The sequence below is a fragment of the Ictalurus punctatus genome, chromosome 27 (assembly GCF_001660625.3).
Source record: "Ictalurus punctatus breed USDA103 chromosome 27, Coco_2.0, whole genome shotgun sequence".
NCBI classification, from domain to species: Eukaryota; Metazoa; Chordata; class Actinopteri; order Siluriformes; family Ictaluridae; genus Ictalurus; species Ictalurus punctatus.
This window is the reverse complement of record NC_030442.2, coordinates 13,242,401-13,386,579: the sequence shown is the minus strand read 5'-3', so window position 1 is coordinate 13,386,579 and position 144,179 is coordinate 13,242,401. Positions and strand designations below refer to the sequence as shown.

General features: G+C 40.5%; 1 protein-coding gene across 2 annotated transcripts; it reads left to right on the top strand.

Annotated features, from left to right (window-relative positions):
- Positions 1–43,914: 43,914 nt before the first annotated feature.
- Positions 43,915–124,613, top strand: lgr4 (leucine-rich repeat containing G protein-coupled receptor 4). 2 transcript variants are annotated; one of them, XM_053676478.1, is made up of 18 exons: positions 43,915–44,668; positions 81,097–81,168; positions 89,088–89,159; positions 91,031–91,102; positions 97,872–98,087; positions 103,258–103,329; positions 107,194–107,262; positions 109,619–109,690; positions 109,913–109,984; positions 112,550–112,618; positions 113,097–113,168; positions 115,595–115,660; positions 115,800–115,871; positions 117,755–117,826; positions 118,120–118,245; positions 118,487–118,584; positions 118,795–118,851; positions 121,805–124,613. In XM_053676478.1, exons 1-18 carry the CDS (start codon positions 44,481–44,483, stop codon positions 123,139–123,141), a joined length of 2,874 nt encoding a protein of 957 aa, XP_053532453.1. In that variant the 5' UTR covers positions 43,915–44,480; the 3' UTR covers positions 123,142–124,613. The 2 variants fall into 2 exon arrangements, with proteins under 2 accessions (XP_053532453.1, XP_053532454.1); XM_053676479.1 differs by lacking the exon at positions 43,915–44,668 and adding an exon at positions 44,761–44,779.
- Positions 124,614–144,179: the final 19,566 nt, after the last annotated feature.

The following is a 144,179-nucleotide window of genomic DNA, read 5'->3' as shown; positions in this document are numbered from 1 at the left end:
CCATGGGCGTGAGTTTTAATGTTTTGCTTTATTTGAGGGGGATCTGTTTACTCAAAATTGTCTTATAATGGAATGCTAAGGGCAGCTCTGGGGCATCCAGTTATTCGAAACATCTTTATATAACATTTCAAGAATCCGTCAGCCGAAGGTGTTTGTAAATTAAGCACTAAATCTGTATAATTCATAATCTTCAGAGACTTTCTCAGAGGGAAGAATTTAAGGTTGAGCTTTAATCTTGTATTGATATCAAACCTTTGGGAAAGTGTGAGTAACTGCAATTACTTTTATGCTGTATTGTTTCAGTTGTTAGAAAATTGATTGGGGGGGGCGGGCGGTGGGGGGGCTTGGACAACTACATAATAACATATATATTTTTTAAACTCCCAAATATATCAAAAGGTTTTTAATGTTAATCCAGCTTGAGGGGAAATTCATTAAATTCCCCACTGTGACCAAAGAAACACTAGTTATTCTAAAAACCTTGCCTGGTATCTGTCTGGCTGTTTTTTAAAGCTAATACCATTGCATGACTCATTGAGTAGCTTTTCGAATGATGAAGCCCTGCATTTCAGGAGCTTCCGGACAAACCTGTGACAGAAGCTACTGCATAATATCGGAAAGGACTGCAAATTCCTGGATATATTCCCCCAAAAATTACTGGAAATCCATGCGAGCCGTGGCCAGCACTTTGGTGGGAATGTGCGTAATAACGTTTCCGAGTCAGCCAGACAGTCTGGTGCTGGGAGGAAGCCACAGAAATGGGAAAGACCCTCAGTGCCTTGCGAGATGCACTCACACATCCGTATCAGGGCTCTGAACATTAAACAACCCCGTGTACAGTAGCTGAAGTCGGCTAAGTGAAAGGTCTAATTAGTTTTAGCCCAAAGCCAAGCTCTTTAACTATGGCGGCGCCCCATATGTCATTTATCACTGTACTGGCACTGCTCCAAGAAAACTCAACACACACACACACACACACACACACACACACACACACACACACACACACACAAATGCATATACAGGCATTCTCTCTTTCTCACTTCAAGGCCCATTACCCAAAAGCCCCAAAGACCGACAGAGTAGGCAGGGAAAAGAAGGTGAAAGCCTTTTCAAGCTGACAGTAGTTGATGTGCGGTCCCAATGCTTTACACAGTACAGTACACCCAGCACTGTGCCCACAGGGCAGCTAACCAGTCACTTAACATTGCTTAGGCAGGTGCAGTGTGTACAATTGGACTACCTTTTGTAAGTGTACAGAAAAACACTGTGTACTGAACATACAGAGTGAATAGAACAGAATGACATTGAACAAGATGAACATTGCCAGTCTGTTTTTAGATATCATTGAAGCATGCCTGTATTATTACAGCATAGGGCCTACCTGTAAAGCTAAACGTTTCAGTCCACTACCAAGAACTTCGGCTGTTTTGTAACAACTAATACATCTCTATCAAACAAAATTGTCTGAATAAGAAATACCACAGTGCTAACCGACACCATTCGAAATTTAGGCAATATCAAGCACAAAAAAACAACAACAACGAACAAAAAAGTTTGCTAGCCAGCTGGCTAATCTGCGCTAACCTGACAAGATATCTGAGAGTACTTCAAGAGATATTTCAAAACATATTCAGAAATGTTCATAATCTTCATCTCTAATGCAAGTTAGATGTATCATGCTAATGTCATGCTAATGTGAAGGAACCTGACAGGATTTCGATCAGGATTTTTAAGCCATATTGATACATCTTCATAATCTTCACTGCTACAGCAATTCTAGCTAAATGGCTAAGATGAACTAAACTGGCAGGATTTCTATCAGGATTTTTTAAGGCCATATTTAGCCATAAATCTTCATAATCGTCACTCCTAATTCTAGCTACATGGCTAAGATTAACTAACCTGACATGATTTCTAGCAGGTTATTTAAGTCTTACTCATAACTGTTCATAAACCTTACTATTAACGCTGGTTATCAGAATAACATGAACTAACCTGACAAGATTCATAATTACAAGATGCTTACAGAGCTTTTCTGACAGGAAATATTCATAAATATTCTAAATCGTCATTGCTAACACTAATCAAATGGATAACACGATAAGTTTAAAGACAACCAGAGGTTAGTTAATAATAACAGTGTTATGAATGTAATTAATAATGAAAGAACGATTGTATTACTTTTGGTAACGGACTGATCTTGAATTAAAGCTACTGGATCCCAGACGTCCTGAGACGATCTGAGTTTTCTAAAATAAGTAACGTTAGTATGGATATTTTGCAAATGTAAACACATAAATACATACATTGCATTAATGAGCTCTGAGTGCAGTCCTTAATCCTGTCTTGTTGCTCAGAACACAAAGCGTCTTCCTGTCTTTATGTTTGTGCTGATGAGCTGCTCCGCTCATTATTTTCATGAAATGTACCATGACTTGTAAGGTTATTCGGCACATCTGAATGCACTAATTGAATACATGAAAGTAAATGTTTTGAACAACATGGCTGAAGTGTACGCTGCAAGGGCATCACGATGAGCTGCATTCTGATGAGGTTTCAGCTCGAGTACCCTCTCCATATTAGGCATGAGTTTTCATATTTCGGGAGCACAATGCTTGAAATGCGAAGTACAAAGATGTTGCTATAAATTCACACGACAATAGTTACGTAATTTTTTTTTTTTTTTAAACTGCAACTACAACTGCAAATAAGCTCCATTTTAGGCCTTTGGCTGTCTTATATTAGATCTGTTCATGTGTATTATCATTTTTAATATGCAGTATTTTCAGGATTTACATTCCCTATGAGCACATTAGACCCTGATTAAACACTGTTCAGCTTCATATGGGGCTGATTACTCTTGATTGATTGAGTGGTGCTGATGGTCCCTGAGCAGCAGTCCTTGCAGGCCAGCAGGACAGTGGACATTCTCTCTTCCTCTTGAATTGGCAAGTATTAAAAGACTCCGGCAGTCATGTTGAGGTGATACAGTCAAATTAAAGCCTGTATTCTGTCTCTCTTCGTGTCAGGGCTAATATCAGAAGGGCACTTTTCTCTTTTCCAATTCACTTCCTGACTCACCAGCTACACTCTTGATACAGCAATTTAGGTGACTCGGAGGAAGGGTGGCGGTGTGAGTGAGCTGTTAGGAGTGATTGACAGCTGCTTGAAAGCTGTGTCTGTGCCTTGTTGCTCACTCCTGCATTCAGGGTGCTTGTGGTTATTGCAGGAAGCAGGAGTGATTTAATAACGTTACTGTGAGAAATACACTCTGTCGATCAGCCGGCAGAGCTAAATTACATTCCAGTTTAATGGTGGCCAAAGCTCACGTCAGCTGCCATATTCATATTCTGGGTCATGTCTGGTCATGCTATAATTCCATATGATTTCAGAAGGACAAGCAGTGTTTTTTTCTTCTTCTTCTGAGTGTATGTAAATGGATGGTGTTTCATTAAAGGTGCCGTCAGTTCTCTGTAAGTTTGTTTGTTTGTTTGTTTGTATGTTTTTAAAGTAGGCAAATAAGAGGTTGAGGCTAATTCAAAGTGCTGTTTGAAGCAAAGCAAATGGTGGATTTTGGCTCGCTACCATGGTTACTTGGTAGCACAAGGAAGAAGACGGTAGGAATGGACAGAATCAGTGACACTGTATATATAATTTAAAAGGGTTGGGTTTGTAAGACTAGGATATATTAGTGTTGCCTAGAAACCTGACTGAGCAGTAAGAATTCACGGCAAAAATAGTTATCGATTTTAACTTAAGGGCTTCTACCTAAAACCATAGAACCCTTATGGGTTCCCCAATATGGGTGCTAGATGCATCCTTTTTTCTAAGACTTCTGCTGTCATTGAGGATTCTTTGTGTAGTTAAGTATTCTTTGTTGTCAAAAAAATAGTTCTACTTCAAGAAAACACTTAGTTGTGCAGTTTCTACATCAGAACAACAAGAAAGAAGACAGAATACATATAGAAATGGTTACATATAGAAATGGTGTGCATGTTGTTCAAGAGGTGAGTGAAGCCTTTTGGTTTGTAAAAAAAAAAAAATAATAATAATAATAATTAATAAATTGGTTCTACCTAGAAACATGAAAAAAAAAATCATGGCATAGAAGATTAATGAGTTTAGCTTTCTAAAGGGCTCCTGCTTAAAAAAAATTTCTGTTCTGGAACCAAAGTGAAAGACCATTTAGTGGGTGCTAGGTGGAAACTTTTTTCTAAGAGTGTCTGCACTTCCTAAAAAAATAAGTCAAAGGTTCATTGAGGGTTCTTGGGATAGGTAAGAATTCTTAGCTTCCTAAAAAAAAGTTTTACTTTGAAACCTTTCTGATTGGAAAACACTCTGCTGTATGGTTCTACATAGTGGTTCCTACAGAGGGACAACTAAGACCCATTATCTTCTAACAGTATAAAGTCTTAGCTAAAGCAGTTGTTATTGAATAGACATAATCCAGAATTATGAGCAAAAAGCGTATAGGGGTTAGCGGTGGCTTGATGGTTAAGGGTCTGGGTTACTGGTCGGAAGGTCGGGGGTCAAGCCCCAGCACTTCCAAGCTGCCACTGTTGGGCCCTTGAGCAAGGCCCTTAACCCTCTCTACACCAGGGATGCTGTATAATGGCTGACCCTGCGCTCTGACCCCAGCGTCCTAACATGCTGGGGTATGTAAAGAAAAGAATTTCACTGTGCTGTAATGCATATGTGATCAATAAAGACTCATTATTATTATTATCATCCAAACGTATTTCATTTATTCATATGCCCTGCTTTTTCACAACTGATTTAATTTAGGAAATTTTTATTTGATGATTAATTGTCTGAATTACACCTTTTTTTCACCGCTATGAAAAATGTCCTGATTGCACCTTTAAAACCTCAAAACCCCAGCATCCGCTCATGGTGGATCTCTAGTGGAAGTAATTAGTGTGTGGCTCAGTCCAGGTTCTGATCTTATCATAATCCATTTAGCTGGGCTTTGGCTCCTTCCATTCACTATGCTGATATATCTACTATGGATCCTGCTAATTGTCTTAGAAAGGTTCTGTTATCTCTAAGCACCACAATTATAGTACAATCCTCTTCTGTCTGACTCTCTCACACGCATGATTTGCACTAGGCTAGCAGCATAATTTTCCTGTCCTGGGTCAGGGACCATCTTTTACTTCCAATTTGAGCAGATCAATATTTCTCCAAGTGGCTTAATCTTATCTTGTTAATGCAATAATGAGGGTAACATGGGTTAAGTTTCTTAGGCGATAAAGGCCTAATTTGCTGATTATGTGGGAATGAGGGGGAAGAAGCCAATACTCCACAATTTCACCCAATATCTATTGATCCCCTAGAAGCCTGATCCTTTAAATGGCTGTATACCGATGTGTTGGTCAAAGAAGTCTTCAGGAAAGACAACATGTCTCGCCCTCAAAAGCACAGACATTTCTTAAGTGATACACACATGTGCATGTACACTAAATAACCACAGGCACTTTGACCACTTTATTACAGAGCTGAATGCTGTGAACTCTTAGTCTTGACTGCCAACTAGTGGTGAAATTTGAAATTGTGGCTCCAGCACATCAGAGAAAAATGCTCTCTTACATAGAAAAAACCACTGATACAACCCCATGAGGAACATCTACTTCCTTCCCATGAAGCAGTTCACACCTGACCATGGTTCAACCTCTTGGTTACACTTTTATTGACCCACAACCCACCCACATGCTCACACACACATTCACAGTCCTGGCATATATCCATCATCCCAACCATAAAACCCAACTGGTTACTACTCAAGCTAGAATTGAAGCTAACTAGCATTTGTTGCGATTTCCACCCTCATTTGTCACGGAGCCACTTGGAGCGTGAAGACTAATGCGTCCCGAATAATTACTCGTCGAATAGATGACACTATTAATATGGTCCTTTTAGCGTGGAGATTTCTGCTTCCATAATTAAATGGTGTGCAACACTGAGCACAGACAGCTCATGACAGCGGCTTGGCAGGACTCGCAATTTTCTTGTTTGTTTGTTTAATGTGTGTGTGAGAGAATGAGAAGGAGAGAGGAAGAGGTGCTCAGATGATTGAATCACCAAACATGAATTACGCATTCTTGTCATTCACCCTACTTATAGTTGAGTCATGTCTCATTTCTCTGCTGTATCATGCAGCCATGTCATGAGATGCTGAAGCCAAAAGTTCATAATAGTGGAACTCATGTTAGCCGCAGAAGTGTCAGGTAAAGTCAGGTAAAGGTTTTAATTTACGATTAACACTCTGTTACCAAACACAAAGTTTATTATTATCCAGTAATAGCATGCCCTGAACTATTTTATTTCTCTTATACCACAATAATGTTCCAACACTAGCAATTTGTAGTCCAAAAGAACATTAAAAGACTTTTCAACAGAACAGAATGTTTTGTTTTCACACAGCAAGTTAGTTCCTGTAGACACTTATGTTAGAGCAGTTGTAAACAGTCGTTCCCTCACCAGCCTCTCTCTCTCTTGAGGTTAATAATTATAATAAAAAAAAAAGTTTGTCATGTTGCTGAGAATCCACTAAGCCATAACAAGTCCTTGTTAAGGGGGCTATCACACTGGCAGTTTAGTCTGAAACAGAGCAGGGTTTGCTTGAAAAATTGGTAATGCGAAAGCTGTCATGTGGACCAGGAAGAGCACCATGGTACCAAACCCAAGACTACCTGTAGGAGGTGGTCTGTTAGAATCAAATGAGTCTGAAACCAGGGCAACGCTGTGGGGTTGGGGGGTGGGGTAGTGGGGTGGGGCTACTATCGCACTCAGATTCAAATACCTTAACGTTACAACTTTAACACTGACTGTTAGAAATGCTGACACTGGAGACTCTAAAAAATTTTTAAAAAGACCTAAAGACCTTATCTAAAAAGACCTTTAAATAAAGGTCGCCCTACAGAAAACTTCGCCACATCAAACATTTCCAAAACTGGTTTATTTGAAACGTCTGCCATGTACGTCCATGTTTAAGTTGTTGCTATAGAAACAATAGTGTATTAGAACAAGAACAATAATATATAAAAGCGTGTGGTTTGCCTTGCAGAGTTGCTGTTATAGAAAATTACATAACAGCTTCTGACCAATCTGAATAAAGAATTCTATTACATCATGAAATATTATTTAGCCAATCAACCACGGGTGGCAAAGTGGAAAAACTTTCCAAACTCATACCAGAAAAAGCCTCGTATGTGCCACATAAAGGTTTTGACCTCAAAGGTACATACAGTAAAGTGCCATCTTTCCCACTGTCCTGCACACCAACTGTGTTCCATGCCAAGTGTGAAGGACAGCACTAATTAGCTGACTATAGGTAACGAGAACAAACCACACCATCCAAACTCTACCTCCTTCCTTCCTCCCTTCAGACTCCCAGTCGCTCGTGATGAACACTCACAGGTATGATATGTACAAATAAGGAAGTGCTTCTTCAGCTTTGTGCTGAGAGGAGTAACTCAGCCCTTTGTATCCGATCACTGTACTTAACCTCTCTGAGCTGCAGCAATATGCAATCGCTGGGAAATTCAGTGGCCTGGAAGTGGGTAGTACACTCACGTAACACTACGAAAGCTTCTGAACTCTGGATGCTCTCTCTTTGCAGATTAGTCTCAGAGCTGTGATGCCCGAGGCGCTAAACTTGGACTAGAAACCCTCTGTTGTTGCCTTGTGTGAAGTGGACTTTGTCCTCTGTGCTTCCGCCAAACAAACCCGTATCACTGACAGCCATGGGGATTGACAGGGATAACAAGCATGCTGGAAAGCGTGATATTTGGCATTGCTTTGGACAACAGTTCTTTAGATACATCTTAAAGGAAGTTATTCTCTATATACCGAATCTGTAGCAAATGGGTAATTACCATGGACAAGGATTTTGACATGAAAATAAAGTCCTAATAACTACCCTTAGGGTTTTATCATACAGTAAGTGTGCTTTGAGTAAGCAGGTAAGGGGGGCCCTGAGTAGACAAAGAGGCACAGGGGGAGAGAACCAAAGGGAACTAAAAACTGTCTGAAGGTTGGATCCTGACCAGAGGTCTTGACTTGAATTGGAACACGTGAAATTTTGGAACAATGGTTTTCCTCCATATATATGGTGCTTTAATTTTCCACATGACACAAAGACTTGTGTCTTCATGTCTCTCTCTCTCTCTCTCTCTCTCTCTCTCTCTCTCTCTCTTTCTCATGCTGGAACATGGCCAAGCAGGATACATATTGCCATGGTACAGGTAATTTGCTAATGGTGTCCCATGTAGCAGAGCGACATATTAATTATTAATCAACTTGACTGAATGGCAGACATGATAAATGGGCTGTCCAATTAGAACACACACTTCACTGCTGCACCACAGGAGAAAGAAAACAAACAAAATGAGCAAGAACCACACTCAGACGAGTGTACTGAAAGTGCAAGAAGTGTTAGATACAAGGAGAGGTGTGTGTTCTACATGATGCAAAAATCATCAGTCACATTTATGGACAAGAGGAAGAGGAGAACTGTGTAACTGTGGATTCGTTTACGCGCGCGTGTGTGTGTGTGTGTGTGTGTACACACAGATGTGGTGTTTTAATGATGTCTGGGACACATGATGGCGTCACTGTGTGGACTCCCAGAGCTAATGGGATCAGCACAGAGCTGCTCTTGAGACTCAGTTTCAGAAAATGACGCACAGCCCATAGGTGGAGAGAGAGAGAGAGAGAGAGAGAGAGAGAGAGAGAGAGAGAGAGAGAGAGAGAGAGAGAGAGTAATATGAGGGAGGGAGATAATGCGAGTGAATCAATAATTAAGGAAAGAATCAGTGACTGACAAATCCATGACTTGTAAGGATTTAGAAATAAATAAATAAATAAATATGCACACTGATCAGCCATAACATTAAAACCACCTGCCTAGTATTGTGTAGGTTCCCTTTGTGCCACCAAAACAGCTCTGGCCCGTTGAGGCATGGACTCCACAAGACCTCTGAAGGTGTGCTGAGGTATCTTTGACAATGTTAGCAGCAGATCCTTTAGGTCCTGTAAGTTGTGAGGTGGGGCTTCCATGGATCGGACTTGTTTGTCCAGCACATCTCACAGATGCTCGGATTGAGATCTGGAAAATTTGGAGACCAAGTCAACACCTTGAACTCTTTGTCATATTCCTCAAACCGTTCCTGAACAATATTTGCGTTGTGGCAGGGCACATTATCCTGCTTAAAGAGGCCATTGCCATTAGAGAATACTGTTGTCATGAAGGGGTGTATTTGGTCTCCAGGTTGAACATTGTGTCAAAGTAACCTCCACATGAATGGCCCCCAGCTGTCCACACGATGTAAAAGAAAACGTGATTCACCAGAACAGGCCATCTTCTTCCATTGCTCCATGGTCCAGTTCTGATGCTCACGCGCCCATTGTAGGAGCTTTTGGCAGTGGACAGGGGTCAGCATGGGCACTCTGACAGGACTGTGTCTATGCAGCCCCATATGCAGCAAGCTGCAATGCAGTCATGCCGCCAGGTCATCGGTTGTCCTTCCTTGGACCACTTTTGATAGATACTAACTACCGACCACTTTATTGGGAAGATTTGTACATCTGCTCATTCATACAATTATCCAATAATCATTTGGCAAAGCAGTGCAATGCATAAAATCATGAAGATGCAGGTTATGCATCGGAAAGTGCACAACAAACCAGGCTACAACAACTGGTGACCACATGGAATTCCACTCCTGTCAGCCAAAAATAGGAATATGAGGCTAGAGGCTCTGCATGTAGCTGCATAATTATATATATTGCACTCCTACCATATGATTGGCAGATTGGATAACCTATTGATCTGTATTTAATTAACAAAACTCTGCTTAAATTTAAAACAATATCTGACCATTTACATGACTGAAGGGCAACACCAGTTAATTTTTATTGCGTAACCATTAGTGATTAGTTCATGACTATAAATAAGACACATCATTTTAAAGGTGTTATGTTTTGTTTCGCACTAGTGTTTCACGTTACCACTTTGGACAAGTGCCACAGGCACATCTATTTTGCAGCAGAGAAGAAATGCATACTTCTGTGTTAAATTTTTTGACCTCTAAACATATTTTTTATCATGGGGTGGGGGGTGGGTGTAGGGTGTTAGAGTAAATAATCAACCTACAATTGCTTTTCTCAATCGTTGATGATTACAGACGTGTCAATGAAAAAAAGCCCAAATGGAGATCATATCCATTTTGATTGACTTGACGTGACTGCCACTGATACACTCTATGAATCTACAGTCTGGGCTAGAAAGAATTCCAGCTCGGTTCAATCCGATCAAGGTCTCCTGGTCCAGTGGGGGTGAGTGTGTGATACTCTCCATTTGATTCATTTTACAAAGTTGTATAGTGTACATCCAGCTTTATTATAGATATAAAATGGTCGTTTGTCCTCTAAAGCTGCCCCCTGGGTTAACCTGCAAAGCAATCAGTCCAGTGCATGGCTGTTTTTGATTAAACGTATGGCTAGTTTGTAATCTCTAATATGGTAGCAATTTTTGAAGGAGGGAGAGAAAATGACCTGCCTATCTGACTGAAATATATTTGCCACCCATAACTCATAAACACAGAAGTAATCTTCCGTGAAAACCAATTTATTCAACTGCTGAGGGATTTGTGTGGGTGTGTATTTATTGACTGACTAAATCATTCATAAACATACCAGTAGCAGTTGTCCTGGCACTGGGGTGCAATCACACTAGAGGCAGGGTTATGGTCTGGCTGGTGAGTCAATTCATTTATTGCAGAGCTTCAGCATAAAAATAATGATTCAAAAAACATCAAACAACAAAACAAACTAAAATTGCTTGATGACACTTAAACCAAACCCCAGATAAACGATTATGAATGTTCAGATTTCAGTCTTTTCGCTTCCTCTCACGTCATCAGCTTTGCTTAATTCTGCCCAACATGTGCTCCCCAACACACATTAAGCTATTTTCATTCTGCCATGCTCAGAGCTCAAACATTTCCTCCTCCCTGACACGTATTCCTATCTCATGATGTAGATCATGGCCTTACTCAGTTTCCCCATCACCCGTGACCATGTCACTCCCCACATCATACTCTTTAAAAAAAAGTTCCATCTAACATCCTATAGGGTTTCTTGAGTTGTTCTTATAGAGAAACCATATAGGACCATACAACACAACAAAGAGTCCCAAGTAGAACCCCTTTAGAAAGCTAGTATCATTTACCATCCATGTACCACCATGAAATGGTCACAGGACTACCAGATCTTCAAATTACTCACTTTCAGTTAGTGATTTATCCTGGTCAGGGTTGTGTTGGCTCTGTAGTCTATTTCATGACCACATTCTGAGGTGAGAATACAGTTGGATGAGATGCCACTGGGAGGAAGCCAGAGAATACACGATGAACATGTGAAACTCTGCACAGATAGGAACCCGAGCTGAGGATCAAACCAGGGAAATTGGAGCTGCGAGGTGGCAATTCAACCCGCTGCACCACTGGTAGCATACTTCGTTTTGAAAAGTCAATCCCAAAACAATACTGCTCAGATATCCAATGTAAATTTGAGGATGCAAAATTGCCCTTCGATTGCTTAAATGTTGTGGGGCCTCAAAACAAAATGAATGGAAGGTTAAAAAAAAAAAAATGGCATAAACCGAACAGCACTGTTTTACCATCTACACTTGACGATATCTCCTGGATAAACAATGATAAAATGATGTTGAAGCTGCTGAAGAAGCTTAAAGGAAGCAAAAACAATAGAAACAATTAGAGCTAAGTTTGAATGGTTTTACCCGACACAGCATCTAGTTGAAATAATCATCTGCATTTAGCAAATAGTTTATTGATTACGTTGCTAAAATTGCACAGTTTTCCAACTTACTGCTATGAATCTTGATCCAGTGGATGTGACTGACCATTCCTTTTACATCAGGGGAATCTTGGAAAATTGGCACCCTGTCCAGGGTGTACCCCGCCTTGTGCCCGATGCTCCCTTGATAGGCTCCAGGTTTCCCGTGACCCTGAAAAGGATAAGCGGTATAGAAGATGGATGGATGGATGGATGGATGGAATCTTAGAAAACAAAGTGTGACTGATCATAAACTCACTTAAAAAATTCCAAAGCTAAAGTATCTAAAAAATGTTCTTGGTCTCTCTTATTGAAGATCATCAACCTGTCAGTTTAATGAGGTGTTTTTCCCAAATAGCTGGAAGCAGTTGTATCACCTATCCTTAAGTGGGGTGATCTTCAGGCTATGAGCAACTACTGGTCCATAAGTGTTTTACATGTCATGTCTAACATTGCTGAGAAATGAGTGTCAAAGAGTCATAGGGGTTTGCGAACTAGAGGGACCAGCAGAGGATTTCATCAGACTGAACCGAGCATTAAAATATACAATGGAAGATCAGTGTGTGAGACCATGAACCATCACAACTTCTGTAGCAGATACTCTGTTGCTCCAATCACACACATTTGTGTAAATTATTTACCTGAAAAAAAGGCAAGAGTGTTCAAAGTGAAGCAAAACATAAGCGCTTCGAATTGATATTGTTATTTACAGCCATGAACTAATCATTAATGGTTGAGCATTCAGAGGTAATCGTGTTCATCATTCTGTCCCGTTAATCACTTATTGTTATCTGATGTTTATAAGCAAGCAGTTTTCTGTAGCTGGACCTTCTTGAATTGTAGTTGCTATAATGCCACTGCTATAGGGGCAGCTCTATACCTCTATTTCTGGGGAAGTGATTATGTGCTGCTCAATAAATTGTGTGTGTCTGAGCAGATGGGTGAACATAACCATAAATACTGAGTGTAAAAACACCACGTAGCAGATGGTCATCTATTACACTTTCTGTTTACATCCCTCAACTCTGTTAAGGGGGTCATTCACATGGTATGTTCACATTCACATGACTCGCTCTTCTCTACACCTCACCATATACATACCTCCCAAACTCTTGCAGTCGTTTAGAGCTAGGTGTAGAGAACTGTACAGGAACTTTACCCCATGTTGTGAACTGATGGATGTTTGTTCCCCCATGGTATACTCATTACTCTTGTTCTTGGGCTTGGAGCAAATTCTCCTGTGCTAATTGCCCTAATGAATGAAGTTTTGCGTACAAATCCAAGATTTCATGTTTGCTCCCAGTTTCACTAATCAGGTCTGGGTAAAAAAAAAAAAAAAAAACAGGTCTGCAGTTCCCTAACTGTGAACAACAAGGAGCCAAGCTCATTGTCCCAATTTTAGCATCTTGGTGTAAGAATGTACAGATCATGAGCTTTTATATGAGTGTGCAGAGCTAACAATGGCCTTAGTAAGTTGGTCATCTATAGACTGATCTTAAAACTGTGTTAGTTATGAACTGTTGGTGCAACCGGCTGCAGGAGTGTAAAATGTAATAATCCTTAAAAGTCTTCATCTTCTAACTAGTACCTAATACAAAATTAACACAGTTAGCAAAACCTCATTCTGAATAGTGGTGAAGGAACCACTGTTCCTGTTGTAGAGGAGAACTCAAACACTTCAGGGCTTGCTGTTTGCTGTTATCAGTGCTGCGGTAAAAGTATAAAAAAGTAACACAGCTAAAACCGATTCTGTATTCTGGGAAGGCATGGTGCGATGGCAAATATCATAATATCAGTGTTCTGAAGTGAATTCAAATGCCTCACAGCTTCAGGCTTCTGGGTTCGATCCTGAGCTTGGGTTACTGTCTGTGCAGAATTAATGTGCATGTCCTCCCCGTGTCTGCAGAGATTTCTTCCGGGTTCTCGCTTAATTCCCCAAAACATGCCAGTGGCCAAGATAAATAGCCCCTTGCTGTGAATAAGCGTGTGAATATGTGTGTGCATGGTGCCCTGAGATAGACTGGTATCCCGTCCAGGGTGTATTTCTGCCTAACACCCAGTGTTCCCAGTACAGGCTCCGGATCCACCAGGATAAAAACAGTTACGTAAAGTGAGTGAGTGAGTGAGTGAGTATGCCCTGATAGCACCAAAGGGGCGCTGAACAACATTAGCCCCAGCTTTATTTTCACCCTGGGACATTCACCATTATATAAGTTCCTGTGTTTAAGTGTCTTATTGTCCTTTTTAGTGCTTGAGACATCGGCATTCCACGTGCCCTCGTTCCTATAGTCCCCACTTTCAGCTGCTTCCTTTGTGAATGTCAGCTAAGAACTAGCAAGGCAGTGTGAACTTAACCAGTTCTCTTTTCTTATCTTCTGCTCAACACTGCTGCAAGCCAACAGTTCACTCCCAAACTACCTGTCAATAGATGAGTCACCAACACCAGCGAGACAGTGAGAGAGAGAGAGAAAGGAGGGGAAAGAATTGGTAGGGAGAGAGACAGAACGAGACGGAAAACGCATGAATAAATATACAGACACACATAGAGAGAACAGGAAAGAGAAAGGTTGGTAATGAAAGGCCAGGCCCACAGAGGGGATCACACAGCAGAATGGGTGATGTGGTCTTTCATATCAAATGTGCTGCATCTCTCTCTCTCTCTCTCTCTCTCTCTCTCTCTCTCTCTCTCTCTCTCTCTCTCTCTCTTTCTTAATATCTCTCTCAAACATACTCAAGCATAGTCTCATATGATTTCTAGCAGCAATATTGATTGAGTTGACATAACCAATCAGGGTGAGTGTGTGTGCACGATAGTGCACTGAGATGGGTTTCCACCCCCCTTGTGCTATAAGTCCCCAGGGACAGGCTCAAGGCTCCCCGTGACCCTATATAGGATAAGCGGTACAAAAATGGGTGGATGGATGGATGGATGGATGGATGTTATTTCACAAAGAAAAGGTCGTAATATGAAAGTCGTAATATGGCAACGTTTCTGTGAGGAGATCTTTACGTCACATGTTGGAAGGAGTCTCCAGTGACAGACAAGGCTGTAACTATAGGTTTTTCAACACAGGAAAGTCTAACACTAAATACTAAATAACACTAAGTACCATATTATTCTGAAGACGGCAAAGCTAGACCAAAAATGCATTATATAACTCTATAAGACGTTATATATAACTCGTTAAGAATGCGCTGTTGTTGTTTTTGTTGTTTACGTTGATATTGCAGACTGGTTTCCCATGTCATGTGATCCATTCTCACTCACATATTCCTCCCACGATTGCAATGCTACTTTAAAATGCAGCTTTGTACAAAATCACAACACAGTCAGTTAAATTCAGCTGTTCCTGTCAAAAATACTGATGTCCAAGCCACACAGATTTGGTTCCCAACCACCACTGAGTCCCTGAATAACTAATAAAGCAGTAAAACATGCCTTAGGTAATAAAGGTGCAGTAAGAGAACTGAAAAAAGAGGAACGTGATAGTTACCTAGAGCAATTTAAACACATTCATTAAAAATTTATGGAACCAGCAACTTTAAATGTGTTTGTGTGGCTCTAAAATCTAATTAAGTCTCACTGAAATATACAGCAGCAGAAGAGAGAGAGAGAGAGAGAAAAACAACAACAACATAGCTGGAGTGGCACCAGAGAATTCTCTGGTTTTAAAATTACACTGGAATCTTGATTAACTTCAATACTCCCACAGTCAATATTCCAACCGACGTCATTCGGTGCCTACTCACAGGCCTGTACTCATAACTCGTTTATAATAATCCATAAATCTTCGCCCCTTCACTTGCGCTCTGCGAGTAAATGAATACAAGCTCTAAAGCGGGTGGTAGCTCAGCTGTCACGGCGCCAGAGCCGAGAAAATCAACAAGTCGCATACCACATACCTACACACACTTACGCTCGAACACATTCTTAGAGTACACACACTGCTGTGTGCACAAAAGTGCACACGATTCCGACCCTCAGCGTCCCAGGGAGGCCAGACCTTAGCATAATGCGGCAGTTTGACTTAATCACTCTGTTGGATAAAACATGGAGCGTTTTCATATTTGGTCTATTTTGGTCAGAGAGGTTGCTTGTGCGAGGTCATTATAACTAATTCGTTTGAACTTTGTCCAAAAGTGCATATGAATATGTAGAAGTTGAAGCAACTTTGTTTCAATGCATATTTTAAGCACCATATCAGAGAGAGAAAAGGTTCTTAAATGGATCAATTCTTTCTGAACTGTAGTTGCAGTTTCACCGATGATATACTACACGTTCATAACCATGTGTTTGAGTGTAGAAATATTTAGGACCAAATGAAGAAAAGCAAGATTATGGTTTTGTAATTGGGTTAGGTTTCACACAACAAATGTTAAATTATTAATAACGAAACAATCCATATGATACGAGATTCCCTTTTTTGAGTAAAATACACAGTAAATATATATATTTTTAAATAATTGGTACACTCAAGCTTTGATTTTCTGACTTCCTCCCATCTCTCTTGCATCCTCACTGTTGAAATTTAAGCCTCCTCTTAACTTGTTGCTCCTGACATGCTTGGTCTTACTCTGATAGATTAGCAAACCTGTCCATATTTTTATGACATGTCTGTTATCACTGCTTGTTATCTGATCTTCAGATCTTCTTTAGATCTTCTTCAGAACAGAACTTCATTTCAAATGTCTGTTGGTTTTGTTTTAGGTTTTGAGCTACTGTCTTGTTTCAAGACACATCCACCTTTAAGTTTTAAGGTTTTGAATTGTATTTTTTCTGTAGAGCTACTGCAAAATAGAGGAACATTTTTTTTTCTTCTTTTTTTCCCTGTTCACAAACTGTGGGGGATGCAAACTTTTGTACCCCGCTGTAATTTTTGTTAATAATATCGATTGTACACTAAAATGGTGATGCATGGACAACTGTTTTTTCCATTTCATTTTTAGGACAGCTCAAGAAACAAGTGCAGCCCATTTTTGTGACCTGATGGAGAGCAACTTAAGCATGACTACAAGCTATGACAAACATCTGCGTAGATGGAAACCATATAGACTCGAATGGTGATTAAGACCTACAGAAAGAAACATGGGGCTACAAAGAACCAAATTCCACAATCAGAAACCAGAATTTGTTTACTTGGAGATCCATGGGTGACTTAAAGCGTTAAAGTGCTAGTTGTATATATATATATATATATATATATATATATATATATATATATATATATATATATATATATATATATATATATATATATATGTGTGTGTGTGTGTGTGTGTGTGTGTGTGTGTGTGTGTGTGTCTGCCTTCATGTTCAACATCTACAGTACTTGGTATTGATTTTGAAGGGTGGCTGAGGAAGATTTTAAACCTTGTGGTCCTCAGGTGATCATTGGAATATATGTTTCTTGTGTAGTAGTGACTAGGTCACTTAAGTACTGTGCCTTGAGACTTGACTGTCATTACTCAGGACCTTTGTTGAGTTTTGATTGTCTTTTCTTAGGACTTGACTTTTGGCTTGTCTGTTTTTATTGGCGCTTGAACTAGGACCTGTCTGTCTATATTTGGGACTTAAATTGGGACTTGCCCGTCTTTAACTTCAGACATGACTTTGGACTTGTCTGTTTTTACTGGGGACTTAAACTGGGATTTGCCTGTCTTTAGTTCAGAATTGACTTGGGAACTGTCTGTGTTTACTAGGGACTTAAACTGGGACTTGCCTGTCTTTAGTTCAGAATTGACTTCAGACTTGTCCAGGCCCAGACTGGCCATCGGGAGCACCAGGAGAATTCCCGGCCACTGATTTGGCCGACTGTCCTGCTGTTGTAAAAATAAATAAATAAATATTTATTTATTTATTTATTTATTTATTATTATCAATTAATATTTAGTCGTTGTTATATTATATTGTACTCAAGTGATCCTTTCCGGATTTTTTCAAGTGAACTCTATCATTCTCCTCAGCTCTGGCGGATGGTTTCGAATAGTCATCACTGCACAGAGCGAGGACGGAGAGGAAGCGGCCAGGTGGAGCAGAGTGGGAAAGGGCACGCAAAAGGAAAAGCCTCTAAAAAGAAACCGTGAAATGTAGCAAAATTACTGACCAGTTCCGGCTTCGAGTGCAGCTCAGACTAATCTGTAAATACTGTAGTTTTGTGTTCGCTAACTTAGTTAATCAAGTATTAACCACAGTTTCACTACTAGCGAATGTTAGCACTATTACTATCGTTGGTCAAAATGTGCTAAAGGACAGCACTATCTACTGTATAATTAGAATTAATTTAACAGACAAATATCCAAATTACATAGAGTAATTTCCCAAGCTATGAGTCATAAAAGGCCACATCATGTTCAATATTAGGATTTTTCAAAATAGATATTGAAATGATGTAGTTAGTATTGCGCTATCAGATATTTAGGCAATTTAGATAATTATGTCCGCCCATATGTGAGGTTTTATCTCCAATTTTTCACTATAAGGTGGAGAGAGTCAACCTGGCACTAGGTTTGGTGCAGCGGTCACACTTCAGGGTCAATCTGTGATGACAGATAGGGGTAAATTAAGAGAAATTAAATGCTTTAATATATTTGTATGAAATTTAGTATGGTTAAATCTCAGGTATTTTAAGTATTTCTAAGTCCTGATGTGATGCTTTGATTTGAGCTAAAAGAAATTTAGATTCTGTGCTCACAAATTACAGTGAGGTTAAAAAGTTGTCGTTTTCCAATAACGTGGTGACCGTTCTGTTCATAGCAGTAGACCTGGTAAAGAAGTGACAGGTACATGAAAAATGGGCAAAAAAAACCAACAACGTGTCTTTTATTTACCTCTCTTCTGCAGTTAATGTACTTTTGTGAGTGGAAAGTAGAGCATTACTGGCAGCTTTTGATTTCTGGTGTTTGTTAAATGCTTGGCATACCCATGTAAGCGGATATAAATTAGGACCGCATCACTACCTATAGGTTTTATTTATTTTATTTGTGTTTTTATGGCATGTCTACACTGTGTGTAATAAATTGAATTTATGATAGAAAAAATAAGGTTGTCAGTGGTTTCAAAATTTGTTGTGGGTGTATGGGGTGTCCTGGATGAGTGTGAAACTCCCGGCCTGTAATGATGTCCCAGTCTGGTCCCGGACTTGTCTGTGCTTACTTGGTACTTGTATGTCATTACTGAGGACTTAACTTACTGTCTTTACTTGGAACTGGATTTTGGACTTGTGTGTTTTTTTCATTGGGACTTGAATTGGGACTTGAATTGGGACCAGGGGACATGATTATTTTTACTAGAGACCTGAACTGGGACTCACCTGTGTTTACTTCAAATTTGAGTTGGGACTTGAGTCTGTTTTTAATTGAGTCTTGACATGGCAGCTGACTTGGGACTTGCCAGCCTTTACTTGGGAATTGACCTGAGATTTGTTTGTCTTTATTCAAGACTTGACATGGGACTTGACTTATTTAATGCTATATTTAATACTTTATTAATACTTGACTTGGGAATTGTCTGTCTTTAATGGGGACTTAAATTGGGACTTGTCATGGCATCTGACTTGACTCATGTCACGGTTTGGAGACGGAGACGGATCCTAGTGCAGAATTACGTTATTATAAACACAAACGGAACACTAAAGGCAAAACACTAAGCCAAAGACTAAACATAAACCAAAGACCTAAACACAGCAACAGAGACAATGGCAAAGAATGACAAACGTAAGACAAGGAGTGCAGTGCAAAACTGTGGCTATATATACATAAGTGCTCGTTAATAAGAACGTGATTCAGGTGCAGGTGGTCATGTGACTGTGATGTAGTGAGGTGCAGTGGCTGCTGTGAACTGTAGTTCAGAGTTCCTTCTCTGGAATACATGACAACTCATGACTTGACTTGGAACTTAAGCTGGGACTTAAATATCTAGACTTGTTACTTCCTTTGTACTGGCAAATGAATAACTTGTTCAATCCTATTTTCAGCTGTGGGGAAAATGTGATCTAAAACTTCACAAGAGCCTAGAATTTGCTGCCTTAGACCCTTTTACTATGGCGTGCTTGTCAACATGTGGGTGAAAGTCAACCCACACATTACTTGTTTTCAGCATGTATTACTAACATCTCTTCTGCTTTACCCTCAACACGAAGCACACTGACTTACTAAAATGGATGCACACACTGTAGATTTGGTGCTCATTTCAGTGCTGAATGTATCGTACTCCTTTTTTATTTTGACTTTAAATGTAGATACACTGACAACAACGCCATTGTTTTTCGTAGCTCCGAGGATGTAGGGTCAAATCTAATCCAATTCAGGGTTAGGGTTAGGGTTAGGGTTTCTGTCCACAGAAATGATGTATAAAGGTTCTTATGACTACACTTGAATATGAACATGAATACACTTGTGTGAAAAACAGAGAAGCCAATCAAACGACACTGATTCATTTTACAATATGACATTATAAGGAATAGACTTCTAGTGTTATAGTGTTGCCTACATTTTTGCACTAAAACCCAGTTAAAGTGGAAAAACAAGGGTTGTAAATTTGCTTCTCTTATATTAAGATATTTGTTTATGTGTGTGTATAGTTTATGCCTGTTGCTATGTAAGCATAACTTATTCACACTTTTCTTGTTGTCAACCCAAAAGACAGGTAAATTCAGGTTTCTGGGAGGTAGAAGGAAACCGCAGAACCCCGAGGAAACCTTGGGCATGAAGAGCTCAGGATCGAACTGGGGACCCTGGAGCTGTGAGCTGGCAACATGAACTATACTGTATGTTTGGGTCGAAGTAGTTAATACCACAGTAGGTGCACCTAATAAATGTAAGATAATATAATGTACCTTACAGTGTAAGGAATAAAACATTATGTGCTGTTATAGGAAAATAATAAACACTACCAAACTTTCATTATTTAAAGAACAACACATGTACACTTTATCCTTTTATAGTTACGTTTAATGTTATGGATTGTCTGTGAAACTTGTTATATAGCAGTTATATAAGCAACTATTCCCTCACCATACTCTGTTTTAATCTCTCAGATAGGACAGTAAAGTTTGCAGCAAAGTGCAGAGTACTCTCAGCGTCCAAAAACTTCAATTTATAGTTTTACCTTTTACTGTTACAAAGCACTGATGCTGGAGACTCCTTCTATACAGTAAATGCCAAATAAAAGTCTCCTTACAGAAAACTTCTGTTTATGTGGAGCATCCAACGGACAAGTCCCTGTGTATGGCGTTTCTATGGAAATAATAACGCATGAAGACAAGCGCATTCAAATGAACATTGCAGCTGGAAGCCGTGATGTTACTGAAAATGAATCAGAACCTTCTGACAAATCAGAATTGAACATTCAACAGCACCGTGCTTAAATTATTATATAGTATACTATAGTGTTATGTATTATACTCCAAAGCATCATGATCCCAACAATAAATTATACTCGCCCATACAATTTAGTATGTCAATAACACTGTGTTTCTTGATTTAAAAAAAAAAAAAAAAAATTTAGCTTCACTAAGCTTCAAATTAATTGTATATGGATCTGAAAACTGGGTTTCAAATCTTCATCACCTGGCTGGGAAAACCGACATGCTGTACGTTCCATAGCAGACCTTCAGATGCAAAATGCATTGAAAAGTCTGCACTACAATATACTATACTGCACTATAAGCACCTACTGTAGAATTGTAGCCTTGTGTTTTCATTATTATTATTATTATTATTATTATTATTATTATTATTATTATTATTCACCAAATCCTTTTTGACATTTTAGAATTCATACATTTCAATATTTTATGAAGGTATTTATGAAGCGACATCTTTTTTTTGTGCCAATAAAAATGTGCATACACTTGTTTGCAGAAGATGCCTATAATTGAAATCCGAATCCACACGGATTTGCTGTGAATGGGAGGGAGGAAGAGAGAGAGAGAGAGAGAGAGAGAGAGAGAGAGAGAGAGAGAGAGAGAGAGAGAAAGAAAGAGGTGAGTCATACTCAAACTCAGTGGCCTCATACAAGCACTTGCTGCACAGAGGGGAGGATGACGTGCTTTTGCTCCATTCCAGCATCAGCTATGACCATGAAAACAACATTACAGGACCCTGACTCACATGATCTGTGGCTTTTAAAGGCTTCACACCTCTAAGTGATAAAGGAACGCCAGGAACAGATTAAGATGCTTTTCATTCATTGGACCTGAGGTTGATTCCTTCCATACCTGCTTTCTTACATTCCCCTTCACATACACGCGTACATTAAACACACCCATGTCCCTCTCTTAGCGCACTAGCCTTGATCTGTAAAACGTAAGTGAAATGAATGAACAACTAGAACAACTAGAAGGCAGAAAACAGAGCACAGTAAATCTTTGTCACATCTCATTTAGGCTGTAAGGTTTACCTTTACGCTCTGTGTAAATGAAGTAGACTCTGAGTATCAGGCTTTGTATAAATGCTTGTACTATAGACGGACTTGTAACCATGTCCTTCTAGTAGTGTGATGGTTTTATTACTTCAGCATATTGTTGTTGGGGGAATTTATTTATTGTCCTATAATTAAACATTTCTATCCTGAAGGGAGTGATCTCTTCCAGGATGACCCCACAGCCATCCAGAAGGCAAGATGGCTCACTGATGAATAGGAAATGATGTAAATCATATGATGTGGCCTTCACAGTTAAGAGATCTTAACCCAAATGAGCATCTGTTGGAGATTTTTGAACTCCAAGACCATCATGAAAACACCGACTGATGGGATATCTTCTGGAAGAATGGTGATTATTTCACTAGTACAGCTCCAGAGACTTGTATAATCTGTACTAAGGTGTATTGAAACTGTTCTGGTGGCTCATGGTGGCCAAAGGTGAAAAAAAAGCAGCTGGCTTTCGTGTGTGTGTGTGTGTGTGTCTGTGTGTGTGTGTGTGTTACACTAACACACTTAAATGGGAAAACACTAAAATGAGCTTGATAGTGGGTTCTCCATGACCAATCTATGGAACCTGTGACCTAAGCCATCATCTCTATCTTTCTCAAGAAGATTATTTCAGGCTCTTTTATTACCCGGCATTATTAAACTTTCCAGATCTGCTCTTCCGTGCAGGTTTAGCCCTGGACAAGGCGAAGACGAGGTTGTTCTGTAGTTAAAGTGTGTGTCTGTGCAAGTGTGTGTGTGTGTGTGAGTGTGCGGAAGCCGTGATGTGCGTGTGACTGCTCCGTTCTTCTTTTACCACAGCCAGCATGGAACGTTTGCACCTCAGCAGTGGGCAGAGCTCAGACAAGCAGGTAGGGGGTTAACAAGACACTGTGAGTCACCTAATTGGTAGATCTGTCGTGTAGTTGCCTGCTGTAGGAGACAACCTTTCTTGTCCTTTTTGTGTTCACAGAATCATGTAGAAGATGTGTGTGGAGAGGGAGCTGGCTGTTAAGGCTTCAATAAAGTACGAGAAAAAAAAAAAAAGCTGGCTTTCATGTCACAATTCCAAAAATACTGCTGTCAGGTAATTCTCTAGGTATAGACATGAAGGAAATGTCACACCGATTCACCTTAACCTTTTACAGCTTCTACATGGTTCTAGAAAGGTTTCATGATTGCAGAGTTTGTTGAATCTGCGTAAAATAACTCACCGCGACTAGTTCGATGTCTAAAATCATCCCCTATATTTCTTTCAAAGTTGTTGTTTTTTTTTTTTTCCCCGAACCGCATTCATTCCATTCCATTGTATCGTATTAGACTGAGTCATTAATTCCCCTGGTCTTTTTGTTGTTGTATTTTTTTTTCACCATGTGACAGGGAGGTGAAAGCAATCTGTGCTGGTCTCCTAATAATCAGTATGCCTAACCAGCAGAAGAGTGAACTCTTGAGAGGCTCAGGCCTAGTCCTGCTCATTAATGCAGCCAACCAGACAGACGCCCTCGAGACAGGGCAGCAATCATAAATGGAATAATTTAGATCTGACCTGAAGCCTGATCTCAAGTAATACTGAACACGGCCAGTGGGATTGAACCCGAGCTGGGCTGATTGTAGGTCTGTGTCATGAACACTCGAAGGGACGTGCTGCACGTCAGGTGAGTGTGCAGATGCATCCTATTGTGTTAGTTAATTCACATATTATTAATAATTCTTCATATGCGGCAAAGCTGAACGTCCAAGAGCAGACGCAGTGACAGGAGGAGGTTAAAAATGACCTTTGTCCAGGCTGAAATGCAGAGACAGTAGGAAAAAATGTACACTGAGCAAGTGCAAATGAAAACGCAAGTGTATGCTCTTTATGTTGTCAAGTACGTTGTCTTGCAAACAGGAATTCTTGCATCGTGGAACTAAAACGGTTAAAACGTAACCTAAAGTGACATCAAACTGTAAACACTTCAGAATTCAACTTAACTTTGTTTTGAATATGCGACAGCTGTGATCATGTGACAATCACAGAACAAAAGAAATCAGTGGGGTTTTCTCTGTACACAGTAAAATCCCTAGTGTTGAATGTTCATTCGAGTCCAATGGACTTATATAAACACTGTAGGGTGTAAATTCAACACTCTGGGTATTAAATCAACACTGGCGATTTTGCTGTGTATACAGAGTGTCCCAAAAGCCTCCATGCAGAGGGTACTATGTTTGCCAGCACCACATCGGTTGTGCCTTCGTCTGTGGATGTTCGTGGACGTCCACTTGTCGGTTGGTCCGCAATCCTTCCGGTCTTTTTGAATTTGTTAATAAGTTTGGCAACAGTGTCATTGTCAGGGAAATACAAGAAAGAAGAGGACTAGACACTACATTTCCTATACTGCACTGCGGCCTACAAACATGGCCGCCATGGATCGCAATTCCCAGAACATTCTCACCTTCATTCCAGTCTCATACACCTGCATCCAATCCACAGCCCAATCACTGCCACAGTATTTAAGGACTTTCTATTCACTCAGTCATTGTGATGTAATTGCTCAGTTTCACTTGAGTTCTGTCATTACCAAGCCTCTACTCCCGGGTTGCTATTCTGTTTTTCGGACTTTGTTTGTTCTCTGGTTTTCGTATTCTGGACCCTTTTGCCTTCTTTGACTTTGAACTTGCCTTACGGATTGGATTTGTTTGTTGGACTTTATTAAATATATTGTTTATACTGTATTTGTGTCCATCTCCTCCTCTACATTTATGATAGAACGGGACATTCATGTGTTACTGTATGTTCCTGCCATGTTTCCTGCCAAGTCCATCGCCGCCTTGCGACAGCTTCCCCGATCCAACAAGGAGAATGATTTCAATACGTTCTTCTTTTGTCAAAGGAGTTCTTAAAGGCTATCTGAAAACAAAAATATGATATAAACTAAGTATGAAAAGTTTTGGAAGACATTTTGCTTAAAAAAAAAAATAGTGTTCATTTCCCTCTATGTATGGAGACTTTTATATAAGTCCACAGTGCTAATTTTTGTAATGACATTGCAGAGGTAGCTTTTCTCTCATAGCAATCCTTGACATAATATAACACAGTTGTGAATAGTATGACTGACACCCATTAGCTTTTCTTGCGTATTTACAGTAATGTTACAGTCAAGTGTCTCGCTAGATAACAAGATACGTTAAACAGCTATCATTACTGGATAGCAAACCTGCTTGTACAAAAAAAAAAGAAAAAAAAAAAAAACACGTTCTTATGGTAATTGGCTTAATGGTTTCTGTTTCCAATTTCCACACAAGTAGCTAACGATCCTAAAGGACGATTCCTTTCAGAAAGTGTAAGCGAGTGAGCTAGCTAATCCATATCAAATGTTCTGCTTAGATTCTTACGTTTTTCGGCTCACGGTGAAGGAGTCTGTCATGAGGTCCTCGATGTGAGCATATGAGAAATGGTATTGCCCATCGTTGAAGTGTTTGAAACTCATTTAAATGTCATTTCTGAAATCTAGCTCGATCTGAGCAAGTACCAACACACAGGCCGAGCTGGTCGAACTACTAATATAACAACGTAGACAAGTTATTTAAAAAAATATATAAAAAATACCACAAAACTGACTCGATTAGAAAATTTGTTTATTGATCAATTTAGTGATTCAGTGAAGTAATAAGGAGGCTGAAGAGAGTGAGTTAGACCTTGTATTATTTTTAAAAACCCATATTCAAGCATGAGCCTTAGCTGTCATAAGTCTTAACCCTGACCCTTTTGCCAGTGCTAGCAAAGTTAAATCAGTTCAGGCCCCACCATAACCACACCCTATTTCAAATTTCCTCCAGATGTAGATATTTAGCAACTTCTGACCAATCAACATTGTTCCGCAGACAAGGGATGTACAGTGCCCAGTGTGGATCATGTGATATTTTCATCCTTGTCCATGTTGATGACAACTCATTATCATCATTACTCATAAAAACACACTTCATATTCTGACTAATACTTAACCACCCTTCTGCCTGATACTGTGGCTTGGAGAGCGTTCTAGCGTGTCGGCCACATGAAGAACTCAACCCAATCAATGGAAACATAACTGACAGGACCACACCGGGTTTCCTTCTCATGCCTCACTGCAAAAAAAAAAAAAAAAAAAAAAAAAAAAAGACGGTCTCATCTTTTTCCTTTTAGTGTGACGATGACAGTTAACGCCCGAAGCTAGCTGACCTCCAAACATCATCTGGTCACTATATCTCAATCGGTGTTTTGCTCCCTGACAACTGCATCTGGTGCAATAAAGTGCACTTATGAGGGCAGAATAGTATAATTACTGAATGAGACATGCATCATGCGAACAACAACGGCTCATCATTCATGGAAGACAGCAAATCCGTCAATGGTTCCATTCAGGAGACTAGGAGAAAGAGAACATGTCCACAATGCCTCGAGGATATTTATGTAATGTTGACTGAGCAATGCGACAAGTATTCTGCGGTTTTCTACTTTCATGGTCATTTCCCTCTCCTTTGAAACTATTAATTGAGCAATTTGAAAGATGCGCTTGTCTTTTTCTTGGTTGTCCATCTTTCCCTCTCTCTCTCTCTCTCTCTCTCTGTCCACCCACCCCACCCCACTGCTCTCGAACTCTTCTGATGATCGTTTGACAGCACAATAACAGCATTGTGAGAATATATGTCATAAACTGACTGTTTTTGTGTCTTATCAGTGCAGCAGTCCTGTTATTTGTGAAGGGCAGCCAAGTCAGAGAGGATGAAGAGCGCCACCTAGTGATCGTCACTCCGTGCCCTCCGATGGCCCTGCGTGAGTGTTCAATGCGTTAGCAACATTAAGCTAGATGTTTATTACTTTGGAGCGACATTTTTTAGGTCCTTTCAACCTATAAATAACACCAGGTTGCTAATCCATGAAAGTGAAATGAAAAGAAAAAAAAATAATAACCATAGCTGTAAAAGAAGCATTTCCTTTATTCAAGATACTGAGTCTTTTACTGTAATCTATTACCAGTCATAGAAGCCTTGGAAGAGGTTAGCATTTAGCAGCAGTGTCATGGACTCTTTCCGTTTGGAGAAGGCGCACATGCGTTATACAAATCAAACTTAATCGAATTCTGTTTATATGGATGTGGGATTTATTTCATTCTTCTTTCTTGCATGAACTTGCTTCATTCAATTAATGAGAAGCCTGTAATAATGGTCATAGATCATAGGATGTATTTTAATATTTCATAGCGTTAAAAGTGAGTGGAAATTGCTTGCCTTTGGGTTTGTATTAAAGTCCAAACTACAAACAAATGACAAAATTAAAAAAAACTAAAGTTTTTTTGCTCTTCGTCATATAACTGAAAATGAATGTATTTCTTCTTTAACATTCTTTAACATTTTTTTATTATTTAACATTTTTTCCTGTAAATTATAAAATGACAATGTAAATTTAAAATAATTATTATAATAGTAATAGTAATAATAATAATAATAATAATAATAATAATAATAAATTGACTTAAAATGAAAATATGTTATAATATATAAATAATTTTATTTCTCTTTTAATATAATTTTTAATGTCCATTTTATTACGAAACTAAATGAATTGATGAATATTGATAAGTTGATCAATTGTCCACTTTTGAGGTTGTATTTGAGTCAAAAGCAACAGAATTGGACAAAAAAAATAAAACTGCAGGAAATGTTTTTGATATATATATATATTTTTTAAATAGAAATTAAATAACTGTATTTCTGCTTTAACATAAATTTCTTTAAAGTATCCACCTTCATAAACAATGGGAATTAAATGATAGAATATTTTGTGCATGTCGATGACATTAAAGTGGCTGCCTTTCAGTTTGTATTAATCAAGAACAACAAAAAAGGCACAAGAAAGTGCAAGGAACAATTTATGTTCTTAAAATGAGTAACAAAGCTTCATTTATTTCTAATTTTGCTTTAATTTATTTTCCTGTAAACATTTTATAAAAACAGCAGCAGCAACAACAACAGGTATTCAATTCTATTATATTTATGCTTATTGATTATTATTACACCTCATATATATATATATATACATATATTTGTAAACCCAAGTGTGCTTATTCATTTCTAGGAATCAGTGAAAATGTGTTCCTGCACAGAGCTGATGATGATTCCAGTCTTATGAGCCTCATATTCTGGGCCGAGGGGAAGAACTTATCCGGCATGCTCCGGATGGATGAGGTGGAGGGAAGTGGGATGAGTCAACTGTGCTGGTGGTGGATAACGAGGATTAAATGACAGGAGGGTGGTGGGGGGATTTGTCTGACGCGCACGGCGTGACGTGCTAGAAGGGGTTTTATTTCCCGATCTGATTACTGTCGATCAGGGCCAGACAGATAGGGGAAAAGTGTGTGTGTGTGTGTGTGTGTGTGTGTGTGTGTGTGTGTGAGAGAGAGAGAGAGAGAGGATGAGAGTGCTCAATTATCAGTTCTTACATATTGCATGCAGAGTCATTAGTGTGTTTTACTGAGTGCGTTACTTTTACTGTGAGTGGATTTGGAGTGTGTGCTTATAGAGAGGGAGAGAGAGAGAGAGAGAGAGAGAGAGAGAGAGAGAGAGAGAGAGAGAGAGAGAGAGAGAGAGATGTGAAGTGCTAAATGATCAGCTATTAGCTATATATTTAGCATTTATTACCATCTTTTACTGAACCTAAAGAGAAAAAGAGACATTGAGAGAGAGAGAGAAAGAGAGAGAAAGAGAGTGAGCGAGAGCAAGTAAGAGAGAGAGAGAGAGAGAGAGAGAGAGATAGAGAGAGAGAGAGAGAGAGAGAGAGAGAGAGAGAGAGAGAGAGAGAGAGAGAGAGAGAGAGAAAGGCATTCCAAAAGAATAATAATACATGTAATAAGTAATATTTTGAGTTTTATTCATTTCAGTAAGACTTTATGGTCAGGGTCATGGTGAACACTGTGCACTGTGCAGTGTGTATATACCCCCCACCCTTCCCCCAAAACACACATACACACACACACACACACACACCAAAGGCTGAATTATACTTGCTTTTAACTCCATATACACAAGATGGCTGTCACGTGGGCCGTTTGTAAATGTTGAGGTGCAACACCAATGTGGGTGGAGTCAGTATAGCACCATGTGACACTGTGTCCACAACTGAATAAGCAAACTAACCTTGTGTTTCCAATCGCATACTTGTGTACTAATCCACTGTAGATCATCACTGAGTACTATCACTACACCAGTTTTCCTATTACAGTTAGTGTCTCATGTTGACTTTAAACCTACCAAACAGTCTGTTTTGAGTAATTCTGGTTCTTCTACATTAGCAAATACTTTGGACTGTTGTGTCTAATTGAAAACTGTTGTAAGAGACATGCAATTTGAGACATGGCTGATGACAGCAATCACAGCAGAGCTTGTGCGTGTGTGTAATGTCACTGTGCATGAAATCGCTAAACATTACAAATAATCTGACTTGGAAACTTGATGTACAGGGATTCTTTGGAATGACGTCTAGATGACATCTAGTGGGTGTTGCTTTTAATCCTCCAGACATACTTGCCCCTGTTTCTGCATATGCAAATCATATGTCGAGTATAAACTAGGCTTTAGGTGTAATTTAGAGTCACCTATGCATGTTTTAGGAGGTTGGAGGAAACCAAAGAACCCAGAGAAAACCAATGAGGAGAACATAGAAAACTCCATACAGATATGAAACCGAGCTCGGGATTGAACCAGGGACCTGGGAGCTGTGACGCGGCAATGTGAAGAATAATACTTGGTAAGTACCAGCCTAAATGGTATTTATGTGCTTTTCTTATATACTTTTTATATATTATAACTGCTCTTTGTATATATCCATCCATCACCTATACCGTTTTATCCTTTTCAGGGTCACGGGAACCTGGAGCCTATCCCAAGGAGCATCGGGAACAAGGTGGGGTACACTCTGGATGAGGTGCCAATCCATCACAGGGCACAATCACACACACATTCTCACACCCATTCATACACTACGGACAATTTGGACACGCCAATCAGCCTACCATGCATGTCTTTGGACTGGGGGAGGAAACTGGAGCACCCGGAGAACATGCAAACTCCACACACACAGAGCCATGGTGGGAATCGAACCCCCGACCCTGGAGGTGTGAGATATATATATATATATATATATATATATATATATATATATATATATATATATATATATATATATATATATATATATCAGACCCTACTTTTCAGGTTAACAACCACCTCTCTCTTATACTTGGTTAAATTCAATAAAAGTTGTCATTTGGAATATTTATTTAAAACATTCTAATTCATCTCAAATGTATGGGTGTTAATAATTTTGACACATCTTTGGAAAAAAAAATCAGTTATTTCTAAGAAGTTCTTATGCAGTACAAGTTTAGATGTAATGCCTGTTTTACCCAATCATTCTCTTAAAGGGTGCCAATAATTCTGAATTCGACAGAATAGACACACTATTTCCAGATGCACATTTTTTGTGCAAACACTGCAGTTTAGAAGTCATTACTTTATTTCTTTGTTTCGCTTGCATCAGAGATGAGGTCACGAACATGTACGAGAGACAGAGCAAAAGAGCAAAAGAAAAAGAAAGCATTTTGTGTGCAATTTTTTTTTCTTTCATTTTTCATCTTCCTTTTTTTGCCTCAGTTTGAACTTTAGAGAAAGCCAGTGGTCAGCAGTGTGACCTGTGATCAGTTTCGCATTGTTGACCCTTTGACATGTCACAAATGCAGCCCTAGAGCGCATGGAGCTGAATCGGGCTTCTGGACAGGACAGAGCTTCTCTATAATCTGAGCTCCGGTGCCTGAGATCGTCCCTCTGCACTTGTTTCATGCTGAACTCTCATGGCAGCAACTCGGCTCTTTCTGCGGCGGTTAACATGTGAAAGCTTTCCGAACAGAAATCCCAAATTTGTCATGATTGCAGGTTCTCGGTGGCAGGCACAGTGTGTAGCGGTTTGTGGTTTGCTGTGGTTAGAGCCAGGCTTCCTGCCAGAGCAGCAGGGTGCCAGAGCACAGCACAGCATAGCACAGAAGAACACAGCAGAGCACAGCACAGCAGAACACGGTACAACACCGCACAGCACAGCAGAACACAGCGCAGCAGAACACAGCAGAACCCAGTAGAACGCAGCACAGCAGAACACAGAGGAACACAACAGAACACAATACAGCAGAACACAGCAGAACACAGCAGAACACAATACAGCAGAACACAGCAGAACACAGCACAGCAGAACACAGCACAACACAATACAGCAGAACACAGCACAACACAGCAGAACACAATACAGCAGAACACAGCGGAACACAGCACAGCAGAACACAGCAGAACACAGCACAGCAGAACACAGCACAACACAGCACAGCAGAACACAGCACAGCAGAACACAGCGGAACACAGCACAGCAGAACACAGCACAGCAGAACACAGCGGAACACAGCACAGCAGAACACAGCACAACACAGCAGAACACAATACAGCAGAACACAGCAGAACACAGCAGAACACAATACAGCAGAACACAGCACAACACAGCAGAACACAATACAGCAGAACACAGCGGAACACAGCACAGCAGAACACAGCAGAACACAGCACAGCAGAACACAGCACAACACAGCACAGCAGAACACAATACAGCAGAACACAGCGGAACACAGCACAGCAGAACACAGCAGAACACAGCACAGCAGAACACAGCACAACACAGCAGAACACAATACAGCAGAACACAGCGGAACACAGCACAGCAGAACACAGCAGAACACAGCACAGCAGAACACAGCACAACACAGCAGAACACAATACAGCAGAACACAGCAGAAAACAGCACAGCAGAACACAGCAGAACACAGCACAGCAGAACACAGTACAGCAGAACACAGTACAGCAGAACACAGTACAGCAGAACACAGCAGAACACAGTACAGCAGAACACAGCACAGCAGAACACAGTACAGCAGAACACAGCACAGCAGAACACAGTACAGCAGAACACAGCAGAACACAGTACAGCAGAACACAGTACAGCAGAACACAGCAGAACACAGTACAGCAGAACACAGCACAGCAGAACACAGCACAGCAGAACACAGCACAGCAGAACACAGCACAGCAGAACACAGTACAGCAGAACACAGAGTGGAGAATAGAGTAGAGAGGAGCTGCTCTACTGTAGGATCTATAAAGGTGTTTCAGTATTCTACATTGTTCTCCCCCCCCCCCCCTCTCTCTCTCTCTCTGTCTCTCTCTGTCTCTGTGTGTGTGTGTGTGTGTGTGTTGGGTGTAAAACCACAGCAGCAGAAGGTATAAAGTTAAGGTATAAGGTTACTCTATCTATCTATCTATCTATCTATCTATCTATCTATCTGTCTATCTATCTGTTTATCTATCTGTCTGTCTGTCTGTCACTTAACTACTCTATGCCTTTGAGACTGTGAGGCTGCTACACACACACACACACACACACACACACACACACACACACACAGCTTGTGTAGCGTTGCTCAACAGGAAATGTTTGTAGATAAATTGTCATGTTACTTACAAACGTTATCAAAATATCAAAATTCCACTGAAAGTGTGACAACAATAAAGCAATCATTTCCATCTCAGCACTGCAGTGAGGACAGACTCTGTGCTACAGTCCAGCAAAGAAAAGACGCTGTCTCTCACACCATTTCCTCAGTGCTAATGTTAATGTTAATATTTATGTGCTGTCTATATAAATTTGCATTTACAACAGACCCCCACTGGCCTGATCCATAATGTGTCCAAAGTATAGATATATCCAAATGTCTTTAGGCTTTAATTCCTGTCTGAGCTGGAGTCATGCTCCATTAATGATTCACAACCCTATAGTGATGTCAGAACTCTCGAGAGGTCTAGCTGTCTAGAAAATCAGTCAATCTGTCTTAATGATCGAGTGAACAACTGCCCGTTTCCACCCACAGAATTTTAATTATTTAAGTAATGAGAAATTGAAATATAAATCTGAACAGTAATGGTCTGCACTTATAAAGCGCTTCGAATTCACTGGTTCGAATTCACCCATTCACACACACTCACACACGAATGGTAGCAGAGCTGCCATGCAAGGCGCTAACTTGCCATCAGGAGCAATTTTGGGTTCAGTGTCTTGCCCAAGGACACTTCGACATGTGGAGTCATGTGGGCCGAGAATCGAACCGCCAACCCTACGATTAGTGGACAACCCGCTCTACCACCTGATCCACTGCCACACAGTACATCATGTTCTGACTGATTACACACTCCTGGCTGTGTGAGTGATTGTGTAATAATATTCACCTCTTTGTGAGGATCAAGTGTCCCCATAGTGATAGAAAAACATGATCGTGTTCTATCAGGAAACATTTAACTTGGGTTAGGCATAGCACTATTTATCAGCAATTGAAAAAGAAGCTTGTGTGTGTGTGTGTGTGTGTGTGTGTGTGTGTGTGTGTGTGTGTGTGTGTGTGTGTGTGTGTGTGTGTGTGCGCGCGTAGCAAAACCCCCCATAATCGTAGTCTACTTCATTGAGTGCTGTAGTAACAGTACAGATCATTTCTTTGTAGTTACTAAAGCTAAGGTTAGGGTTGGATTTAGGATTACATAGGTAGTTATGTACGTACAGTATAAACACTATATATGTATAATCATACAGCACTGTGCAAAAGTCTTAGCACCCCTTTTTTTTTTACTACAAACTTTGTTATAGATTTAAATTTTGTGACTTGAGTCAGTACAAAACATTTTATGTAAGAGACAATAAAAAAAAAAAAAAATAATAATAATAAAACAAAACATAATGAAGGCTGCTGGGTTTTACTGCAAAAATAAGAAGAAAGTGTGACAGTCAAAGTGTTCAGAATAACCGTGTCTGGTTCTGTAAGATGCTCATTAAAACTTACAGCTCATTTCCTTATAAAACTGCACTAACTCTACCTGAGACTACAATATTTTTTTAAGCAAAGGGCAGTCACACCAAATATTGACTTTGTTTCATTCGTTACTGTTTAGTGATCTTTATAGTATTTTTTTTTTTTTTTTAACGGGGAAACATTTCATTTCAATATTTTTAAAGACATCTTTGCTCTACAGAATTTCTTTTGCACAGTTCTGTATCTCCTGGAAAATCAATAGAACAAAGGGTTAATACCTGCTTCTTCATGAGTTTGCGTTTATCATCCACTACGTGGCGCTGTTTCCTCTCTCAGTGTGTGTCACAGTCAGCATTTTTATTGAAGTGCTGTGAACAATATTTAATTCCTCCAGCAGATGGAAGTATTACCATTCTTACAGAGACTGAGCATACAACACACACACACACACACACACGCGCGCGCGCGCGCACAAACTTACTTAATGTACATTAGCATTAGTTGAATCTTTTTTTTTTTAACCAAATACACCATCAATTGTCAAAGAATATGATTTTAGATGTAATATTGTTGTGCTTGTTGCCATGAATTCATGATAAGTTTGAGATCATGAAATCATGGCCACGAATATTTGCATAATTTTTTGATAAATGTATCATTTTATTTACACCCTCAGATCTGATTTGGAGAAGATTTTGCTAAAGCAGTAACGCAGCTGTGTGTTATTCTCCCTGAACCTTTTGAACAGGATGATCGGTGTCAATTGTTTTGTCTTCTGGGAAACATGGAAATATCTTGTGTAGTTTCTGAAGGGAGTTACTAAATTTTAAACAAAATAATAACATTTTACACCGATCATCCTGTTCAAAAGTTTACACCCCCCTGGCTCTTAATGTATCGCGTTGCCTTCTTGAGCATCAGTGACTGTTTTCACCTATTGTAATAGTCGTGTACGAGTCCCTCAGTCGTCCTCAGTGTGAAAAGATGGATCTCAACATCATATACTGTAGTCACCATTGGAAAGGAATGAAATATGCAGAAGATGCTGGAAAAGTAAAGAGTGTGCAGGACCTGGAGGATTTTTCTGAACAGTGGGCAGTTTAACTGCTCAGGACAAACAAGGGACTCATGAAGAACTCTCACAAAACAAACACAGTCGCTGATCATCCAGGAAACAACACACGGTATTAAGAATCGAGCGTGTGTAAACTTTTGAACTGGTTCATTTGTGTAAATTCAGTTATTATTGTGTCTTGTGGACTAGATGTAAACATCTGTAATGTGAGATAGCTTATTCAGGGCAGAACTAAATATAAAGCAATGCAATTTTTATGATCCTTCTAACCTTTTTCATTTAAAAAAAATAGTAAATTCTTAACATTTTGCAGATTCTGCAAGACGTATGTAAACTTATGACCGCAACTGTATGTCAGTTTTTCCAGACCTTTTTTTATGTCACTGGACCCTAAATCTAAATTTTAGTTGAATATGCCTGGAGCATTTCCCGGAGTATTTCACCTGCTCCTGTTAAATACCTGGAGGTCACATATTAAGTGTGACAATATTAAGTAGCAGGCTCATGTTACACAGTTCTTCCCCATGACTTCAGTATCTCGTGGCTACAAGATGAGGCATTTAGTTCAGCTAGAGTGCTGCATTCGAATAGAGATTGTGACTCTTAATTCCTGACCGCAGACAAGGAAAAACCAAAGAAACCCCTCTCTTCAACTCGAAATCCCTACTCATGAACTCAGGGTCGTCTTCTCAATTACGACTTCTTCCAAGTTCAGGGAGTGACCTCAAATCAACACGGCTGCACACAGCATCAGACATAAACGGGAAAACTGTATTTCCGATAGGTTAGAAAAGTCACAGCACACTAAGTTTGCTTAAGGTCTGTGTTGAGTCTGGTGCATGTATAACCCCAGTTCAGAAAAAGTTGGGACAGTATGGAAAATGCAACAACAAACAAAAAGAATCATTTGAAAATTCAGTTCACCCTGTACTATATTGAAAACGCATTATTAACACATTATTTGAGGTTTTATTTTGTGAATTTAATTTATTTTTGAAAATATACACTCATTTCAAATGTGATGACTGCAACACACTCCAAAAAAGTTGGGACATTCGACGGTTTACCCCTGTGTAACATCTCCTTTTCTTTTAACAACACTTAATAAGTGCTTGGGCGCTGAGTGAAGACACTGAGTGAAGACACCAGTTGGTTATGTTTAGCAAGTGGAATTTTCCCCCATTCATCCATTATGCATTTCTTCAGCTGCGCAACTGTATGGGGCCTTCATCGCCTTATTTTGCACTTCATAATGCACCACACATTCTCAATGGGAGACAGGTCAGGACTGCAGGGAGGCCATGCTAGCATCCGCACTCTCTGCTTACGCAACCATGCGCTTGTAATCCGGGCAGAATGTGGTTTGGCGTTGTCCTGCTCTGGATGACAGCATATGTTGCTCCAAAATGTGTACATATCTTTCTGCATTAATGCTGCCCTCACAGATGTGCAATGGGCACTGACACGCCCCATACCATGACAGACGCTGGCTTTTGGACCTGACGCTGATAACAGCTTGGATGGATGGTCCTTTTCCTCTTTGGCTCGGAGAACACGACGGCTGTTTTGTCCAAAAACTATTTGAATCGTTGACTCGACGGACCACAAAACACTAGTCCAGTGTGCTACTGTCCATCTCAGATGAGACCGAGCTCAGAGAAGTGGGCGGTGCTTCTGGACAGTGTTGATGTACGGCTTCTGCTTTGTATAGTAAAGCCTTAACTTGCATCTGTGGATGCAGCGGCGAATGGTGTCGACCGACAACGGTTTACCAAAGTATTCCCGAGCGCATGTCAGGATCTCCATTACAGACTCATGACGGTTTTTAAGACAGTGACGTCTGAGGGATCGGAGATCACACACATTCAGAAGTGGTTTTCAGCCTTGCCCTTTATGCACCGAGATTTGATCAGATTCCTTGAATCTTTTAATTATATTGTGCACTGCAGAAGGTGAAATGCCCCAAATCCTACCGATTTGTCTTTGAGGAATGTAGTTCTCAAAGTGTTGGATTATCCGCTGACGCATCTGTTGGCAGATTGTTGAGCCCCGACCCATCCTTACTCTTGAAGGACTAGGCCTATTTTGGAGGCTCCTTATATACTATGATTAGACGATTGCCTCACCTGTTTCACATCACCTTCTTATTTCAACTTCTCACATCCCTATTAGTCCTAAATTTCCCCTGTCCCAACTTTTTTGGAATGTGTTGCATGCATCAATTTCAAAACAAAGGTTTATCTTCAAAAAACTATGCGTAAAACATCAAATACATTGTCTTTATGGGTTTTTTAGTTTGAATATGAGTCAAAGTACATTTACACATCACGCCTCTTTGTTTTTATTACCGTTCTGTAGCTTGAAAGCTCTAGGCGGAGTAATGTTTAGAGATTTTGGGTCTCATTATAATAATCATCATCATCATCACCATGATCATGCCTTTTCTCTGTCTTCCCTTTCACTCAGAAAGGCCATGTTGTGTAAGAAAAGCGTGTTATAATTTCCCTTGTCTGTGACTGCTGAGCTACAAGAACTTATGCGACTTTTATTTACAGATGAGTGGAGAAATTGCGTGTTGCGTAAATTGTGTAGGTTCGATGTCTTCCCTAAGACTGGCAAAGGCTTGTTCTGGGTCGTTAGGGTGAGGCTTTGTTTTGCCCAAGAAGCTATAATTACGCTTTTCTTATAAAAAGAAAAAAGCTCCACCACCCGCACACACAATAAAAGTTTTTTTCTTTTCAAATCGAGATGTGGCAGTAATGTACAATGAGGTGTAGGAATCGTATTTTCATTCTTTTGTGTTTGGGCAAATTCTCTGAATAGTGACAGAACCACCTTTGCTTTTGTCAACCGAGTGTGAATGCACAAGTATTCTCTTTACTGAATAAACATTTACATTACAGTTGTATTTCTTCATTTTAAACAGGCTTTTATCCAAAGCCATTTACAAGTGACGGAGAATACAGTCTAAGCACAGAGCTGTTAAAGGAGCTGATAGTGATATAATCACCACATGAAGATGTGTCCACCAGTTGACCAGAAACAAGTGTCAGAGACGGAACATGGAGAGCTACAATTAAACACACACTCACACCCTTACACGGATAGACACAAAGAAGGTAAACATGAGGGATGGAGAAAGAAGCAAAAAAACAAACACAAACAGACAATATGGACATTTTATATAGAATTCAACTCAAATGGAGGAAACTAGTCGCAATATTTAAGTGGAAGGTAAAAACTGCCCACCTTTAAATGTCCTCAAGTCATATTCAGTGTTCAATGTTTTTAATATATGAAATGAACAGTCAGGATGTGTTTTGTTTTGTTTTTTCTTTCTCATGTTCTCACTTTGGAGGTTCCAACGGTCAGGGTTAGAGGAAGGGTTAGTTAATATTCCAATCACTTCATTTGTATGAAATCAAATGAAATCCAATCACATCACCCGGGTTTATTTAATCCGTAAGAATTTTCCATGAAGTCGGTCATTACTCTATGAAGAGAAAATGAGAGTAAAGATCAAGACAGGTGAACACGACAGGCCTAGGTGTTATAGGAAAATGAGCAACGACTGGGATGGTGTTGTAGCTACAGACTGATGTGAAGTTGATTTGAAGCTGCTAATGCTAATGAATGATGGGGTTTTTTCCCCTCGTATACCACGGCAATTTGCCAAAAATGACATTTAATAATCATACTGTTCAGCTTTTTTTTTTTTATCCATTTATAGCTACATTTAATATTGTGAGACAAGTCAGTTCCTGTTACAGCAGCTGTAAATTGCTGTCCCCTCACCAGTCACTCCCCGCTCTCTATTTTGTAGTTAATAAGACAAAAAAAATGCAGCTTGTCAAAACATGGGAAGCAAAGAAGTGCTCTGGCTTGAAGACTTTCCTACAGAGAAAAACATACTGACTGTTACAACGCACTGACACTGGAGACTCCTTCCATAAATGTTGAATAAACATAAACAGAAAACATCACCATATCAACGTTTATATTTAATTAATTAATTTATTTTTTACATTTTCTTTTAGACTTAGCTGTGCCTTTGATTATGTAGGGCTTTACACTTAGATTATGTGGGGCGTGCATCTTACAACTACACATGTAAGTTACTATAGAAACGATAACGTTTTTAGTTAGTCCAAGTGCATTAACATAAAAGCTGTGATTTGAACTATCGTCAAAGCTGCTGTTGTAGACAATTAATTAACACCTTCTGACCAATCAGATTCGAATTCAACAGTTTAAATCCAATAACAAAGCACATGTATTAAATACCTCAAATATTAAATAAATCATCAGTTGATATCGCTCAGCTGCTTGAACTGGTCTATAAAAAATAAAAATAAAAAACCTTTACCATGAAATAGATGCCCCTGTGACCCTTTCTTGATCCTTGTCCCTCTCTCTCACGCACACACACTCACACATGTGCATACACACACAACTTTGATAACGCCGTCTTGATAGTCAGTGTCTGTCCGGGGATCTTGATGTGCCATTCAAATGTGTTCTCGTCCGCGTCTTTTCCTCTTACAGCCATCTATCATAACAAGCAGCACAAGTGCCTTTTTCACTGCTCCTCTCCGCTGCTGCTTATGCAAATTGCATTTGCATGAAACCCTGTTGCCTCACGGGCCCTTCCTGTCCTGAGGAACACTTGGCAGTTTATGAGGCTACACACACTGAGGCTACAGTTTGGACCGAGGCCTAAATACTGAAAGCGAATGGAGCTGCCACTGCTGCTGGAAATGAATCCCACATGTCCGGTTCACCGTCTCGGCCCGAGCACATCGCGTGTCGTTATTCACATTACAACTGGAGTAATGTGATGGCATGTTGGGCTAGTCGTCAAGAAAAAAGCTCAACTTAACTGCAATACTAAGTAGATGTCCATATTTCATTTTAAATACGGAGTACCTGACAACCGAGAAATGTTAAGTTAGTTAAGAAACGACGAGAAAATTCGGACAGCGTTAAGTCTGCTATCGCTTGAGCAGCTGAATAAAAGATTGAGCTTCTTCCTTGAACCAGACTAAATACAATACCATTCCTCCTCCAGACATTAATCTGCCACTGAGGTGCCTGTGCGTAGCAAGAAATGTGATTTAAAAGGCTACAGTGGAAAAATAACAGTCAAATTCAATATGATGATAAAAGAGCAGGGCATAGCATTTGAAGATAAGATAATGCTGCAAGGTCTAGACAAATATGTGTCTGTAAAAGCAAGCTTAAGCTTGGTTAGATAAACCTGACGTCAGTGGAGCAGTGACTGTATCGAAGTGACATGACATATATGGAAGATTTTACAGCTAAGAAGCAGACTGGCCAAACATTAATCTCTCTCTCTCTCTCTCTCTCTCTCTCTCTCTCTCTCTCTCTCTCTCTCTGGCATGTCCGCTTCTGAGTCAGAATACTTAATCCCTGAAATGCTACAGTGGATCATGTTTGTGTGTGTGTGTGTGTGTGTGTGTGTGTGTGTGTGTGTGTGTGTGTGTGTGTATAGCTTCTTGATGGCTTTTAAAGTTAACACAGAGAGTAATACAGGAATGAAAAGAGTCCGGGAGGCTTCACTCTAAATAACTCCAACATTGGTTTGAAGTTCAAAAGTATGTTCAGTGCCATTATAGACGTTTGAAACAAGACGACATATACTTCACGCCTTAATATGATTTCCTCCTCGATTTCACTTGTCAGGTTGGAGTTTGTTAGATGCAGTGCAAAAGTTTTCACGGGCCAAAACTGTGACTGATACAGAGGGAAAAAAGACTACGAAGAGTATTTACACCGGGCCTTCATAACTCATAAACATTCATGAGTACTACATAATAATTTCATTAAGTAACACTGGAAGAGATATTAAGATAGGTGGTAGCTTATTAAGATTAGACCGGCGGCTAAAATCTAATATCTATCAATAGATCGACAATGAAGCTATTAGCTTTGAGCAATGCATTATATCACAAGCTCTAATAAATGGCATAATAAAAATATAAAAATTATGTTGGGTAATTGGCAGCTGCAGTCATGATTTCAATTATTCTAAGTGTTAAAACCCCACAAAACGTACAGTTCTGTCATCTGTTGTTGTTTATAAGTTGTACTTTTATTGTATAATCTGTATATATATATATATATATATATATATATATATATATATATATATATATATATATATATATCTGGCAGGTAATGTGAATAACATTGATTATCTCATTACAGTGGCAGCTGTCGAGGGGTGGTATATATAAAGCAGCAAGTAAACAGTCAGACAGTCAGTTCTTGAAGTTGATGTGTTGGAAGCAGGAAAAATGGGCAAGTGTAAGGATCTGAGTGACTTTGACAAGGGCCAAATTGTGATGGCTGGATGACTGGGACAGAGCCTCTCCAAAACGACAGGTCTTGTGGGGTGTTCCTGGTATGCAGTGGTTAGTACCTACCAAAAATGGTCCAAAGAAGGACAGTCTGTGAAGTGTCTACAGGGTCCTGGGCGCCCAAGGCTCAATGATGCACGTGGCGAGTGAAGGCTAGCCTGTCTGGTCCGATCCCATAGAAGAGCTACTGTATTGTGGCACAAACTGGTGGAAAATGTTAATGCTGGCTGTGATCAAAAGGTGTCAGAGCACACAGTGCATCACAGCTTGCTGCTTATGGGGTTGCGTAGTACCACCTACCTAAACATTGTTGCAGAGCAAGTGCACCTCTTCATAACAACGGTATCCCCTAATGTCAGTGGCCTCTTTCGGCAGGATAATGCGTCCTGACACACTGCAAAAATCCTTCAGGAACGGTTTGAGGAACATCATAAACAGTTCAAGGTGTTGACTTGGCCCCCAGATCTCAGTCCGAGCGTCTGTGGGATGTACTGGACAAACAAGTCCGATCCACGGAGGAATCCACCTCACAATTTACAGGACTTAAAGTATCCGCCTCTAACGTCTTCATGCCTGATTCCACAGCGCACCTTCAGTCGTCAGAGGGACAACCGGTGAATCGGTAGAGTTCATTATGTATCCAGCAGTATGTGTATCCTGTTCATCACATAGCCTATTTAAGATAAAGATGATATGTCAGATAAATGGAGAAAAAAAAAAAAGGAATGGATAACTCATGGAATTTTCATACTTCATTAATGTGCTTTTAGTTGAAAACTAATTACATGAAAGATAATAAAATGAAAAAAACAACAACAACAAAACAAAACAAATGAAAGCATTTCATTAATCCCCAATCATTGCTTTATAAAAGATTTATGCAATCATGTGTGTGTTTATGTGTTGTGTTATAAATGCCCAATGTAGGTCACATTCAAATTAAGTGTTACCAAAAAAAACCTCACAAACTCACAAGCTGGACTTTTACAAGATGAATAAAATGATGTAATTTTACAATGTTTTGCATTATTGTAATAGAACAGTCTGGTGAGAGATCTGGGTTTGGAGTTTCACCAAATATCTCATTTATCTGCCCATATTTTCCTGTAAAAACTTTCAATCTGACCGCATGAAGCGCTTGTAACTTCAGGGGTGCATTTACTTTAGACAAAGCTTGCACTGACAGACTCTGAGAGGAGATATAGGAATATCTTCTGTCAGGAGATATTACGTTCATTTTTTAGTTTGTATTTGTGCAGTTGTAGGTCATCCATCCCTGAGTGCTAACCCATCACATGGCACAATCACACACACACACACACACACACACACACACACACACACACTCATTCACACACTACAGACAACTTGGAAACACCAATCAGCCTACAACTCATGTCTTTGGACTGGAGGAGGAAAACAGAGTACCCAGAGGAGACCTCCAAAGCACAAGGAACGCATGCACGCTCCATGCACACGGGGTGGAGGTTAGAATCGACCCTGTAGATGCGAGGCGAACATGCTAACCACTAAACCACCATGTCCCCCAGTTGTGGGTTGTACAGTGCAAAAACGAATTGCCGCAGTGAGTCGTAATTTGTTAACCGAGTACACTATTTAATATTTAGGAGCCTTTAGGGTTCCTCAGTCGTGACTCTGGGGGAACACTTAAAGGTTTTCGAACACTTTATTGGAGGGTAAGAACCCCAAATTATCTAGTGAACTCGTAGAAAACCCCCCAGAAAAAACACTTTTTATTGGCAATGATAAAATTTTATTAAGCCAAACTGCTGTGCACAAGTGTGTGTGTGTGTGTGTTTGGGGGGGGGGCATCCCATCCTGGGACTCATTCCTGCCTTACCCCCAGTTTTCCCAGGATCCACCAGCACCCTGCCCAGGATAAAGTGCCTACCAAAGATGAACAAATGAATGAATTTAATTTTGCTTGCAACATTCCTAGTGTGTCTGGATCTTGAAACCAGTTGAAACCAGTGCTGTATGTACTCTTTCACCAGTATGAGAGTGAATGTAATATTCAGGGCTAAATTCAGAGCTGAAGGTGTTTATAAAACATTGCAAGAGTTCATCCAATCTTGCTGACTGCTGTAGGTCTTCATTAAACACAATGTCCTGTGTGGATTTAAAAAAGAAAGAAAGAAAGAAAGACAATAGATGTTCCCTTTGTCACAGCAGAGAAGGCTAGTCGCGGTTAAACTTCCGTCCTCCCCAGCTAATAGCCATGTCGAGAAGTCATGAATATGCAGCAGCTCATTAGCATATTCAGCAGCTCGTGCGTAGCTGGCTGTCCCGAGCAGAAAGCGAGGCAGGATCGCGAGCGCTGCACGAACCCAGGGGCGGATATCGCGCGAATGTGTTTTTCTGTGCGAAACGGAGGAAACACGCCGAAAAACGTCACCACCGAGGCGCTTTCTCTGCTCGCCGTTTTGTCACCTTGTTCTTCAGCGAACCTTCGGGAAGCACAGCGCGGTGTGCGGTCTTGTTTTGGTTGGAGAAACAAAAGCGGTAAAAAAAAGAGAGAAAACCCCACGGGGAAAGGTGTTTGTGTGGTCGTACGGGACTCGAGGCGGCGCGGCGCGGCATGAACGCCCGCTCACCGGCCCTGTTTTGGGTGAGAGACGGGAGCGCTCGGTTTAACCGCGACATGCACCGATAAACAAAGAGGCGGCTACTTTCCTGTCCGTTAACTCGCCCGCAGACTGAACTCTTAAAAAAATAATAACAACACCGAAACACTCAAGAAAGAAGGAACGCGGGATAAAGCTGCCGTGGGAGCGGGTTGGTCTCCGGAGCTGGTGTGCAACAACATAAATAATAATTAAAGAAAAGCCACGATGATGCCCTCTTTTGCCGTCCGGATCCTCGTTCTCGGCTTGTGCGTGCGCGGCGCCGCGGCTCAGGCAGCGTCCACTGCGGCCGTGTGCGCGCCCGCGTGCCGCTGCGACGGGGACGGCGGTGCTGACTGCTCCGGGAGAGGACTGAGCTCCGTGCCGAGCGGCCTCAGCGCCTTCACCTACTACCTGTGAGTCATCTCTCTCTCCGCTCCACTCACAGCCACCAGCTCGTGCTCCTGTAGTCGAGGTCATGGTTAAGGGAAAGGGAAAGTTTTCCACACACACAGGGTTGTAAGGAGGTGAGAGAAATCCCACGGACGAGTACAGTGTTTCAGGATCACTGTAAATGAAGTCTGGAGTGCTGAATTAGTCTCGAGTTAACTCTGTAGTGATGATTAACTCTTGCAGTGAATTAAACCTTGATAAACACATGAAGTAACTCTTAGTGCTGAATGAACTAACTCTATTACAGTCTAGAAGGAACTATAGTTGTGAATAACTCGGTTAGTCTTTAATAATTAACCTTTATAATAATGAATTAACTCTGGGGCGGTTTTTAATTAACACCTGGTGGGGAATTAACTCTTGTTTATAGTCTTGAATGAACTCTGTAGTGTTAAACCCCCATACACCCGTGAAGGAACTCTTAGTGCTGAATTCACTTTGTTACAGCCTTGAGTAAATTCTATAGTGGTGAATTAAACCTTCATACGCTTGTGAGTTAATTCTGTTACAGGGTTGGATTAACTCTACAGTGGTGAATTAACTCTGTAACAGTGTCGACTGAACTCTACAGTGGTGAATTAACTCTGTAACAGTGTCGACTGAACTCTATAGTGGTGAATTAACTCTGTAACAGTGTCGAATGAACTCTATAGCGGTGAATTAACTCTGTAACAGTGTCGACTGAACTCTACAGTGGTGAATTAACTCTGTAACAGTGTCGAATGAACTCTATAGCGGTGAATTAACTCTGTAACAGTGTCGAATGAGCTCTGTAGTGGTGAATTAACTCTGTAACAGTGTCGAATGAACTCTATAGCGGTGAATTAACTCTGTAACAGTGTCGAATGAACTCTACAGCGGTGAATTAACTCTGTAACAGTGTCGAATGAACTCTACAGTGGTGAATTAACTCTGTAACAGTGTCGAATGAGCTCTGTAGTGGTGAATTAACTCTGTAACAGTGTCGAATGAGCTCTGTAGTGGTGAATTAACTCTGTAACAGTGTTGAATGAACTCTATAGCGGTGAATTAACTCTGTAACAGTGTCGAATGAACTCTATAGCGGTGAATTAACTCTGTAACAGTGTCGAATGAACTCTATAGCGGTGAATTAACTCTGTAACAGTGTCGAATGAACTCTATAGCGGTGAATTAACTCTGTAACAGTGTCGAATGAACTCTACAGTGGTGAATTAACTCTGTAACAGTGTCGAATGAACTCTATAGTGATGAATTAACTCTGTAACAGTGTCGAATGAACTCTATAGTGATGAATTAACTCTGTAACAGTGTCGAATGAACTCTGTAGTGGTGAATTAACTCTGTAACAGTGTCGAATGAACTCTGTAGTGGTGAATTAACTCTGTAACAGTGTCGAATGAACTCTATAGTGATGAATTAACTCTGTAACAGTGTCGAATGAACTCTGTAGTGGCGATGTAACTTTGTTACAGTGTTGAATTAACTCTACAGTGGTGAATTAACTCTGTAACAGTGTCGAATGAACTCTGTTACAGCCTTGAATTACCTCTATAATAGTGAATTAACTCTGTTACAGTGCTGAGCTAACTATATAGTGTTTAATTCATTCTTTGTTACAGTGTTGAATTAAGTCTGTAGCGGTGAATGAACTCTGTTACAGCCCTGAATTAACTCCATAATAGTGAATTAACTCTGTCACAGTGCTGAGCTAAGGATATAGTGTTTAATTCATTCTTTGTTACAGTGTTGACTTAACTCTATAGTTGTGCATTAACTTCCACAGTTTTCCGAAAACTTTTCTTAATGTGACGATTAAAATGAAATTACAGCCAGTCCAAAATCTATGAGTTCAAACTAAACACCTTCTGCATGTAGCGCAGCCTGTAGCACCATGCCATGTTTCTGTGACAGGACCATTGTTTTCTTTGGACAGAAATTGGAACGAGTGACTACTCTGGCCAATAACCAGTGCAAACAGCCATTTCCCTAAGTAGAGCAGGGGAGGTGGGTATGTGTGTGTTTGTGTGTGTGTGTGTGTGTGTGTGTGTGTGGGGGGGGGGGGGGTGTTGTGGAGTGGAGTGTGCAGTACTATTCCCGCTTTATTAAACACCTCTCAGACTGGCTGCTGAAGTTCGGCAACCCGAGACAGGGCTTTTTATGTGCCTCAGACCGATTCTCAGCCCATTTTTTCCCCCCAGAGCATTCCACACACTCGTGCAGGAGCGGATTGTTGCACTGTAGGGTGTTGAGGTTATACAAGACTCGTGTAGATGTTATAAAATGTCTAGTTCTGTACTGCTGGTCCTCATATACATTTAGTGTAAATGACGGGTTTCTGGCTTGGCTCATGGACAAGATGAAAACCTTTGCTTGATTAAACACCACCATACAGTTTAGTTTGTAACCTCTTTACAAGCGCATGTAGGGAGGGAATGCGTGAGAGACTGATAAGCACAGTGAAGTGAATCTATACAGCTTGTTAAAAAGTAACGGCAGTTAACTGTTTATTTGTTTATTTTTATTTTAAAGGAAGTGAAATAGTGATGTGACTGGATTCCTGCTGTAACATTCATTTGACATAAGTGACTCTGTGCATATAAAAGTGAACTCTACCTGATTTCAGGCTACCTGATTTGAGTTCTTTCGGCTGTAGAATAAGGATATCTTCAAAACTCATCTTCTCAAAAACCACAGAAGTGGATAAAGTCGTGTGAAAGCCAGTAGTCATAACAGTTCTTTAATATGACATTATATAAAGAACAAAACACTTCTGGACGTGTTCTCTATCAGAGAAATAATCAACAAAGTGGATTATTTTCCAATAACAGCATGTCGTGAAGTGTCCATGTCCGTTATTCCTCTTATAGCACAGCAATTTGTCATTGATTGCAATATTTAACTTATGAAAGACCACCGTGTCATAAAGCTGATTACTTTTAATGTTGTGTTACGTCTGCAAAACAAATTACTCCCCCCGTGTCACTTAAATGATAGCAGGGATAAACTGTCGTTCCTTCACGAACGTCTCTCTTTCTCTCCGTTGTGAAGTTGATGAGATAAAAATGGAGCTCGTCGTAGTACTGAACCAAAATCCAAGCAAAGGTCTCCGTTCTGAAGACTTTCCTGTGGCACGAAGTGTTCCTGACGCTGGAGACTCTGTCCACGAATGATAAATAAACATCTCCTTACCAAAAGGATCCAAATTTGAACCGTTATAGGTTTTTGATAAATCTGATATTTAAACTGAAAAACTGTGAAATTGTTAGGCTTAGATTCTACGATTTGAATTACCAGACACTGTTGTCAGAGCTGCTGGTGTAGAAAATAAATCGATGCCTTCTGACCAGGCGGATTTAATAATTCAGCAGCGCTGTGGTTTTATTACTTTATTCAATTCTCATGAAAGAAAACAAAAACAAATCCACACAGAAGCCATGCTTTGGTTACACAATAAATAAAACACACACACACACACACACACACACACACACACACACACACACACACTGGTGTATCAGTTATTGTAGCTGTTAAAGTGAAACGTTGTGCGTCAATAGCAGCATTCATTTTTATCGGAACATCTCCACCAGCGTTTTTTTTTTCTTTATTTCCGAGTTACTAGATGACTCTTGACTTACATTTTCACACACTTCTGTCCTGTCAGGCCAGCGGTAGTATATCACCGAAGCCCCTCCTCGTTAAAGCGCACTTCTCTTTATTACGTCCCCACCCCACTTCCTCGAAGTAGCTCTGCACTGCATCTTTCCCAGCCTGGCCGTTTTGAAAGCAGCTTACCAGAGCTCTAGAAATATCTTCGGCAAGCAGCAGAGTGTAACCCAACGCCAGGCTAAGTCCAGTTTGCGGAAGTGATAAGGCCAGAAATAAAGCCAGAGTGTTAACACTCACCCTGGCAGTGGCCATCTTAGATATAGCAGCGCGATACGGAACGGCCGCGCACTCGCATGACCTGTACAGACAGGTCGGATCCACTTCGACATTCACCTGGGCTTGGCACACTACCTTGACCACTTTAATGAAATTCTTTTCGAGCAGACTTGGACAAGGTTTACTTATTAGAAAGGAGAAATGATCAGTTTTGGCTTTTGGCACTTGGTGTAATTGTCTTTTGTGTTAAGTGAGTAATAGAATGAAAATTGGTGACGGGTGAGGAACATGATCGGTGAGACACAAGTCAAGCCCTTAAAGAAAATTTACACTGCTTGCGGCAATAACCCTTTATTTTTTTAATGTCGTTTCTGTTGTTTATTAGACTGACCAACCAAACCCAAAAACCCTTAACCATACTAGAACATTTTTTTAAGAGTGTTATTGTAAGACTCTCTCTCTCTCTCTCTCGCTCTCTATCTATCTATCTATCTATGTATATATGTGTATATATAAAACGAAAGAGACACTGAAGGTATACTGAAGCTCTTGGTTCGAATCTGATCTTTAGTTATGCTCTCACTGTGTCTGTGTGGCCTTCCTCTGGATTCTCCGGTTTCCTCCAACCCCCAAATACACACACGTAGGTGGATCGGCTATTCTAAATTGCTCCTAGAGATGAACGAGTGTGTGAAAGTGTTGTGTAGGGTGCCTTGTGATAGCCTGGCGTACATGTGTATATATATATATATATATATATATATATATATATATATATATATATATATATATATATATATATATATATATATATATATATAATATAATATATATTATACATTTATAATTTTTTTTTTTTTTTTTTTTACTGAACATATGACCTGCGCATTGTCACCTGTTAGCACAATTATAATACTTACATTATAAACAAGGCATTGATTTTGACTGACTGTTTATATTTATGCTTCTGCGGTGCCCAGTTATTGACAACGTTCCTGATCTAATTATTATGAAATATAGACCAGGCTTAATGGGACAGATTAGAGATGAAATAACGCCAATAAAAAAAAGATTACTGCTTGCTGTATTGCTTAACTGTCAGTCAGTACCAGTCATGGCTTGAATGGCAGGGTTTGTCATGATCTGAGAAATGCCTTGGCGAACTGCCGGCTCACTGCGCCGCACGCCTTATTGCATTTCGAGTATTTATTTATGTCATTGAAAATAGTAGGGCACCTCTCTGTGTCTCTGCTCCGAATCTCCTTCTGCCGCCGCCGCCGCGTCTGTCCTGGAGCGAGAAGGAGCGAGAACTGCCGGGGAAAATTGAATTAAGAATATAGAAAAGCACAGAATCAGATTTATGGAAAGCACGAATGAGAGAAAGGAAAATAAAAAGAGGGAAGTGCTTAGGTGTGTGTGTGTGTGTGTGTGTGAGTGTGTGAGTGAATCTGGTTGATGATTATCCCCTCCTGTGCAGATAGCAGCTCCAAGGCTTGTGTGGTTAATAAAGTTTGCACAGTTGCAACAGGTTGTTGCGCAACGGCTCAGGTTAATGATCCACCGCGCAAGGCGGGGCGGCAACGGCGGCTCACTGACGGAGAACTCCAGCTAAAGGAGCAAATATGCACAGCCTTCGCCTCGGCACTCAATCGAAACCTTGACCTTGAACTCCGATGAAAATCGCCCATAACCTATTACAGCGCATGTGTGACCTGCCCTTTGCAGATAACGCGTACAAAGCATGCATTGTGCATTCAGACCATGATATATGGAGATTTACTGATACAGATACAGTGCCTACGTTTCCAAGAAGATTAGTACCAGGATTACTCGAATTATATTGTTATATTGCTTGACTTCAATTTCAAGCTGTTTGACCCTCACCACTTTGATGCCATCTTATCTTTTCCGTCTCATCCATCTTAGCGCAGACTCCCTGACTCTCCGTGCTGTGTATGTGTGCGTGAAGCGGCGACGTCCCCTCCCTCGGCAGTCTGTCCACGCGCCATTAGCAGCCCCTTGTTTCAGACTCACTTGAGCAGTTCCTCATCCAGAGTAAGGAATGTGCCTTCGTATCCCGTTAAGCAAACAGAGGCGCCATGTTGTGCTGTGTCTTAAAGGCCCGGGGAATGGACGTGACGGTTGTGTCCGTCCAGACAGAACACACACCTTGAGTTTTGCACACGTGCATTCATGCAGGGCTTTTCAAGCGCTTTTCACACAAGACGTGGGGACCAAACGTGCGTTTGTGCACGAATCAGAGCTGAAACGGAAAACCACACGGCTGGACTAATGCACTTTTAATAGCGCTTACAGGAGCCGTGATACGGGCGAGTTTGAAGGTCACAGGAGTGACGGTTTGAGGTTTTCTAGCCTGTTTCCTCGTACCTTGGGCTTGGGTTTTAACAGGTTTTATGGTTTATGGTCTGCTTTATTGATCTCGCAGATATTTAGGATTGGGTCCAAGCATTGGGGACCAGTGGTGGGGGTTGGATGTGTGACTTTCCAGGCTCTAGTTTGATCTGTACTAGTACTGTTGCATAAAGGGAAATGGGTGTGGAATATATCACTATTCAAGCACAGTACAAGCACATTTTCCCCTGAATTACACGATCTGCTTCGACTGTCCTGCTCCCAGTAAAATATAAACAGCTGCATTTATTTTTTTGGTTCCTGGAACTGCTTGAACGCTTTAAAGGTAGGGTCAGAGATTTTTAAGTCAGGACATTTTTCCTAATTCCTAATTACTTTCCAGCAGTTGTAAACATACCTATTTAGAGGAAAAACTTTGGTCGCTGGGGTGCCCCAGGCTCTGTAAATAGGAGGAAAAAACAAATAAAGTGGACCACCAACATTGAACCAGTCAGGACAAGAGGTGTCTGTACGTGCATGTCAGTCACGTCTCCTGTCAGTTCAGGACTAGAGTTCAGAGTTCAGGTGTTTTAGCCTTGGTGATTTGCTGGCATGGCTTTGGATTGGAGGGATGTGTTTTTGTTTGTTTTGAGATTCGAAACAGCTAGCTTCAGCTAACCTCGGTTACAACTGCTCACTATATCTTTTAACAGGCCTGTGAAAATGTTCTCACAAAGCACTGACACTGGAGTCTTCTTCCATAAAGGGTAAATAAATGTAAATAAATGTTCTCATAACAGAAAAACGCACCTCATTAACAGTTAAATGCACATCTCTTTGTTAATTAACAACGTTGTAAAGAAAATCTGCTTATCGCCAAGTTCCCATTATGTGGCCATACACATCCCTGTGAAAAGCTGTTACTATAGTAACGATAACAATAACAAGCAATTAATATAAACCTGTGATTTGCCTCGCAGCCAGAACTGCTGACAGAACTGCTGTTATAGAAACTTAATCATACTTAATCTTCTGGCCAATCAGAATCAAGAATTTAACAGCACTGTGGAATAAAAGGATGTCACTTTTTATGGCATGTGTAAAGGGTTGTATTACACCTGGCCCTCTTTTGGATTATCCCGACATCTGCACAGGTATACAGTAAGTGTATAGGAAATGTGCACATACTGGATTTCCCTTCCTACGGAATATTAGAGAGAGGTGATGTGATGAAGTTAGAATGATGAGCGTTTATACTTTTTAACCTGCGTGAAACACGTACACACATACGCTTCCAGTCGAAAGTTTTGTGAACACCTGTTTTCATCATTTTTGGTTAAACTTCAAGAAATAAGCACACCAGATATTGACTTTGATTCATTTATTTCTGTTCACTGCTCAGAATCGTATTTGTTAAAACGTAGACACGTTTAATTTCATTATTTTTTCAGGCACGTTTGCTCTACAGCATTTCTTTGCACGTGTCTTTGCAAGACTTTCGCACAGTACCGTATAGGCGTTTGTATTCCGAGTTAATCCAGAAGTGGGCGTGGCCAAAATGGGAAGGTTTTTTTTTTTTTTGTAACCCTTTATTTTGTAATTATTATTGTTTGTTTGTTTGTTTGTTTGTTTATGTCTGCAGCATTTTCTAACTAAATTAGTTTGTTCTATTTCCCAAAGTGTCAGGTCTGCACCATCAACAAACTCCTTTTCCCAGAACACACCACGGCCTACAGGCATGGCTGCCTCGAACTACACATCCCAAAGGCCACTATCGCTAACACGTTCCCAGTCACCTGACTTCTAACACACACACACACACACACACACACACACACACACACACACACACAACTGTTTCACATTTCACTATCACCACACACACTATTTAAAGAGACTTTGGTTCATTCGCAAATTGTGAAGTAAACGCTAAGCTTTATCTCGTACAGCTGATTTTACCAAGCCGTGCTTAAGCCTGTACTGATCATTCTGCTTTTTGACGCTTTTGCCTGTTGTGTATATATATTCACGTGTTTTGTTTTGCCTTCTATGCCCTGTTTGTACCTTGCCTGACTTTTGCCATTTCCTTGACCACGATTTTGTATTGCTTTTTGAATTTCTCTGCTGGCTCGTATTAAAATTCACGCAAACTGCACTCGCATCCGTCTCAGCTCGCATATCCTTGACACAAAGCGTTCTCCTAAACGAAAATGGAAGCCTAATCTAAAACCACTGCAACCCAGAACAGGCAGTTACTAAAGATGAGTGAATGCTGGAATCACATCCATGTAAAAGCATGAAAGTTAAAAAAAAAAACAAAAAAACTTAACACTCGGGCTCCTGCATTGCGCAACAAAAACAAATGTCCTATTGTTGGGAGAGCGTGATTTCAAATCCCAACTGTGCTGTAGTCATCTGTGGCCCAGGGCCAAGTGAGCAAAATTGGCCATATTCATTCTCTCTCTCTCGCTCTCTCTCTCTCCCTTTCTCTCTCTTTCTCGCTCCATCTTGCTCTTTCTCTCTCTCTCTATTGTGTCAATCATAATGACACTAGCCAATCACGGGCATTCGTTAGCTCATGTATGTGGAAGAGGGTAGATAGCGCTTTCCTCAGAGCGTTACACTGCCCTGTGATGCAGCATGAGCAGGAGTTCAAACTGTTTATTTATTTATTTATTTATTTATTGCCATCACATGTGACCGAGTGATGGAGGAGAGCTGGATAGGTAATTGGCAGGTGACCAGATTTGGGATTTGGGAGAATCCAAATGTTCATCCCTAGCACGCAACATCTTATGGTTGACACTAACACTAATTAGTCAACTGTAAGACAAATCAAGACTTACAGTAACCTAGTCTTCCACTAACCTCTTCACCAAACAAGAGCATTCACATTTAATAAAGCGCTCCTTTACAATCTGAGCATGAACAATGAAGTCCTTATATATAAAGCTTGAACACTTTTTTCTTTTGTTAATTGTTTATAGTGAGATAACTACACTTAAAGGTTATTAAAGCTAACATAAAAAAAAACCTGTCAGTCTTGGACGAGTAGTAGATCATGGAAGAGGAGAAAGAGCACACATACACTAGCTCGCTGTTGTCTCGTGTTTGTTCTTGGCAGCTTTTTTTTCCCCTTTTTTTCTTTGTAAAATTGTGACAGCTTCTTCAGGTCAGTCGTATATTTAAAACCGTGGACGCGGTGCAGCTGTGCAACACTTCTCACTTCCATTCACACTCTTCCTCCCTTTACGGCAACAGAACGAGGATAACTTTATAATAAGTTATGAGGCAAGCAGGACATGCTGCTCATTGATGGAGAAAATATGGGGAGAGAATACGAGAGTGTGTAAAAGTCTGGCTCACGAGTCCTTGTCTGATATTTGAGCTCATATCGCTTGCCAGATATTTGTAATTGTTGTTTTTTTGCCTTTTTTTTGTCTCCACAGTAATTACAGCTGCACCTTTAAATCCATTTTCAACCCTATAAAAGCTGATTTGTTGCGATTACTTTAATTGTTTATGGAGTCTAATTGCAGGACTCATTAGAGTTGCCCAAACCTCATTTTGCACCGGTACAGCGTTTCCAGTCATGTTTATTTTTTTTGTTGGCGTCTGGAGCAAAATGTTAAAAATGATCTAATGTTTTTCTCATACACACCAAATCCCAGAGTGTAATAAAAATGTGAAATTGGACTTTATAATTACTCAGATTCTTGAGTTATTACTTGTTTGATGGTAAGCAGAAACAGCTGTGAGGACTGTGAGAGACACAATAGCTTAGCGTATTTTTTAAAAAGACTTTTATAAGACTGCTTATAAAACTGGTGATATTGACATTTTAAGGAAAAAACATCTACGTCTAGAGATGATGCATAAATTTACAGATTATCCAGCTGACCCCTGGAATAACTAGGAAATGTTAAAAAAATTTCTAAGTCCCAGTTATACCATGGGCTGACCCCTGGTACAGGGGTACTTTTGTAATGTATTATTATTATTATTATTATTATCATTATTATTATTTTTAACCCCTAACTGCTCAAGATGACCAGTGTGATACATTAATTATGTAGGACAGCCATTATGGAATCAGCATTTTTATTTTCCAGTGGATGAGAGCCATATAGGTTGTAATAAAAAAAGAGGTGTGGTGCATAACTAGTTGGGGCATAACAAACCACAGTGTACATTATAACCATAAATCACAAGGCTCATTTTTATCGTAGACGTTTCCTTGTTGTTGATTACGTGAACCTGGTTTATTGCTAAATACGCAGACTCGAACTTGCCCTTTAATATCATCGTCAGTAAATTGCTTACAATAACTTGCCTTTGTTTTGTTGTTCACTTCAGTTCGATTAAAAGGAAATACATTTCAATTTTAAATGTAGTACAAATACTAATATTAATAACTGTATTGTAACAAGAGATGCAGTACCACAAAGCAGCTTTTATGCGGTAATAGAAATACAGTTTTCGATCTAAGCTTGGGATCTAAAAAATGTAAGCTTGAGGTTACAAGACAAACTTGACACGTTGCTTTTTTCTAGCAAGAATCATCTAACACCCACCCGTTTTTGTAACAAAATTAAACGTATCAGCTAGTAGCTTATAAATCCAGTTCAACCAAATCAACCAATCAAATCGCAGTTCAACCAGTATGTTTTAGCATTTATGATGTTGAAGCTGGGCGCACGGTGGCTTAGTGGTTAGCATGTTCGCTTCACACCTCCAGGGCTGGTGGTTCGATTCCTGCCTGTGTGTGTGGAGTTTGCATGTTCTCCCCGGGCTGCAGGGGTTTCCTCCGGGTACTCCGGTTTCCTCCTCAAATCCAAAGACATGTATGGTAGGCTGATTGGTAGGCCTATGTGTGTGATTGTACCCTGCGATGGATTGACACCCTGTCCAGGGTGTACCCCGCCTTGTGCCCGTTGCTCCATGGGATAGGCTCCAGGTTCCCCGTGACCCTGTAGGTTAAGCGGTATAGAAGATGGATGGATGTTTGGATGGATGACGCTGTCCTGTTCGCCGACATGTTCTAGGGCGTTTATTGTAATATTCTGGCTTTTCATTTTGCCTGTTAGAATTTTCTGGCTAGCGATGTTGGCAGCTCTGTACTTGCTTGTACCTGAAACCTTCTGAGCAGCTGTTCTAAAGTATTCAAACTGGTCAATCATGCAACGCAGGAATGTAAATAGAGATGTAGAGCCGTCATTGAATTGATCTTTAAATTGATCACCGTGAACTGAAACGCTGTCCCAAACCTGAGCAGTCTAGCGTTGCACTAAATGCTTCTGTTGTTTATTTGTGCGCAAGTTTAAAAAACAATTGTTTAGCTGGATGTAGATAAGAACATATCCAGATTTAAAAAAATTACTTAAAAGCCATATGAATAGTTACTTTTTCAAAATATCACTTAAATAAAATGAAGTGAATTTTCCGTCTAAAATGAATCGTATCTAACAATATTCACAAAACTCATGCAGTTTAGGCCAAAGGTTTGTGGACACCTGACCATCACAGCCAAACGTGGTTCTTCTCCAAACTGTAGCCACAAAGTTGGAAGCACACAGTTGTGTATAGAATGTCTTTGTATGCTGTAGTGTGGAGATTTCCCTCCACTGGAACTAAGAGACACAACGACAGTGCCGCTGTACACAAAGCGAGATCCATGAAGACATGGTTTGTCAAGGTTGGTATGGAAGAACTCGAGCGTCCTGCACAGAGCCCCGCCCTCAACCCCCCTGATGACCTTTGGGATGAACTGGAACACCGACAGCACACCAGGCCTCCTCACCCGACATGGCTGAGTGAGCACAAATCCCCACAGCCACACTCCAAATTCTAGTTGAAAGCCTTCCCAGAAGAGTGGAGGTCATCTTAACAGCAACAAGGGAACTAAATCTGGCGTGGGATGTATACCGTGTATATATATATATATATATATATATATATATATATATATATATATATATATATATATATATACATGCTGTATTGAGAATGTCTAGAGAGCTACAGAAATCAGATGAATAATTAATGTTAAGTCATGGTAATGGTCTCATACAGTCATTTAGAGATCTAATATTTTCCTCAAAACAGCCTTAAATCGACTGCCGTAAGTGTGGACACTGGTCATGAACAGGTTACTGTCTGGAAAAACGTGTTGCGCTAATGAGTAGGTCTGACGCAAAAGGCTTGACGAGGTCAAAGAGATTACAAGCATCAGTACAAGGCGTCTGCCTTCTCTGCTGTTAACAACCACCAAACTGAGGCACTGTGCAGTGCAGGGTGTAGAGTGGATTAATGGACATTTTGTGTTTAAGTGAGCCTGCAGGCTGTTCTAACGCTCTGACATGTTATCAGCATTGTAATGGGCCTGGCCTTGACAGTTCTTAGGATATAAGCCTAAACCGTTCATCATAGCTAGTACACTGCCAGAGTGATTGCTTTTTGGTCCAGGTACTCACTAATAAATCTTTAAACGTGAGACAGCCAGCGTCTGGGAAATATTTATGTCAATTTCTCGCATAGTGGCGTGATGTACTTCGGCTTATCGATGCAGCCAGCTAGAGACGGATTCCAGCTACGTTTCATGGGAAATACTTGGGATCCAAGTACTTCAGCGTCGCCACAGAAAAGGCAGCCTGTCTTTGTTTTAAAAGCTTAATGACGGTCACGCACGATACACCTCAGTAACTCTCAGCACTATAATTTTTCTCCTAGCTGTTGCACAAGTCCCAGCACCGAGTGCTCACATGCACTCAGTATGAAGAGTGTGTTCTCCTAATCAGTTACACACTCTGTGATTAACCACTGAACATGCTGAGAAATGATAAACGAGGCACCACAGCCCACGCTTCAATTCCGCGGTCTCGGTAAACCAAGCCGTAAACCTAGCATGCTCTTATTTACTTGCATTTATACCACAGCGCGGTTATAAATAAAGCAGAAGTTATCGATTAACAGCACGCCCCTGACAGTCGGGTCATTCGTCGTACCTCAGAATCACAGGTTTATGTTAATGCGCTTGTTTGAATATGTTAGCATGTCTATAGTAACTGCTGATTCACAGGTGACGGACAGTGCACATAGCCTAAGCTTAATACAGAACGGATTCTGCGAAACCCTTCGACGTTCGTTCAGTAACGTCTGATATTGATTGATACGGTGAGGGTTTCTGTCAGGGGGTTTATTTAACGTTTTTGAAAGGAGTGTCCAGTGTCAGTACTTTGAAACGAGCTGAGTTTATTCGTATCACGCCGACGTCAAGAGAACGTGAGAGAAGCAGTGTTTACAGCAGCTGTAATAATGTAAGTTGTTTCGCAGATGTTCCACAACATTACAAGTAACTATAAACTGATAAAAAGCATTACATGTCATTTTTTTACCTCTTTCGGATGCTCCCGTATAGCGGAGCAGCCATCCGCATATTGATTCTGGCACACTTTTACACTGGATAACCCCTTCCTGACACAACCCTTGCCATTTTCTGGGCTTGGGACAGACCACTAAGAGTGGGGTTGGTTCGCTGACCGGGATTTGAACCCGGTCTGTAGCGGTGAGAGCGCCGCATGCTAGCCATTGGGTAAGCACTACCTTAACTTAAAGTGCATCCTTTTACCGACGTTAGCAAGCAGACTTGAGAAGTACAAGGAGTTCATTAGGATTGCGCCTGGTGTTAAGTCCGCTTGGAAATAGCAATGTGAGAAACCCCCTGTCATAACGACCGCTACCGAGCTTCTAGGGTGAACGCCAACACCCCCGTCCTCTGACGCACGTGATGCCATCCAGCCACAGCTTTTTTTTCCCGCACTGCTGCAGACGCTGCATCACATGGCAGCATAACACACTCCGAAGAGAGCGCTGTCTACCCTCTTCTGCATACATGCGCTCACAGACGACTGCAATTGACTAGCGTCACTGGGATTGATGGGAGAGCGTGTGTACGCCATTCTTCGAGTCGTGTGCGGCGAACACGAGTACAGCTAAAAGGTCTCATTTACCAGCAAACATCACTGTGAAAGACCGCGCAGAGCATCTATCCATCTTCTACCGCTTACTCCTTCTTCAGGGTCACGGGGAAACCTGGAGCCTATCCCAGGGAGCATCGGGCACAAGGTGGGGTACACCCTGGACAGTGCGCCAATCCATCACAGGGCACAATCACATACACACTCACACACCCATTCATACACTACGGACACTTTAGACACGCCAAATCAGCCTGCCATGCATGTCTTTGGACTGGGGGAGGAAACCGGAGTACCCGGAGGAAACCCCCGCAGCACGGGGAGAACATGCAAACTCCGCACACACAGGGCCCCGCGGGACTCGAACCCCGGACCCTGGAGGTGTGAGGCAAACGTGCTAACGTCTGTGGAAGCTGGATGTTTAATAGTAACTTTAATATAGAACTCTGTATTCACTCAAATCTCTTGTTCAATCAGACAACCAGCACAGCTAGTTAAAGAATATCGCCATGTTACAGCAGCACCAGATATCTCCCTGCTAAAAATGCTCGTGTATAAAATGCAGCTGATTCACGTTTTCACGTTTTCACATTTTCCTCGTTGGTATGTTAAACACGGTATTATTATTTTGCTGGCACTTTTTAACAGCCGTACGTACAGGATTCATGTTGTGGATGGCGGAATGTTCCCTGTTATATTACCCACGTCCAGACAGTTTTGCTAGCTAAATGGCGTTCTAGCGAAACGTTTGAAAATACAGGGTGTCCCAAAAGTCTCCACACAGGGGACCACGTTCGCCAGGTCCACGTCAGTCGTGCCTTCATCAGTGGATGTTCGTGGACGTCCGCTTTTCGGTTGGTCCGCGACACTTCCAGGCTTTCTGAAATTGTTAATAAGTTTGGCAACAGTGTCGTGTGTGATGTGCTCGCCGTGTGTGTGTGTGTGTGTGTGTGTGTGTGTGTATATATATATTATAAACTAGCTTTGTGCCAGATGCTCCCTGGGATAGGCTCCAGGTTTCCCCATGACCCTGAAGGAAGGATAAGCGGTATAGAAGATGGATGGATGGATGGATGGATTATAAAGTAAGTATGAAAAACGTAGCTGATTTTGTTCATTTCCACTTTTGGGACACCAGGTAGATGAGGTATGAAGCGCTCAATTTTCTTATCTTATTGCTAAAAGAGCTTTTTTTTTTTTTTTTTTAAACACGCGGCGAGGTACTTGAGAAGTAGGTCTGAAAAACACTGCCTTTTGTCCAGCCAGCTTGGTTCCTGCGACAGTGCTTCATTAAAGTAGGAAATAACAGTGATTTGAGACGGAAATGTCTCTTTAGCGTGCACGGCTGAGTGGTCAGTGTTTAGCAGAGTGGCCTGCTGGGGACACAGAGTCTCGACAACCCAAACACCACCACAGGAGGCTGCGTGTGCGCTGCGTGCTGGAACGGTCAGGGATTCATTTTAACCCCAAGCTCGTGTGTGTGTGTGTGTGTGTGGAGTGGAGTAGACTGAACAGTTGGGCCTTTCTGGATAGTAGTAACAGGCTTTACTTTCCATTGCTTTCAATACGGCTCTGTTTATGTGGCACCTCTACCCTTCCTGTAGACGTGTGTGTGTGTGTGTGTGTGTGTGTGTGTGTGTGTGTGTGTGTGTGTGTGTGTGTGTGTGTGTGTTTGCATGTGAACAGTGGAGGGTTGTGTTTTGGGGAGATGTAGAGGTGATCTTCGCAGTTTTTGGTTTTCACTAAGGCCCTGTTTAATATAGGACCCCTCCTCTTCCTGCACAATCTAATATATGCGTGTGTGTGTGTGTGTGTGTGTGTGTGTGTGTGTGTGGTCGTACGTAGTGCCACTCGTCTGGCATTTCCTGTCTGTCCACTGTATATGATCCCTAGTGATTTCTGACCATGGAGCACCCTGTCATGGCACGAAACACACCAACTCCCAAGACCTCTTGTATCCGTCCCTGTGTGTGTGTGTGTGTGTGTGTGTGTGTGTGTGTGTGTGTGTGTGTGTGTGTGTGTGTTGAATTTATTTAAACTACATTGAAAGACACACAGTTAAATAAACAGTCTCTCCCAGTTCATCTTTTTCTTCCACTAACTCATTTCAGGTTTCCAGCATGTGGTTTATTTAACTTTCATGCCTCATCTTTCCTGAGCTTCCTAAAGAAGACTGACAGACAGAATGAGTTTGTGTGTGTGTGTGTGTGTGTGTGTGTGTGTGTGTGTGTGTGTGTGTGTGTGTGTGTGTGTGTGTGTGTAACTTTGAGTGGTCAAAACTTTGACCATAGGTAAAGCCATGTTAGGAAGTTTTGGATTTATTTGTAGGTTTATGTGCTTTTGGTGTTAAACAGTATTCATTATGGGCTGAAGTCTTTTTACCCAGAATGCCACACACACCCTTCTGGTTTCAAGGTCTTGATACACAGTATTACACAAGGGTGGATAAATCATTAGCCCAGACGCCTGGGAAAAGCAGATTACACATCTGGGTGGTCAGTTTTTTTATTTTTTTTTATTTTTTCCCCCTTGCTCGGTGGCTAGGTGACTCAGTAGACTGATGGTCTCCAGGATTTTATTATTTTTTTCTTTCAGAGAAGTTTACCAGTCTCTCTAGCAGGCCATTTGATACCCTTTTGAAAGCAACACACTCAAACAGATGAATGAACTGGTGTCATGATTAACATGTAAACGTCAGAAAGATGTCGATCCTGCTTGTTGTTGATGAATGACAATGGGGAAGTTTTACAACGCGAATACGTAGTCACGTCGCTGGGAATTGACTCATCAGTGGCCCGGTGTGCAGTGAGCCAGGACTTTACCAGTGCCCCAACTCGTGTACGCGATATACTGATTCACCACCTAGGGAGTGAGGGAGCTGATTGAGACACAGCTTTAATCTTGCTAGCTTTACACCTGACCATGCGCGTCTGCCCGCATGAAAACACAAAACCCCGGGATCCCAGTCCTGATACATATCTGTATCTGAATACAGAGACTGTAGATACTTGGAGTCAAAACCCCAGCGCCTGCTGCACAACAAACACCAACTGGGAATTAGTCAGGTCAGTTATATTAATACCAGTCTATATTACTGACTTTACGAACTAGCGAACTTGCTTATTATGCCTGGAGTAAGTTAATGTAGCTACCATTTTTAGCCTAGTTTATGTCGCTAGTCTTTTATTTTGCGATAATAGCAGCACATAGCAGTGTATTATAACACATAGCAGTGTATTATAACAGTGATAATAGCAGCACATAGCAGTGTATTATAACAGTGATAATAGCAGCACATAGCAGTGTATTATAACAGTGATAATAGCAGCACATAGCAGTGTATTATAACAGTGATAATAGCAGCACATAGCAGTGTATCATAACAGTGATAATAGCAGCACATAGCAGTGTATCATAACAGTGATAATAGCAGCACATAGCAGTGTATTATAACAGTGATAATAGCAGCACATAGCAGTGTATTATAACAGTGATAATAGCAGCACATAGCAGTGTATTATAACAGTGATAATAGCAGCACATAGCAGTGTATTATAACAGTGATAATAGCAGCACATAGCAGTGTATTATAACAGTGATAATAGCAGCACATAGCAGTGTATCATAACAGTGATAATAGCAGCACATAGCAGTGTATTATAACAGTGATAATAGCAGCACATAGCAGTGTATTATAACACATAGCAGTGTATTATAACAGTGATAATACAGTGTATTAATACAGTGTATTAAATATAATACAGTGTAAATACAGTGTATTAATAACAGTGTATTATAACACATAGCAGTGTATTATAACAGTGATAATAGCAGCACATAGCAGTGTATTATAACAGTGATAATAGCAGCACATAGCAGTGTATTATAACAGTGATAATAGCAGCACATAGCAGTGTATTATAACACATAGCAGTGTATTATAACAGTGATAATAGCAGCACATAGCAGTGTATTATAACAGTGATAATAGCAGCACATAGCAGTGTATTATAACACATAGCAGTGTATTATAACAGTGATAATAGCAGCACATAGCAGTGTATTATAACACATAGCAGTGTATCATAACAGTGATAATAGCAGCACATAGCAGTGTATTATAACAGTGATAATAGCAGCACATAGCAGTGTATTATAACACATAGCAGTGTATTATAACAGTGATAATAGCAGCACATAGCAGTGTATCATAACAGTGATAATAGCAGCACATAGCAGTGTATTATAACAGTGATAATAGCAGCACATAGCAGTGTATCATAACAGTGATAATAGCAGCACATAGCAGTGTATTATAACACATAGCAGTGTATTATAACAGTGATAATAGCAGCACATAGCAGTGTATTATAACAGTGATAATAGCAGCACATAGCAGTGTATCATAACAGTGATAATAGCAGCACATAGCAGTGTATTATAACAGTGATAATAGCAGCACATAGCAGTGTATTATAACAGTGATAATAGCAGCACATAGCAGTGTATTATAACAGTGATAATAGCAGCACATAGCAGTGTATTATAACAGTGATAATAGCAGCACATAGCAGTGTATTATAACAGTGATAATAGCAGCACACAGCAGTGTATTATAACAGTGATAATAGCAGCACATAGCAGTGTATTATAACAGTGATAATAGCAGCACATAGCAGTGTATTATAACAGTGATAATAGCAGCACATAGCAGTGTATTATAACAGTGATAATAGCAGCACATAGCAGTGTATCATAACAGTGATAATAGCAGCACATAGCAGTGTATTATAACACATAGCAGTGTATTATAACAGTGATAATAGCAGCACACAGCAGTGTATTATAACAGTGATAATAGCAGCACATAGCAGTGTATTATAACAGTGATAATAGCAGCACATAGCAGTGTATCATAACAGTGATAATAGCAGCACATAGCAGTGTATTATAACACATAGCAGTGTATTATAACAGTGATAATAGCAGCACATAGCAGTGTATCATAACAGTGATAATAGCAGCACATAGCAGTGTATTATAACACATAGCAGTGTATTATAACAGTGATAATAGCAGCACATAGCAGTGTATTATAACAGTGATAATAGCAGCACATACAAAAACAGGACTCGCCTATCATATGTTCTTTGTGAAGTTCATTGAAATAGATAAGTTTTATACTTCGCTGAGTTTTGTTTGAAGATCTTGTTGGACTATTGGAAGAGCATCAGTCAGTAGATTATGTTGGAAGTTTTCATGTGTAATCGGCGCTTCTTCTGAGTCAGAGGTTCCGCAGAGCTTCTGCTGTATTGTAAGCGCTAGTGTGCATGTTGAAGGGTTGTGCTGATTGAAGATAGATTTTCCACTCCATTTCAGTGTTTTACTGAGACTGCACATTTCATCACATGCGTTTCTGTATGCCGTAAGGGCCTCTTTATCACTTCTATGAGCACTGAAGTGCAGTCAAGGTCAGGACGTTTCAGCGAGGTTGCTCTAAATGAAGCCGAAAGAGTTGCAACCAGTTCCCTAATGCTCGTCCTCTATTTTCCCCCTCATGTAGTGCTCAGTTTGTGTCTGACTGAGAGAGAGAGAGAGAGAGACAGAGTTTTATACGATCGATTGTAAATAGTGTTGCTGTGTCCTGGCCACGTTGCCATGGCTCTTAATTAGATTACTGAATACGAGCTTCTTGGCGACGGTTTGAGCAAAAGCAAGTCGATACATTAACACAGCCTGCCATGTCCCATCACACCGTCCTTTACTAACGCACGCCCCGGCTGAGCAGAGGCCAGAGAGACGGACCCTGAAATCAGCACGACAGAATGAAGAGGAGAGAGAGACAGAGGGTGAGAGACAGAGGGAGAGATAGAGAGAGGGCAGGAGGGAGAGAGAGGGAGAGAGAGGGAGAGAGAGGGGGGGATAGAGGGAGAGAGAGGGGGGGATAGAGGGAGAGAGAGAGAGAGACAGAGAGGGCAGGAGGGAGAGAGAGGGAGAGAGAGAGGGAGAGAGAGGGGGGGATAGAGGGAGAGAGAGAGAGAGAGGGAGGGAGAGAGACAGAGAGGGCAGGAGGGAGAGAGAGGGAGAGAGAGGGGGGGATAGAGGGAGAGAGAGAGAGGGATAGAGGGAGGGAGTGAGGGAGAGAGAGCGAGAGAGATAGAGAGAGGGAGGGAGAGAGATAGAGAGGGATAGAGGGAGTGAGAGAGAGAGGGATAGAGGGAGTGAGAGAGGGATAGAGGGAGAGGGAGAGAGGGAGGGGGAGAGAGGGAGAGAGAGGGATAGCGGGAGAGATAGAGGGGGAGAGAGAGATAGAGGGAGGGAGAGAGTGAGAGAGAGAGAGAGGGGGAGGGAGAGAGAGGGAAAGAAAGGGATAGTGGGAGGGAGAGAGAGGGGGAGGGAGAGGGAGGGGGGAGAGAGAGAGAGGGAGGGAGAGGGAGAGAGAGAGAGAGAGAGGGAGGGGGAGAGGGGGAGAGAGAGAGGGAGGGAGAGAGAGAGAGAGAGAGAGAGAGAGAGAGAGAGAGAGGGAGAGAGAGAGAGGGAGGGAGAGAGAGAGAGAGAGATAGGGAGAGAGAGCGGGGGGAGAAGGAGAGAGAGAGGGAGGGAGAGAGAGAGGGAGAGAGAGTGGGGGGGGAGAGGGAGGGAGAGAGGGAGAGAGAGAGAGTGGGGGGGGGAGGGAGAGAGAGAGGGAGGGAGAGAGAGAGGGAGAGAGAGTGGGGGGGAGAGGGAGGGAGAGAGGGAGAGAGAGAGAGAGTGGGGGGGGGGGGGGAGAGAGAGAGGGAGAGAGAGAGAGTGGGGGGGGGAGGGAGAGAGAGAGAGTGGGGGGGGGAGAGAGAGAGTGGGGGGGAGAGGGATGGAGGGAGAGAGAGAGGGAGAGAGAGGGAGGGAGAGAGGGAGGGAGGAAGGGAGGGAGAGAGAGAGAGGAGATGGACAGAATAATAAACATAGCAGGGTGAACAGGAAACGCTGTAAGACACACATACAGACACTCTTCCACATAAATAGGTGCAGGTGGCCACAGACAGGTCTTTATACACACACACACACACACACACACACACACACACACACACACACACACTTACTGGAAGGTGGTGAGACTCTCAGCTCTCGGTGGAATGTGAAATAGCTTCCCAGAAAACTGGGTTTGTTTGGGTTCACTACCCACCGAATGTCTATCCGATCCAGCTCATCTCTCCTGAGTGACACACACACACACACACACACACACACACACACACACACACACACAACATAGAGACAAAATGAGGGAAAGAGACTTACTACTACTAAATTATTATTACATTACTGAATATATCTGCGGGGTCCAGGCACACCTCCGGTATAGATCCGTCCCTCCAGGATTTATCGATTTTGCGATCGCAGAAACGAACACAAGCTCAAGCAAACCCCGCAATGTTCTGACGAGTTTGCAATTTTTCAAAATTACCGCAGATTTTCTGAGGATATGGGCCGGGACGCGTTACGTGACATCATCACAACGCGCATTCAGCCAAAAGCCGTCTTCGATTCGCTTGCGTCGAACACGAGTGCAGCTAAAAGGTCTCATTTTCCAACAAACATCACTGCGAAAGAAACACTGAGTAAGTGCAGACCAACTGCATCGCAACAGCCGTAGAAAAAAACTAGCATTTTTGGTCACAACAGTCACAGAAATCCCCACGAAATCCTGCACGGACCGATATGTGAGCATAATGTTCCAGTTTTGTAACAGTAGCTCACTGATAACTCTGTGAAATACCTCCTGAAAGCTGATTGCCAAACGGCAGCCATGTTTTTAAATCATCGCTTGTAGCGCGCCGCCGAGTGTGTTATTCCGCCAGATACTGACAGATAAGAATCGTATCTGGTATACCAGATCGACCATCATACTGTTCATTGCTGGTCCCATCCCTTCTCCAAACACACCTGCGTTAATTACACTAAGAAGAGCCAGGAGGATTAGAGGATTATCGTCTGGCTTGCTTGCCAAAGGTAGCTTTTTATAAACATGTCAATTAGCAATGCCAACACACGCCACACACTGTAATTCTTAGCTTGTCGAGAACCTGTTCTGAAATGTATCGCTGAGGAATGTGCCAACACCCATCAAATGGGTGATTTTCCCCAGTACGGTTACTGTACTGTACGCAGACCGTGTGCAGTGAGGCGAGACGCGTCTGACGGCCTCGCGAGACACACAACACACAAGAGAAATGCAGGTGACCTTCTATAAATAATGCAGCTGTTGATGCTTTTATCCAAAGTCTCATTCACCCATTCACACACACTCACACACCAATGGAAGCAGAGCTGCCATGCAAGGCGCTAACTTGGGGTTCAGTGTCTCGCCCAAGGACACTTCGGTATGTGGAGTCATGCGGGCCGGGAATCGAACCACCCACCCTATGATTAGTGGACAACCCGCTCTACCACCTGAACCACAGCCGCCCCAAGTATTCCTCTTACACCCCAAGGATTTGACAGTGTGTACAATTTTGACGCAGTGGGTTGGAGGTTACGATGGCTCAGTGGTTAGCACGTTTGCCTCACACCTCCAAGGTTAGGGGGTTGAATCCCGCCCCTGCCCTGTGTGTATGGAGTTTGCATGTTCTCCCCGTGCTTCAGGGGTTTCCTCTGGGTACTCCGGTTTCCTCCCCCAGTCCAAAGACACGTGTTGTAAGCCGATTGGCATTTCCAAATTGTCCGTCGTGTGTGAATGTGTGTGCGATTGTTCCCTGCAATGGGTCGGCACCCCATCCAGTGTGTCCCTCACGTCGTTCCCCGAGTTCCCTGCGATAAGAAAGGGACAGTGTGAGAAATGGATGGCTGGAATGAACACCACCTTTGACCATTTATAGTTACAGTTAATATTATCGAATGCAAGACGACTGAGTTGCATTTATCACTTACGTCTTGTGTAGTCATGACTTACTGACCGCTGACACTGGAGACTCCTTCCATAAACGTGAAGCCTCTACTAACGGAAAACATTCACGTGAATGATTTTCCTCTGTTAAACGTCTTGTTAAATAACGTTAAGGTTCAGATTATGTGGTGCTTCCAGCATATAAATCCGTCTGAATGAGTTGTTACTATAGAAACGTATTAGAACGAGCGCATTATTATAAACACACTCCTGACTGTACACTGAGTGTTTTTCTTGGCAGAGCGTTTTATGTTTACTTGCATCCCGACCTGCTGAACCTGCTTGTTTTATTGCCATTTGTTATTTCTACCTGAATGACATAAATCATAAATATAATGACATGCAAACGTTTGGCTGTATGGGGGGGGGGGGAGGGAGGGAGGGAGGTAGGGGGGGGGGGGGGGGGGGGGGGAGGGAGGGAGGGAGGGAGGTAGGGGGAGGGAGGGAGGGAGGTAGGGGGGGGGGGGGGAGGGAGGGAGGGAGGTAGGGGGGGGGGGGAGGGAGGGAGGGAGGTGGGGGGGGGGAGGGAGGGAGGGAGGTAGGGGGGGGGGGGAGGGAGGGGAGGGAGGTAGGGGAGGGAGGGGGGAGGTAGGGGAGGTGGAGGGACGGCAGACGTGACCGGCAGAGCCAAGAAGAAAAAGTTGCATGTGTTGTGTTGCTACTTGAGTAGAACTTTTTTTTTTTTTTGAGTCTGCGAGACTGGTTTGCGGCACCGCGCCTCGTCATTGTTTCTTATAAAACGACTTTATTCATGAGAATTTGTTCTGTGGTTTGTTTAATTGCAGTTTACATGTTGTTGTTTTTTTTAATCATTAATAAAAGAAATTGACGTGGTACTAGCCGTGTTAAAAAAGCTTAGTGTGAAGACTTGATTAAAAACGTTTTCTGTACTCATTATTGGATAAACGTGTAATGCGTGTACCGTGATATATAGCGCTACTGACGCAAATGTAAAAAGGTGTGATATCAATTGCTGGCTTTATCGTTCAGCCTTGTGTGTGTGTGTGTGTGTGTGTGTGTGTGTGTGTATGTGTGTGTGTGTGTGCGTGAGTGTTTACACTGCTTGTGTCAGGTGGCAGTGTGTCTGGCCTTGTCTCTTATCTCAATTAAGATACTGTATCTACATAGCCAGAACACTGTGTGTGTGTGTGTGTGTGTGTGTGTGTGTGTGTGTGCGTGCGCGCGCGTGTGTAACCACAAAAAGAAACGTCTCAGCTGTTCTCTACTCATCTAGGTCTTTTTCTGGTTCTTTTTCTCTCTTTTGTTTCCTCATATCCTCGTAGTCCCACATGCTTCAATAACACTTTTGTCCTTGGCCTCTAGAGGTGAAAGTGCCTGTCTGTCTCTCTGTTTGTGTGTCTCTCTCTCTCTCTCTCGCTCTCTCTCTCTCTCTCGCTCTCCCCCTCGGATTGCGTCTTTCCGCCTGTCTTTTTCTTTGCATGTGTGTCTCTCTGTTTCTGTCTCTCTCGTGCTGTGTGCCTCTCTTGCTGTGTCTCAGTCAGCTCCCTAGTTCAGTAGTCAGGACGCCGATCAGAGAGTCGGCCATGTTAAGGGCCGTCTCAATCGCAAAATCCTTCCAGAGTGCTAAAAATCCCACAATGCACTTGAAGCTTTCGTAAAAAAAATAAAAAACACCCAAAACTGTATGCGGTACCATAACGAAGACGAACTGTATGTCGATACGTGAAATTCTGGAGGGAACGTCGGACGGCGTGGCGCGGTGACGTAGTGACGTGTGCCGTTAATCGATCTATGTTCTATATCATGTGAAACGGGAACATGAAAGGAGTATTCAAAAAAGCGACTCATGTAAACACCTTAATCACAGTATTGTCTTATTCAGAATAAGGGCAGTAATTAGTAACTGCTCTCCGTGTAAACGTAGTCAGAGTCTCGATGTGTAGTGAGCCAGGGTCCTAACCAGTGCTCAAACTAATGTACATGATGTACTGATTCACGACCTACTGAACTAGGGAGCTGGTTTAGACACGCCCACAATAAATTGTAAAAATGATTATTGGCATATACAATCAAGAAAACATTATTATTATTATTATTATTATTATTATTATTATGAATCTAATGGTAATCAAGGCAGATTCTTGCTGTTTGTTTGTCTTGTTAAGTCATGGAGACTTGTATATCTCATGCTTTTATATGTAATCAAGTTAAAGTAGAGACTAGGGTTAGATGGCCTGTTTTGCTCCTTACTCTTTGCTACACTTTTTGAGAAGTCTAAGGAGCTTCTATGAGTCATTGTGTTGTTGCAGCTGGAATGTGCTGGATTGAACTCACGGACTCTTACTGATGGGCCTTAATTTGTGGTGTATGATGTGTTGATAAGTTCACTCACTGTAATCTCACAGCAAACTCCTCCAAGGCGTCTCCTCTCCTCCACGTTGGGGAACACCACCGAGCTTCTGACTCTCTTGGGTGGAGCTCCTGCTTAGAAAAACACCATCTTTTATTTTCATCATTCCAGTTGTTATTCTCCACGCATCTGTCAGCACCATAGCATGGGCCTGTAGGGGGCTTGTCAATCTTTCAGCTATTGGCACGAACGGATGGGCATTTTGTGGGCAGCGGTGACTGCCAGGAGTCTCTGTCGTGGTCACGCCGGGGTCCCGTTGGGTTTCGCGGGCACACACCAGAAGGAAACACAACAGTCCTGCCAACTTCGGGAGTTCAGATCTACAGCGTATTTGAGGAGAGACGCACTTTGACGTATCCCTAAACGTGTCATTTAAACTATTAAAAATAATTGATGTAATAAAATAGTCCATTTTTTTTTTTGTAAGGAATAAATCTTGTTATAACAAATGAATCAGTGACAGGGTGGAGTGATTGGCCTGAGCAGCATGACGTCACCCTGAAACTGATTACTTTCCTGTAGCAGCGTGCCCTGAAGAGTTCTACTCCTCTCATGCCACAGCAGTTTGCCTGTCATTACATATTTTATTCATTGAAACCTGACACGTCATACTTTTTATCCATTAACAGTCGCTTTTGAAACGTCCGTGAAACAAGACAGCTCCCTCACAAGCCTCGTATTTAATAAGACAAAAAAATTACAGCTTGTCATGTCAAATTCCCTTCGTGTCTGAAACCTACTGCATTGGATTCAGTACTCGGCCATTGATGCAGCACGTACCGATCGGTACACGTGTGCAGCATGAATACAATCCGGACATACTAGTCCTTCCAGGATTTCACGATTTTGCGATTGCAGAATTTAACGCAAAATCAAGCACACTCCGCAATATTCGGATGAGCTTGGAATTTTTCAAATTTACTGCCGATTTTCCACAGATTTGGGCCAAGACGCGTCACGTGACGTCATCACAACGTACATCCTCTTCAGTGCGCATGCTTCGAAAAAGGAATACAAAGGTAATACTAAAGGTCCCATTTACCAGCAAACATCACTGTCAAAGTCCCCCCCCCCCCCCCCCCCCCCCCCCAATTTTGGAAAAACACCGCAGCAAATCAAGCATCAAGTGTCCACGAAATCCTGTACTGACGGACATACTACATCCTCCATGTTGGCATTGTCATGTGACCTATGACGCCATAATAACCGCAAAAAACTTGAACGCTGTGGTAACTGTATTTTCTTGTTTAAACATTAAACAAGTTAACAATCTACTCAGGTGTTGTTAAACAAGTACGGTTTAACCACAAGGGACAACGTTTAATATCTGTAGCACTTACACTTAAAAAGAGCCGACACACCGCTTCAGCTATTGTTCATTCTGACAGCTCTTCTGCACCAGTCCCGATGCCTTATGGGATAGCGCGGTGTCCATTGGTTCCATACTCCCGAATCTCAGAGGAAGCAGTAGTTCACCCGGGTATTTCTCGCCTACTGTTTTATGAATACTGAGTAGTTGGACGTACTACTCCTTTTGGCGTTCTGCTGTAGTATGGTATTAAGGATATTCGGACACAGCTTCTTCCATCCTGAGGCCTTTCCATTGTTGGAAAACAGCATCGTCGTTCGTGTGTTTGTGTGTGTTTATGCGAAGAACGAAGTCCGTTAATATAAACCTGTCTAATTACAGTAGACGTTACTGTCAGCGCTTCTGTTGTAGAAAATTAATCAATGCTTTCCGACCAATGAGAAAAGCCAAACACGGAGACATGGAAAGACTGAAACATAAACACTCACTTCACCAATATTTATTCGAACAATCATTTTCCGTAACACTTTTTTCCATTCGCTTTTTATCATTGCACAATACAGCTTGTATTTCATCTAAGAATGTTCCTCTTGGTATAATTTGAACTTCTCAGGTTTATGCAGGTTGTCACTTTGAATATTTACACGAACGATGGATGGGAACGACACTTCTTCTTATCGCTCGGGCTGGAAAACCTGCAGAGGTGTGTGTAAAGGCTTTGTTGAGACTTGATGTGGTCTTGCACTTAGACTAAGAGAAGGATTTTCTTATTGTCTGTGTGTCAGCAGTGTGTTCTGCGTTTGGAGACAGCCTGTCTGTAACACTTAGGGTGGTCCTTGCTCATTTCACGAAGGTAGTCATTTAAAGATAAATCCATGACATGGTGTCATTTCTTTTGGAGCACACGGCACCTAGACGTGCAACTCTAAAACGCTAAAACAGGATGTTATCGGTTATGTATTTAAGGGCAGTTGGCAGGAGCAGAGGTCAGTTTAAAGGCTCACTCGTTCATGCCCTGGGACTTTGTTTCTCTATCTTTTTTTTTTTTTTTTTTAATACGCACAGCTTTTAATTTCATCTACTGCTTGTTAGACAAGTGATCTTTTTCCTGATGAGCTTTGACAGCACACAGCGCTTTTCCCATTATCTCAGTTCGTGTGGAGGTTTTTAGCTCTTGATTGCATTTGTTTTCAGGCCATGACAAATGAGCGCTGGAGTCATGTGTTTACAGCTGTAATCAGTGCATTTTAGGACTGTTTTGGGTTCATCCAATTGGTTTGGATGGGTTGCGCATGCAGCTTCATCTGGAATTTGTTTGGCCCAAGCCCATAGTTATTGCCCAGGAGTAGGATTTCATTATCGTGTTTAAAGGGACATTCCAGTGTTTTTAACCTAATATATGGATATCCAGGGCATCTGTAATGTATGTCTGAGTACCCTGGACAAGAATTCTTCCCGTACTGAGCAAAGAACAACAACAACAACAACAATCTGTTTCCTTGAAACTCACTTATTATGGATTTCTAAGGGCAGGTACTGAATTCTGTTCATTCTGTTCAGTTTAAAATAATCTATAACTATATATAAACTATATAACATGAATTTGACATTACCATCTAAAAAAATAAGACATCTAGCATGAGAAAGTTGTGAGAACAAATCTTAGCAAAGCTGTTCCTACGGAGTTTCATCAAGCGCTCATGGAAATGAAAGCTCTTGGAAATTCACTTAGCGGTTTTTGCTAACTGCTACTGCAGTATAATTTTCGCCAGACAAAGTCTTTGTTTAGCACTTTACCAACACTTCTGGGGTAAATGTTGATCTTCCTGATGCCATTGTCTCATTTTCTCTGTCATTCTACCTTTATGTTGTTTGTATACCACACTTAATGGCTGTGTGCTAGCTACCTAAATCCTTAGCCTCACTTAGCTAGCTTGTACTCCAATTTATTGTAGCTCAGATTATATGTAACTTTGAAGCAAGTAGTTGTTTTTGTTGTTATTATTATTATTTTTTAACATTCTTATGGTTTTTGTCTAATTCACATAGTCATTATGTTTTCCATAGTGTTTGTATAAAAGACTAAAAGGCTGGTCTAGCTGGTGTTAGCTAGTTATTGCTAGCTTGAGCTAGCTTGAACTCATACTTTCAGTTGCCTTGCAGTCGTGTTTTCACGGCTTTCACCACTTTTCCCTCTGCATTCTTCCCTCTGCAACAGTAATGAACATCTCTGAATGAAGAATTCATGAAAATAGGATTCACATGAATGTTTATTGTTGCCTTTAGCGCTCCAAAGCAGAATTTTGAGTAAACAGGTTTTCTGTTCTTAATACAAGGATACGTCAAGATTATTATCTGAGGTATCTATAGATACAGAGAAATGCTGAATTATTATTATTATTATTATTTTAGCACTTAATCCTTTCCTTAAGCACCCCTAACTAGTATATGGAAAAGAGATATTAAATACACACGAAAGAGAGATCAGGAGTCTGATTGTCATGAGGTTGATTAATAGCTGACCGGTGCGACCGGTGCATGGCCTCTACATCTGCCCCCATCTGTGTGACTGCTGCAGCCCAAAGTCCCTGATGAGGAAAACGGCTTTAGAGGCCCAGAGATTGCATTCACAGACCCACACACACACACACACACACACACACACACACACACACACACACACACACACACACACACTTAGCTAGAATACACGTTCTTCTAATCTTGCCTCTGGGCATCTTCGCCAGCAGTGCAGTGATAGCAGCCTGGCCTGGGGCTGCGGGTTTAGAAGTGTGTGTGTGTGTGTGTGTGTGTGTGTGTGTGTGTGTGTGTGTGTGAGACAGAGAGAGAGAGAGAGACAGAGAGAGAGGGAGGGGCAGTGTGCAACACATAATGTATCCAATAGACCACCAGGAGTGCAGCACAAATAGGGGCCCGGTGATGCCACCAAGAGCAAGAAGAAGGAAGGGAAGAAAGAGAAGAAGAGGAGAAGAGATAAGACTAGTGCTACATGGTCCACTGAAGGGTAATTGTGGACCTGTGTGTGAAGAACAGGACAGGGGGACTGAGCAGGGGTCATGGCTCTAGGGGGGATGGGAAGGCCCCTTTCAGCAGCCACTTTTTGTGTTCATGTGAGTGTGTGTGTGTGTTGGGGGTAGGGGGGTAATCCGATCCTCAGTGGGGTCCAGAGGCCCTCATGCACATATACACTTTCAAGACGGTAGAGAGGCCTGTCAGTGAAATCCAAGATGGCGACTCTCCTCTCTGTCCTCCTGTCTCTGTTTTCTTCCTCCAGTCCATTCGGTGGGGGATTCGGCTCATTAGCTATCGTAGGATGTTTGTTCAACGCTGTTGTGTCCCGGTTTCCACGTCTACAGCCCAGCACTGTGCTTTAGAAGACAGAGAATGGATTCGTAATCAAGATCTAGGGCCCAACAGCGCACAACGCCGCTGAGACCTCTACAATGTGCCCACATTGTGAAGGAGTGTACAGGAAGCTGATGGAAAATAGTCATTTATTTTTGTTTAAGTTTTGTTGCAAAACCTAATCAGGTGATCTTTTTCACTGTAACAATGTACAAATCAAGAGTGTGGGTGTAGGAACTGCGATAATAAATGCCATGATTTATTTATTTTTTTCCTTACAGTTAACTTCACCTGACTCCTCATTGGAGATGTTTACATGCACAGATTTCGATCAGTCTGAATGAATCCACTCTCATTTCTCAGAAACCATCAACACAACTATACTTGAACATATTGCCAGTTTTAACCAGTTAATAACCAATTAATTACCAGAAGCTTGTCCTGTCAGCAAATGGCTCATTTTTAGAGATACACCGATATATCGGCCGATAATTAGAATAGTTTAAAAACATCCGATGATGAGGGCCGTTTATCAAAAGAGGGCGGGGAAAACACATCGATTTCATGCTGTGTGTAAAGATGATGTCTCTCGTGTGGAATGATGACGAAACTGCAGTTTGTAATCTCAGTAATCTCTGCACCGCTAAAATTTTACACCGGACGCCGCAGCAAGGATGCGGGAGTTTCGGCGTCGAGTCAAAAAAAATTTTGCCACGCTGTTCACGCCGAATTAAAGCACCAGTACACGGTTGAAAGATTTAAATGAAGATGAGTTGACAAAAAAGTATATATTGCACAGAAAAATAAATTTCTAGAGTAGTATAGTTCATATCCAGTTAATGTGAATATATACAAAAGTTGATATTATATATTACCAGTTGGACGTTCAGTGATGGAGTAGAAATGCTCCTGTTAGCGGAGAGTGAATGTGAAATCTAACAGGAGGTTTTTAGAATTCAGTCGATGTTAATATGAATTAATAGCATTCAATCAGTTAAGAAATCTTACTTTAATCCTCAGAATTGAGTTCATGTATTATTGTTAATGTGAGTAAGGTGTTTTCTGTTCATGAGACCAGTTACTGTGAAACAACTTGTGGAAATGGAGAGAATAAAGTTTTTATTTGCATTTCCTTCAGAATTGTGGAATTAATTATTATTCATTTAAAAGAAGGCATAAAAGGCAGAACTATCGGTATCGGTATCGGTATCGGCCGAGATCACTCTGAATAATTGGTTCTCGGTATCGTCTGAGTAATTTAGTATCGGTGCATCTCTAGCAATTTTATCTAAGCATGTTACCCGATGTTAGTCTTAACTAGTTTTAATACAAACCTAATCCAAATGCCTTTACAATTATTATTTTTTTTAATCTTAAAATATTTTGATTCAAAGGCGTGAGTGGCGATTTGTCATTCCTGCAACAGATTTGCATATCGATTGATCGGATGGGAATCTCGCACAGTAAAGTTGTTACAGTGTCTGTTGTTAAAATCAGTATACAAATAAAGTTGAATGAATGGAATGGTTTGACCATTAATGCATTATAAACTGTATGTAAGTGTAGCTACTGCTGCAGGTTTCTTGCTCTCTTATTGCTATATCAGAGGAAGTCTGGAAAGTTTATGGTTTTTCTCCAGGGAGTGTTAAGTCAGGCATCATGTTATTTAAAACTCCAGGCCATGACACATCATCACTCAACCCAGGAGATCTGAAGGCGAACTGAAGTCTGCTTCTTTATAATATTAACTGGATATTTTTTTCCAAGCCGCATTTCAGTGACCACGGCTTGCAGCTGCAGTTCGCATGTAACTGTTAATTACTTTTCTTCTTCTTTTTTTATTTATTTATTTTTTTTATAAAGAATGGCCCGATTGTGATCAAAAAGAGCGCTGTCCATAATAAAAATGAACATACCAATGTCCATTCCGGGCTATTATTATAGTGTATATACGTTCAAATCCAGCGTGTTCAACCTGCTTGTACAGCTCAGTGGATGAGCGAGGAATTAAGAGAAAGTAAAAGAAATGCAGAGGAAAGGTAGACTTGGGGAAAAGTGACAGGATAATTGAAGAGACATGAAGGATGGAGACAGGAGAAATATGAAAACGCGATGCTACAGATAGATATAAAGCATGCGTTGATAATGTTAATATATATTATTGATGGGTTTGTGTTATGTGTTTTTGTGTGTTTGGCGCTTTATGTGTTTAATGTGGATTTTTGTCGTATTTGCCCTACAGTCCCCTCCGAAACTATTGGAACGTCAAGGCTAATTCATTTGTTTGTGCTCTACACAAAAGACATTTGGTTTTGAGATCAAAAGATGAGTTTATGATTTCAGCTTTTACTTCCTGGTATTTGCATCTTTATGTGTTAAACAACATAAAAAAGAAGATACAATGATTTTGTATCAGACCAAATACCAAAGTATGAGGTGAGCAAAAGTATAGGAACAGATAAGATAACACTTAATATTTGGTTGCATATCCCTTGCTTATAATACATGTAATATCTGTAGCATCAAGCCTGTGACTCACTGACATCAACAAATTGTTGGTTTCTTCTTTTGCGAGGCTTTTTCCAGGCTTTTACCGCAGCCTCTTTCAGTTGTTGTTTGTTTCAGGGGGTTTCTCCATCCAGTCTTCCCTTCTGGAGGTGAAATGCTGCTCAGTTGGGTTAAGGTCTGATGATGTACTTGGCCAATCTAAAAAATTCCACTTTTCCCCCCTGAAAAAATCCTTTGTTGAGCTGACTGTGTATTTTGGATCATTGTCTTGCTGCATGATGAAGTTCCTCCCGATTAATTTGGATACATTTCTCTGTAAATAAACTCCTGTAAACGTCAAAAATTCATTCTGCTGCTACCATCATGAGTTCATCATGAGTCCATCATCAATAAAGATTAGTGAGAATGTTCCAGAAGCAGCCATGTAAGCCCAAGCCATGACACTACCTCCACCATGTTTCACAGATGAGCTTGTATGTTTTGGATCCTTTCTTTCTCTACACTTTGTCCTTTCCATCACTTTGGTCGAGGTTAATCTTAGTTCCAGAACTTTTGTTGCTCATCTCTGTATTTCTTTGCGAATTCCAATCAGGCTTTCCAATTCTTACTGCTGATGAGTGGTTTGCAACGTGTGGTATGTCCTCAGTATTTCTCCTCACGAAGTCTCTGAACGGTGGATTGTGATTCCTTCACCCCTGCCCTGTGGAGGTTGTTGGTGATTTCACTGACTGTTGTTTTGGGGTTTTTCTTCACAGCTCTCACAATGTTTCAGTCATCATCTGTTGTTGTGTTCCTTGGCCGACCCATTCAGTGTATACCGGTAAAAAAAACAAATGAATTGGCCTTGCCGTTCCAATAGTTTCAGAGGGGACTGTGTTTGTTTCGTTTTCTTCTAATAAACAACAGGTACATCATAAAAACGGATGCTTATAGTGAAGTAGAGAATCATAAGAGGATAGAGAGGCATGAAATGAAAAAGATATAGGGAAAAGAAATCTATTTATAAAGAGAGAGGTGCATAAATAATAGAGAGACTGGGAAAGAATGAGAAATAGAGGGTGAAAGAAAGGACAGAGAGATATAGTAAAGAGTAAAGAGAGAACAGATGTAGGGAAAGTGAAGTAAAATCATCTTTAGTTAGAAGGATAGCAAGACAGGGAAAGAGCAATAACGTGTTACAGAAGGTGAGACATTTTTGCCTTACAAATGTAAGGCAAGCGAAATAGAGAGTTAAAAAGAGAGAGAGAGAGAGCGAGAGAGAGAGAGAGAGAGAGTGGATAGAGATAGAGGGAAGAATAATATAAGAGAGAGAATGAGAAAAAGGAAGACACTTCTACATTTTTGTCATGCTGCTACATGCTGTACCACCTACAAGCTGTGTGTCGTTCCTCAGAGTCTCAGAGAGAGAGAGCGAGAGAGAGAGAGAAGATGGGGGAGGGGCAGTTGGATCTCGAGGCCTTTGTTTGGGGTGTATTTTTTGGTCTGTAAAGACCCTCAAGTTAGTGCAGGCTCTTGGAAACACGTGAGCTGCATTTCAAACGAAGAGTGGAAACAGAGCAGCGCCTGTACACTTCTGATGTCATACTTGCATGACAAGAGGAGTAGATGATCGTGGTACAGTATCACGGAGCAGCTCAGTGCCAGCGATCACATCTCCGATAAGCTCTCGTTTAGGATTCCTTTCTATTATTGTAGCGTAGCCTCTTCATCTCAGCCGCTGATCTCGAATCAGGACTTATCTATGCTCCCGAGTGTAGCTCTCTTGAACATGTGAATCAGCAACATCAGCTCGAGGAGGCAGGTTGGGCTGTAGCTGTATCTGATACAAATAGATCAGATGGGAAGGGAGTGGGGGATAGAGCGTGTACTCACAAACGAATGTTTACCCGCTCAAGGACGGTGAGGACTGAGCTCTTAATTGTGACTTATGTGGTGATTAAGATTGGAGGAAAGCAGACAGCGGTGATTAGACATATACACGGCAGTGTATATAGTGTATAGTGTTACGCCTGAGATTTACTGGAGGTGTGAAAGACCAGAGAAGTCGGCTTTAAACATGTCTGTCTTAGGTTTCTTGCTTAGAGAGGCCGCCACATCTGATTTTCTTCACATATCTGATCTTTTTTTCTTGAAGTCTAAACACCAAAGCAATTACATCGAACCAAATCTTTTCACTTCTGGGTTTGGAAGACACCCAAATCCAGTTGCAAACATGTGAGCAAATCATTATACGCCTCCTGAATATCAGATTCAAAATCAAACAAGTGGAAAAAAGATAAGCGTGCAAATATTTGAGTTCCAATAAATATGACCAAAATTTTGTGGACACCTGAATATTACATCCATATGTGGTTCTTCTCCAAACTGCATAGAATGTCTTTGTGTGATGTAGCATTACAATTTCCCTTTACTGGGACTAAGAAGCCCAAACCTGTTCCAACATGACAATGCGCCTGTGCACAAAGCAAGCTCTGTGAAGACATGGTTCACCAAGGTTGGTGTAGAAGATCTCTGCTTGCCTGTCTGACATCTCGGACTGGATGAGGGAACACCATCTTAAGCTCAACTTGGCAAAATCTGAGCTTCTCGTCATCCCAGCCTGCCCCTCAACCAACCACAACCTCACTGTACAGCTCGGCTGAACCACGCTCAAGCCAACCAGGACAGCCAGGAACCTTGGGGTGATTTTTGATGGCAGCTTGACAACTGCACGGTCCTGTAGGTTCATTCTGTATAACATTAAGAGAATCAGACCCTATCTCACCGAACAGGCCACACAGCTACTAGTCCAGGCTCTTGTCATATCAAAACTGGACTATTGCAACGCACTACTCTCAGGCCTCCCAGCCAGCTCCATCAAACCCACCCAAAAGATCCCACATCACACCCCTCTTAATCCCCCTCCACTGGCTTCCTGTAGCCGCCCGTATCAAATACAAGGCCTTGACGCTCACGTACAAGACCTTGTCTGGAACAGCACCGCCCTACCTCAGCACTCTCCTGAAGGCTTACGTTCCCTCACGCAATCTGCGATCGGTTAACGACCGATGCTTAACGACCGGTCCCTTTCCAGAACCTGCACACTAACTGGCCATCAGTGGTGGAATGAACTTCCAACCTCAATCCGGACCGCAGAATCTGTCACTATTAAAAAATAAATAAACAGCTAAAGACCCACCTCTTCCGTGAGCACTTAAATAACCACTAAAATGCCAACCCCGTATTATCCTTAAAAAAAACCCTACTCTGGCTCTTACACCTCGACTCTGCACACTTTACTTCTCTAGAACGCAATTGTCCTCCACTTGATATATCACTTTGCTTGTATTTCCTCCTATGTAAGTCGCTTCGGATAAAAGCGTCTGCTAAATGAATAAATGTAAATGTAAATTTCAAGCGTTCAGTTTGGCAGACGATGTTGCGTCTTTCTAGAAATAGATGCTTCAAGTGAACAAGATTATTGGCCAATAGAACAAGACTGTTTCAAGTCGTGTCTAGAAATGGGTTTAATATTCTTCTGTTTGGTTTCCTGTAAGAGGAAATACTAGATACGTTTGACTTATCTTCAAGATACCTTCATGTTCTAAGACAGAATTTTTTGCAGTGTACGTCTCTCAGGTCTCCCCAGTCCTCAAATTATAATCACAGGCTTGCAATTAATATATGGAAACTACTGAGCATGTCTTTATATGTTTTTTTTTCTCTCCTTCCTGTAGTGACCTCAGCATGAACAACATCACGGAGCTTCCTGCGAATGTGTTCAAGAACCTGCCGTACCTGGAGGAACTGTAAGTCCATCGTGTCTTCGTCTTTCCATCGTAGTTTCTGTCTTCTATATCACTCGTCTACAGTGTCTCGTATAGCAACAGGTTTTATCGATACTAATATACAATCATTTCAAACATTGTACTGTATATATTATCATAACATCAGCTTAAATGTCTGCAACCTCCTTGTCAGTGCAGTATAAATACATATCTGAGATTTTCAAATGTCTGTTTTTTAACTTCCATTTAATGAATTCTTTTGATTTAGCATTATGTTTTGTATTGGTGCCTTGTTACAAGACACTCTCATTTTTAGCATGGAGTTTATTTATTTATTTTATAAAATAACTTTTTTGCACACTGTGACCATGGGGTCATGACAATAATATTGCAATAAATATTTTTAATAAATAATAATAATAATAATAATAATAATAATAGGGCAGGCTCAACCGTTAAGGCTCTGGGTTACTAATCGGAAGGTCGGGGGTTCAAGCCCCAGCACCGCCAAGCTGTCACTGTTGGGCCCTTGAGCAAGGCTCTTAACCCTCTCTGCTCCAGGCGTGCAGTATCAAGGCTGACCCTGCGCTCAGACTCCATCTTTCTTAAGCAGAAAGTCTGCTTCACTTTTTTACGCGTACTGTACGCGCGACACAAATTTTGTCATCAGCAGAGTACTGTACGTGTCCCAGCCAATTTTTCTATCTGTGCATGCTTTGTACGGGCAGGCCACACATGCGCATTTAATGCTTTTGCACTATTTAGTTGTTCCACACGGTGGCGACAGTGACCCGGGGCCCGTTGATTCTCAAGGTAGTCGAAGAAAAAAAAACTGATTAAACAGAAACGAGTGCTGGTTAGAAAGTACCCACATTTGTATAATTCTAGCCTTATAGAGTGTAAGGATTTGTATACGGGTGCTAATCGTGGCGAGAGATTGCCCAAGCATTGTTCTCAGTCTTTTTGTGCTTCTTCTCCGTTGTCATCCTTCACACCAAAAGACCTGCTTTACTGCTCCGTACTGATTCTTGTAGGCCAGGAGCGGTAGTGCAAGTTGTCGTAATGCGCATGCGTCGACCGCCCGCATACCCGTACATGTCAAATGCAGTATACATTGAAAGGCTATTCGTACGAAAGGCTATGCTAGCATACGCATAACCGTATGAAGTATACCAGAGGCTTTACAAGCTGGGATATACAAAAATCCAGCTCAAGAGTTACGGCTCTGGATTACTGAGCTGAAGGTCAGCGGTTCAAGCCCCCGTACGACTAAGCTGCTACTGTTGGTGCCCTGAGTAATGCCCTTAACCCTATCTGCTCCAGAGGTGCTGTGTCATGGCTGACCCTGCGCTCTGACCCCAGCTGGGGGATGTGAAGAAAGAATTTCACTGTGTATATGTATATGTGACAAGTAAAGTCTTATAAATAATAATAAGGGAGAATTTCAAATTAAATATATTTTTAAAAACAAAACAAAAGACCTGGTATTTAAATTATATAGTATGTTTTAAGGTATGATCTAATCGTAGGTAAATAAGGGTTTACTAAATTACTAAAGTATAAAAGTATGCATTGTTGATGATATTGTGGTGAATTTTCAATTCAATATTTTCATACCAGCAACCTCTCTCCTCTTATAATAATACTTTTAACATAATCACTGATTCTTGTTTTTTTTTTTTAACCTAAAAGTTACTTGAAAAGAATCTTAAGTCAGAGAACGTGAAGTTTTCTTCACACGTGTATGTTCTTCTCCACGCTGGTGAACTTTGCCCTGATTCGTTTATTCGGCCAGAGCATGTGCTAATGCGTCTGAAAGTGCACCGGCTACGCGAGTCTAATCTCCCGCTGTGCGTTTGGCTCTCCCAGTCACTCTGCGTCTGTCCGTCTGCGCCGGCCCGGCCGTGTGGGAAGCGCAGATATCATCTGTCTACCTGATAGCAGGTAGCGCCACTCCCAGACGGCCCCGATGACCAGCTCCTAAAAGCCGGCGCATTGTTATCCTTCGCTTTTCTTCTCTTCCCTCCTCTCTTCTTTTCAGAACAGGAGTGTGTTTTCTTACGCCCGCTCACGTCTTTCAGCCGCCCCAATCTCTGCGCCTTCTTTCCCAAACACGGGGCCTTCAAGCGCTTTGTCAGAGAGCAATTTACTTTTCAGCGCTTCGTGCCGAGGAATGCGAGGCAGGAAGGAAAAGGGCAAAACAATGGTTCCTGGGACAGACAGAGTTCAGGAGGACGGGGTTTTATTTATTTATTTATTTTTTAAATACGTACATTCATTTTCGTTTGTCATCGCTTCAGCGGGTACTAAAGGGCTCGACGATCGTGGGTCATGAGTTCACGATCATTCTTCTTCAGCCCTGGATTAGTGAAAGACAGACGGGTTTAAAGAGAGAAAGATGCATGAAGAGTCATCTCTGTCGTTTCATTAGTGTAGTCATTAGTGCAGCACTCATTACATAACAGTTTGTGTGTGTGTGTGTGTGTGTGTGTGTGTGTGACCTGTGGCTGGTGTCCTCCAGGCAGACTTAATGAGAGGGAGGGACAAACCCACAGCACCACAGAGAAACATTCTCTACCTCAGAGTCACGCAATACACACACACACACACATACACACACACACACACACACACACACACACACACACACACACACACACACACACACACGGAATGCTTGATTTTGCTGCAGCGTTCTTAAAAATTTGCGTGTCTTGGCCCAAATCTGCTGTCATTTTCAAAAATGGCAAGCTCCTCAGAATATCGTGTAGAATATTTGCTCGAATTTGCGTTAATCACAAAATCGTGAAATCGTGGAAAGACTGGTCTGGTGTATCTTGATACATGCTGTGTACCGTAGAAATGCTTTCTAAGACAGCAAAATGATTTGTTTTTGTTGTATTACACATTTAACAATTGCTTTTAATTAATGCATTTCATTTTTTCGAAAGGCAAAAGGAAAACAAACTCGCTTTTATGCGCCAATCCGAAAAAAAAGCTAAGCTTAAGTAATAAGAACTGGAAGAATCCAGGCGGTTTCAGTTTTTCAGTTTGGTTTTCACCGAAGTTCATTGTTGCTTTCAACCAAGAATGAGTTGTTTGATTCGTATTTATGTTCGAAGTATCGTGGACTTTCAGTTTGACTGACAGTCGCGACATCATTTCTAACTGAACACGCAACCGTTTGTTATTACACGACGGAGCCGAGCAAATGGAAACGGTATTTATGAATATTATTCACTGTCTCGATAGAAACACCGATTTTGGCTGCATTAAAAGAAAAGGGGAAAAAAAAAAAAACATAATTATTTATAAGCAGCCGTAATTTGTCACGATCAGAATTCTGTCCTGTGAAATGTCAGGCTATTTTTGAACTCCTTTCTCTTGAAAGTTTGCTGCACTAGTTTAGGAGTTGTGTGCGATTTCCTAGCAGCGTTCCCTCAGCGCTGACTTACAGCACAGCTGTTCCCCAAGACGGCGTGTACGGCCGAGCCCAGCGACCACAGAACCCAGATTACATGCGCTGGAGGCAAATAAAGATCAGGGATGTCGTCTCCAGAGCCCAGAGAATCTAACCGCCCTGCACAGAGGAGCGTGTGTGTACGTGTGTGTGTGTGTGTGTGTGTGTGCGTGTGTGTGTGTATGTGCATGACCCTAATCGGTGGCTTTGAGACTCGGCCAACCCAGACCGAGAGTGAAAGGCCATGAGCAGTTGTGTAGCTCGTGTGTATAGAGCGGAATACACAGGACTACCAGATGTGTTAGCGCTCGCTGCACATTTACTCCCACATACATAAACAACAGCTTTCAAGCTTTCATGGAAAGCAAATGGGAACGTAAACATGCATTTGCTTGAGAAATCCTTCCACAGTCTCGTTTCTCTGTGTAAATGTGTGTGTGTGTGTGTGTGTGTGTGTGTGTGTGTGTGTGTGGTACTCTGAACCTCAGTGCTGTAGATCTGCACCCCTATGATCCTCCTGGCTGATAAGATGCTTCTGTCATGTCTTCAGCCTCGCTGTTAAAGCAGCTTTCTTCTCTGCTTAACCCTCTCTCTGTCTCCTCGTGAACGTCACACACAGAGGACAGTGCATTCGGGATAAATTCACACGCTTAAAATTGATTTGCCCCCACCTGGACTCGATAACAACCACAACCACGGTCACGGTCTATAAGGACTCGCAGTTCACACTCTTCATACCTTTGCGAAGTATAAGCTCTGTGTCGATTTTCCTCCAGTCGTTACAATGCCTTTGCTTGTTGATTGTTTTGACATTGTTTCCTCGACTTGCTCTTGCCTAGCCTATGCTAGTTTATGCTGTTTGTTGATCACCTGACCTTTACCTGCCCCTTGACCCTGACCTTGAATCTAGTTCTTGTTCTACTTGCCTGGATAACTAAAAAGCTGTCAACCTGCGCTTGCGTCCTCGCCTGCATTCCTGACAGTTACAACATGAGCAGCCGTGCTAACAATGCAAATACGCAGTTCCAAACAGTTCTCAGTTTAACATCTAGTGCCATCCATCCATCCATTTTCTGTACCGCTTATCCTTACTGGGTCGCGGGGAACCTGGAGCCTGTCGCAAGGGGCATGGGGCACATGACAGGGGACACCCTGGACGGGGTACCAATCCATCACAGGGCACATCTAGTACCAATAATAGCATTGAAGAAAAGTATGAAAAGTCATTTGATGATATTGAAGGACTCATTTCACGTTCGACGGACATATTTACATCATGGACTACGTTCCTGTTATGGTACTGGTATTGAAAATTTTGCATTATACCATTTCCAATCATTTTTTTTTCATAATGAATCTTTGTGTCACAATAATAAATAAATATTTCGCATCTTCAGACGTTAGACGTTATGGTTTAAATCAAATGGTAAAAATCCCAGTTAAGTGCATTTCAGTTTCCAGGTTGTTCCAGGTGCTTCACCACGCTCGGAGGAGAACCCTAGGCATAAAATGAAAGAGAAAAGGGACTTTATATGGCTCCTGGCACAGCTGGCATTCAGATGTAGAGCTCGGCATGGCCTCTCTAAACACAGCGCACCCTCAGGGCTGGGAAGTGTGTACAGCATAACATAGAGATATGATATGGAGTCTCCAAGTCTAGAGCCCCAAAAACTTCTTCCTTTCATGCAGAGGAAGTGAAAGAGAGAGAGAGAGAGAGAGAGAGAGAGAGAGAGAGAGAGAGAGAGAGATGGGAGGTACACTGAAAAAAGGGAATATGTTGTCAGTCAGATTTAAGAGAATTTATTGCAAATAATTTACATCAAAATATTACGTTTCTCATCAAAATGTAATTTAACCGCTTATACTAAATTGTATATAAACGTGTTTCTAATGACTTGTTTCAGATATGTAGTGAATGTGATCAGTTCACATAGTATTAACATGATCCAAATATGTTATGGGAGGAAAGACTGGTATTAAAATGAACTTCAGTAACACAAGGGTGGTGTAATAGCACTGTGAGAAATGATTCTGTCTCACAAAGCCAGCATCGCCAGTTCCATCTTCAGCTCGGGTAAGCATGCAGGCTTCGGTTTTATTCAGGGCTCTGAAATGACATGATCGAATCATTCCGGAGCCACAAAAACAACTTGTGTTAATGTAACAATTGAATCACGTGGAACCGGTGTATACAATATAAGGTTTGTAGCACTGATGGCAGAAACTGCATATTTACACCGATCAGCCATAACATTAAAACCACCGACAGGTGACGTGAATAACGTTGATTATCCCGTTACAGTGTGTGGGATATATTAGGCAGCATCTGAACAGTTAGTTCTTGAAGTTTCTGTGTTGCAAACAGGAAAAATGGGCAAGCGTAAGGATCTGAGTGACTTTGACAAGGGCCAAATTGTGATGGCTGGACGACTGGGTCAGAGCATCTCCAAAACAGAAGGTCTTGTTGGTTGTTCCCAGTGTGCAGTGGTTTGTACCTACTAAAAGTGGTCCAAGGAAGGAAAACCGGTGATGGGCGCCCAAGGCTCATTGATGCGTGTGATGAGCGAAGACTAGCCGGTCTGGTCCGATCCCACAGAAGAGCTACTGTAGTACAAATTGCTGGAAAGGTTCATGCTGGTTATGATAGAAAGGTGTCAGAACACTCACATGTGTGTGAGTCAGTGCAGTACATCACAGCATGCTGTGTATGGGGCTGTGTAGCTGCCGAACGGTCAGAGTGCCCATGCTGACCCCTGTCCACCGCTGAAAGCACCTACAATGAGCACGTGAGCATCAGGACTGGACCATGGAGCAATGGAAGAAGGTGGCCTGGTCTGATGAATCACATTTTCTTGTACATCACGTGGACGGCCGGGTGCGTGTGCGTCGCTTACCTGGGGAAGAGATGGCACCAGGATGCATTATGAGAAGAAGGCCAGCTGACGGAGGCAGTGTGATGCTCTGGGCAATGTTCTGCTGGGAAACCTTGGGTCCTGGCGTTCATGTGGATGTTACTTTGACACGTACCACCTACCTAAACACTGTACAGACCAAGTACACCCCTTCATGGCAACGGTATTCCCTAATGTCAGTGGCCTCTTTCAGCAGGATAATGCGCCCTGCCACACTGCAAAAAATCTGAACATTACCTCCAAATTCCCCAGATCTCAATCCGATTGCACAAGAGGGACCTACACAAGAGGGACCTACACAAGAGGGACCTACACAAGAGGGACCTACACAAGAGGGACCTACACAAGAGGGACCTACACAAGAGGGACCTACAAAGTATTAGGCAGGCAGTTTTAATGTTACGGCATGATAATATGTTAAGTTGTACATTCCAAATTGTTAAATCTCAAAGAGAGCTCCAAGAAGTGGAGATAGACAAGAGAATTCCTCTTGTCACTCTCCCTCTATGATTAGCAGGTGTTGCTGTGTGTGTGCATGCGAGCACACGTTTCTGTGTGTGTGCGAGACGAGAAGGATTTTATTAGCTGGCAGGTTTTTGGCCTTAAACATGTCTGCTCACACCGATCCACCACATTCTGGCACCTCAGAAGGTATTTTGGATGGGATGGAACTTCAGGCAGAGAGCTTATCGTCCACACAACGGATTCCAGACACATACATATACACAGATGCTGAAAGCAGAGGCCTGATAACAGCCATGGAGGCTCAGTGAAGAGCTAAATGTGTGTGTGACCAGAGCAGGGGTTGATGCTCGTATCTGTTTTTCATTTTTCCTTCATCATGCCTTTTACTTTTTTCCTGCTTCTCTCAGGGTCTGTTCATCCAGGTTGATATATATATATATATATATATATATATATATATATATATATATCTCTTTCACTTAGCTCCTGATCATAATTATTTTATTTAAAATGCTGTCATCAATTTACTTTTACACTTTAGAGGTGCAATTGGTAATATGTAGAAGGGTTTTTACACATATAATGTCCAAACAATTATTATTAAACATACCTTAAGTTATGACCTACCATATTGTGATGCATTTGATTTGGCTAATTTCCTCATTTCAGGCCTCTGTTTCACAATTTTTCTGGCCCAGAAATGAGCTCAGGAAAAGGGCTTGCTGAGATCCACCTCTTTTCCTTAAAAGGCAAAAAGAAAGTGGAGTATGTCAGTGCACACAACAGGAATAGTGGAGTATGTCATGGAGTAGGGCAGTAGAGAGCTCTAGAAGTTGCAAATGGCTCCTTTAAGCCATCCCTGAACTAGTTAACTCCTCTTGGATAGATGTTTCTGATTACACGATTGGATTTTGGATGTGATTTTGGAAGTAAAATGAAATATGAAACAAAAACAAATGTATCATTGCTATAATAATCTCTCTCTCTCTCTCTCTCTCTCTCTCTCTCTCTCTCTCTCTCTGTCTCTCTCTCTCTCTCTCTCTCCCTCCCTCTCTCTCTCTCCCTCTCTCTCTCTCTCTCTCTCTCTCTCTCTCACTGTGTAGGAGATTAGCAGGTAATGATCTTACTTTCATCCACCCAGAAGCTCTGTTTGGTCTCCACCAGCTCAAAGTACTGTAAGTAATCTATACACACACACACACACACACACACACACACACACACACACACACACACGCACACACACACTCAAATTGGAAAGCCTGTTATTATTAGTGACAGACTGAAGAGTCGCAGTATTGATGGAGAAGTGCTCCCCGGCTCCGTGTCTCCGTCCACTGATCACAGGCAGCAGGTGGAGTGTTGATTTGGCTAATAGCTTCGAGTGACTAACAGGAATCTGACCACTACAGGATCTTCAGGTCTGTCACCAGGATGCAGAAGGGCCTCCCAGCATGCCTCAGTGCCGATTAAGGCCAGGCTTCAGGACAAGCTCTGTTTCTCTATCTGCGTCTATCTGCTTCTTTCTTTATCTCACTCTTTCCTATCCTCGCTCTCTGCTCTGGCATGTGTCTGTAATGATGTAACGGCTTTGTCCTTGAGGTGTTTTGCGAGCCAGTTCTGTCGAAGCTTATCTTCCGTCCGCGTTGCCTCGGCTCTGCTTTGCATAAAGCTCTCTTTCCGTCTTCCTGTCCTCCTTCTGGCCTGCCTGTTGACCCTGCGATGCACCCAGACACTGACCCCGCCCACAGTTATACCCGTCTAATCACCTCAGGTAAACTCACTAGTAATACAACAGCTTGTGTATCAGGAAGGATTTCACTGATGGACTGAGGTGAGCATGTCTGATTAGTCACAGGAAGAAGCCAGTGAATCTCTGCTTAAGACTGTTTGCAGAAAATGACTGGTATTTGAATGCGATTTACTTACAGAAGTGGAGAACAATGAAAATTGAGAAAGGTGATGAGTGACTAATATCGGTTCAAAGAGCATGGATCAAGTTGTTAAAAATGGTAGAACTATGTGTAAGTAACAGCTCTGAAACCAGCGTCTTGCTCCATTCCCATGTGCAAGCTAGGAGTGTTATGGTTTGAAATTTTTTTACAGTACGATAACCTGGGTGTGGCACGGTGGCTTAGTGGTTCGCACTATTGCCTCGCACCTCTGGGGATGGGGGTTTGAATCCTGCGTCTGCCCTGTGTGCGTGGAGTTTGCATGTTCTCCCTGTGCTTCAGGGGTTTCCTCCGGGTGTCCTCCCCTGGCCCAAAGACACGTGCTGTAGGCTGATTGACATTTCCAAATCGCCGTAGTGGGCGAACGTGCGCGATCGTGCCCTGCGATGGGTCAGCATCTCGTCCAGCGTTTCCCCCCGCCTCGTGCCCCAAGTTTCCTGTGCAGGATAAGCGGTATGGTAACCTAGTCTAAAAATATTGCAGTAATCACAATATTAATCAACTGCGATCACAAACCTAAATCCCGAGAGTGCTCGGCCTGGTTAAACGATGCTATATCGAATACGTAAATAACAAAAATGCAGCAAGATGCAGACTCGAGCACTGCTTCAAACAAAGTGTTTTTTTTGTTAGCTCGAGTCTTTAAGCACGGTTTAGTTTAGGGTAAAAGGTTTGTGCTTGCGGCCTGTGGCACTCGAGTAACGCCGATGTGGACTGATAATAGGAGAAAGGAAGAGCGATGTGGACTGTGACTAGCTCATTATGTACGCATGCACACACACACACACACACACACACACACACACACAATGCTATCCGACAATTCTACAGCTATGCTTTATTCTATATGTAATAATCCAAATCACATTTATTCAACACACCAGAGTTTCCACCGTTCAGTGCACGATATGATTTTAATCCACTTTAGCGCACAACATACTTTCTTCAGGATTCATGTACCACAACATCACACAACTGCTTTCAGCATTCATGCTGACTCTTCACAGTACCTGCGTTTTATACCATGGAAAATCGTGGAATTATGATAGCAGATAAGATGAAATAATCCCTTGCCGTTTCCATTTTTACTTTAGCATGCTTCAAAATAACCAGCTGAAGACGGTTCCCAGTGCTGCTCTGAAGAACCTCCATGCTCTGCAGTCTCTGTAAGTAACACACACACACACACACATACACACACACATCAGACACACACCTAATCTTGCTAACACACACAGTCAGACATTTAAATGTGCCGACTTGTATATTTCAATATGCAGGTTCTGTGTACAGCATGGTACAGCATTGGTTTTATGGATCCAGGTGTGTTTGACTGTGAGAGCTGGGCCAGCGGCGCATTAAAAAAAACAAACAAACAGCAACAACAAAAAAAAACATTTCTCTCACGTTATCACCTCTCTAGGTCCCACCCCCACTCCCTTCTTTCCTCACTTGTTTTTTTGCAGCTGTGTGTCCCCGCAGGGCTGGGGCCAGCGCTCCGGACCTGAAGTAATGCATTCTGGCACAGACACTTGGCCCGGTTCTTAGATCAAGATTCTCCAAACAATCTGTACATCAACACGCCTTCTGCCCTAAAGCGCTGTCTAGTCTCGGTGGAAGGATAGACAGACAGAGCCATATGTTCATAGTTACATTTCTGTATGTATTCCGGGGCTGTAAGACTTGCTGTTCGTATACTATTCACATTTTTATTCAAAGTAAAAACATTCGAATGTTTCAATTCCAGCGGACGTCTAGTCGCTTAAAGGCGCGCTAGGTAAGATTAGTCTTCTTTTTTTTTTTTTTTTTTTTTTTTCCCCCCAAGATTAGGTCTGTAACAGTTCGGTGGGTTCGACATTTGAACGATTCCCGCCCATATTCACCCAGGATGAGGTGAACCTAGGTGGCCCTCAGAGTGTCTGTAAAATAACCGACAAGAGGCGCATCCAAACACACACAAGCATTCTGGTGCAGAAGTCAGTTTTCCAAACGGGTTTTCTCTGCATCTTAAAAAAACTTTTGCCAAAGCCACGCCTTAATCGACTGTTTTCCTCCTCTTATACAACAGCAATTTGCCAAAGACGATGATTTTCTGCTTATTAAAGAACGACACTTCATACTTTTGTCCTATTATAGTTACATTTCAGGTTGTGGAACATTCACAAAACAAGTTAGGTCTCGTCGTCACTTATGTTATAACAACTACAAGCAGTCGTTTGGTTAATAAGACAAGTTAATAAGACAAAAAATGCAGCTTGTCATGTTACAGAGGAACCGCAAGGCCCTCAGTCCTGAAGACTTACCCAGGTTTGAAAACTAGATGGATGGATGGATAGAATGTAAAACGACAGAATTATTATATTGAAAGTGATAACAATAGACTGGATGCATGGATGGATGGATGAATAGAATGGTGGATAGACGGATAGTTGGGTGGATCAGAGGACTTTCCAAGATTTCCAAGAGGAGATTTTGTGGAAAGTGAAGTAGCATGTTATTAGAGATGGAGAGAGTCCCACAGGAATGTCTTTCCCCTGCAGGTCGGTTGCTGTAATCAGGCCGGCTTCCTAATTACATCGCCATCAGCGCAGCCGAAAGAAAGCAGAGGAACGCACTCAGAAAGCAGAGGAAGCTCACTACACCTCTTCCTTCCAATCTCACTCTCATTCCGTCCTTTCTGCTTAAATCAGCAACATGCGAGGGTCCGGCGCACTTCAAAGCCTCCGACGGGGCTTCCGCGAGCACGCCGAGGGGCTCCTGCGCTACTGCAGGGAAAATTCGCCGGCTGTTTGAAGCCACTCGCTGTTCTTGGCACTGACAGCTTCCTAAACCACAGTCCTAATTACGCAGCCAGCTGTACTTTGAAATTGTTGCGCATGTCATATAGCGCGAAACGAAGAGCCTTTGCCCAGAAAGTCAATATTGTGACAAGAAGGCAATTACACAGTATCATTTTCCGTTAATTGCCTCTGTTATAGGTGGCTATATAACGGCGGCGTCAGTTGAAGTGGTAGCCATTTAGGATGAGGGGGAAAAACGGATGAAATTAGATGAAAGGAAAGTGCCATATATGAGAGAATGTGCCTTCGGTTATTTCGTCTGCCTGTCACACGAGTGCATCTGTACGTCTGTTTATAATGTTTGTGTTTGTGTGTGTGTGTGAGTAGAGCCTGTCTGTTCCTTGTGCACAAACTGCTTTTTCAGTAGTTGTTACCTGATATTAATCTCCACTACAAATTAAATCCAAATTAGATTCATGTTTCTCTTTTTCTTTCAGGTTTGCATAACTGCAATCACAGTCACATGAAATACAGAACTACCGGCTTTCTCAAATAACACCCGTGTTTATTTATCAACCCTAAACAAGCTGCGCTGGATTCGTACCGTCTTATATGCGAAGTATGCGTAAGTTTGCCCGGGGTTAGAAATCGAGTTCACGTCCAGTGCAGGTGTCACCGAGATCATCACTCACTTAAGATAACAAATATCTCACGAAGGTTCTGTCGAAAAGCACGCATTAATCAAACACGCGCGCCGACACCGGACGAGCGCACCTGCATGCGCGTACTTTCTTTGGCACACGTGTTGTTTTGAGTCGTCCTTTCCCAGAATGCTCAGGGTGAGCAGGAGAATGCATCAGTCTTCCCACGAAGGCAGTGTTTAACCAAGGTTAGTACATGGCTCTTTAAAGGTCTCTTAACAAGTGCAGGTTGTATTTGTGTTTACTCCGGAGTAGGAAGTGGATACTGATTAGGTAAAAGCCTTAAGGGTTGTACACTGTACTTCACGATAACATTCAGGAGCAAGGAGTGTGGCCACATCGTGGGAACATTTCTCTACACTCCTAGATATCCTAGATATACACTTTCTAAACAACATGATGGAAATGTAAACACCATCCAAATCCCAACCCAGTTCACGTGCAAGTCGCTATATATAAACCTTTAAACATGGACTCTGTCGCATTTGAACAGTTTAGTGCTTTGAAATGTTAACGTTAGACAAAAAAATGTCAAAGCGCTGACACTGGAGACTCCTTCCATCAGTGTTCATTAAACACCTACTTAAAGGAAGCGTCACCATATCGCCTGTAACGTTTTATTTAGTTAAGTACCAGCACATTTTCTTAACCCATGTATTATTAAGCTTCGATTATGTAGAAGTCCCTGTTGAGTGAATGCACTGTTACTATAGAAACAATCATTTATTCGAAACAAGCCTGTTACTTGATTTACAGCTAGAACTATCGTCAGAGCTGCTGTTATAGGAAATGAATCGGCACCATCAGATTCAGAAATTCAACAGTGACGTGGTAGAAGGTATAAAAACATCCATACATCCATTTTCCATACCGCTTATCCTACACAGGGTTGCAGGGGACCCGGGAGCCTCTCCCGGGGAACTCTGAGCGTAAGGCGGGGCACACCCTGAACAGGGTGCCAATCCATCACAGGGTACAATCACGCACTCACAATTTGGAAATGCCAATCAGCGTACAACGCGTGTCTTTGGAATGGGGGAGGACACCGGAGTACCCAGAGGAGACCCAGCCAAGCGCAGGGAAGACATGCAAACTCCACGCACACAGGGCAGGAACCCCCAACCCCGGAGGTGCGAGGCAAACGTGCTGACCACTAAGCCACCGTGCCCCCATGTTATAATAACATCACGAGGCAAATTATTATTACAGCAGATGTTTTTAGAACATTGCAGGAATGTTATTTTTGGAATGTTTCAGCCTAACCTTCCTGTAGTCCCTATTTTTCTTTCTTTCTATTTTTCTTATGTTTTATGATGGAGCAGGCGTAAAAGTTAGGTCAGCTCATGGGATTATTATATTATTATTATGAGATTATTATTATATGTGCTCTGCTTGATATGTTCTCCGTATTGTATCTGATGGGTGGCGCTAACTGTTAAAAAGTAGACCATTGTCAAAAGTTTCGGTCAGATGGAAAATGTTATCAAGAAGTGTGATGTCGGTGTGATATCCAATCAAATCGTCTCCTCTGCTTCCATTTAAGTATTCCCCATTTTCATGATGTTGTACGCTTCTTTCTCACATTTCGGTTACAGATTTGACATCGAGAGTTTAGTGACAGAAATAACTGAGAGAAGTCCAAGTGTGATTTCCTGTCTTTTGGTTCTGCTGTTTAAGAGGTAGACCCATACGCAGGAACAAGTGCGAGCAAACAGTACATAATCCGTGATCATAAAAAAAAAAAAAAAGACAAGACAAACAAACGAGAAAGACACCAGCATTACATCAGCGCTGACACGAGCCTAGAACTATAAATCTGTAATATGTAGCCTATATCTGTAGATGGTCCCTATAAGCTTTCATTCAACATGACAGGTTTTTGAAGTTGGTTTTAGGGTTGGGTGTCGACCCATCCAGTAGTATTACCTGTAGACGTCTATGGAAATCCCCCGTAAGGATAGTGTGCGTATGTGTGTGTTATGTACTAGCAGTGACGCTCATAGAGGATGATGGATGTGAGCTGAAATCCTGTCTGAACACAACCCCCGGTGCACGCCTGCGCTGCTCCTGCACCGTTCATCCTTCCACACGAACCTGCGTAATCTTCCAGACTGAACTTCAGTGTCATTCATAAACAGGATGTTCCCACCCTCCATTCTTACCCATCTCCCATCATCTCCCTCCATCCCCAGTTTCCATGTCCATTCATGGGTCACCACCGAAGACCGGAATGACATCATAACTCTGACTCTGGTAACAATATTGTAGCTCGAGGTCTCTGTTTCGCAGCAGAACAAAACACTAATAGATCATGAACACTTTGTGTTGAGCGAGCAGAACTGAGGTTTAATCGGCACGTTTTTTGCTCATAACGTTTGACATGCACTCCCTTTTTCTGAACACATTCTTCACTTCTTAGCTCAAAACCTCCCGAGTGTGCCAGCGAATACACAAACAGTGACTCAGATTTGTTAAGTGGCTGCAATATTTGGCACAGCTCAGCTTGCTTTGGCCCCGTGCCCTCCAAGGTGTGGCCTCTGACCCCTGGACTCTGAGATCATGGAAAAGGCATGCGAGATGGAGTGTAGCATTAAGTGCTCTCTTAACACCTCGGCAATGCACACATTGATGATGTTATAGCAAGCCCTGATCTTTTTTGCTTTCAGTACCTTAGCAGCTTCTGGCGTATTTGTGTGTTGGTTCTCACCTGATGCCGGGTGTTAAGGGTGTGTGAGGTTAAATAGGACTGAGTGTGTTAGTGCTGTGTGCACTTGCAGGTTGTGTTCGCGTCCTGTGTTCTCGTATGCCCGGAATTCAACTACACACATTCAGGATACCAGTGTAAAATAGTCATTAATATGTACAGTGGCTATGGAAAGCATTCAGACACCTTCAGTTTTGGGACACTTTGTGTTATAAATGTACTAAAATTGATTCAATTGACTTTTTGTTTTTGGATGTTTTTGCAAATTTGTTTTAAAAAACAAAACAAAAGAATAAATCACTCTGAAGCAGGATTTCTTCGAGCACCCCTCTGTATTTGGCTGCATTTATCCTTCCCTCAGTTATGACCCATGTCCTCACCCCTGCTGCTGAGAAGCACCCCTGTAGCACAATGCTGCCACCACCATGCTTCACCTGTAGTGATGCTTTTAACCAGTTGATAAACAGTACATTTTTGTCGCCAGACATAGCTCTCGGAGTCTAGCCCAATATGTTATCATTATGGATAATTGTATATAGATTAATGGCTTAAAAAGGAAACTCGATCCATTTTAAATGAAGTCTATAACACAATAAGGTTTTGTGTGCAACACTTGAAGAGTTGAATCGATTTGATAAAGTCTTGACATTAAGATGGTCTTTAATTATAAAAGCCTCCCTAATGCGTATGTATTTTCTCCATACAATTAGTCGTTTAGTGTCTAAAGTTGCCTGGATTATTTTTTCACTCAAAAAAGCATCAGCATCAGCATCTTGTCTAGTGGACCTGAAACCTGACTTGCAGCGCTTCTAAAATGAAAATAGAACAAAATGGCCACACTCTGATCTAATTTCCCTTCTTTCTGTCTTTCTTTCACTTTATCTAGTCCTGTGACTAGAGTAAGCCTGTAGTGGGGAGATTTCACTGTTTGAATACTATTCAAAATTCTTAATATTTACATATTCAAAGGCAAAAAGTCCACATACAAATGTTTTAGATCCAGCATTCTGCGTTTAGTCTCCAACGGCAAGTCCAAATGGGGTTCAATAGTTTTTGGTTAAATTTTGTCATAAGAAGACGTGTCTTTCATTGAGAACTACATTTTAACATATTTTATTTTGGCATGCATTCATTGTCTAGCTATATATATATATATATATATATATATATATATATATATATATATATATATATATATATATATTAAAAACCCTTAACAAAATATGTGGCCTAAAACAGAGATATTATTTGAAAAGAGTTAATTTAATAAACAGGCACTTAACAGAATCACTATTTTTCTTGGACTGAAATTCTCCAACGCCATTATGTTATACCCTCTGTAGTGAGTGTATGTGGATAGTTGGGATTTGCCCTAAATTTGTGAAGACCAGCTAAATATAGCTAATGAAATGTAGCTAAACATCAGCAACACGAAAATATTCGTCTGGGTAAATAAAACAATCTATATTACAGGGTTTATGATAAATGATGATATTGCTTGCTTGTGTGTTTCTTTATTGTGTCTTACGTGATGTGATTGCGAGTCTAGTGCTAATAGTTGGTGTTGTGGCAGCATGAAATGATATATGAATGCAATTTAATAATATATGAATGCATTTGATATGAAGGAATTTGACATGTCTCATTTTCACCCTGGAATATGTTATAGTATTTATTCCTGCTGTATTATATATGTATATAGATTGGATGACAATAGCAGTTGATTTGACTCGAACCTGTCTCTCTCCAGGCGCTTGGATGCGAACCACATCACAGTGGTGCCTGAGGACAGTTTCCAGGGCTTGCAGCAGCTCAGACATCTGTGGCTGGATGATAACAGTCTGACCGAGGTTCCAGTCGTGCCTCTGCAGCATCAGGGGAACCTGCAGGCGCTCACGCTGGCACTCAATCGCATCGGCCACATCCCAGACAACGCCTTCGCCAACCTCTCTAGCCTGGTGGTGCTGTGAGTGCAGTTAGTTTTTTTTTTTTTTTTTCTTTCCCAGAGTTTTACTGCTATGCGAATTTGATCAGTCTTGTGTACATGTTATATATGTTATAAGTGACAATTTTGCTTTTAGGGAACAGCACCATATCTCTCAGAGAATGATTCTGCTCTGTCGTTATTCGATTAGCAACACTAACGTATAGTTATATTAAAGATGTAGAGCTGCAGTACATTGGGAGGGTGCATTCCAGCTGTTATATTGGCTTGTTGCTGACTGGCATCTGGATATCAAGGAATGCTAGTAATTATTTGAGATGTTGCACTTTATTGTATTATTTCTATGGATGACCTGAACCTCAGGTTGTACTATGTCATTATTTCGACCTCACTCGATCTCATTGTTTTGACTTGATAATTTATTTCAAGATATTATGTAGTCAGTTAGACTTGATATCTTGTTATTTTAACATAATAACTCATTACTCAAGTTATGTTGTATGTAAATTAGATTTTATCGCATAGTTTAGACTTAGTAACTCATTAAAAAAAAAAAGTTATCTTGTCATTTCGACTTGTATATGACACCCCACATTGATTTATAGAATATTGGCTTATAATTTGTATTCCTTGTGTTGTTTCCCAGGTAGTATGTAAGCCAGATGTTAAAGCTTTAATGGAATTCACTTCACCTACATACTGTATATACATCTAACGATTCACATAAATGTGTTCAGTTCTGGTCCGTCATATTACGTGAGTTTAAAGTGTTAGGAGTCAAAATACTATGAGGTAACTCAAACTAATGAGTTAAGTTGAAATAATGAAATAGCACTTCAACATCATTTTTAACTTGAGGTTCAGGGCTTCTGTATATTTCGACCCGAGTGATACACTTAGAACTGCCGTTTTTTTTTCCTTTGTCCCAGTCAACGTTCCTGCAAGGGTGTGCTTTTTTTCCCCTCACAAATCAGCCACTCTTAGACATTTCTGATTGTCTTATTGTGTTTACATCAGCTAAACCTATCAGCTTCCTGGACATGTATGGGGCTTTGGCAGCTCAGGAAAAGGCCACATGCTTACACACACACACACGCACACATAAAACACACACATACGCACACTCACAGGTACACTTCGTGTTGACAGGGAGTTTGGAAAACAGAATCCAAAATGTACCCAAGCGCCTTGCAATCTCCAAAGGAAAATAGAGCCCCCGCATCTGTTTCTCTCTCTCTCTATCTCCCTGAACATTTCTCTCTGACTCTGATTTACCAATTCCGTTCCTGCTGCTGGAAAATATTTGTCCAAGGAGTGTAGGCCAATTAGTCCGTTAAATAGGCTGAATAAACAGGCAGACGTGCACGAGGCCTGATGAGTTCTCCGCTCCGAGCCTGCCCGAGTGTACGTCTGTTTGGATTGCTTTGCTGAACCGTGCCTCTTTTTTAATGACTGGAAATTTACAGGAAAAGCAGCCATGTGAGTTAACTCAGAGATAATAAATTCGATGTATAGATATTACAGCACAGGGTAGGTCTGACATTTATTCCGGTATCAGTTATAATTCCATAGAGCACTGTAGTCATCACTAAACACACATGTGAATATGCTTATTAGAAATGCATATTAAATCTGTGTGGTTTTTTAAGAATTGGTATTTAGATTTAGCAGCATTTTAAATTATTGTCTTTTACTAGATCAGGCTTTCAAGTACTTTGAAGCAGGGATCCCCTACTAACTGTAAAAAAAAAAATCTAATCTAAAATTAAGGGATACATTTACAAAAATTTATATTAGGAAATGATATAGAGTCCCCTCTGAAAGTATTGGAACACCAACGCCAATTCTATTGTTTTCTGCCACCAAAGGCCATGTTTTAAGTTGTTTGATAAATCTAGATGTAAATATCAGGAAATGAAGCTGCAGTTCTGATCTATCATCTCATATTCATCTTCTGATCTCAAACCCAAATGTTCAATGTACAGCAATGGCCTTGCTGTTCCAATTTTTCGGAGGGGACTATATTTCCGTAAATCAGCTTTGTGACAGTGTCCAGTGTTAAAGGCACTACACAAATGAATTGAATCGAATTGAATTGATGAATTTGAATGTGAAATATTAGGCAAATTTTTAAATGTGTACAATAATACTGTGGCTATTTATTGGAGCTAGAGGTTTTTTTTCCTAAACTGTCCACCAGTTGACATTACAGGTGCATCTCAAAGAATTAGAATGTTGTGGAAAAGTAAAAAAAAATTTCCCAGTAATTTCATTCAAAAAGTGGAACTTTCATATATTCTAGATTCATCACACATAAAGTGACATATTTCAAGCCTTTTTTGTTTAATTCTTGATGATTATTGCTTACAGCTCGTGGAAATCAAAAATTCAGTATCTCAAAATATTAGAATAAAGAATTTATTATACAGAAATGTCGACCTTGTGAAAAGTATGTTCATTTATGCACTCAATACTTGGTCTGGGCTCCTTTTGCACGAATTACTGCATCAGTGCGGCGTGGCATGGAGGCAATCAGCCTGTGGCACTGCTGAGGTGTTCTGGAAGCCCAGGTTGCATTTTGATAGGGGCCTTCAGCTCGTCTGTATTGTTGGGTCTGGTGTCTCTCATAGATTCTCTATGGGGTTCAGGTCAGGCGAGTTGGATGGACAATCAAGTACAGTAATACCATGTTCAGCAAACCAGTTACTGCTGGAAAAGGAAATCAGCATCTCCATAAAGCTCGTCAGCAGATGGAAGCATGAAGTGCTCTAAAATCTCCTGGTAGACGCTGCATCGACTCTCGACTTGAGAAAACACAGTGGACCAACACCAGCAGATGACATGACACCTCAAATCATCACTGACTGTGGAAACTTCACACTGGACTTCAAGCAACTTGCACTCTGTTCCTCTGTTCCTCTCCACTCTTCCTCCAGACTCTGGGACCTTGATTTCCAAATGAAATGCAACATTTACTTTCACCTTCCCCGTGATTGTGGTTGTGTACTGAATCAGACAGAGAGATTAAAGGCTCAGGAAACCTTTGCAGGTGTTTTGAGTTAATTCGCTGATTAGAGCTCTTCTCAGGTCGGCATTTCTGTATTATAAATTCTTTACTCCAAATCCCACTGGATTTTTGATTTCCATGAGCGTTAAGCTGTAATCATCAAGATTATAGCCAAAAAAAAAAGAAAGGCTTGAAATATTTCACTCTATGTGTAATGAATCTAGAATATATGAAAGTTCCACTTTTTTAATTAAATTACAGGGGAAAAAAAACTTTTCCATAATATTCACATTTTTTTAGACGCACCTGTATATATAGGCATAATAACTTTGATAATGGTGGGTTGTGGTTTCCACCACTGTAATACAAAAATGAACACTCCCTGGCTATACATCTTTGGGATTTGGGAAACCTCTTTGGGATTCTTGCACCACACTTTGAGATCCATGGGTTTAAAGTGGTCACTACTCATACAGTGCAACACAGTATAATATAATAAAACACAGTGAATATTTCTAGTTTGCGAAGATTCCCAAATTATGTACTTGTCTGGCCAATTTTGTATGCAAGTATGCAGCCAGAGGTATCTTCATGGTTAACTCCATCCCACACACACATGGTCACAACACGGTCATTTCATTTTTAAAATAAAACCAAGCCATAATACAGTGACTTTACATCTAAACACCATGGTTATACTGTATGGTGTATTTATATATTTTATCTAAACGCTGCAGGTAACCAAACATGTATGTGCCTGTATGAACAAGCTAAGGTTGACAAACAACTATTAGCTGTGGCTAAATCTTTTGCATGCTAATTTTTAATTTGTTGTTGTGGTTAAGTTAGTTATTAACACATTACTAAATTTACTTTTAATATTCCTCCTCAAAGTCTCTTTAATTCTAAACTATAATTCTAAAATATAATTATAATCTGTTACGGCATTTTTTTTTTGAACAAAACATATGGTTAATGATTTATGCTAGTTATGCTAGTTTATGCTGTTTATTATTTACATTGAGGCTGAAGAGGTGTTGATTGCCTTAAAGCTTTTTTTGCTGCCTCATTATAATCATTTTTGGCTTCAACCACCAGAAATGAACGTTAATTAATTAATGTTTTTGGTCATTGTAACTGTGAAAATACAAAACTGAAGCAGTCTGAGGTAATTCTGTGTCCACAAGTGAATTTGACTGACTAACACTAACACTATAGCTTACCAAATGATCATTTTGACATGCTGCATACTGTGCTGCATGAGGAACAATCAGGAATAATATGTAGTAATACTGTATAGTCTGTTTCTGTTCAATATCTGTCATTTACAGAGCCTCTGAGGTGACATAATGGTTATTTTTTTTAAACAAAGTGTGGTCAGATATTAATATGTTAAGGCTATGAGTTATTGGCCATGGAATCTTGTGGCAATTATTGTATTTTAAAATAATTGAGATACAAAGAAATGAACTGAATTAGACCATTGTGGTGGCACGGACCTAAAAAGCATGAAGATGATTATATTAGACAGCTATTTGTTCCTGCCACATAATGAACTGGAGTCCATGTATTAAGCATGGCGTTTCATGGCCACCATAATGCATAGTTTTTTGCCTTGAAATATTAACTTGTGGCCTCAATATGACAATTGCTAAAAATGTAACCTTATAAAAATTGGTTAGTTGGTTTTTGGATTTTTTTTGGTTGGTTGGTTGGTTGATTGGTGACGTGGTGGTGCAGCAGAGTCCCCGGTTCGAATTTGAAGCTTGGGTTAATGTCTGTCTGGAGTTCCCCTGTGTCTCCGCTCTGTACCCGCATGGGTTCCTTCTGTGTTCTCTGGTTTCCTTTTACTTTCCAAAAAAACTGCCAGGCGGATTGGCTACTATAAATTGCCTTAAGTGTAAGTGTGTATGCATGGTGCACTCTGAGGAATTGGCATCCCAGTTCCCAATCCTGGTGGATTCCCCTGCCTTTCCCAGTGGATTCCCTGCCTTTCTCCCACAGTTCCCAGGCTCCATGACCATAACCAGCATAAAGCAGTTACTGAACATGAACTGATTGACTGATTGATTGATTGATTGACACAGTTTGTTCACACATACTGTATGTGAATCAGCCATGTTATCTACATCAGGTATATGCATTAACCATCTCACAAACACTGACAATTTGACTCTTTTTCAGGCATCTGCACAATAACAGGATCGAGGAGATTGGGAAGAACTGTTTCATTGGCCTGGACAATTTAGAAACACTGTGAGTTACCACTTCATAATTCATACATACATTTATTTCCTATTCAACTATTTTAATCACAAGTTTTTTTTAACAGTGAAAACAGAAACTACAGAAATGGAAATCTACTCAATCCAAAATCCAGATTACTGAATAACTTGGATGAAGTGTCCTAATGAATTTGCTGCTGTTGCTCCGGCGCCCTCTAGAGCCAGACGCAAGGAGATTACAGCCAATCTCTAGCTCTAAAGCTGTATACCAGAAATTCCCAAACTGGTCATTTTGTTTTTTTGCCTAATGCCTAAACCAAGCAATGAAGAGCTCTAAATAACTGTGACAGGTGTGTTAGGAGCTCAGACAGAGTAGAAATGCGGACTTTCTGGAGGAAACACTGCTACGTGCTGAGACTATAACGGTGTGCCAAGCATTTGTGGTTTGTGATTTGTTAAGTCTGTGATTTATCATTTTTAAAAGCACCACAGTTGACACGTTCTGTTTACCTCAGTCCAGCCAACAGAGCGTCATTTGTATACGTTTCTGGTCATGCTACTTGTTTTGTGTATATAAGGTAGAAACTATGCTCACATTGATGGCGGGTTTAGTTAGTTTATCATACAGCTATTCGTTCGTCTGTATGTGTCTCACTGCCCGTGTCGTACTCTGTGTAGGAAAAATGTCTCCTGATTTTTTTCCCTCTCACTCAGATGGTCTAGGCAGAAAGGGGCTTGGTTTAACCTTTTGTCTATTCATTAACTTGAGAAGTCAAGAATGCTAGCGAAGAGCAGAGGAAGTTTATGCTGGGTCTCGTTCTTCGTCTCTGTCCCTCTCTCTTTCTTCCTGTCTTGCCCTCAGCAAGTGGAGGAAGAGGGGAAGGGGAAGGCAGATAGCCATCGCTGACTCTGCTTTATTTACTCTGGCTGCAGTTAGGACAGGAAGAGGGCACGCCAACATCCTCCATTCCCTTGGGAGTAGCAAGACAAGGGAAGGGGGCACGAGTGGTCGATAAGGAGGCAAAATGCCATAGAGTACCATGTGGCGATTACATTTACAAAAATGAAGCGGAAATAAACACTGTCCCGGATTTTATTTTTTTATTCGTGTTGTTCTACAGGGATACCTGATGCACAGGGTTTTCATCCTGTGTGTTTCAACAGCTTTAGACAAGAAAGTAAGACACGAGTGTGTTAAATTTCATATCAGCCCTGTTCAAATAAAATCCCAAGTATAAACCTGTAATTGTGTGGTTAAGCTATGCTGACGCTGTTGTTTCACACTCTCATTGAATTATAAGAAACATTCAGGAAACAAGAAGGTGTTTCATGTTCGGATTCAGAAACCACATCCACATCAACGGATGCCTGGATTAGCTGGTCTGATTCTTTTATTGCTATTGAATTCCCTGCCTTCTTCGTTCATGGTCAGGCCATTAATTCAGAAAGGAAAAAAAAACAAAAAACACGTGACTGTGTCTATTGTTAAAACGTAGTTATGTAGTGTGCGGTATAGTACACCAGAGTTTTTCAAATAAACGAAACACTATATTTAACAAATACAGTTAAAATTACTGCTGAGCAAAACAACAAAGGAACCTGATGTTTTGGCCCAAAGCGTTATTTTGTTATAAAACCACCGCACCGATGGCCACAGGACGGTTGCCGAGCGCTGCATTCACAGGTGCTAACATGTACACTTCAGTCGTAGCATTTAGCATTTTTGACCACCTGCTACGGCTGTACAAGCGATACCTCAAACCCATATCATATTACCTGGTGGAAAAGACAATTCACAGAATTTGCTTATAGTAGTGGTTACTTTCACTTTGCATTTATCTAGGTCAATTTTAACCTGTGAACGCACAAGCCTGTGTCTTGTGAGCCAGTAGAAAACATGTGGGCGGGACTACGGTTTCTTTGTTCGTTAAAAAAACAATGGAGGTGCTGTTTATTATTTAGTAGCTGTCACAACATACTTTTGCTTCACTGTTTTCTTACCGGGGAAAATGATGTGAACGCACAGGCACTCTAAAAAGCGATTACGGCCGTATGTGGCTTTTACATATTGATTTAATGGCCACGCTGCTACAATAAATTATGTTCGTAAATGTAGTATTGCTATTTAACGAGTTTAACATAAACCTGCCTGTTTACTTTTTGTTGAACTTACAGATTTTGCCTAAGTTGAAATTCTGCACTTGTTTAAATATGTTGAATTATGTTTTTCAGTGTGCTTGGGTCTTTGTGATAACATTTGTTGTTGTTGTTGTTGTCTCTGCTTGGATTGTCTTGGATTGTCTTGCTAGCAATGTTGGCACGTCTGGTGACGTGTGCAGCTTCTCCACAGTTTTGGTCATCAGTGTAAATCAGTGTATCTTCAGAGCAGATGCACTTGTGCAGGGATTCTCAGTTGTGTTTCTGCGTTTAAAACACGGCTGGCAGGTTTACGTGCTTTCAGCATTGAGTGTTAAGCCAAAAGTTAGTTGCAAACATTTTCACAGGGAGAACATAATGACCAGAAATTGCATAAGCACTGGTTTTGCACTGCTGCCTGATTGATTTGTGATGCAGCACCTCCTGGTTATTCGTTATACAGTTTATTTATTGTTTGTTTGTTTGTTTGTTTGTTTGTTTGTTTGTTTGTTTGTTTTTAGAAAAAATCTAAATCTAGGCTGTAACTCATCTTGATAATTAATTAGTCGTCCTAGTCTAAATCCCCCCCCATATACTAAATGGTGCCTTGATAACATCACACACGCCATATACGAAAAATACACATTGTATCGGCAAAATATTACGCTTTTAGTGGTCTGGCAACTAATCATTGGTCAGAAAATGAGCAAGAATGACACAAATGCACTCCTGAGACTTCCTGTGCCACCATTTGCTCGTTTATTTTTGCTGCATTGGAGTGTTTGGGGGAAAAGCTAGAAACAGGGAAATTCACTTATATAGTGTTCTGGTACACAAAGGTAAAATCATGATAATGATTAAAATATTTGATATAAAATTCAAACTAACATGTCTGGGTGTAGTAACTAATTTTTTAAAAATAAAATAGATATCAAATAAAATCCAATTAAAAAGCTGCCCACAAGTTTACAAGGAAAAGCTGTCCCATATTACGTTACTGTTACTGACATTGCTGAATTATACAATCTACTTGTTTAATCTACTTGTTCAATCTACTTGCTGATTTCTTGATCGATGATTTGTTGTTAAGACCATTAAAAGCTTAATATTTTGCCATTTTGGCCCTGGCCCATTTTTCATTATTTTTTTGTACCAAGAATGTCTGTTAAGAAAATGAAACAATACAGAGTTCATTCATGCTGCTGCGTCCAAAAACATTTGTTTAACTACTTACAAGGTAATTGATGCAAATTGATTTGTAAAGTGCATACCACAGTGCGTTTTCATAACGTAGACCCACTCGATAATATTTGTTTCCCAACTATTTTTATGATCAAATTTGATCGATTGTGTCGATTTATATATATATATATATATATATATATATATATATATATATATATATATATATATATATATATATATGTATGTATATGTGTATATATATATATATATGTATATGTGTATATATATGTATGTATATATATATATATATATATATATATATGTATGTACGTATGTGTGTGTGTGTGTGTGTGTGTATGTATATATATCATTTTTTAAAACTGTATTGTCTATCCCTTGTGAAAGGAACCTGCTGTATAATTTGATGAAATTCACAAGGATATAACTTCAGTCTCAGTAGTAAATCTATTGTGATTTAAGCCTAAGTGACTTAGACTTTAAGTTGGTTTATTAGAAATTGACATCAAACATTATTTTGTCTTATTTTGCTAATATTTTTCCATGTTTGTCTCAGAGATCTGAACTACAACAACCTGAAAAGCTTCCCCGAAGCCATCCAGACTCTCCCCAAGCTGAAAGAGCTGTAAGTAAAATCAGCACCCTTTCCCTCTTTCTCTTTCTCCTTTCTTCCTTCTCTTTCTCTTTGTGTTTCACTTTTAAGGAAGTTATAGAGCGAGGGGTTGGACCCATTACCTCACAGATCAAAAGCAATCACATTCACTCCACTTCCCCCTGACGAGAGACAAAAGAAACTAAAGCGGAGTGTGTACCAGGTGTGAGTTTACTGAGGCTAGGTGCAGGAGCCCCGCCCACCTTTTCACAACCTGTCAATCACACAAAAAACCAAAGGAGACTCTGTACAGTAGTTTTTTCCCCCCACTAAACATGGCCCTGGAGCGCATCTGCACTGCATTTTCCTGCTTATACAATCTGATCCAAATGATCGTCTAATGAACAGACCTTTTCTGAGTTGACGAATAAGAAGAATAAGAACACATCTGATATGTAAAAAGCAGTTAGTTTGATTTCTGTATAAGAATGAATTAATACGTCACTTTGTGTCGGGATATTAACACATGACCCATAAAAGCAGGATCGATTACTAATTAAATAATGAAATACAGCACACTCCTCATTTAATCCAGTGCAGAATTTGATCGGTCGTAAAGCATTTTTAGTTTACTGACACTTTTATGGTCATAAAATGTGAATATTAATTCCTTTCCTATTATCTTTGCCATAGTAATGATCTTTATTTTATAGCACTATTCATTTCAAGTTTAAATCTCAAAGTCATTTACTTAAAAAAAAGATATTAAATGCTTGAAAAAAAATATTTATGCTAAAGTCACATTAATGACAATAAATCAGTGAGAATTGAGAGAAGTGAGAACACGTAGTTAACAACAACCCTATAGCTATTATAATAACCTCCAAGGTTCTTAATGATTTGTGCAATAAAACAGTATTAAATGAATTCCATCGTATTATATTGGAGCATGCGTTTCTTTTTATGATTACTTTTATTCTCATCCTCCATTCACAAAATCTGTTAGTGCTCATTAACAGTTAGCGTAGCTTTTCCATTAGCAAGATGTTTTTTTGTTTGTTTGTTTTGTTTTTTTGCAGAGTTTTCATTAGGGCTGTGTAATATGGAAATGCTCCTGTGCTTATATTGCTTCATGTTAGAATATATTAAAAGCAGGGGTGGAAACAGTAGAGAAATTATGCTTAGATAATGTTACAGAATGTCAACAAAAAAAAACACATATTTGAGAAAGTTGCTACTTTTAAATGTAGTTACGTATTAAAATGTTTTTAATATAATATATTAAATATAAAAAAAACTTTTAGGTCACTGATGACAAATTTGCACAATTCTTGAATTTTTCCCCTACATTGATGAAATTTATTGGATGCTTTAAACTGGTGTAAATAAATAAAATGAACAGGAGTTTATATTGATGTGTGGCATATAATTAGGAGTACAAATCAGGAGTATTAGTTTAAGTATTAATTTTAAAAAAAATTAAGTAAGTGTAAAAAAAATTCATTTTGTGTTGGGCAATGTGACAATATAATATTGATATTGTAGTAAATTGTCACAATCCACCTTTCTGAGATATTGCAACATTGCAGGTATCCCAATATCTTCATATAACATTGTTAACTTTTGAATCTTTAAAATTAAAAAATAAATATTATTATTATTAGTAGTATTATTTTATTTATTTATTGATTGATTGATTGATTTATTTATTTATTTATTAATATATATATATATATATATATATATATATATATTTTTTTTTTTTTTTTTTTTTTTTTTACAGAATTTTCATTATTTTTGTCAACATTAAATAAACTTATCCACTCTTTTTTTTTTTTTTTTTTTTGGCATTTAAAAAAAAAAGCAACCATACTACTTTGGTCAGAGTTTGTTAGTACGCCTATATTTCATGATGCGTATTGTAGAAATGTCTTTTATGTTTCATGATATTATATTTTTGTCCTATGACCCACCCGTATATTATTTCTACTCGAGTAGAGTATAAATGCCCGTGAATAATACTTAATTTAGTAACTAAATACTCGATTATTGTCCACCCTATTAAGACACGTTGATGAATCTTTCCTAAACAGTTTGCTCCTATGTATTATTCTGTGCAGAAATATAAGACTGTTGATCGGGATGGTCGTACTTTTAGAAGCTATAATGCTTAACAGACAGTATATTATGCAGTCCCAGTTCAGCTTTCCGCCTCTTTTCCGCCTCTTTTTGTCCACGTCTTGGCTGTTAATTTTGAATCCGAGTGCCATCTTGTGTTCAGACTCAGTATTACTGCATGACTCATCACTAGTTTGTGTGTCCCAAAGGGATTAAGGATTAAAATGAAATATTTCATTGAACGATACTTTAACTGTATTTTCTTCCACAGTGGCTTTCACAGTAATAATATCGCCATCATACCTGAAGGAGCTTTTCATAAGAATCCACTGCTACGCACCATGTGAGCGCATTATAAAACAGCTATCATATTCTCTCTCTCACACATACACATGCGCACACAGACACACACACGCGTACACTGTTAGAAAAATGATCTTTTATTTAAACCATTTTTTATTCATGACTGGTCTGAAGAGCGAGAGGTCTTGAATTTTCATACAATGTTTCTGTGTGTGTGTGTGTGTGTGTGTGTGTGTGTGTGTGTGTGTGTGTGTGTGCACAGTCATCTCTATGACAACCCTCTCTCCTTCGTGGGAAGGTCAGCTTTCCTCAACCTATCAGACCTGCACTCTCTGTGAGTTTACATTTCACTACATCTCTCCCATCGCTAAAATATTCTGAAGCTTAGATCTTGATGAAGAAAACAGTCTGCAGGTTATACTGTTATGCATCCTTTTTTTTTTTTTTTTTTTGTGGAACACTTATTTGCTTCTAAAATGACACATGTATGCATTGAATTGGACCGATTTAAGCTTTCCAGTGATCACAGAGCACTATCAATGACTGATCTGGGATAAATTCACACCTTTAATATCTGTATACCATGTTGATATTTCTGTAAAGCTGCTTTGAGACAATGTCTATTGTAAAAAGCGCTATACAAATAAAATTGAATTGAATTGAATTGATCTGGTTTCAGAAATACAAAAATAATAGATGAGAAAATTGGTCTTTAATTCAAATCACAGTCTTTATACCTGACATTATATGGCAGTTGTATTTATTAATTTATTTATTTATTGCTCTTCATTGTAATTAATCCTAGATCTTTCACTGTTATTATGTAATCGTCTAATCACAGTTACACCACATCACTGACTATGTTTACACGCACATCAAATTCTGTTGAGGTTCTGTATATTCGGGTTGCAGCCGTATTCCGGGTATGATGTTTATATGCGTTCGGGCATCGGAATATTCCCGTACGCATGTTGTTATAATTATGCCGATCTGCACGCGCGCTTTTACTTTCCTGTTGTTATTTCCCCGGAGATTCAAAGTACTGCAGTTGCTACCCAGAATTCCTTGCCGACTGAGCATGGAATCCTTTCAGTGGATTTTCTGAATGAGGTGTTTACATGCAACACATTTCCAATTAAAACAGGCATATTCCAGAAGCGGGAATCAGAATTTAGGGAATCAGGACATTGTCTTAATCTGAATTGCGGTGTTTTAGACGACTCGGTACTAATTAGAATACTGCCAGATTTGGATTTATATCAGAATATTGATGTGCATGTAAACTTAGCCACTGTTGAATTCTTGATTCTGATTGGTTGGATGGTGTTGATTAGTTATGCAATATCAAAAAGCGATATAAAAATATAAAAGCGATATTGCTTTAATACAACAGTTCTGTAAACAAGAAATCAATAATGAGTAAGTGACATTTCAGACACTATATGGCCAAATGTTTTGTTTATTTTTACTTGAACTTAGTCTTTATTAGGCTTAATAACCTTATATTTGTTTCAAACAATCTAAAGAGAGATATAGGTTGAATTTGCCGATATTCAAGATATTTTTACCCGCTAAGATGAAAATTTTTGCTGTGTAGTTACTCTATTACACTATTTGGCCAAATGTTTGTGGACACCTGACCATCACACCTATATGTGAGTCTTCCCCAAACATTGGCCACAAAATTGGAAGCACACCGTGCATAGAAAGTCTTTGTATACTGTAGAATTACAGTTTCCCTTCACTGGAACTGAGAGGCCCAAACCTGTTCCGGCATGACAGCGCCCCTGTGCACAAAGCGAGCTCCATGAAGACATGAATTGTGACCCGAATTACATACTATACACTGCGCACTTACACTATGTACTATGTACTCTACTGTCTAGTGTCGGAATTTTACAACTTTTTTTTCTACTAAACGGAAGTATAAGCCGTTTCCAAGAACCATTAGATTATAATATAATATAATATAATATAATATAATATAATATAATATAATATAATATAAGTTTAATATAAATTTATATAATTTTTAGAACTTAAATAACAAAGCCTGGTAGATGACCTACCTCGATACAGTGTATTTTTAAAATGTTAAAGAAGAAATCACACAACGTGGGTTAATTTAAAAGAATTCAACTCCCAATTGTAAGCTGTCACGTCCACCGGAGTATTGTAAGCCATCTTGAAATTTTTTCTCATCCAGCATCAGGACCTGGTAGTTCCGCCCCTCTTCTGCTACGTAAGCAAAGCTGTGACTGTTGAGTGCATGAAGTGTGCAACATTCTACACTTGTTTTTTTTTTTTCTCGGTTGAATGAGTGCATCATCCAGGTTTTTGAAGTGCACCTCTTGTTGGAACTTTCAGTGTGAACACACTACTCACACTATTTATACTACAAAACGGCATAGAATAGTGCAAAAGTATGCTATTTGGGACGCACCTACGGTTTGCCAAGGTTGGAGTGAAAGAACTGAAGTGGTCTGCACTGAGCCCTTTCCTCAACTCCACTGGATGAACTGGAACACAGTCTGCACACCAGACCTCTTCACCTAACATCAGTGCCTGACCTCAGTAACGCTCTTGTAGCTGAATGATCACAAATCCTCACAGCCACACTCCAGAATCTAGTGCAAAGCCTTCCCAGAAGAGTGGCGCTTATAATAACAGCAAAAGGAAACTGAACCTTGACTGGGAAGTTCAACAAGCACATATGGGTGGGGTGGTTGGGTGTCCACATACTTTTGGCTGTATAGTGTATTTAGTAGCTTGAGTAAATCTAATAGTGAACAGATCTGGATATTTTACTGTATCCTATATATTAGTTTTGTTTTGTTTTTTTAAATAAAAATTTATTTGTGTGTACGTGTGTGTGTGTGTGTGTGTGTGTGTGTGTTAGGATGCTGCGTGGTGCCAGTATGATGCAGGACTTCCCCAGTCTGAGTGGAACAGGGAATCTCGAGAGCCTGTGAGTTTTCCACTCCCACATGTATACAGATAATGCAGCGCAATATAAAATATAAGAAATGACCGCTTTATTTGTTATTTGTAATCCAGGCTATTTTTGAAAATGGTATATTATTGCAGACGTTTCGATGCAGCCGAATTGTTCGCTTTTAGCACAGTCAGTCTCTTAATTCCATTCTCAGTCTACCAGCAGCCAATCAGAGCAGGCCTAGGGTCAGAAATGAATAGGGTTTGGTTACTGATTTTTTATTTTTTTTTTAATAATCGAGTAGATGAAGCAGGGCTTACTGTACTTTCACTTAAATGTGTGATCAGCACGTTTTTCCTGATTATTATCACATCACTTAACAAGAAATCACTTTATTCATTCCGTACAGCTCTACTTACTGATCAGTGTAATAGTGTCAGTGTTTGAGTGAAATTTAATTGTGTGTGTGTGTGTGTGTGTGTGTGTGTGTGTGTGTGTGTGTGTTCTCCAGCACCCTAACAGGCACTAAGATCAGCGCTGTACCTGCAGATCTGTGTGAGAGCCTCTCTGTTCTCCGGACTTTGTGAGTTGCATTACAATCCCACATGTTACCTGTGTGTGTGTGTGTGTGTGTGTGTGTGTGTGTGTGTGTGTGTGCTTACACAAGGCTCTGGACCCTGCCTCTTCCCTGTCACTCTTCTTCTATTATAACAATTTAATGCACATGTTCATGAACGCGCACATAGACACACACACACACACACACACACACACACATAGTCTCTGTTAGTACTGCAGTGACATAAAATGGCATAACATGCACACCAATCATGCACACACTGATTGAATGATTACTGCTTGCAGAAACAGATGGAGCACAAAACATATAAATGTGTCAGTCAGACTGCTGAGATGTGTAATTAAACATGACTCAGAAGTGACACATAATGGCTATGTAAGGAATGAAACACTTGGAGGCATGCTGTTATAAGAAATTAATCAACGATGGGGTGCTGTGATGAGGCGTGATCCGAAGAGAGTTTCGGCAGTTTGCTAACGATTAGAATTTAAGTTATTGATCGAAAAAGAAATAAATCAGTAAATTAAAAGTCAGTGAAACCCGGAAAGTGCAACTATAAATGGATAAAAGTGTGATGTGATTTAAATAAATAAATAAATAAATAAATCATAATTCCTGTAGTATAAAAGGAATAAAACACTTAAGGACATGCGGTTATTGGAAAATCATCAGCGTCAGGGTAGTAACAGTGGCTCCGCTTCGTGTCAGGTTGCATTACAAACCACATCATGTTTTCTTGTTTATATAATATGGCAACATTAATAAGAAATGTCTGATAATCTCAAGCGTTCTCCAAACTTAAGATGGCTCCTCGTATGGATTTAGCTATACATGACAACCTCTGGATTGGCTGTTTATATAAAGAACTTTCCCAATACCAGCCTACCAGTTTGCAAAACTCTTCAGCACTCATTAAGCGATATAGTAACACAACACCACAAAACACACTGCCAAGTCCACAATCAGGAGGAAGGACTTCTCTTCTCTGGCCAAGTCAATTTTCCGATTTTTATCCAATCAAGCCCTTAACTCCCTGCTAACAAGTTTAAAGCCTTCCAAAAAAAAAAAAAAAACAACCCAGAAAAGTACCTCGTAAAAAGATCCTGCCAGTGGATCGCAGGCTTAAAGTCATTATAACGTGCTTGTGACCAAATGTATTTTATATAAATGTATTTTAGAGCTATCATGTTTAACCGGTTTCATCTGTGAGACACAGCAGGACGTTAACTTTAGGAGTTCACAATAACAGCCTAGCAGAGTCCAAAACTTTAGCACTCATTAGGTGATGTAGTGAGACAACGCTACAAAACACACTGCGAAATCGACCACTGATTTCATCAGGAAGTAATAGAAGAGAAATCTCTGCTGATATTATTAAAGTGCCCTAGGATTAGTGTAAAGCTACTTCATATCTAAATTGTTTTCGAGCATGACTCACTGATATGTGTTTAACTGATTGGCCGTGCAAATCCGGGGTTGGGGGTTCGAATCCCGCCTCCGCCCTGCGTGCGTGGAGTTTACACGTTCTCCCCGTGCTTCAGGGGATTCCTCCGGGTACTCCAGTTTCCTCCTCCAGTCCAAAGACATGTGTTGTCTTGGGTGAATGAATGAGTGTGTGTGTGTGATTGTGCCCTGCGATGGGTTGGTACACCCCCCCCGGCTCGCCTCGCCTCGCCTCATGCCCTGAGTTTCCTGTGACGGGATGTCCCCTGACCCTGTGTAGGATAAGTGGTACAGAAAATAGATGGATGGATGTTATTTTAAGGTTAAGTATATTTTAATATTTTTATATTTCAGGCGTGCATATTTATAGCAGCGAAGGCATCCCCCATCGACGCCAGAGTTTTACTGATAACCCATAAAAGCGATTCAGTGTTATTTAATTTCATTACTTTTAAGATTGATGCGGTCGCACCGGGAGGAAAATAAAACCCACATGACCCAAATTACCAAATGAAATGCACTCGCCTAAAAATAACCCAAACTGAATATATATAGGAAATAAAACTCATTAAGTGTCTGTGTATAGCACAAATCCCATCAGACTAGAAGGCACTGTACATGTGAAACGTCTAATCAAACCCTCTGCATGTTCACTTCAAAATGTACACACACACACACACACACATGCGTGCGCAGTGTTAGGGAATGTCATTCTAATGGGCAGTGTGTAGTGTGTTCTGCTGTTAGAAGGTTAAAAACTCAGCTCTAATGATCTCCCTAAGGAGCTGCAGTCAGAGCTAGACACACACACACACACACACACACACACACACACACAACCTGTTTTGTATGAAAAGTATGAATGATGGTTCAAATAATAAAGGCTGACTTGCATGTGTGTGTAATTGTGTATAATGTGAGATATTAAATCTTACATGATGAAATGTGTGTGTGTGTGTGTGTGTGTGTGTGTGTGTGTGTAACAGAGATCTTTCCTACAATGAGATCGAAGTGCTGCCTTCCTTTCAGGGCTGTGTGAGTCTTCAGGACATGTGAGCATCTCTCATTCTCTCTACAGCTCAGACATCTCTTTCCTTTCTGTTCTTTTTAATGAAGGAGTTTATAAACAGCTCGATTTATGTTCTCTCATGTTGCATGGGGTTTTTTTTTTTTTTTGGTTTGTCTGTGCAGAACCCTACAGCAGAACCACATCCAGCAGATTGAGCGAGACACCTTCCACGGCCTGACGAACCTCCGAGTTCTGTAATTCCTTTTCAAATCAACATTTCTCAGAATATTACGCGTCAGGATGAGCTCCTCAGCCCTGTGACGTTTGTTTTCTTTCTTCCACTCGTAAGATCGCCCGTTGTTTGACTCAGAGCTTAGTGACTAATGTGTGGAGCACTTGCTGAGGAGTTGCACTTTCTCCAACCCTCATGTTGAGCCACTTTTGCGATAATAACCATGAAATGAGAATAAGGCATATGCGTGTGTAGGAGTGATCTGGCTCGGTTGTGAAACAGGGTGGAGTGAGAATGAACGTATTATCAGGAGGAGAACATAGACGTCCTGTTGCGGTATCCACTCAAATTAGCCTTTTAAATGTTTTTTTTTTTTTTTTTTTTTTAATTAAAAGAGCATACAACGGCATTTTCGTAACGATGTATAATTAGGTAACACAGTACAATTAAATTACACCCATTGAAAGTACATTTCATTTATTTATTGATAACAGTGTATTTGGAGATTCTAGTATGTAATCAGGTTTGTTAGACTTTGTCAGTTCTGCTGATTACACAATGGTTTGTGTGTGTAAACTATCCACTTCGTATTTTATTACAGATTATAATTCAAGCTGTGTTTAGTGTGTATTTGGTGGAAGTAGCATATATATTTGGTGGTCTGAGGAAAAAAAAAAAAGGCTGTCAGATGTTGCTGTGAGTTCTTCCCAGAATTAGGTTTTGGCCGAAATTGTTTTTTTGTTGTTTTTTTTTCTCCGCCTATAGCATGCTTTCACATCTCAACTTTTAAAAAGGCCATGAATAAATTTCAGTAAAACGACATGGAAATTTGTATTCACGTTAGAATCGTGTCTAGGCAGTAATCCTGTGTCTTACTGCAAAGATCACGTTGGATAAGCAGCAAACACAGTGGTGAAAACAGTCCATCTGCCCAAAGATGTCTAAAATCTCGCTAAGTATGATTTCCTCACACATTCACTGTCAGGGTTTGGTTAAGTCGTTGGAGAGTTACATGCAAAATGGATATCAGGCCCTGTTCACACCTCGTTTTAAAATCCATCTCAGGCGATCCGATTACAATCGCACAGCCGAGACGCGTAGACGTTCACGCGGTGTTCTAGACGTCTCCTGCGACCACTTGCGTTCGGATTTCATAGGAATGTACCACGGATCCTATTTTATGTTCACGTACAGGCGGTTTCAAATGCGTCCTTCGTACGGTCTGCCAACAAACCTTATAAAGAAGCTATAAAAAGCAGCTGCTTTCACAAGACCCCACAGAATGCTACGGGTGGGGGTTTTTTTTCTTCCCAGATTGGTGGGAAAGAATTGTGCTTGGGGAATTCAGTGACTACGTGTACATGGACAGCAGTAATCTAATTATTGACCTTACTCTGAGTAAGACAATACTGTGATTAAGGTGTTTACATGAGTCGCTTTTAGAATACTCCTTTCATGTTCCCGTTTTACATGATATAGAACATAGATCGATTAACGGCACACGTCATTACGTCACCGCGCCACGCCGTCCGACGTTCCCTCCAGAATTTCACGTGTCGACATACAGTTCGTCTTCGTTATGGTACCGTATACAGTTTTGGGTGTTTTTATTGAATTTTTTTTTTACGGCCGCTTCAAGTGCGGTCAATTATTTGTCATGCTGTACGTGCAAATAGACAACTGCTTGAAGCCGTGGGCTGCGTCCCAAACCGCGTACTTACCATCTATATAGTAGCCGAGATACATGTATTTCTCCTACTACAGGCCTATATTAGGCAAGTACGCGGTTTGGGACGCAGCCGTGCTCACGTCTACGGCCCATAACATATTCATACTAGACGCCACAAAACTTCAATTTTGATTACACATGGTCTTAATGTCTGCTGTTCCTTTAACTCTCTTTAGAGACCTGAGCAGAAATGAGCTGAAGTTCATCCACCCAGATGCCTTCCACTCTCTCAGCGCGCTGACCAGCCTGTGAGTCCAAAAATTTCCCTCACTTAGAGCCTCCAGTGCAGTCAAATCATTGTTTGTGTGTTTTCATATCTAAAAGTAGAGGTGTGCCAACATTTAAAGACTGATCCAGATATCAAGCACTTAAAAGCATCTTATACGTCTACATGATAGGTACTTTCTGGGGGGTTGGTTGGGGGGGTGCAAGGATTATAGTACTAAAATAAAATGATTATGTAGCAACCAGAATTTTGCAGGTTTTTTACGCAAACATGCATTTGTCTACATGTCTATGTGGATCCGTTTGCTTTGTCCAGGGATCTGAGCATGAATCTTTTAGCCAGTGTACCTACAGCTGGTCTAAATGCTCTGAACCAGCTCAAGCTGACAGGCAACGTGAACATGAGGAGCAGCCTGAGCGCCGCCGGCCTTCCCAAGCTCAGGTGAGCCGAGCCAAGTGGCCGTGACTGATTGCAGGTCATTCAGGGCTCTTCAGTGTCCCACTTCAGTTAGTTAGAATAATGTGTTGATAATTTCACCTTCATCTGAGGTCAGTTTTAATTACACCAATGATACGCATAGAAAGGCAATTTCAACATTCATACTTCAGCTCTTATTTTCTCTCTCTCTCTCTCTCTCTCTCTCTCTCTCTCGCTCTGTGTGTGTGTGTGTGTGTGTGTGTAGGTCTATATCAGTGCCGTATGCATATCAGTGCTGTGCTTTCATTGCCTGTGATGGCACACTGAATTCCCTGGAAAGAGAGGACTGGGGGAAAGGCATTGGTATGACTCACTTCAGCTCCACACCATTACTTTTATCTCTTTTATTTCTGACTAAATGCCTCACTGCCTCATGTGTACAGTGGACAGCTTTGTCCTTCTGAATGACAGAAAGTTCTGTTTACATGTCAGACGATGCCTGTGAGTTGTTTAAAACCATGTTTGCTTGTATTTTTTTCTTTGCTGTGTGTGTGTGTGTGTGTGTGTGTGTAGGTGTGGATGAGGAGATGGAGAGGCCCCCCCTGCTTATGCATTGTTCTCCTTCCCCAGGTCAGTACAAAAAACGTAATAGTAATTTACTCAGCGTTCGTCTATTCAGCACCGATACTGATCTTTTATTTCTAGCCTGTGAGCCGTTGTATGCTAATTATCTGTCACCTAAAGTACAGTTTATTTATATAGTAAAAAGAGAACAATAATGAAAGCTGGGCCAGTACACACTAGCAAAAAGCGAACAGGAATTAATTTTATATTTCTATTCATTTTCGTTATTTTTCATTATTCGTTATTCATCATTATTTCTCATTATTTACACGACAATAATCAGCCCATGGAAAAGGAGGTCATTCAGACATATAAATGTTTAAAACTCCTATAAAGGGTACATTTAGCTGTACTATGTGCGTAACCTACATATATTACACTATATTTTATGCATAACCCAATGCCTTATACTTATATAAGCATAACAGGAGTGTACTAGTGCACATGCACAGATATTTATTCAGCTCTGAACATAAATGAAATTTGTGGAGGAAGACAGGAACAAATTAATTCATCATTTAAATATATAAATCCTATGACTGGTTCAATAAAAAAAAAATGTACTATAAGAAAACTTGTAAATAAATATCTACTAACAATAATTCAGGGATTGAACACTTTGAATGAGAATAATGGTGAAAATATGGCTGAGCAATGATTTGTTTATATTAAGAAACTAATTGAAATGAGTGATTTTTACTAACCACTGATACGTCTGTGGAATTAATTAGGATTGCCTCAAATCAATAGAGTCAGATCAAATAATCCTGATTGACTCGAATAATTAAGGTCAGATCAAATAATCCGGATTGACTCGAATAATTAGGGTCAGATCAAATAATCCTGATTGACTCGAATAATTAGGGTCAGATCAAATAATCCTGATTGACTCGAATAATTAGGGTCAGATCAAATAATCCTGATTGACTCGAATAATTAGGGCAGCTCAAATAATCCTGATCAACTAAAAAATCCTAGTCAACATAAATAATACTGATCAACTCTAATAATTAGGGTCAGCTCAAATAATACTGATCAACTCACATAATCCTGATCAGCTCAAATAATCCTGAACCCTGAACTGCTTTAATAATCATGACCAATTTAAATCATCCTGATCAACTCAAATAATTACGGTCAACTCAAATAATCCTGATTAAGTCGAGTAATTATAAACAAATAATCCTGATCTTAAAAACTTAAATAATCCTGATCAGCCCACATAATTTGAGTTAGCTCAAATAACCATGAACAGCTCAGTATATATATATGTGTGTGTGTGTGTGTGTGTGTGTGTGTGTGTATATATATATATATATATATATATATATATATATATATATATATATATATATATATATATATATATATATATATATATATATATATTTCTGCTAGACTGTATGACAGTGCAGACTGTTTTTGTCCTTGACCCCTGTGCAGAAGAAAAACACATTTATCCAACGCAGACTAAAGCAGACGTCAGACAAATTTATTTTTATAACAGAATTATGCAGACTCAAATGCAGGTCAAAGAAGAAGATGGATCTTGAAATGGCATTTAAAAGGTGGAGCAGAGCCTAATATAAAATTATAAACTCCTCCATAGCTTTGCCAAATAATAAATGAGTGATGGCTCAGTGTTGCACATGCTTTCGTCTGCCCCATGTACCACTATGGCAATGAACCCAAATTGGGCTTTCAGAAAATAACCACAATTCACCCTTGGTGAGAGCGTATCTCAGGCACGTCGGACCGCTCGCGGCTGAAAATCGACTCGTGACACAAACATTAAACGTGATTGATTGCGTGTGGTTCATATTTTGGCCCTGACTATAAACGCTGTGAAAACGAGACCTCTGCAGTTGTTCCTTCTCAACTGACTTTTAGGCTGTGTTCAAAGGGACACATGGTTTCAAAACACAGCGGTGAACAAATTCCATTAATCCATTATCTATCCCTACTGTCGTGTGAAAGTGCTAATGCGCTGCCCAGTCCAATGTTATGGTTGACTAGACTAAACAATGGTAGCTACCGTAACATGAGTAATACAGTATAGTGTGCTAGTTAGCTAGTTAAGTGCACAAACACAGACACAAATGTAGAATTAAATTCTCATTTCATAATCATTATCCTTTTCTAATAGCGTGTCCGAGGTAGCACATTGTTCACTGGACAGCGTTTGGCTATGAGCTGTGATGTTTTCTCTTCACGTAAGATATGATTCAGGTGTGATTACTGTCTTTATTTTTTTATCGATATGGTTAAGGTCCCCGTGAAGTGCTATTCAATGTGTTGGCATAATTTCAACTGAAACAGGAAGTCAGGGCGGAACGTGTCGAGTGGCTCCGCCCCCATTTTAAAATAGTTGATCGTGTTTAGCTTACCTCACAGCCCAGGGTAAGCCGTACTTGTCAGTTAGTACCATGGATTTTTATGATGTTGGGGGCGGGACACTTCAGATTCTAGAGGGCGTTTGATTGGACAGAAAATCGGACGAGAAATTGAAGTGCAGAACGATGTCATCAAAGTTGTTGATCCGTAATGGTGGTAGAGAGAGACTGTAAATTTTGAATGCATATGTTTTCTAAATGTGAATTTTGTCACCGTTTTGGAGCACACTAGATAACTTTACAGATAACCTTAAGATTAACAGATTTATTTTAAAAGCCACAAAACTTCAATTTTGATTCATGGGGACTTTAAGTGCATGATGGACTGCGCTAGCAGGAGGGTAATATGACAACTTTATGCAGAGTTGTATGAACCAGGACTAAAAATCTATGAGGGCAGGTCACATCAAGCTTTGATTTCCAAGCAAACCAGTATGCCGGATCCCAACCACTGCTTGTGAAGGGTAGCCTTATTTTGCAAAAGTCAACCATATTCCATATTTGCTCCTGTTCATTTAACTGTGTCGTAGCTAACATTAAGCTCTGCTTTTTCCCCCCTCTCTCAGGAGCATTTAAACCGTGTGCCCACCTGCTTGGCAGCTGGATGATTCGACTCACCATATGGTTCATCTGCATGGTGGCTCTCCTGTTTAACTGCCTGGTCCTGGCTGCCACGCTTTCTCCACGCAGCTGCCCAGTCTCACCCACCCGCCTGCTCGTGGCCGTCCTGGCATCCTCCAACCTGCTGACTGGATTCTACGTGACTGCACTGGTAGTCCTGGATGCTGCCACCTGGGGCTCGTTCGCATCCTATGGCGTGTGGTGGGAGACAAGCGCCGGGTGCCAGGCACTCAGCGTGCTGGCCGTGTTCTCGTCCGAGTGGGCCGTTCTGGTGTTGCCTCTAGCTGCTGTGGAGCGCAGCCTGGCTGTCCGGGCACTGATGGGTAAAGGGGGAGCGCTGAGGAGCTGTGACCGGAGGGGTCAGAGAAGGAAGTTTGGACTGGCTGCAGGACTTATGGGTGTATTGGCAGCTGGGGTGGCGTTTTTAAGCCTGTATCAAGGAGCAGTAGAGGGTTCTCCGCTGTGCCTGCCGTTCTCTGGAGGTTTGGCACCTGGGTTGGGCGTGACAGTGGCGCTGGTGCTGCTGAACACCCTCGCATACCTGTTGAGCGCAGTGATCTACACAAGGCTCTACTGTGGTCTGGGCCGGGCACAGCTTGCTGATCCAGAGCAAGCAGGTTCTGTGCGGCATGTTGCGTGGCTTATTTTTACTAACTGCATCTTCTTCTGCCCTGTGGCAGCCTTCTCTTTCGCCCCACTGCTGACGGGAACGGGTACTGCAGCCGGAAGCCCGGACATGGCAAAATCAGTTACGCTGATCTTCTTTCCTCTGTCTGCTTGCCTAAACCCAGTGCTGTACGTCTGCTTCAGCCCTGCCTTCCGGCACGACTGGCTCCGCCTAAGGGGGCGGATCAGACTTGGGAGAGGTGGGAAAGCCATCAGGACCAGTTCAGCAGGCATCACGGGAACAGGTGAAGGCGGAGTCTCGAGTGAACTGGGCTACGAATGTGGCATGTGCGAACGCTGCGAAGCAGCTCTTCTAGCCCGAGCATCTTCATCATCCGCATCCTCATCGTCCTCTTCCTCCTGCACATGCAGACATTTAGTGAGGTGGCACAGTTGCCCGGCGCTACCAGCGGGCGAGGTTCCGTGCTCGCGTTCCGAGGGCGACTGGGCCGACTGCGGCACTCTGTCAGCGCACTCGGAATATGCAGACGAGGGCGACTCGTTCGTATCGGACAGCTCGGAGCAGGCACAGGCGTGCGGACGTGCGTGTTTCTGCCAGAGTCGCGGCTTACCTTTAGTGCATTACTCTTACAACGTGCCCAGCGTTAAAGACTGAGAATGAGTCACTGCAAACACACACACACACACACACTCGCATGTTCACACCTTTGCTCATTCACTACAGAGTGTCTGCTCACATGGCACACACAAGCACATTATGCAGGGAACAGTGGGCAATTTGAGACACCCTGGAGCCAGAGACGTTTGACTGGTCAGGAAGCACTTTTATTTTCAGACACATCAGTGTGTGTGTGTGTGTGTGTGTGTGCGTGTGTAGGTGTGTGTGTGTGTGTGCACGCATGTGAAACGATGCTGAAGCCTCGTCAGTAAATAAAAAAGGGAAACTGACAATACGAGACAGACTCACTGAGCCAAATGTCAGCAGGACCTGATTTGCTTTCTGCTTTTTCTTCATGTCTGCACGACTGCAGCGAGCTGACTGACTTCCTTAATCCTTAAAGAATACAAAACCCGAGCGCTACTGCCCGCCTCTCACTCTTCCCCAGAACACAACTTCAGTTTGCAAAGATTTTTGTTAAGCAGGGATAAATGTCTCTAAGCTGAGAATATTTTTGTCTTGATTTTGTTCTTCACTGTTGGCATTCCTTGTTCTATTGACCTCAGCGTGTGACGGAGGAAGTGTGGGACCTTTTCCCACGTAGCTGCATTTCGTGTATGTGTTAGTCAAGGAGAATGTAACATAACAGAAACTTTTTAAAGAGTGAGTCTATTTTTACTGCCTCTTTTCTTGGAAATTCTGCTAATATTTAGCACTGGCCAGCAGCCATTCCCTTCACACTGTTCAGTCCATCTTGTGCTTCGACAGCTGCGCAGAAGCCTTCGGGGTGAAATAGTGGTTTGAAGGCACAGAAGATTGGACGTGGAATCCAGTTATGTTCGGCGCGCTCTCTCAGCCGTAACGTTTTGACATTAGCAATGGCTTTATCACACTCGTAGTGCCCTAATTTATAAACAGTATGTAAAATTGTTTCAATTATAGAATGGTGTAAATAATTCAGCAGTTACGGTACTGTATACGACACATGTTTGGACCTTTGTTCCTGTGCGGCATTCGCTCATCACTTAGAAACTGATTTACCGAAAGGTTAAACATCATATTTAATCAGCTTTGTAGATGATGTGAATTTCTACATTCTACAGTCTGATGAGGAATAAAATACTACAGGACGTGCTGTTATCGGAAAATAATCACCGACGGAATGACGGACGTGGATTATTTTCTGATACAGCATGCCTAGAAGTGTTTTATTCCTCTTATCCAACAGAAATCGATCAACGATTAAATTTGTTTATTTTACGACACGTCATCATTTGAACCATCTTTTTTTTAGTTGTTTACATTTACAGTTGTGGAACATACACGTAGGTCTGGATGATATGTCGATAATATCGATATCATGATAAATGATTATGCGATACACTTTTCTTTTTTTCTTTTTTTACATTTTTAATCATTACAAATAAAACGGCACTGAATGGATGCCATTGATTTATATATATATATATATATATATATATATATATATATATATATTAAACTTCTTTGTCTTTATAGGCATTAAATATCATTAAAGATTAAAGAAAATTATCATCAAACTCAGTTTAATGGGTTTTGTTAAAATTGATTTTACTACTGTTTTGCAGACAGTTTGTTAGCTAAATTAATTATAAATTATATATCGTGATATGCATCACATATCGTAGAAATGTCCTCAAGTATCATGATATGATATTTTTGTCATACCGCCCATCCCGACAAGCCGTACAGCCCTGTTATTTCCTGTTAATAAATTAATAAGATGAAAAAACACAGCTTATGCTGCTTAACAGCCCTGACACTGAAGACTCCTTCCATAAATGCTGAATAAACGTGTGTGTACAGAAAGCTGTACTATAACCATGATACAGTGCCCTCCACTAGTATTGGCACCCTTGGTAAATATGAGCAAACAAGGCTGTGAAAAATTGTCTTTATTGTTTAATCTTTTGATCATTTGTTAAAAAAATTCACAAAATGCTCTGCTCTCATGGATATCAAACAATCGCAAACAGAGCATAGGTTTATCAAAAAAAAAATCTTTTTTATAGGTGTGCAACAGTTACTACCTCCCTTTGCCAAGATAACAGCTCTGAGTCTTCTCCTATAATGCCTGAGGTTGGAGAATACATGGCGAGGGATCTGAGACCGTTCCTCCATACAGAATCTCTCCAGATCCTTCACATTTCAAGGTCCACGCTGGTGGATTCTCCTCTTCAGTTCACCCCACAGGTTTTCTGTGGGGTTCAGGTCAGGGGACTGGGATGGCCATGGCAGGACCTTGATTTTGTGGTCAGTAAAGCATGTTTGTGTTGATTTTGATGTATGTTTTGGATCATCAAGATCCAACTACGGCCCATTTTAAACTTTCTGGCAGAGGCAGTCAGGTTTTCATTTAATATCTGTTGATATTTGATAGAGTCCATGATGCCATGTATCCTAACAAAATGTCCAGGTCTTCTGGCAGAAAAACAGCCCAAAAATATTAAAGAGCCACCACCATATTTAACACGGTGCGTTGAGACAATATAGACACACATCCTCTTCCAGGCTGATTCATAACATTTCCAGTTGCCCTGATGGTGGAAAATGACATTTTCAATGCTTGTGCTATTTTCTTATAGCCACGCCCCATTTTGTGAAGCTCAACAACCTTTTGCCGCACATCACAGCTATATTCCTTGGTCTTACCCATTGTTATGAAGGGGAATTTGGCCTATGTCTTACCTCATATTTATACCCCTCTGAAACAGGAAGTCCTGGATGAACAATTTCCTATTCCTAGTCACCCAGGTGTGCTAAATAAAATGTAAACAATCAATGGGAATATACTTCAAATATATTTTTCTCATATGAATTCATAGAGGTGCCAATATTTATTGTTCACCTATATTTAAAAAAATAAATAAAATATATATATATATATATATATATATATATATATATATATATATATTTTTTTTTTTTTTTTTTTGATAAACCTGTGTTGTGTTTGCAATTGTTTGATATCCGTGAGTTGTAATCCAAACTCACTACCAGAACAGTTAGCACATGCCAAAACCTCCACGTACTTTACACCTAATGTAATTTACACAATTATTTGTAAATTGCCCAAAAAACACCCACTAACTAAATGAGCGGTTTATCTCTTTACTCTATTTGGGATCTTTATAAATCAGGGGCTGATAACACTAAGGTCACCATGGCCTTGATGCTTCCGAGCATGAGCAGTTCTGATGGCTGTCAAATGACATGACATGACATTTCCTTCCCTCCCTCTATCCCCAAAGAACTAGATTATATTTATACTGGCGTAACGACTACACTCTTATAAACAACGTACTTACTTCCACCACTAACCGGTCCAAAGAGCAAACATGTACAGTATATCGACTTTATTCTTTTGTTTTCTCCCTGATCCTGAAGTTTTAAGGTGTTGTCATGAACTGTTGTCTTAAGCTTATGTAAATGTCAGTGAGAATTCACACGCAGGAATTTTCAGTGAACAGAAACCTTTCCACGTCACTTTCACTTTGCACTCTTGCAGAATGACTACCTTCATCCAGGCTTTTTGTTATTTTTTTTTTTCTTTCCTAAGCACGTCTGCATCTAAGCTGAGTTTAATTTATATTGTCGTGTTAGTCAAATAAGCTTCCACCAGCTGATCTTTCTCTTAAATGAGGTAGCAGTTAATGTCACTAACAAATTCCAGATGTTTGAGTGTGTCTGTTGTGATTCTGTCTTTACGTCCGTCTGTGAGTGTTGTAAATTATTTGTATAATCGAGAATGGGATGCATCGTCTAACCATGGAAGCTACCTCTTTAACTGTAGTGGCGGCCGGTAGTGTGCAGTGTGTATGAGAGAGTGGTCACTCGTATGTTTTCTGTTTTTTTTTTATGTTTTATGTTGACTGTATGAGTACTCGCGCTGTAAATACATCTAGTTTGTACTGTCACTGAATGAAAGTCACATTTTTAGATTATACCAACTGTGGGAGGAAATTGTGTACGGTATATAGTAAATTTTGTAAAGCAAACCATATAAAGTAAATTGCTTAAAGTCTGAGGCTCGTTTCTGTTTTCCTTCTTCCCTCATTTCATTTCATACGCAGCTTTTATTGGTGCAGGAAACGTGCCAGCATGACAAGCCTATATGAATAAATCCCCAACAGACCTCTTTTCACTTACTGCCCAATTAAAGGGCAAAAACCAGGATTAGCCCCATTTAACCTCCAAATAAGAAGTTGAGCTTTGTTCAAGATGTTAAACAGTCGTTTATATATATATATATATATATATATATATATATATATATATATATATATATATATATATATATATATATATATATATATATTTTACTGTCTCTCTCAGCTTCCATAGCTTTTACATTTTAAAACGTTTTCAATACATTTATCTTCAGTACTGCTTAGTCCTGGTTAAGGGTCCTGGTGGATGCAGAGCCTATCCCAGGAACATGAAGCGCAATGTGGGGCACCATACACACACACACTCATTGACACCTGAGGGCAGTTGAACACAGCCAATTCACCTACTGCTATCTTTTTAGGATGTTCGAGGAAACCGGCAGGCTCGGGTTCGAATCAGGGCCCCTTTAGCCGTGAGGCAGCATATGACTGTAATTTAGGGGTGAGTGATTCGGGAAAAACATCATAGCGCAACACTTGAAGACATTTCTACGCTAGGTGATATGTGGCATGAGATATAGGTTTGGTAAGAAGCAAAACAGTCAGGTTGCATTATAAATAACAGAAAACGGCATGGTTTTATCGACACTTTTATTTAATGACTGAAAATATTGATTTATTGAATTACTTAACGCTACAAAAGAGGAAATTAAAATCGAAATACGCTAAAGATCCGTTTGGCAATGTCCAATCGGATTGTAATTATTTAAGAAAAGAAATCAGAACAATATCATGATAACTGTGACATCTAAGAAAAGTGACGTGATAGAATTGATCAAAATATCAATATTATGTTGTTTTTGCCCAGCCCTGCTATAGACTTCTGCTGTGATCATAAACACTATCCTGTGCTTATCCCAGGACCCTTATTCACAATCTACTCATACTGATCAACACTTAGGACCCAGAAGAGGACAGGTTTGAGTCTGGTTTCTTCCTCATGTCTTCTCAGGGTGATCATCTTTTTCTTTTTTCCTCATTAGGGATCTAAATCTTACTCTGGATGTCTCTAAAGCTGTTTTGTGATAATGTTTAGTGTTAAAAGCACTATATGGATGAAAACAATTGTTTTCATTTTCAAACCATGTCGTCAACAGGAAACAAAAGGTCTGAGTGGGTTGTACGTTACGCCACAGTTCTCCACTGAGAGACCCCACTGAATCGTCTGTCTTTTCCCAAAGACCAATGTTCCATACACGCATAATCTCCAACCACAGCCTCTCTTCAGTGTTGAAGTAAAAGCATGACCCTGTGAAAGCATGGAGGCCTCGGACACCGCCTGGAGGAGATTGAGGGTTTTCTAATAAAGCCTTTTTTTCACCTTATCAAACCCTGATGCATTACTCGTGGGATGGAGAAATTTAAAGAATAACCCCTGCAGCTCGCCTCGGCTTCAAGATCGGCTCTCTGCAGGAATCTTCCGCTCCTATAACTTAAACAGAGCCTCGTTCTACTAGCCGAAAAGTGCTTTGTCACCACTACAACAGTTAATGGCAGTAAAATCCTTCTTTATAAGATTCCTGTAATGGATCACTGAAGCTGCAGAAATGTGGACGGTGCTTTCATTTGTCATCATGAACTCTTTGTATCCATCCGGCGTTTATGGTCTGTTCCATCAGGTGATGACTGTGGTGCTTGAATCTTGGATCTTGGTGACAGGAGGGAATTATCGGTCATGTCGAAAGCATACTAAACAATCAGTCTCGGTGTAGACCCCGCTGTCGGCGGAGAATGAATGGCTTTGATTAGGCAGAGGGAGAAGCTGAATGGGCTGCCAGGGTTCTGTGTTACCTTAATGCTCTCAGGGGTAACGTGAGGCTGTTCACACTGCCTTTCAGCACCAACCGGGAAGAGACTGATTACTAAGACTAATGTGATCATCAGTGCAACTCAATGTAGGGCTTGTGACAGGCAATACAACATGTAATTAGTGATTCTGACAAGGGAGAAAATGCAGCGAGGATTTCAATCGACTCGGCTCAGGTTGCTTTGATGTCGCAGCACTAGGTGGCAGCGGTGCTCAGACAGTTAAGATCCTGCTGAAGGTCTGTGCTCTGCTCTCCACAGCACGTCTACCAGCGATGCTCACTAAACACAGCACATGTTCCCCACAGGAATGGGAACATAATCAATTCTTAAATGCAGGGTTAGGATTTGCTGCGACATTCTACCCTAATGCACAAAACAAACGTTTACATCATTTTTTTTTTTTTAATGAATGGAAATTGTCCACAATACCAAACGTCACTGATGACAAATAAACACCATGTGTTATACGAGTGGAAACCCTTCAGATGGTCTAAATTCGTACATTTTCTATATATAGTTGTGATTGCTGTACACCTTCTTGGACTGAAATATTTTTTTTTCTTCTCCTAGTATCTCGACTTCTGTATTTTAAAACGTAAAGACTCTGACTCTGATTGAACTGAAAGACGCCGACACACTGTTTGTCTAAAACCAACTGCTATTTATTGATTTACTATGTCTATCTTTATATCCGACCTTATTCATCGCCTACAACTGACTTTGACTACCCTTATCTATCCAGCATCATCTCTGCAGAAAGCTTAGGCAAGTTTGAAAAGTTCTTTAAAACATTTCTACATCGATTAGATGGAATATATTTAAGTTGTTTTTTTGTTTTTTTTTAAATAGAGGTGTCAAAATATGCTATTAGCGGAAAACCCCAATTTTGGTCAAAATCTGTTTTTTTTGTTTGTTTGTTTGTTTTTTTTTGTGTGTGTGTAATAAATTTTTGGCTGTTTGCTAGTTCAACCACAGCAACATCCGTCAGGTTTTTACCAGACCACCACTTTCAGTGGCTTTAAGTATTCACCCCCTTGATCTTTTCTATATTTTGTAGTGCTAAAATCTGGAATTGTAAATGGACTGGACTAATTAGAACTATATGTCGTGAATCTACACAAAATAGCCATAACAAATTAAAGTGTATTATTCGCTAAATTATTTACCAATCTAAAATGTTAAAGTTGTTCTTGCATAAGTAATCACCCCCATTGCTGTGAAACCCCTAAATTAGTTCTGGTGCAACCACTCCTCATAAGAAATCATGTAATTAGTTAAATGGAGTCGACCAGTGTGCAATTACAGTGTCACATGATTTCAGTATAAATACTGTTCCTGAAAGTCCTCAGAGTTTTTTTTTGTTTGTTTTTTTTTTTTTTTTTTTTGTGTGTGTGTGTGTTTATGTCTAAAAACAGCATCACTAAGACCAAGGTGCCACTAAAACAAGTCTAGGACAAAGTTCTGGAGAAGTATCATTCAGCGTGTATCCCAAGAAGCATCATTAAATCCATTATTTTAAAAATGGAAAGAATATGGCACAATAGCAACTCTGCCTAGAGGAAGCTGTCAACCAAAAGTCAGTGACTGGTTAAGGAGGGGATTAGTCAGAGAAGCAAGGTGGATTGCCCACTAGTAACATTCTCAACATGTGTGAATGGTGCTCTGCATTTGACTGGAATCCCATCCAAGCTGTATTTCCTCCTCCCAGTATGGGCTCCGGATCCTCCATGGCCCTGACCAGGAAAAACTATTTGCTGAAGTTGAATGAATGAATCAAATTGTGAGGTGCCTAGAGATACCCCAAACTACCCAAACATCACTAATACCCCAAAGTACCTTTGATCCCCTGCTAATGCTTATGCTCACAGTCTTTTCCTCATCCTTCAAAGAGCTGATGAATGCACTGTACTGGGAGAAAAAGTAGCTTCTTAATAGAGCGTTCATCTTTATCACATTGAGCCCTTGCTTTACTGATATCTCAGAAGGTAGCAATAGAAATGATCCTCGTGACAATGTTTTTATTGTGCATAGTCAGAATCCTCATTGATTTCAGATGCGGATGTTTGGATGAAATCATTCGCACGAGGTAGTAAATAATATATTGCAAGGCATATTTCTCTTGGAAGATGACTAATGTAACAATGTGGTATTTTGTCCATAATGTGCAGCCCTAAAATAAAACTGGCACTGATTTAGATGTAATATTCTCCAAGCTGTTTTTCAGTCCTTGACATTATATTAGATGATGGAAAAGGCTGAACTCAAAAGTATTGCGCTTACTCTTATTTATACAACACTGCTGTTGAATTCTTGAATCCGATATTGATCAGACGTTGATTCGTTTTCTATTGCAAAATTCAAACGACAGGTTTATATTAATGCACTTGTTCTAATACGCTACGGTTATCTATAGTAACAGCTCATTCACAGGGACTCGTATGGCGGACGATCTTAGTTAACAAACACACAAGCAGTAACGTAACTGTTGATAAGGTGAAGCTTTCAGAAAGATGATTATTTATTTAACACTTATGGAAGGAGGCTCCAGTTTCAGCACAGTCAGTAAGGTTTCCACCACTGGACGTTATGTCCTCTTATGGACATCGGACTTTGCGCTTTCCAGTTTCTGCAAGTTTTTCTCTTTGAGAAAGAGAATAAAAGAGATTGTGGTAAGGGAAGGACAATACTACCTACTATTACATACTGTAAAAGCTAACAGGAACTAACTTGTTTCTTGGATGTTCCATAACATTAAATGTTACTATAAATGGATAAAAGTGTGTCGTTTGATGTGTCATTCATTAATAAATAAAAAATTTGTAATCGTCGGCATATTTCTTGGTAATAGGAGAATCAAACACTTTGGGAAGTGCTGTTATTTGGAAAATAAGCTATTCTGTAGTGCTAACAAATCACTCAACCACAGCGTTGATCATTTTCCTATAACAACAAACCCTGGTGTGTTTATTCCTTACATATTATGCATGTATTATGCACAATTGATCTATTTGCAATCTGTGAAGGATGTGTTTTGATGGAGCTTATCTGTAAGAGTTAAGGGAGATAAGCGAGTCTGCAGAAATGCTGTTATTCTAAATAGAACTAACCTGCAGATCACTGATTTTAGCTTTTATATATGTTCCTAAAATCACCTTTAAAGGTCATCCTACTGTATATTCCAGGATGAATGGTTAGAGTGTAAAGAGATTGTACATTTCAGACTAAATACCCATAAAATAGCCTTTAACCTAAGCCTTTTCACGCTTTTTGCACGTTACCTGACCTAACAGAATATCGCTTCAAATTGCAGCTAATAATATATTTGGTCAGAGCTGTAGCTCAATAGTCTGTTCTATTTTCAGTAAAAAGCCTGCCGTAAGAAACTCTCTGGTGCCTCTGAGGAAGAATTTTGCCGTTTCCGTTCACAAATCAACATGGCCGCTGCACTCTTAAGTGGGTGCTGATTTGATTAACCTACTTCATAACTGCAAAATTATAAAGCCTGCATCATAAGCTGCATAAACTCTCAGCTGTTTTTCATTTCCAGCTTATATCCGTTCAACAGTTCTACATTGCTAATGATGTGGGGCGTAACAGTGCATAGATTCTCGTGCAACTGCAAAAAGTGGCAAATTAAACCCCAGACAAAAAGGATGAAGTGTTCGGAAACCCGACAGCACTGATTTGTCATAGACCTCAAAAAAGCCTTGGCGTAATTATATGCATTTTAATTATCATGCTCATTCAGTGTTTATTAAATCTATGATTTATATGGAAACACACTGTGCAGTCTAAATGAAGCGTTAAGGATGAAGCGAGGATGGGGGAAAAAAATGCACTAAAGCAGGCAGAGCTACTGCTTCAAACTTAACCGGATTATAAGTCTGTAAAGCCATAATTTAGGGTTCCACTATAGCGTGGACTTTTACAAGGATTCAATAAATGGAGTCATTAACATGCAAAAAAATCATTTAAGGAACAATACAAGAGGAGCAGGTCTAAAACAAATCTCTATGGCTATGTCTGGGTGAAGTGTGGTGTTGGATAGAGGGTCACTGGAGCTATGGAATAAAACAAAGAAAAACCATTAGCATTCAGAAAGCCACAGTTTTTCATTCTGGTTAAGAAATGATGCCATTGAAGAAGTAGGCTATAGCTAGAGATTAACTGGGAAGCGCTGTGCCCACAAGCCAAGTGCTTAAGAGTCTGGCCACATTCTATTCATCCCATTGCACCAAACGATTACATCCATACATTATAGATGCTCTGAGACAGTGAGCAAAATTTCTTTAAATATACTTCTGGTCAATAACACTGTAACTATTATATTTCTGGCCGATATGAAAATGTATTACATCAAAACATTCATAAAGTTGACTAGTATCATTAGAGCATTGCGTGTTTTTGAAGGTACGATGGGACCCATGTGGGTATAGTGCCTTACATAAGTATTCACCCCCTTGAGCTTTTCCACAATTTGTAGTGTTACAACTTAGAACTGAAATGGACTTAACTGGGATTATCTCTCTATATATTAATCCATATAACATAACCATAATACTGAAATCTTTAGAAAACTTTAAAAAAAAAAAAAATTACAAATAATAATAATAATAAAAAAAAAACGATTGCATAATATTCACCCCCAGTGCTAGGAAACCCCTAAATTAGTTGTAGTGAAATCCATAGCCGTCAGAAGCTCAATGGAGTTCACCTGTGTGTAATGAAAGTGTCACGTGATTTCAAAAGAAATGCACCTGATCCTTCAAGACCCCAGAGGTTGTTAAACATACCTAAACAAAGAGTATCATGAAGATAAAGAAGTTATCAAAAGAAGAACGGGACAAAGTTCCGGAAAAAAAAGGATGTATCAGAGTTTGGTTATAAAACAAATTCCAAGCTTTGAACATCTCATGGAGCACCATTAAATTCATGAATGGATAAAAAAGAAAGAACATGGCACAGCTGTGCGGATGTAGAGGAGGCCACTCAACAAGGCCAATCATTAGGTAAGATGGGCATTAGGAGAGAAGATGTGGAAAATTCAAAAGGGGTGAATACTTATGCAAGGAACTTTGTTTGTTGGCAAGCTGACCCAAGTTTTACAACTAATTATGATAAAACTAGCTTGGTGGTAACTACACAAATGATGAAGTGTAAAAGTTTCTGTTAAACAGATTATATGCCTGTTTAGGCTCAGGCCTCATGGATGTTATTAAAGTCAGCCTTGTTGGGAGATGATTAAAACGTATAAAATATTAAGTTGTAAGGTTTTAACAGACGGCATGATGGGTACGGTACATTGCCTCTCGATGCGAATGTGTTTGAGTGTGTGTGTGTGTGTGTGTGTGTGTGTGTGTGCATGGATGGTACCCTGGAAAACTTTGGATAAACCTTGGCACCCATACAACAGGTTTACCTCGCTGAGCTATTTGTTTGTATTCACAGTTGCCTAGCTGACTAGTAGTTATAACTCTCATTCAACAGCCTGAGAAATGAAAGAAACTCGCGACAGACTTGCAAAAAATGTAGACAAAATGTGCCAGATTCCAAAAAACAGAATTTCTGCCTGTTCTATGGGATGTTCAGCATTCAATTTAGCATTGTTCAGCATTGAATTTATTTGTGACTTCACATTCCACAGTAACGGTTAATGGTTCATATGAAAGACGACAGACACTTGGGGCTTTACGGATTTGCATTCTTTCATAAGTACTTATTTTTTACCTAAATGTTATAATTGTATTGTGCCAGTTGTATACAGTGTTTTACTATCAAAAAAGCTTTAGTTGTGCTGTCTGTTTTTATTTCTCTATTAATGTTATTGTGGAGAAATGTGAATTGTTTGCCCAGCAGAAGGCTCACGCTCCTCCCTTTTCCCATCATCCTGCTCACCAGCAGCTAAACACAGAGTCATGATACTCTACACACAGAAACCCAACAGTGTCCTGACTAATCTCATACCAGTCTTGTGGTGATAAAATAATTCATTTGTTTATACCGATTGAAAATGTCTGGGTCCATTTCCATTACGCCAGCCGAATGGAACACCAGTGTAGTGCGAGAAAGCGTGAATGGTACTGTAACTACAGCACACACTGCTCATTCTGCATCACACCGCCTTGTGCACCACACACTAATTAATTCTCTTCCACTGACGACATACAATCTTTACAGAATCAGGAAAACGATGTATCAGGAAAATGATGTGCAACATAAAGCAGTCATATAACTCTCCTGCTCGCACAAGATATAGTCACGTCATGGTTATAAATATGGAGAGAAAATAAAGATGCTAGCCAGACGTGAGCAATATCTTGTATGTGTGATGTAAGAAAACGCAACTGCTCATAGACAAAGCACTGTCCAAATACTTGCTGAAATTGTGTCAAGGGTTTAAATACATTATGATGCATTGGACACTTTCTTAGCCAAGAATAATGACTATAGCTACCTTATGCTGGAATATATATACTAGATTGTGTCTGTGTTAATGCATGTAGCTAGCTAAGTAGCTTGCTAAGATTTCTTTCATGGCGTTAGCTATCAATTTTTAAGCAAGTAAGTTAGATGTGTTCTGGGCAACCACAACATGGGACTGGACAGAACATTAGAGCATTGCCCGGCTAATGGATTTATGATTTGACCATCCCTGCATATCTAAACCATCTGAAAGTGAGCTTACCATCAAATGTGACACACTGTGCAACAAATTCAAAATCAACTGCATGACTGCTTTTTAAATTTAACCTTCAGGAGAAGTACAGTACAGTACATAGAACAACCTTATCCTTTAGAACACTTCGCATTAGCTAATTTTTCCAAGCCTATTCAAAGTTTCATAACCACTACATCCTTCCCCCCATACGTTATCTCTGACAACACACTCAACTCATATCGGAAGACATGAGGGGGTAAAGGAAACGGCAAGCATGACTGTGCTAGCAGATTAGCGTTAGCTAATGTTATGTGCTAATTCACAGTGGCAGATCTGCCATCTTGATTGTTTGCACAGACAGCAAGCAGCTAATTACGCCGAGGCTCATGGAGCAGCTGAAGGTGAGAGCTGCCTCACGGGGGAAACACTCCAGCTCAGTCACTTCCTGCTCATTGTCAAAGGCTCGCTGTCAAACCTCTGCTGGTCTAATGTGAGACGTTTTACTGAGAGCAAGTGTGGTGGGGTGAAGGCTCATTTTGAAGGACGTGTTGATAAGGGCCTTATTTGTGAGAGGAAAGTGTAGGCTGTTACTGCTGTGTTTTTTATTTATGAGAACGAGGGATCATTAACGGACAGCAAATGGTGCTACTCTTGTAAAAGTGCTGCAAGATAGTATCTCGCTAATGAAAATTTTACTCCAGTAGCAAATTACACAGGCACATTACACGTGATCAGATTTAGAGTTCAGCAATGGTGATGAAATAATGAAACCCCTCTTGTCCTCATTCTCTGCTTGCTAGCAATGTAGTATGGCTAATATTATTAGTCAGTGTTATCATGGACTAGGGCTGTCAGTTACATTAAAATGCATTGGAGTTCTAATTGCTTAAGGTTTAGTGTCTAATGCTTTTGCACATTAATTAATCTAGAATTTTACTTGCAACAGACACAGCAAATGCTAGCATTAAAGTGAAAAGTTTTTCCATTGCAAGGGTTTGAGCAACTAAGACATCCATCACATGCCTGCTGTCCAAGAGGCATTGTACTTGATCCTCCACACTTCCTCTTGCAGGTGGTGAGACCACAAGATGTGTTTACATCACCATTTTGGGTTTGGGCTGGTTACCAAACGCTTACCTGTGTACATAATCTCAGGCTTGGCTCCAAAGGTGGGTTCTGGTACTCCAAATCCGGGTATGATACACTAAAGGCTGGTTTAAACTTGATGCATGACTTTGCAAAAGCGACGGCAGTGCAAGCAGCATTATTTACATCCTTGCCTGTGCAGTTTATGTACATCTGGTGGATTAAAAGTGACTTCCACAAGATGGTATATCAGAGCTAAAACATCCCTGTCTGTCAGCAATGTTAAGCTCGCTGATGTTCTCTGTCTCCTTTTTAAAACCTTGCACCATCACTGTGACTGTTGTCATGAGCTGCATGTCAAAACGAAAACTGTGACCTTACATTCAAAAGTATTTACTAATGCCAAAAATCCTGAACACTAGTACAAAAATAAAACAGGCGTTTTAGTACGTTTGAATTCGACATGAGCGGTTTTATGGAGACTTTTGGGACACCCTGTATATTTTTCCCCAAAGGTCTACTAATCTCTGGGCCAAAATGAATACTTGTTGTTTTTGCCACATGATTTTGTTTAATGGATGAAAAATATCCTTACCATAAAACAACCCTATACCTATTACCTAGAAGCCAAGGATTCACACAAGGTTCTATGTAGAACCTTTGCTTGGTTTGTCTTCATAAGGCTTTAAAGCTTGTTATCCAGTGATCACATGATCTCACAGTGCTATAACAGGTTGGTTTGTGGCAGGTGCAGTGTACTGGTGTGATAAATAAAGGGTCATACACTCAGTTCCTGTAGACATTTCTGCTATCCCATGCCGCAGTGATGCCATGCCAGGCCCGAGTCCAGGGGAAACTGCTCATTGACGTGTTTGAGGTCAGAGGATTAACTACAGTTTCCCCTTACAGAACATAAATCATACAGCAGGGTCCTTCCTAGAACTGTGTTTATTTCCTTATTTATTAATGAATGCAAACTTTTCCTCAGTCTATTATTATTATTATCATTATTATTATTATTATTATTATTATTATTATTATTATTATTACTCAGTAAGGTTATTAAACTCTGAGATGTTGGATGTTCCAAGCGAAATGCATCTGTTTGTTCTGTTTCACACCGTTTGGGCTCAGAATGTTCACACGTTAAATTCATGAACGAGTATTTGTAGGGTTAAACGATGATGACTGTGTCCTACATGTGTTTGTATCTGCAATATTTGTGGAACTGTGTGCTTCACCTTATACTCCCATGAGTGCGGGTTGTTGTGGTTTCTATGGAGACAGTGGTGAAAAGCAAGCATGTTGTGAAATCCGTGGTGAGCTGGTGACAGGTGCGTAGTGCTGCAGCTCAAGCATGTGATCGTCCAGGGACAGCCACTGTGGCTGTGTGTGTGTGTGTGTGTGTGTGTATGTGTTTTAAACTGCAATCTGATCACTCCTGACTGGCTTAATAAACTACAGTTCCAGTCACTTCCAGATCCAACCACAAAATGCACCTGGCTGTTTATCAGTATTCAATTTTAATGTTAAAATAATATTTTTTTACAACTAGAGTTGATGAACGCCATTCAATTATTATTATTTAATATGAGGTTAACTGTAGCTCCTTAACCACTGTGACAAGTTTCAAAATTCAGTAGCGAGCCAGCATTTTCACCAACCATTCACTCATTCATCTTCAGTAGCTGCTTTGTCCTGGTCAGGATTGTGATGGATCCGGAGCATATACCTGAAACACTGTGCATGAGGTCGGAAAACAGCCTGGACAGCATACCAATCCATCACAGGGTACCATGCACACACATTCACACCCTAAGAGTGGTGTAGAGTAGCCAATCCACTAACTGGCATGTATTTGGGAGGAAACCGGCAAACCCGGAGGAAACCCACTCAGACACGGGGAGAACGTGCACAGAAACTCAGCATAGATGGTAACCTGGATCAAGATCCTGGATCTGTGAGGCAGCAATCTGTGCCACCTATATCCAAAACATTTCCCGCCCCAAAGTAATGTATTATTTATTCATTTATTCTGTGATGTAGGAAGAAACATACAACCGGGGTGGATAATACTTGAGTAGTTGTACTTTGTTAATATACTTTTAAGTATTACTTTGGTGCCTTTATAATTTTACTTTACAGTTCCAAGATTAAACTTGCATCTTACTCCTTCCATTTTTATTTAGACATTCAAACAACAGTCTCTTATTTTTTTCATACCGACGATAACTGCAAGCTATCCATCATTTGACTGGGCTCAGTTCATCACTCAATCATGTTCATCAATGTGGAAAAAACTATCAAGAATCATGGCAATTAGTCACTGGCCATTACCTTCTCATGCTACACAATGGAATTAGTGCAATAGCCATCCATGTGTGTTTAAATATAAATAAGACACCCAACTGCAGTGTGGAACTTGAGTATCAGCGCCCCTGGCCCTATCTAAGTGAAACCTTTCAATATGCTGGAGTAAGCAAAGACTCTTATAAATTGAGGTGTCTCCTTTTGCCTCCCTAGGAGGCATGAAATCCATCTAATTTGAAAAAAGCATGTAGAAGTAAGTATCCCTAATTTGCCAACATTTTCTGGCTATAATGGACTTCATTTAGCCTTTTTCTTTCCTAATGTGAGGTTAGACTAGCATCGATTCCAGTAGTAAATATAACTGGCTAGGCAGCAAGTCCAATTCTTGCTAAAGGTAAATATTGCAAACTTATAGCGATTGAATGTTTTCATGCAAAATGACATCACTGCTACAGAACAAAAGAGTTTCACCTGGATTTCACATAACATTAACTTCATTTTATCTGTTAAAAACATTTACTTTTTACTTTTTATTACCCGAGTACATAAAAATTCAACTTTTTTTTTTTTTTTTTTACTTTCACTTGGGTACGTTTTTTGGCTGGATACATCCTCTTTTTAATATTTTGACACAGGATCTATACTTTGTATATACCCATGTATAACATACTGTACATACAGTCCATACAGTTAGAATGACAAGGACAATTTATTTTTGTTTGTGCTATACACCAAAGGGATGAGGGTTTATTTCAGCTTTTATTTTTCCGATTTTATTTCCTGGATTTTACAGCTAGATGTGTTAAACAATATAAAGATTTTAGGTGAACAAAAATATAGGAACAGATAAGTTTTAAAGTAAATAACACTTTAATATTTGGTTGCATATCCCTTGCTTAAAATAACTGCATCAAGCCTGTGACTCACTGACATCAACAAATTGTTGGTTTCTTCTTTTGCGAGGCTTTTTCCAGGCTTTTACCGCAGCCTCTTTCAGTTGTTGTTTGTTTCAGGGGGTTTCTCCATCCAGTCTCCTCTTCAGGAGGTGAAATGCTGCTCAGTTGGGTTAAGGTCTGATGATTTACTTGGACAGTCTAAAACCTTCCACTTTTCCCCCCTGAAAAAAATCCTTTGTTGAGCTGACTGTGTATTTTGGATCACTGTCTTGCTGCATGATGAAGTTCCTCCCGATTAATTTGGATACATTTCTCTGTAAATAAACTCCTGTAAACGTCAAAAATTCATTCTGCTGCTACCATCATGAGTTCATCATGAGTCCATCATCAATAAAGATTAGTGAGAATGTTCCAGAAGCAGCCATGTAAGCCCAAGCCATAACACTACCTCCACCATGTTTCACAGATGAGCTTGTATGTTTTGGATCCTTTCTTTCTCTACACTTTGTCCTTTCCATCACTTTGGTCGAGGTTAATCTTAGTTCCAGAACTTTTGTGGCTCATCTCTGTATTTCTTTGCGAATTACAGTCAGGCTTTCCAATTCTTACTGCTGATGAGTGGTTTGCAACATGTGGTATGTCCTCAATATTTCTGTTCTTAAAGTCTTTGAACGGTGGATTGTGATTCCTTCACCCCTGCCCTGTGGAGGTTGTTGATAATGTCACTGACTCCTGTTTTTGGGGTTTTCTTCACAGCTCTCACAATGTTTCAGTCATCATCTGTTGTTTTCCTTGGCCGACCCATTCAGTGTCTGTTGCTCAGTAAACCAGTGGATTCTTTCTTTTTCAGTACATTCCAAATTGTTGTATTTGCTATGGTCAGTGTTTTTGCAATGCCTCTGATTGACTTTCCCTCTTTTCCTCTTTTATCCCCTCTTGCTTCAAAATGGCTTGCTTTTCTCCCATAGACAGCTCTCTCTTCTTCATTCTGGCTTAGCTTTTTTAAATGACAAATGCAGTCTTCACAAGTGAAACTGATGGATAAAACCAAGAGTAGATGTTCAGAGCTATTTATTGTTTAAACAGGGCACACCTGGGTAAAAGAAACACCTGTCAGTCACACGCTTCACTATATTTGCTCACCTACAAATTGGCTGGTCTGATACAAAATGTGCTATGTTCTATGTTATTTAACATGTGTACCTATAAATACCAGGAGATAAAATCTGAAATTCTAAACTCTCTTCTCAGATTCATCTTTTGGTCTCAAACCTGAATGTCTTCAGTTTACAGCAAAAAAACTAATGAATTGGCCTTGCCGTTCCAATAGCTTTGGAAGGCATTGTATGCAAATTAATAAGTGAACAGAGCAAGTAATTATATTATACATTCTGTTGTCGTTTCAAAACATTGTGAGGACCTCATTTTCCAAAGGTCCTAAAGGCCTGAAAAACAAAAAACAAAGCGTGCCCAAAATGCATCAGTGAATCATAAGCTCATTTCAAATACCAACTCTGACACACATTTTTCTGTCAGATACATTACGATTGTAATATATAGTATATTTTGCATTCTGCATATCTGAGGCCTCCTTTAACACACTCCATCATTTCATTCCTTCTGGGGACCAACTGCACTTTAGGTAGCCATTTTTTTTTTTTTTTTTTTGCTTTGATAGCTGACACAATTATTAATCCAGAATTATAGTTTACTTTTGTAAACAACTTTTATTCTCTTACACACACACACACACACACACACACACACACACACACACACACACACACTCTCACACACACACACACACACACACACACACACACACACACACACACACACACACACACACACACACACACACAACTGTGGAATTGCAGCAGCTTACTACTCTGGTCTGCATGCAGTCTTCTGTTTATCATAATTGAACAAGTGTAATCCTAATTGTATTTAAATGCTGTAGGAAATGTGTGGCTTTTCAAATAGGCTGGTATTCCAAGCTGCTTAAGAGCCACTCTGAGAAAGAGAGAGAGAGAGAGAGAGAGAGAGAGAGAGAGAGAGAGAGAGAGAGAGAGAGAGAGAGAGGAAAAAATGAAAGAAAAAAAGAAAGAGAGGCTGTAAATCTAATCGACTGAGAAATAGAAAGAGAGAGGATACTAAAGGAAGACATGAGAAAGTTACACAGTCTGCCAAAGAACTCATCTCACTGATTCCCTTGTTTCCCTCAGCTGTCCTGCGTTCTGTAAAAAGCTGACTAAACAAGTTTCACCAGATTGCATATCTACATTACTAATGAGCATCCTTGATTTAACGGGACCGGGCCAAATGATGTAAACTGAAATAACCCTATTTGCTTAGATTAAACATCACTTGAAGGAAGTTCAGCAAAATGGATTTATCAGTATCGTATTTGTGACTGCTTTTAAATCAGATCTTATTTAACTCGATTGAAACCAACAGCACTTATATTTGTGTGCTTGAATGTTTCTCAGAGTATTTTTATGTGGAAATTTATGTGTAGCATATTCTCAGGACTAAGGATGCTTCCACATTTGACTGTATTTCTCAATTGGCATTAATACTATAACCTGGTTTACACTATATGATTTTCAACCTGATTTTGCTGTTACTCACACAAATTGCACATCGTAAAATATTTCCTGGGCAGTCAGTGCATAATGCAACATCCAATTTAGTGCCATTGTGACCAAAAAACAGCCAACGACAATGTTCTGGCAGTGTCAGAGAACGTGTGATCACTGCAAAAGTGTAAAAGCCACCAATACGAGAACGGCATAGTTAAAGTGAAATGTTTGTTTGAACAAGTCATCATTTAAAATACTAATGGACAAGAAAAAAAATCGAACATTAACAGCTCCAGACTCAACATCACCTTTTAAAATGTGTTCTCTCCAGGCATAACTGATTGATCAGATCGTTCTGAAGATATAATCAGAACATTCATTTACTTTTGACTTTGTTGCTAATATTCAAACATTGCACTCTCACTAAAAATAACAACTTGTCCATTTTTTGAACATTCATTGATATGCAACATGACGTCCCAGTTTAACTGTGGCTGCATACGGGCGAGTTGCACAAACAGCTCTTATTCTACTGATTTTCTGCCACAGCCAAAGCAAACAACCTCCACATTGGCAAAGTTGTATCAAGCTTTATTTAATCTTTATTACTACTAATAATAATTGTAATCTGCCATATTTATTTTTTTCTGTCCGCACAACAACAACAACAACAACAACAACAACAACAAAAAACCGTCCCAGCCAGCACTTTTTTCTGTTAAAACAAAATGGCAAGTGTGAAAGCACCTTAATCCTTTCAGTCATATTAAAATGAAGTTTCTGTTTAGATCTTTAATACTTGTGAAGGAGAGCTTTACAGACTGAAAACTGCAGGATTTAAATCACAGAAAGATATATATTGAAAGATATGCACCTTGTAGTGTGCTCAAGAGATCAGTTTTTGTTCCAAGGAGCTAGGCCCATCCTGAGCCGAGATACTGAGGTTGAAGTAAACAGCTGTTTAACCAAAAAATTTGTTATGTGCCATGACACAAGGATGGCTGTCATACTTAAACCAAGTAAAATGAAATTAAAATAAATAAATAATAATAAATAAAAACAACAACAACAACAAAAAAACCTGGTGAGTATGCAATGCCAATACAAAGTATTAAAGGTAATCACTCCGACAAGAAACTATTAAAGAAAATTAAAACAGTCGAGCAACCTGCATTGGACCACTTGAGATGGGAATTCTGGGAAATATTGTGTTTTGTGTTGTCCCTCTTTACCATTATGCTGATGTTACACTGTGTACCATTTTACAGAGCTAGTACAATTGTGATACCATGCTCGAATATAGTGCCTATTGTCTTTTCAGGAAACTTGCCAATACATATGATTCACATGTAGACGAAGCAATGTTAATGATTTATACTCTTATTTTGAACTATGTAGAGAGTATCATATCAGCTTGCTAGCTGTCTTGCTATAGATACTCTGCTAATTAGTTAGACAGTTTCACCTGTCGTTTCCTGCTCTCTTG

Coding starts and splice junctions, on each gene's coding strand:
- lgr4 (XM_053676478.1), top strand. CDS start 44,481: ATGATGCCCTCTTTTGCCGTCCGGATCCTCGTTCTCGGCTTGTGCGTG. Junction 91,103..97,871: donor CTCCATGCTCTGCAGTCTCT/GTAAGTAACACA, acceptor GTCTCTCTCCAG/GCGCTTGGATGCGAACCACA. Junction 109,985..112,549: donor CTATCAGACCTGCACTCTCT/GTGAGTTTACAT, acceptor TGTGTGTGTTAG/GATGCTGCGTGGTGCCAGTA.